This window comes from Balearica regulorum, chromosome 3 (genome assembly GCF_011004875.1).
Source record: "Balearica regulorum gibbericeps isolate bBalReg1 chromosome 3, bBalReg1.pri, whole genome shotgun sequence".
Lineage (NCBI taxonomy): Eukaryota > Metazoa > Chordata > Aves > Gruiformes > Gruidae > Balearica > Balearica regulorum.
This window is the reverse complement of record NC_046186.1, coordinates 44,019,610-44,163,788: the sequence shown is the minus strand read 5'-3', so window position 1 is coordinate 44,163,788 and position 144,179 is coordinate 44,019,610. Positions and strand designations below refer to the sequence as shown.

The 144,179-nt window shown below is 38.4% G+C and overlaps 1 protein-coding gene across 1 annotated transcript; it reads right to left on the bottom strand.

Annotated features, from left to right (window-relative positions):
* Positions 1 to 35,946: 35,946 nt before the first annotated feature.
* FUT9 (fucosyltransferase 9) lies at positions 35,947 to 142,913 on the bottom strand. Its single transcript, XM_075747744.1, has 2 exons — positions 142,756 to 142,913; positions 35,947 to 41,231 (listed from the first exon to the last, which is right to left on the bottom strand). Exons 1-2 carry the CDS (start codon positions 142,898 to 142,900, stop codon positions 40,144 to 40,146), a joined length of 1,233 nt encoding a protein of 410 aa, XP_075603859.1. The 5' UTR covers positions 142,901 to 142,913; the 3' UTR covers positions 35,947 to 40,143.
* Positions 142,914 to 144,179: the final 1,266 nt, after the last annotated feature.

Sequence of the window (144,179 nt, the reverse complement as noted above, 5' to 3'; positions counted from 1 at the left end):
AGATACATAGATCAACACAGAGACAAGATCACATAAGCCTTTTTTTCCTCTGAACGTGAAGATGAAAAATGGATGAATCTTGGTGCAAAGGGAAAACTCACTCTTAGATACTGGTCTTTAGGACTAGAATAATCCTAATAGCAACATGATGATTATCATAAGAGCTTTGATGGGAAGGAGCTGATAGTACCTGCCTAAAGAGGAAAAATCTGACGATGGGCTAGTCCAGGTTGCAAAGCATGCTGTGAGAAAAAGGCAAATGAGAGGTGGATGAAAGTATCATTTCCTTCATTCTTTGGTAGAATTTCACAGAAAGACAAAGCATAGAGAGAGAGAGACACTTCTGAGGCTGGATCTCTCTCACTCTTTCCTGGGAAAAAAGTGAAAATGTCACTTTCTCTGTTTACAGTCTTCTCAAACAACTTCAGATTACCTATGTCCATGTGTGTGTGTGTGTGTGTAAGAAATACCTGCCCACACATGCTGATATATGCATGTGCACAGTCAGACTTACATACAAGCATGTGGTATGTTCTTCTATGCCCAATATTGCCAGTGACAGATTGCCATTAAAGATTGAAGAGGCAAAATGATGATTAACAGCAACAAAGAATATGTTGGCTCATTCCCTTTTAAGCTGAAGTGTTTGATGCTTTGCAGATTTTCAGTTTGGTTTTTTATTGAATTTTTCATTGCTAATAACACTAAGTTCAATACAGTTTTCAGGTATATATTTAATAAGTTATCCCAGTGATATTCTCACTATGGTGTCAAGCATGGTATGAACTAAAGAACCTTGTTTTTTAAGGTACGTTCACTACGTGAAGTTAGCACTGAAGAACCAAATTTTATTTGCCATTCATGATCAGAGAAAGCAGAATGGTGAGATGAATCCTTATCCCTAATACATTCATCTCAAGTTATATGCCTTCATCTGGATTCTGTTTAAGTTTTCTTGAAAACAGCTTTCCAGATGTTTAAACAGATGAGTATCTGTAACTCCAGGGACAGAAAAGTCAAATTTTTAAAGCTTCATAATGTGATAGTTTAATATAAACTAGAAAGATGCACCTAACATTTTCCATACAAGGTTAGCACACATTGTTCTTCACATGGAATCATTAGCACTACTGGGAGACTGTCTTACTGCACCTATGTCTGTTTACTTTCTTTTTCCCTTGGACAAGAAAATCATTCCTCATTGGCATCTAACTCAGTCTCTCTTCTTTCCGATTCTGACCCAGAAACTATGCCTTATTGCCAGATTATGGGCTTAGTGTGATGTTGGCCTCTTGTATTTGTGGTAAACAGTTGAAAAAGAGCCAATTCAAGATAAGGATCAGATGGAAATTTTTTGACATTACATGCTGGTTTGGTGAAATCTAAATGTTTCTCAAAAATAGTTCTTTTCACAGAAGTTCTAATGAAACTGTGAGATAGATCTAATGACCCCTTCTTGACACATAGCCTTCAGCTGGAAATTTGCCAGTTTTTGCCAGTTTACTTACCTGATGGACTCCAGCTCTCAGGCTCCTCAGCTTTGGAGCACAATTCCTCCAAAATAATGGACTACTGTAAACCTGAAGCTGGCAACAAATTGTGAATTTTCTTTTCCAAGAGGGGAAAGCAGCATCATTTGAAATATATCTAAATCCTCTTTTATGCTTTTGCCCTCTGTTAACTGTACTGAGTTCTTCTCAGACTGATGTCAGCTTATGTCTTTAAACTTAGAAGTCCCTGTTTCTGACATACAATGAATAAACCCAAAGCAAATCTTTATATAAAAAGGAGGAATGCATACATAAACTTCAGTTTTGTCTTGTCAGTGTCAGGGTGCAATGAGGGACAGCTCAGGAAGCTGAGGATGACACCAGCCCAGGCAGTGTCCTCACTGATGGGGCACCATCCCACAGGGTCTGAGTACGGTGGGGCAGAGCTGGGTGCTGGTAACAGGGTCCATCAAGAGCCCCCAACTTGGCAAGCAGAGAACCAGGTCCAGGGTCCAACCAGAAAATCCAACCAGGAACAGGAGGACATAAGGCCAGAGTCAGGACTGTTGACACAGCTACAACATACAGCTGAGGTATCCAACCTAGAAGCAAATTACCTACAACGTAGGGCCTGGTTTCATCCAGAGGCCTAGGACAGACACAGGAGTGGAGACTGGTGCTCCTGTGGCATTGCTGGGGCAGGGGCTGATGACTCCAGACTCAGCAGGAATGGGGCTCCTGGGCCTGTGGGCAGGGGATACATCTCCCCTGAATCTATGTTAGAAGACTGTGCAACCTATTAGGATCAGATTCGTAGAGCTGGTGCACAGAACCCAATCTCCAAACTGTTTATGTACCAGGGGATTTCACATCAGACTAAGTGTAGTCTGGTTGTGTGGACTGACCGTGCTTTAGTGGATAGAGCACTTATGGAGCTCACCTCCTAATTTAATGTCATCTGAAAGAAGTCCTGTTCCTGTATTTTGAGTCTGCTTTGCATTGTGAACTAGATCATGGTGAATGAGGACAATCTGGAGATTTTCTTCAAAAATGCACTCCTGATCTAAAATAAAATGCTAAAGTAGACCACCCAAAATCCCTCTTTAACTGTCTCCCACCAAAGTTTTATCTCCGGCAATTTTCTTCATGGAGGAGAATGGATAAAGTTTTGAACAGATCCGCTAGCTTCTCTGATCTCCCAATTACCTCTATTATTTGAACTTCAGAAATACCATAGAAAAGCACCCAGAAAACCAATGCTTAAATCATACTAATGTGATCTCTGAGACATCTTGTGCTGCCCAGACAATGCTAGGCTGAAAAGCAGTTCCCTTCGTTGTAAATATCTTCAAAAGGCAGACCAATTAGAAACCAAAGGAGGAAGCAGAAATACTTAACAATGATGCAATTAGGTAACGGCAGGGAGAGACATAAGTGGTGTCTGTTCCTTGCTAAAGGTTGGAACTGCTGCCACCTTTGGACCTTTTAGCTCAGACTTCAAACTTAAAAAGTGAAGAAACGCGCACAATGGCCCTCAGAGGGTTTTAAATTCTGTGGGTCTCCTGAAGCTCATGCTGAACTTCACAGCTGGAGGTCAGGTGTCATCCTGCTTACTTGGCATGTCTCTGCCAGACCTGCAATCCAACAGTGATCCATCTGGGTGGGTTGTTTTGCAGGCAGTGTGACTAACTTATCTTTTCCATCCCTATGTAATTTATTTGAGTCAGAATGAACTTTATGAGTTTGGCCCAGAAACAAGGCAAAGATTTGGGCCAGCTTCTTCTACTGCAGGGGGTGGCTCACCTCTACTCATTTGCAACCTAGGAATTTATTAATGGATCCAAATATAGCCAGTGACCTTCTGTGACAGATGGTGAATCATATCTTACTTCCAGTGCATAAATTAACATTTTAAAAGGATTTTTAAAACACTGTTGACTTTAGTGAGTGAAACATAATAACAAGGATTTGCTGAAGTCTGATGCCATAAGTTTGGATACGTTGAAAATTCATTATCTGAGGAAAAATCTAGTATTAATGTGCCATTAACAAGGAGATCAGAAACTGCCATTTGTTTTGGAATGATGTATGGTTTATGATGCTGAAACTGCCATCACAGACAAGACATCATGATTTGCCTTGAAGATGATTTATGAATCTTGACTCTAGAGGAAATAGCTTCTCTCACATAGCTTGTTGGAAGTCAGTTCCCTTGGCATTTCCTTTCATCAGGAAGGGTATCTCATGGCTCTCAAAATTTTGATCTAGAACCTCCTGATTCGCACCCCTTTGATTTAATAAAAAGTAATTTCCCCATTGATTTGTTCATAAAAGGGTTAGTTACACTTTCTTTTAGCTCATTTTTTTTTTTGTACTATGTTTAAGCAATATTACCAAAACATGGTAATGCACAATGACCTAGATAAGATGTAGATAACTGTGAGGAGCTTAAGTTACATATCTAAGCATGAGTGTGAAGTAGAGGATCTGGTAAACAAATATAAATGCAAATGCCTTGCAGCATTTTCTCTCCCCTTGAAAAAAGTTACATTTGCACAATAAGAACAATACACACAGACTGAGCCCTAAGCAACTATTCAAACCACGGGGCACAAGTGTTATATACAGCTACTATAGTTTTATTATGTTGTTTCTCCATTTATATCATATGTGGGATAATGCCCATCATTGTCCTGTCTCATACTGGAACAACAGCCTGCTAATTTTGAACGCCAGCAAGAACAGAGAACAACAAAATGCACATTCTTGCCCTTCCCTCACTCTTCCAGCTGCAGGTGGGAGGATCTTTCTCTTGGATAAGGAAATGTTGTCTGATGAGATTTGGATTCTATTTCTTCAACTTAACTACATCTTTGTCTGAGTCACTGAGATACTTTCATGAACTGGTGATACATGAAGCCTGGAGGAAGTGCAGAGGATTTTAAGTATTTTCAATTTAAATATAAGCAACTCAGATAAAAAATGTATTTGGATGGATGCAAAACTATTCCGTCCCTCTCTTCATCCTACATCCAAAATCACAAAATTCAAATTATAACAATGAGCTTGGAGATCTAATTACATTGCAGAGCAAGAAATCCCAGTAGAACTGGAGTACATTGTATATTGTATATAAGATGTGGAGGCCCCAAGAAATCCTCACAAATTCCTGCACTCCTTTTCCTTGGTGAAAGAAAAGCACCTATGCCAAGTTGTCAGGCTGCTGAAGAAGAAGGGACAAGATCTGACCTAAGGCAGTTTGGTGCTGTTATTAGTAAACATGAAGTAATGACAGAATATGTATGGACTTTTGTGGATTACAGTGTAATTACACTAAGCAGATATAAAAGTAATTAGCTAGTAAGCTGCAGTGCTGTTTAGAAGACAGAAAAGTCATTTATTCATCTCATAATCAGATGGATACCACAAGAAAATTAATTACCATGTAATTATATGATCAGTATTTGCCATATTCAAATAGTATTTGTGCCCCTTTAATTTGGAATGCCACTTTCATTTTAAAATATTAAATTAATAAACCTCCTGTGACTGTGATCTAAATCTAGACTAGCAATCACTGTGTGTGGTAAAGCATGTAAGAAAAAAAGTCACTGAATGCTGAATGACCCAGTTCATTTTCTACATGCACAAGGGAAAAAAAATTGTGGCTGATGGAATTTCACTGAGTCCCTATTTTGGATTATTTTTTCATGTTCTCTTTAAAATATTTCTGTTTTGATAGACCTAGAGGTTTAATCTAGCCTAGCTCAAGACAGCAATCAAGCATATGCTCAAACCCAGCTAATCTGCTTCCAGACAGGAGGTTTAGAATATACTTTAAGGTCAGGGCAGGATTCAGCGCTCTGTTACACAGGGGTAACTCATGGCTCTGTGCTTATGTTTTCTCAGAGGTAGCACAGCAATGTTCAGTAGTGCTGGCAAAACTCAATATGCTGCTTTAAAAAGGAGGTTCAGGTTTTGGCCGACCCCAGGTTACTCCTGCCAGAGAAACAAGAGGAACAGAAGAAAGGGGACAGAGATGGATGAGGAGCTAAGGGACAAATCCTGGGGAAACCGACTTGCTGTTCTAGTCGTGACAAGAGGGATGGCAATGGCAGACCACAGGGTTTGAAGCTTTTATGGGGGTCGGAGCACCAAGCAGTGGCCTTCACCTTTCAGCCTCTCCTGGGTGGCAGCAGCAAAGCAAGATGATTTTTCAAGGCTCTGAAATAGTTATCGTGAGTAGTGAGCCATACCCAGCTCATCCTCCTCAGCAGTGTTCTGCCCAGGGCATGTGCCTGCTTTGCCTGTGCCTTGAGTCTGCTCTGTTTTCTTGGAGTGAGAAGTATTTTGGCTTCATGTTGCTACAGTACAGTTGCTTTGAATTTGAGATCCTGGGTAGTGGCTTGTTACCATGTCTTGGCACTGGAAAGCAGAGGTTGCTTTTGGGGTTGAGAGGAAAAACTAGTCTCCGTTGGTTTCGGTTGTCGCTGAAATTTAATTGCTGTGAGAATGTGTTTATGATGAGAATATCTGCCCTATAGTAATTTCTCTGACACCATCAGCTATCATTGATATTTGCAAGGTGATAATATCCAATCATTCATCAACACTTTGGGTATAGGACAGAAAGACTTTGCCCACCCTGAAAAAAAACCTTGAAAATTAATACAGTAGCAGCACAGAGCAAATCATTGACTTGGATCAAATGAAAACAGATGAACTAAAGTGGAAAAGTCTGTAACACTGTGTCTGAAACTTTATAAGATTTCCTCCTGCTCCCTTACTTGTTCTTAATACCTAGTTACAAGTGCTATGTTCCATCAGTGCTTTGCATATGTGGACACTTGCATAATGTTCCACACTGGTGAAATTTGGATGACTGCACACAATGCAAGGCAGCAGAGAATGAGGAGGATGCCTTTCCAGGATTCTGAAGCGGAAATGCAAAGATCATTGCTCATTGTTCTTCTAAGGCAATATACTGTTGCTGACCTCTCTTTGAAATCTACATCATCCAGAGCTTCTGGAGAGCAAGTATGAGATGTACAGAAAATCCAAACCTAGATATGTGTGATATTGCTGGCTACTCCTAAACTCTCTTGATCTTTGGGAACAGAAATTCCAGGTCATGATCTGAAATCTTCTACTTTCAATAACTGCAAAATCAAAGGCTAGAGAGGACTGTCATTTTCCAGAGCCAGCTAGAAGTAATATCACCCCTGAAGCTCCACCTTAGTATACTTCACATTTTGCTGGTTTTAATTTGTATTTTTCTTAATTTTCTCTTTTTCTTGGACACATCTTTTGAGCATTTTTTCCAGTTTGATTATAGTATATGGAAGTAGCTATATGAATGGTATTATTCATTATCCTTTGAGTAGCTTATGAAGACGTCTATTCAAACACATGGGTAGGTCATCATATTTGTGCTGACAGCATGAAAGGAGGTACAGTGCTGGGCAAGAAAGCTAAACTTTGTATGGATATTCATGGTTTCATGTTTTTTAAAAAAAGGAAGAATGAATGAAATCCCCTTCCCAAGCAATTCTGAGTGTATGAATACAGTGTCTTTCACCCCTTACTTTTTCAGGTCAGAGTCTTGCAATCTCTACACTCAACATTCTCCTGTCAAATGAGATTCATTTTTCATACTGGCAACTAACAAGCATGGTGGATCAAATCCTTATATAAAATCAATAACTTTACTCAAGTTAGACCAAAATTAATTGATTTTACTTACTGCTTGTGGTCCCAAACTCTCCTAGCTCTCAGTGGGGGATTTGTTTAAATAAGGCTTGTTGTATGCCCTCTCCTTTGCCTTTCACCATTTTAATTATTCTCTGCTCTGAAAATCTAAGTAGTTAAGCCACTAATTTCTACTGCCTTTCTGCATTGGACTAAAGAATGTTATGTTTAAAAAACCAAAATGCCACTCATTAATCATCAATAGAGTGAGAAAGTGGCTTCCAATTACCTCTAACAGTGAGCAATGAGTGGGATAGAAAGAATACTTTGAAATCACATTGTGGCTTTTAAATATAAACACTTGTTTACTCAAAAAGTACTTTGGGATTAATCAGAATGACAGTTTCTTTACGAGTCCTTGTGCTTGGGAAATTATTTGTTCACTTTGTTCTATTTATCACAAGCTGATCAAGGGGTAGAAGCTGTTCACACTTTTGTTGTCTGAGTGAAATTTTGGAGGACCAGATCAAATATTCAGTTAGGGTGGCCATATTTGGATAGAAATCCAAAGGGATTGCTGACTGAGGATTTACGGTAGATTTACAGCAGTACAAAGAGCAGAACTGTGGTAGGATGGTGAATCTGTATTTGTATGTCTATAGGAAGGCATTTATCAAATGGTGTGCAGTATGAACTGGCACATTCACATACTGATAATGAGCTAACACATGTGGACCTCTTGCTAATTTTAAGTCTTTTGCTGTTTATCACAGCTCAGCTCAGTTGCTTATCTTTGAATATTAGAAAAAAGAATTATTTTGAAGCATATATCCCATTTCAAATTATCAGTTAAAAAAATGAAATGTTATTAAGCATATAGGTCGGGACAATTTAAAAATGAAGGCAGGTATATATTTTGGCATTCTTGATTGATTAAATCCATACTTGTGAAGGTGAAATAATCTGATATGACCTGTTGATCATACATTAAAAAGACCACATTATATGGAATAGATGTGGGATGCTGAAAACACTTGCTGGAACCCAGCCTTATAAAAAGTGAGCAGCAGGAAGTGATGTGCTTTTTCAGGCTCTTATACAGGCTCTTGTTTTGCAGTAACACACACCATTTTTCTCCTTCAAGTTCTTTTGCCTGTGTTCTCTAATACTTGCTAAGACATCTACGTAAACTGGCAGGATTTCCAGATGGAGCTGGACTTTAAGGGCAATTACTATTCCTGAGTATCTCTAAAAACGAGGACATTTAGATAGGTCTGTAATTCTTACTGTTAAGGCTAATACTAAGATTGAAAAACTTTCATTACAGTCTTTTGGAATTCTTCAGATTGAGAATTATATTCCCAATTTTGCTTAGTTTCTCTTTTCTCATCTAGGCTTCTTGAACATAGGAACTGCAGGTCATAAAAATACCATCTGCTGGGACAAAGAGACAGCCTACATAATTTCTGAGAAGATGGTGCAGCTACTGCCAGTACTGCGACTGTGTCTTACTCTGGGTAATGTGTGTGTGGCAATTAAGGATATGTGCTTGAAAATGCCATATAGCCTTCTGGTGGCTTTTCTGCAGACATGGTAAGAGACAGCTTTTACATAGAATTACAGAAAGTATTTCGCTTAAAGTGGTTTTGGAGACTTCTGTTTCTGGAGCAGAAAGACATCAGAATTACATTCATTTTATGTTCTTGACACCGATTTTATGCACCCTTATTTTGATGCTTCTTAAAAATTTCAACAAAAGCACAGCAACAGAATTAAATCACAGAGGAAGGTAATATTCGTACTAGAGAAAAATATGTATGTAGTGACACTCAGGGCGATATTGTTGCCAAAGATTGTATTCTCATTTGAAACAGCATCATCACACATTTATTAACCTAATAATAATATTAAGGACTGTATCAGCAGAGTACTTTTTGACACTCAAAGCTTTGGCTGTGTGGAACATACTTCTCCACAATAAGAAAATGTAAACCACTTTTATGGCATAGCAGAAGGAGTCGGTGTGAGACAGCACCTTTCATCTTTAAAACACTCCATAAACAATAACAGACACTGTAAATATCACTACCCCCATTTCTATAGATGACGAGAATATAATTTACTTTCACACTGTTGTGAGTCATTCTGAGCAATTTCAGGACTGCTCAGTTTCAATTTCTGTGCTCTTGACAAAAACAACATAGTGATGAACAGACTAATATTACAGCCTCTCAAACGTAATTATTTCAAGCTACATTCTACTTACATTTATGTGTATACAAAAAATTAGAAGGTAACTCAGCACATGTACTGTGATATTCATGCACATGTAAAACCCAGGGAGAATGAATTAGATGTGTAAATTATTTGTTCTTTATCAGAAGCTTTAAATTTCATATTCACAATGTTAGTTATTTAATCCAGACGTTTAGTGCTATAGTTACACAAAGAGTTACATTTAACTTCATATCTATTTAGTCAATTATATTTAAAGATAATTAGCCATATGAGGCATATAGCATTTTTAATCTAGTCCCGATAACATTACTGCCCTAATAAAAATACACAGATGATATCACAGCACAAAAACAGACTCCTACAAAAGAAGTTAATAGCTTGCTTTTTATTATTTATTGACACATATATAAATGATCTTTAACCTCATTGTCTTTCTAGACATGGTCAAGGTATCCTGCACTTCAATATGTTTTTATGTTAAAAAGCTGGAAAACCAGGAATATATTTATGCAACCTTTTCATATGGTAATGATTTCAGATTTTCTAATAATGAATTGTGTAAGCAGTATTAATTGAACAGATAATATTAGTAAATCTAATATTAAATAAACTAATTGAGCTAGCCAAACACATAACAGCTAGATTAAAAAGCTTGATATGATACAATATCTGTTACTTTTTAATTTTTTTTTTCAGATCAGTAGAAATTACAGTAACGTAAAGTTCCTCTTGAAAAATCTTTTTACTTTACTTGCTTTATTCCAGGCCACTTCTATGCAATTATTCATAGGGTAATTTCCTAAAGGTGAGTTAAGGATAGGTTGGAAGCAGGGATACTCTAGTTTATCTGGATTTATTAAGATTAAACTACTTTCTTTCTAGAATTTTGGTTGATTTCAGAAGAACGTTTACTGCAATAAGATGACTGTGTATTTTGAGTAGAAAGACAAATGACTGAAAAAGCCTGTAAGACTTGTTGAGCATAGTTAAGTATTTTGCTACATAAGTGGAGTGCTTCATAAGCAGGAGAGGCTGAGGGTGATTTCATTTAGCCACATTTAGAATTCATGACAGGTTCACTTTACAACACCAGATCTCCGATGGCAGTTCTGGCTTCATTCTGGGTCTCAATTCCCTTTTAACAAAGGCACAATGCCTGTCACGGCTTGATGAGAAAAGAAAAAGTTTTAACAATATGATCGCTTCACAAGGCTACAAATGATGGGATGTTTTATTCTTTGAAAGATTTTTTCTTACGTCTAGATCAGAACAAAGTGTGTAAGGAGACTACACTGTAGTATGATGAGGTCTATAAGGTTTTAGCAACATTAGTGTTGGAAGCCAACATGAGTAGTCAGACTAAAAGTCAATCATTCAGGTCACGCTGTGTTTTGATACACCAGACAAAGAAAAAAGCTTCAAAGATTTTTAGAATTTTTAAGAAGACTTATAGGTGCCATTTTTATAGCTATCTTCACATTCAGGCCATCCAAACTAATCCCTCAAAATGAAGCTGGGGAAAAAAAAAAAAAGAAAAATGATCAAAAGCAGTACGTATGCTCTTAGACATATAATAACCTTGCATGTTTCATTAATGAAGTTTTAATTTTATTTTTTTTAAAGTATACTTATATGTGTATGTTAGAGACCAGAGTGAGTAAAAGAGCCAGAAAATGTGATTCACTGTAACCAATGAAGAATTCTATGACTATTTAGATCTATAAGTTATTGTAAGTTTGTTTCTTCCCTCTTCCAACCAGTCTAATATAGTTGCTTTCATTTGAGTAGAAAGTTTTAGAGGTAAAGATGTATTAGAACATTCCACTAAAATTTTGAACCATATCACAAATGTATGCATGTGTTATATATTCCATTAATATTGCAGCAGATTGTTTTCAAGAGAGGTTTTTGTATCTCTATAGAAACTTTGTAACAATCATAATTAATGTATAGCAAGTTATAAGGAAGTCTGCAGTAACCCTTCAGTCTTTCAGTCTGGATATATCGTAGTGAACTAGAAATATCTGGTAAGACTACAGGATTTACATGTTAGTCTACAGTAGAACCTAGAAGCTGACATAGCTGGCCAGATAGTAACCCATCTACCCAATCCATTGACCTGTGTCAATGGAGTCCAGAGCTGCAAAGTCCACGCAGATACTAAATAAATCTGTACCACATTTCGGAAATTCTCCTGCCTCCTGAGATACCTCCTGAAAAACCACTGCAAGAATGCTCCTGTAGGCAAGGTGTATGGATGAATGCAGATGTGACCATCAGCCTGGCAATATAGAGACAGCCATTGTACTCAGACAGAATACATACCAAGTAGACACCAATTATGTTTTTGTTTTTTTGGGGGAAACTTGTCTGCAATACAAGTTCTGCGTTCGTGTGAGTAAGGCTCCATATGACAGCTATAGCCCTAAACTTGAGCCTCAGGTAGGATTTTAAAATATCAGTAAAATCCTGTAGCTTGACATCCTGGCTTATGATGTTAGACTATAAATATTTCTATACATACTTTTACAGACATATTTTTATACTTTTACAGACATTTGTTCTACCTGTGCTTTCACCCAACAGGATACTAGCCAGCTTTAAACTGAAGGCACCATGCTTGGAGTAGTATTATAAGCCTTGCTCAGAGCAAAGTGCTGCCTAATGAAGCTATGTGGTTTCTGGATGAGACCTTGCTTGCATCCATCCAGCTCCAAGTATAAGCAGAACAAGCTCAGAGCTGTCTGCAAAAGGTCTGGCAGATCCCAAAATGAGGCAAATTACAAACTCTTTACTGAAAACTTGCATAATGGCTAACTAACTCCCCAGTTTTGAGAGCAAGAATAAGACCAAACTGTATTTGAGAAACAGTAAACTTAAGCCAGTATTTTCACGTAATTGTGGGTCCAGTGCTGCATCCTACTGCGTGAATACAGCATAGATATAACTGAGGGTGATGAACAGACTTTGGTTTAACAAACATAATTTTTGAATTATTTTTAATATTTTTAGACATCCCAATTGTTGTAATATGGAAGGTCTTTTTGGGTAGCAATATGGAATTTATATATGTCTGCCCTTGTGTGTATGTGTAATGCATCCATGTATTTGTACTTCTCTGTGCCTATATTTGTTCGCATTCATGGATGCTCCAGCAGAAAAATAATGAATGCATTAGAATAACAATGGGGAAGTTAATGTAGACACTGGAGGCAGAAGGCAGAATGCTTTTAAGAGTGTCAGGCGAAGGTAAAGCTAACTTCCTGACATAAATTCTGATGAATAGTCCATTATTTGTTTTTCAGTGTTCATACTTGCATCATTCAGATATTCTCTTACTGCAGGCAGAAATCATGTGGGGAGAAATGCTAAAATCCTTATGCTTTAGCCAAGCAGAACTGTCAGAGTGATCAATTATTCCTGAGTGGATTCAGACCAGGAAAATATGCTTGTTATCTGTTGTTTTCCACAAATTCCATAGGATATTAATATGCTGAATGCAGATTTCGGGCGCGATGAGGTCTCGCTGTGCAGAGAAGTGCAGCAGAGGGGGTTGGCCTCTTTGATGCCCAAGGCCTCATCTCTTCACGCCTCTCTCCTCTCCACACTGCATTAGCGTGGGGCAGCTGATGGAAGGGGAAGGGAGAGTCTCTGTGACTAACTTGCTGATTTGGTTGCTTTCTCCCAAAGCAAGACAACCACCAAGGATTGAATTCTCATTCTCTGAGTCTCAAGATTCAGATTGCTGTGCTCCTGGGGCGGTACAACTGCGTGCTGCTGGCTATTCAGGGCTCGTCATGAATCGACACTCCCAGCCTTAAAAAATGCTGGATTTTCCTAAAGTGAGAAAAAATACTGTTGGAGAGAAGAGGGACACATTTCAACGTGCTGTAAATAGCTTAGCTCTGTTAAGCTTGGTGGAATTTGACTGCTGACACCAGTTCAGAATTTTGATAATATTTTGGCAGAAAGGAGCCTTGAGGTTCAGCCATAGTGAGTTCATTGTTACTGTTATTTTCTCTCCAGGTTTCACAGCAGGGAGAAATGAAATGAGTGTGAAATCTTGTTAGCTATCTGAAGACCATCTGTATTTTCTTAATGAATGCTGCACTCCTCTCAGAACCATGAAATATGCAATATAGTATGTTGATTCTAAAACAAATTGTGCGGAATTTAAACTTTACATATACACCGAACCTTCCTTTATTCAGCAGATTCTCCTGTGAAATCTACCGATGTGATATTAATCATTTAGCAGCTGCTACAAGACAGAGCTCTTAGAAGGCTTGGCTTAATGTCTTGCATTGGAGTAATTACTTAGTGGCTATAGGCACTTGATTCTATCCAGTAAGGAATTCTGAATTTTAGCTCATTACTTTTTATGATGACTATGCCCTTTAGTGTAAACCTTTCATTGGTTGTAAGCAGCCTATCCATACTACAGCTATAAAACACAAGGATGGGGGAGGAAGAATTATATGTGCAGCCTACCAGAAATCCTTTGAAATCCTTTGAGGAAACCTTCAAATAGTACCAAATGTTAATGCAGATTAGCAGTAAAATATTCAGCTGAGTTTCACAAATGAAAATGGGTATTTCGTAAGTGTCCCAGAAGACCTATGAAATGTCAAAGCTTATAAGTCAGTAAGTATTAGGCTGCTTAGATTCTGAATTCAGAATTGGTGTGGTTTAATTTTTGCATTATGATTAACACAATGATGCAATACATTGAGGTTTCACAGAACCTTTTAAAAACCAAGATGGCATAGAATGCGGTTGGGGGGACAAGAGACAGGCTGTGCCAGAGAATTGCCACTGCTCTCACCAAAACAATTGACACTTCATTATGTGAATATTATGGGTTCTGGAACAGGTTCGCAACTCCTAAGAGCAGATGCACATCTGAGCTGCAACCTCACTCTGTGTTGGAAAAGGAGACAGGCATGAACCACCCCTATACAGCTGCTTGACTGTAGTTTCTGTGAAAAGAAAGTTTGCACTACTGAGTGGAAGATGACCTCTGCTGCACTTTCCCACAGCTGGACAACGAGGGCTCATGGGTGAGAAAGGTGCCACAAAACATACCTGCACTGTGAGTTAGGTGGCCAGGGAGACAAAGAACTTTTTGACAAGTCAAATTAAATTCTTTGCTCTATGTACCTAACACTTGCTTGACCTAGTCTGCTCATTATTTGAAGAAATAGGATAGAACAGTTTGGCTTTATAATCTATAAATTGCCAGCTTTATAAGAAACCGCGAGCTATAAATCATGTATGGGAAGGAAAAACTTATATAAAGTAAGGATTATAATAAAAACTGTCAGGGACCATTAACTTTAGGCATTGTTACTGCTCTATGAATATTGCAATTAAGCATCTGCTTAACTTTGAAACATTTAATGGATCCAAATCAAATGAACTAACTGCTTGCATACACAACACTAAGTCTGAGTATAAAATGTCTGCAAAACTAGCACCACAGTGGTGAATGCAGGCAGCTAGTTTTGGTTATAACTTTTTCTTACATGATGAATTATTAATTTGTATTCCTGGACATGGGACCAGGCCTCAGAGGAAATGCCACATTTGCTTCTACGTAAGCGGAAGGTATGGAGATTAGGGCATCCTACAATACCTCTGCATAACAGAACATTTAATTCTTGACGAGACCTTACCATTTGATCCTTGAGAAACACAGATCCCACTAATGAAGATCCATGGTGATGTTTCTATAGTAAAGCATCACAGAGAATAAAAAAGGAAAGGAGCCAGGGGTTCCCTGCTTAGCCATTTGACACTGATAATCAATAAAGCAGTAAAAAATAGTGGCAAGAAATAAATAGTGTGTGCTTACCCTCATTTGCTTTTCATGTCATAGTCCTTTGTCTTTGTGGAACTAAGCACTGTTTCTGACTGTAATAGTGTTCATCTGAGAATTTTATTGTAATGACAAATAGAAAGTAGATGTATATAAGGATTTTTGGAGTGAGATGGATCTGGGAGACTCCAAAATGTTGTATTTTTCAAGAGAAATCTTTATATGTCCTTGCACAATAAAGGATCTGTTAAATATTGACTTGTGCGATACATGCATTCTACACAGAAAGCTGATGCATTTTGGAAATGTAGGTGTAGAATTTGGATATGTTCAAATGAACTGCTACATTTGGTAATTACAACTGTTGACCTCTCTGCTTGGGCTATATATATAATTTATTTTTTGTTCAATAACCAAACTGAAAAATTTAAAAAAAAAAAAAAAAGAAAAAGAGGAAAAGAAGATGCACGTGGATTTAACTGAGATGAGCATGTTTTCATGTTTCTCACTGAAAACAAAACCAATGCAAAGTTTGCATTTAATGCTAAATGAGAGATTTAGTTCCCTAGTTGGGTCATCTTTGGCAAAAACAAATCAATGGAAATGTCAGGTAAAAATTAGCTACCAGGTAAAAGCTCTGCTCAGTGTGGAGGCATTCCTTTTACTGAATACAGTAATCTTCTGTTGCTCCTGTCCTCATGCTTGATCTCTTCTCTATGATGAAACAGGATAGGGAACGGGAAGGGGGAAAAGAAGCATCTCATATTTGAGTGGATCTGGTAGTTCCTCCTCCTTTTCCTTCTCCTTATCTCTGTTTGACCTTGAAATTCTCCTTCACAAAAGTCCCTCACTGAGAAAAGGAGTGCATGAAAATCAGACAGAAACCCTGAGGTCCCCTGCCACACAGGACACAGCACACACCATTTCAGAAAAGGACAGGATAGACAATTTGAAGACAAAGGGATGAATTTTTGTCAGGGAATGGAGACATTGCTTGATGGGAGGAGTGGATGAGAGAAATCTGTAATTGACTCATTTTTTGGTGAGCAGAAATGTTATATGAGAATATAGACTTCAGGGATAGGATCCTGACTCACTTCTGTGCTCATCATCTCCAGGCACAACCTGAATGGCAGGACACCTGCGCCTCTCAACCGGAAATTGAAATCTGAAGTTGGCTCTAATTCAGAGTGGGGTCTGCCCGGTGGCTCTCCTTGCTGTTGATTGTACTCTCCAGTGTGGCTGCAGCAGGCAGGAGGTGCCTCACCACAGCTTTGGTAGGTGTGTATGCCTCTATGGTGACTTTACCTGAAGAGAAAATTGCTGCATGAGATGGAAGTGAATTTCCCCTGTTGGGCAGCCCCTGGATCGTTCCGATACACAACTTTCCAATTAGCTGTGATGGTGTTTTTGGAATTGGGAGCTATTTCACTCTGCCTCTCCCTGGAATTTCCTGACACTGCTTAAAAGGAAAATTTGCAAAGAAAATCTGAATGCTTTCTGTGGCTTGACTTTTCATCACACACTGCAATGTGCAGGGATTAATCTCTCAAGTGAAATCCTGTGTAGACAGGAGATCTGTTTAGACTTACCCACAACGTATATATTGTAATATGTATAAGCTGTAATATGTATAAGCTGGGGAACTGTGTCATGGGATGTTGTTTGGACCATACATTCATTTCTTGTGATATGTGCATTGTTAAATTCAATAATATTAGGTGCTTGAGGGTAGATAGGAGTAGTTGCAGGCTTGCTTTTTACAAGCAGGAAGCAGCTACTTAGGATGTATACGTGTGGGTACTGAAAGTGAAATGAAAAGTAACAACTGGTAATGACAGCAGTTCACATTGAATGAGAAAATAATATCAAATGAGGCTTTGTTGAGTTTTCTGTTTGAATTAGCCTGCCCTTTTAACTGTTTGGACCTTCCCAGGGGATATGGAGGTGTTGGTGCAGACCTGATGGTCTCTGCATGACCATAAAAGGGGCCCCTGTGAAGTGGGCTTTTGTACCACATATTGGCTCCATATCCTTTCTGTAGAGTTCAGAAATCCTTAGCCTTCCGTACACCTTATTGCAACCTGCACCTTTCCCCATCCCCACAGGCACACATGTAGCAGAGTGATGGAGAGATTTATTTCCACATGCTAGGAAGGATTTCATCTTGTGAGCAGTTGGATGTCTATATCTCATCTCGAAGTCAATCAAAGCTGAGGGCACTCAGGCTTCTCCAAGATCAAATAAATAGAAACCACAATGTCTTCCTGTCTTCCAGGAAGGGAAATGAAAAGAAACTCCATATTAGCCTTAATCCTGCTCTGTTTCTAGGGTTAGTAATTCTTTTGAAAGAGCACTGGTGCTGTTTTTGTAATTTCTAATTTACAGTAACAATATAATTTTCCCTCCTAACAATCCATTTGGAACTACTCCTACTAACAATGTACAATTCTGAAATGAAATAGGACTGTGAAAAGTCACTCTACTTTAAACTGAAAGCTAAGAATTAAATCAGGCCAATTCAAAACTATTGATGTCATTCTGAAGGCTACCCCTACAGTTAAGGTGATTCAGATGTTAAGCCAACTCTAGTGTTTCTGCCCATAAAACGTCAGGTGAAATTCTAACATACTGATTAATTTGTTATTTTTGCTCTCCATTCACAACACTGCAAAGCCAGGCTGTTTTTAGAACTCTGATGTTTTATTCATAAATCCACCTTTAAAACAAGTATAAATTTTAAATGCTGCTAAAGCAAAAATCATTTAAGTTAGAAACAGCTATAACTACTTCCTTTCAACCAAAAGAATTAAATAGACATTACAGCATTATTTATTTTAACACAGTTGGAATTATGTTTTCCCATATACAGGCTTTCCCCATTGATTACCTTTATTTTAAGTTAAAGAGAAAAAAAACAAGAAAAAATAAAAGTCAAGTGCCCATCAGACAGCATAACTTCGCATAGACTTCAGAACACAAAGAATGAAATGGAAACCATCTCTGCAGGAAGAGTGCTTAATAATTTAAAAGTGAAGTATACAAAAATCAACTGCTATGTGTTTGCTGCCTCATATGCCATATGAAGGATGTTATCACTCATACTTTTTAAATAGCTCTTCAAAATGGGCTTGTTCTGTATGGCTTGCAGCTGTTTATATTTTTATAGGTCTGGAGGAAATGCACAAATTCTGGATGGATTTGCACCCATTCGGCTTTGTATCTGAAATATTTTTTAGAGATAAGGCCAATATAAAAACAATTCAGCAAGGAAAAACAAGCTCGGACAGGCTTGACTTGGCCTCACAGAAATGGTACAGCAAGACAGCTAGGTTCCCTTTTCATCACCATTAATTTATCGGAATGTATGTTCTGAAAACTCAGTGGATACTGATAAGAACATGTACACAGAAATTGGTTAAGAACATTAGGTTGGCTTTTATCACCGATGATACAGGAAAGGGAGAATTCAGTGCTCTAAAACTCAGTGCAGGTCCTGGAAGAGATACTTAACTGGTTCCAGACACCAGAAGCAGTGTAGTTTAGCTAATGCAATGCCTTTTGGCAACTATTGTACTATATCTAGTAACAGTACACTTTGACTTTCAAATCCCACGCTGCATTTGTCAGTGAAACCCCAGCCCCATTTGACTTAGAAGACATGATACAGTGTCAAAGTGAAATATATCTAAAATGCTTCATTTTGCAATATCTTCTCAGACTGCAGCCTCATCTTAAACATTATAATGGTAATTTTGAGTTCACTTAGTTTCCAAATAGCCCTCAGGTACAACTAGTCATTTCACTTTTACCCTTCAAAACTAACAAGCAGAAAGCTGTTTGCATCTCGATTCTACCCCTTGCTCCAGAAAATTAACATTCCCGCAGAAAATCTTCCTCTCCAATTTACTCTATGTTCCACTCACATCATAATCCCTTCCCCTCCCCTTCCACTCATTAATCCTCTCTGCACACTACAACAGTTCTTTGATCATTCACCACTGAAAAGTCTGTGCAAATCAAAATGATGATATTTCATGCTGGACTTCTAAGGCAGGATTTGCTTCATCTAATTTAACTGCCCAGAATTTGTATATTTAGACTTTCAGCCATTCATCTAAACTTCATTTACAGTCAGTGGAGAGAGACCGGCATTTCAAGTATGTATTCATCCTACATATCTAAAATACATATCCTATTAATCATTCCTTGGCAGTATTTGAAAGGAGAAAGTCTAGGTGACAGGATCGACATGTAAAGCTGCATGCCCAACCTTTAGACAACTACGGTTAGGTGAGATGAAGTAACTTTACCAAAAGTCTAGATGGTTCCTTCCTAACTACTCATTCCAGTTGGGAGGCCACTGATCCCTATACATTTCCAAATTACTTCTTCTTTTTTTTTTTTTTGTCTTCTAAGCTAAATCAATTTGTGCAATGATATTTCCAGCCAACTTTGTTGCTGTTGAGATGAGAAACAGTCAAATTCACATCATAACATAACTAAGGATGGGCTAGAATAGCTAGCTTCTTGCTGTGGATAACAGGAAAGATGTTACACTTTCAGAAAAAGTGATACCTTTGGGGTTGCTCAGATCTACACAGCTGCTGAGTGTTTATATTGCTTATGACCTACATTTTTTTTTTTAAGATCTTTGATTTTTAGTAATAGTTGATGTTTAAATAACCTTAGAAATTTTGAGTGCAGAACAAATACTGGAAATAGCAAAGGTACTGCCTGTATATTATTTATTCCGTTAAAAGAAATTGAAATAGTTTAACAAAAATGCAAGACTTCTATTTAGACAACAAAATACAAATCATTATTTTTATTCTTGAAGGATTTCTTTCTTTTGCTTAACTACTGCCTTCCCCCTAGCTGAACTGGTAATTTGAACATAGGAAATTTTATGGCTGACAAATTGTCATTTCTAAAAAAGGTTTTAGTTGTTTTACACTTCCCTGTTACATGCTTCTGTTTGAACCCATCCAGGTTCTGTAATTTTTAATCATTTTCACTCCTGTCTTTTACCCATATATACCTATTCCCCAGTGCTGCTTTCTTCTGCTTATAGTTCTCCTATAACCAGCAATGAGACGTTCATAAACTGTCTCGTCCCATGTTCCGCTGCTTTGACTCTGCAGTTGGTGTGTTCCCAGTCCTCTTTTCCTGTGCAAGAGGCAGGGAGCTGGTGCTGAGCGGTGGTGCTGCGGGAAGAGGTGTCTTCTCTCTAGTTGCAGCTGTGCTTTATAACCCCAAAGGTTGAGGGAGCATGTGGTAGGTAGAAGTGTTCCCTTGCCACGTGGTGGGACATTAGGAAAGATAATTCTTTATTACTTTACATACTTGCAGCTATTCAATCTTATTCGTATTTCTGCAACAAGTACATTTTGGAAAACTATACAGTCTTTGGGTTTAAGCCCATGCACTTCCTCAGCTGTAATGCTTCCTTTCCTGGAGCAAACTCACAGGTGATGGGTGACAATTCTGTTTCACCCTTCCCACCACGCAGAGTTGCTAAATTCATATCCACATCTCCTGGGCTGAATCAGGGCCAGAATATTCATCAGCTCATAGGACAGATCCTTTGATGAATGTACATGATGAATACAGCATCCAGCCCGGCTCACCATATTATCATACAAATAACTTCAAAGAGAAAGTCATGATACTAGCTTTCCAGTTTTAGTTGCATTTGAATTTTATCAGTGAAAATCCGCCGAATTTAATAACACAGCAATAAATAATAACGCAACAAAAGAGAGAGGCCAGATTGCATTAAATTTTGCCTGTCCTAGCTGCTAAGATTTGTGGAGCAGCCTGTTAATTTCACACTGTGATGCAATGCATATTTAATTGTCAAGCCTTCACCACATCAAGCGATACGAAAACACAACACAGAGAATGGGCTATTTAGTCTGGGAGGACAGTTCAGGTTGGATTCCTCAGCCTTTTCCTGATGCTGTTAAAATAACCTCATTAATGATCTGAATAACAGAATAAAGAATAAGCTCATTTAAATTTTAGATAATGCCAAGCTGGATGGTTTAAAAACACTTTAGAAGAATCAGAAAGATCAGAATTCAAATGTTCTTGATAAATTGAAGAAATAATCTGAAATCAAGGAGACAAAATTCACTAAACACAAGTGTATGGTTCAACACTTAGGAAGGCAAAATCAAAGGTGTAAGTACAAAATGAGTAACAACTGACTTGTCAGCGATACCGCAGTGAAGGCTGTGAGAGTTGTAGAAGATCACAAATGAAACATGAATCCCCACTGGTATGTTTTAACATGAAAAACTGTATCTCATTCTGTGACATATTAGCAAGAATAGCATATAAAGGAAACAATTGCTTCCTCTGCTAAGTGCTGGTGAAAAACTGGAACTTGGGCAACACATTTAAAGAAGAATCTATAAAAAAACTAAGGAAAGACCACTGAAATGAAAGAAAAAAAGCACTTTTGAAGCAGTTGGGTTTATTTAATCTAGACAAGAGAACAGATGGGAACATGGCAGCAGGCTGACTAAAATATTAGTATAAGGATATTCTCCATAGTTATTTTGCAGCAAGGAAGATTCAAGGCAACTAGTTAGGGGGAAAACCAGGTTTATCCCCACTTTGGAGTTTGGGAAGGTCCCTCCTGTGTGATTTCTGGCTTTACATTTGGCAGAGATAATATAGTCGCGATCAGTTTACCTATAGATACCACATTCCATTCTTAAGTTCCCTCTCTGACAAAAATGCTTTTGATTCTGTAACATAATGTGTGAAAATAGTCAGCCTTTTAGAACAGTGGCTGTTTTATTTATTTACTGCAAAAAAATGTTTTAAAAGATATGAATATAGATATAGAACTTGAGAGACAATGCAAGTACAAACAGAAATATATGGAAGCTACTCAGAATTTACTGTGGGATGTTGCCAAGGTGAATTACTTCCTTCCAAAATATTTAGTTAAAGGATGAAACAGATGGGCAGGGAATTTTTCTTGCTATGTGTCTATTAAATTATAATTTATACTTACCAAACTATGCACTTTGTCCAACAGGGGACCCATATATATGCAGATTCAATTCTACTCATAGATCATGTGCTTAGTAGATAAGTAGGTGGATATCAACTGAAAATCAACACAAAAGAACTTAGAAAACTAAGACCAAAAGATATGCTGACATAACTTTGGAACAAAATTCAGTGAAATTATCTTTATATAATTTTGGCACCACAATGGATTTTCTTCAGCAGACTTTTTTTTTAAGCCACATGGATCCTGTGCTATTGCAGGATAATCTAGTGTGTGGTAACAGTATGCCCTACTAGCGATGTTCCTCAGTGAATGAACTACATATTCACTTAAAAAGGCAAAAAGGCCACTTACCCACAATATCTTGGATAAAGAATTCTGTTTGAAGGTACTGCCAGTGGTTTGAGAAGCATAATACACCTGGAAACTGAACAAATACACACACAAAAAAGGGACTAAGTAGAGTATTTTCCTTGATTAATTCAAGAGAAAATAAAAAGTAAGCAACCTGAATAACAATAATCAATTATCCTCCAGTCTCGCCTGCAGTTGTATGAGGATTTAATATTATGTGGAGGCATAATCCTGCTGCAGTCACATAAAGTCCATTCAGGAAAAGAAGTAAGTGAGTACATCCCTACACTCAGCATCACCTCAAAGTTTATGAGTAGTGTGGGCACAATTGACTGTTGCCATCCCAAGAATGAAATAGAAGGCCTTTGTCATTGTATTGAGGTTTCTGCCAGAAAAGGGAGGAGAACGATGGGATCTGAGGCAGAGACAAGAAGTATCTTAAATAAAAATCTCAAAATATACACCTTTCATTCACACGGTGCTAGATATCAGACAGTGTCATCTTGCTGACATGAGGCTGATTCAGAACAGCTTGGGATACTGGACATAAATTCAGCTCAACATAACGTGATTTTTTTATAAAAGCAATTGTTCTTCTAGCCAGCTCTAACCAACTCTCATATTTAAGTGGAAGCTGTGTTGTGATGCAGATTTCTTTTACTGAGTTTTGATGATAAAGTCATAACCCTTTATGACTTTAGAGAAGAATGTTGTGCCAGTGAAGAGTTTTGGATGGATGATTTTTTTTTTTTTTTTTGTACTGTGAAAATTAAAACATGAGGAAATAATAGTGAGGTCATAAACACACTAGCACTGCATTTTCTTTTGTGGGTAACTTTTAGATCTTAACTTTTAGATCTACTAGATTTTATATTCCTTACTCAAAACTGCAAACAAACAAAACAATACAATGTATGTTACACTGTTACTGTACTATTGTAATCTGTAGTTTTGGGGATTTTTGTGTCGAAAGGTATGACATTTTTGAAGCACCTTTACCTGGCTAATGAATTAATTTCCTAACTTCCTTTTCAAAAGTGAAGTGCAGTATGTGAAATAATAGGTGAATTTAGAAGGGCTCTGAACTTCCATTCAGTTATGTTTGCAAACATGCAAATGTTCATTTGATTCATTAAAATCCTTTCATGCAGGGCATCCAACCTGCCATGGGGCATCCTTCTCCTGTGCTTTATAAACATATTCAGTCCTCATTTGACTCATTAAAAAATATATCCCCAGATTCAAGGAATTTCAGCAGATTCTTATCAGAGGAAGAGAATTTCTTCTGCTTGCTTTCGTTATTTCTCTTGCTTATCAGTTCCAGTTCTATGTAACCCATAATTGGGAATATGAACAGAATCTTGCCTTCTGTTTCAATTGTATGGAAACTATTCTTTTTGAGAAGGAAAAAATTCTATCCCTGAATAGATATTTTGTGGTGGGGTATAATGAATGAACTCTTTAATCAAGAGCTATCTAATCTCTAAATATCAGAAAAAGATTGAATTCACTCTTACACAATTGGACACTGCAGGGGGACTTTCACAGTAATCAAGGGAGCGAAGGTGATGAAACGGGACAAAATTTAGACATAAATTAAGTTCACATTTTATGTAATACCGGTTGTAAATTTTTGTTTTCATTAAGAAGAAATTGCCACTAGAAAGGGGGTAAATTCACAGTAAATACAGGACTGTGAATTGTGAGAATGCTGCTGCCAAATTGATCATCCACTGAACTGTAACGGCAAAAGATTTTTCCTAAATGAGTTTGTAGCTCTTTCAGTGTAACATGATTACTATCCCCAGAGAATATGACAATGCCTTTTTGCAGGTGGTGGGATGTGATACTGGTTTTGTTCATGAAAAAGACTTGGTACAAGAATTTAAATAAGCATGTAGTATTAAATGCTTAAATCTGTACTTACCTTTAACTGCACTTTACTAGTGAAATATGTCCATGACCATTCTCTGGGACTAGCCAGTCTACACACTGGTCAAGTCTATCCTCCAGAACAGAATAGTCTCATATTAAGTGCCTCTTCGCAGGAGATGACTCCTGAAATGTGCTAGGGAGGTACTGGGAGTGCAGCAGCTGGCCTGAGGATCACTCCAGCAATGTCATAGTATACATCAGATTACAAAGTCTGGGACATGATGGAAAAAGTGACCTTATATGACATGACGGAAAAAGTGACCTTATATATCTAATTCCTACCACCTGTGTCTGCCTTTAAGTATTTGGCTCATAGTTTCACTAAAGGCAGATTTCAGAGAGATTTGAGCATTCCCCAGTCCCTTTAAGGGCAGGCAAGGAAAGCATTTCCATGGGGCCAAAAGCTGTGGGAGTGCACACACCCAAACAAGGACAAGTCTTCTGATGTTCATCAGGAGCACTGGGGGATTTCTATTCACTCTCTCACTCATCTGTGGCTACCAGAGGTTAATGCTGGCTCTGGAATTAAAGGGAAACACGTCTATATTTTACAGAGAAATTTGGTACCAAAAAACCCTGCTTGTGATTCCACATACAGTGTCACGATGCTGACAGTAGTAGTGATATAGCTCTATCCACATGCGGCTGCCTCTGAGGTGTGAGGCTGGCTTGCGCATCCCTGGCAGCATGTTGGTTAGCACTTCTGTGAGTCAATGTAGGTACAGCCAGATAAGCTTTCGATTAACTCACACAACAGACTTGCTTTGAGAGAAACGATGCCGTTAGACAGCCTGCCACCTGCTGCCATATCCGAGGCTGGCTGAAGGAGTTGCACGCCACTGGGGTTGCCTGAAGAGCACACACAGGCTGTTGGGTATCTAAGAAAGGGATTTTAGAATTTGGTCGGTGAATGTGGTGCTGCCATTGGTCTCCAGGAATGAAAAGCTCTGGCACCTGTGAGTCAGTTTTCAGATGTTGTCATGGAAAGCTCATCATGGCACTTCCGTGTGAGGACATAGGAAGGATCAAACTGGATTAGACTAGGGGTCTATCTAGCCTGGTGGTCTGTCTCCAAGAGCAGACACAAGCAGATGCCCAAGTGTGCAGTATCATAGGCTGCCTAAAAATTGTTTTTTTAATAGCTGTTTGGCTGCATGCTTATTTGTGAGCAGCTTGTGTTTGAGCGAACAGTTGGGGAATGGTTGTTCTGTAGCAAAAACTCTTAGCTGTCACTCTCATGTTTAAAAAAAATTATCTGGACACTTGGGGAATATAGTCTTTGTAGGTGAGACAAGAAGAGAAATACTGCATGGAAGGAACTTACCGTGATTCTTACGAAATCAAGACAGTCTGAAGAAGAAGGAAGAGGTTTGAAATTGGATTAAAAGTGAAGCAGCAGTTGTTTCAGCAGAGAGGCTGGCTTTGTCTGTCATATCTCTCCATGGAAAATGAAAGGTTGAACTTATGTTTCTCCAAGGGTGTGCAAATGGTACATATTTATACTGATGCATATTGGAAGGAAAAATGTATCAGAATTAGATAGTTTAGACATTTCCTAAGGATAGGAGGCCTAAGTGATTACTTTCTCTCCATCTCTGCCTGTCTCTACCTCTGTTTCCCTTTTTGGCTGTCTCTTTCAGACGCCGTAACTTATCAGCATATTTCACAGAGTGTTAGTAGGTGCAAAGATAATATGTTCACATAATGTCCATCAAAATGGGCAACTAGATAGTTCAAATAGACCGTAAAGTCTCCCTTCTGAAAGAAAACCAGACTTATGAATGCAACCCTCCAGGGACATCAGGGAATCCACAAGAGAGAGCTATTATGAGTGTCCTGATTGTGAGAAAAGCTTTAATCAGACATCACACCTAATTATATGCTAAAGAATCCAACTACAAGACCTGAATTCATAAAACTAGGCTTCATTGCTTCCTCTGCTAAAGGATCTTAAAAGAACTAAATGTCTATTAAGAGGATGGGGCTGGTGATGAACTTCACAGAAAGACTGCTATGGAGAGGCATTGTTATGTTTAGTAAATAGAGTGAGAAAGAGCAGCATGTTGTCTTGGTTAAAAATGGTGGTAGAGAGGGATGTTTTGAGAAACTTTTTAAAACCAGAACGCATTGTGAAGCAAAAGCCACAGAAGTAATTAACTTCAGAGGAGATAACAAAGCTTACTAAGCATGTATTCTTCTGTCTTGGGGGGTGTAATATAATACAATGGAGATATTACTGCAAGTATTAGAACAATGCAATCAACAATGCCTTGAAATTAATGTTTCTGGACTTCACAAGCAATTTCAATTACATTATGTTAATATGTTAATTAGGAAAACAAAAGTTATGTAAGGCTTTTAGATAACTTTAGGGTGCTGAGCTGGTAAATGAATGAAGGGAATTCTCCTGTAGCGGGAATAAGGGACTGAGAAACAGTTAAGGGAAGGTAATTGGGAAATGCCCTCAAACTGAAGCAATCAGCTATCGGGAGAACAATAAGAAATCACTTTAAGACCAGAGACATCACTAATAAAGTTCTCTTTGGGGAGGAAGATGGAAAAGGGATCCATCATTTTAGAGAAGTGCTATTGAAGCTGCTACTACCAAGCATCTAAAATACTGTGTAGCTGTCTAGTCACTCAGATTCAGGAAGGATAAATTCCTCTTGACAGCTAAGGATATAAGGACATGGCAAACCCATGAGGTGAAAAGCAAATGGAAGAGCAAACTAAAAATGAAGGGATGCAACATTATGAAAGCACATCATGAAGGTAAGCTTAAGGGAGAGAGAAAAGAGTTTCTTCCCTCTTAAGGTGAAGAGCAGTGCTGTCAAAAGATGAGGTGGGCTTCCATGAGAAGGAACAGTTTAACTACTGAAGCACTGAGATTTCAGAGAAGCCAAACAGTTTTATTTTAAGCTTAAGTATGAAAAGTATGCTCAGGTTTGTTGAGAGTTGCTAGTTCTGAGTGTTCTGGCCTAGAATGTGTCCTTTCCAGTCCAGTCTTAAATCTTAGATATCAGGTTGGCAGAAACTGTAGAAAAAAAGACAGAAGGCTATAGAATAGAAAAACAATTGGTAGGGAGAAGACAGGTACCTCTTCAGGAAGGATTTTAGTATTAAAAGTTTTTCCAAAAAATCTAAATGTTTCACTGAAGACAAGTTGTAGTTGCCTTAAAGTGATTGCGCTGAGATTTTAAGAGAAGAATCTCTGAGACATCTCTATTAATGATGTGGTCATCTGTAAAGTCAACTGCTTTGTAAAGGTATGCATTAACATCCACCACAGGGAGATGCTCCCAGGTAACTTAGTCACAGGTTTCATTACAGGATTAGGAAATTTAGAAAACCGCCTAAGGCCTGTTTTCTGACTAACATTCAGGGAGGATTCTAGAGATTTCTTGAGCGGAAAGGTTTAGCATATCCCTGGCAGAAGTGCAATGGTTCGGAGTGAGCTAGCTCAGGTACTGGCACAGTGCAGGCAGGTGCTTATATTGCTGTACAGCATAGCTGTACAACTGCTGAGCTAGTTCAGTCTGCTCATGGCTACACTGGGCTGTGCAGACAGCCCAGCTAGCTAAAGTGTAGCATGTCATTTATAAACTCTGCCTCAGTTCTTTAATGCGGAAGGTGAAAACATGAGAATTTATGCAAGGCACCAATTTGTCTGAAAAGTAAAGGCCTTGATCCTGCAGACACTTGTGCAGATGCTTTGCTTAAGTGTGGAAGGAGTCTCAAAACCATTTAAGTCTACCATTTGCATCATCAAGGAAAACCATTTTTATAAATGCTGAAGGGTCAGATTTATTTCACTAACTCTTTGATCTCCTTGGTTAAATGGCATTGAAGCAATGAGAATTATTATCATTATGGTGTACCTTCCTGCATATTTTTGCTGATAAGATAGAGCTCATGAACCGTGTTTTCATTTGTAAATACATATTTGAGCCTTACAAAAAAGGTAAATGAGCTCTGTCTTGCTATACAATATGTTTATCTGTGAAAAGCATTCATCTTGAACATGAACTAAAATGTAATGCATCAGAGACATATAAAATCACTTCAAAGATTAAGGTTTTGGTTCTGTAATTTTTGTAAGAGGTTTTGAGTGATAATATTAAGTGCCATTGCATTCAGAGCTAGTGGGAAAGAAGATGCTTTTGAATATCAAACAAATGGAAGATAAAAGAATTTTTCAGACATCCGACATGAAAGACATGAAAAAGGACAGAGACAAAGAAAGCTGCACTTTTGAACACACTCTCTTGTTGACCTAGATCTCGTATGGCCAGTGGGTGACCTATAGGCTCGCTCCTGCTCGCCAGGCAGTGCTATCCAGCTCTCAGGAATGCTCGGAGGTGCATCTGCACTTTATTATTGCTGGGCAGCTTGTCCAGGGTGCTGGAGAGCTGTGTGGGTCCATATGGTGCTCTGTGCCAGCCAGAAGCCAGGAGGCTAGGTGCAGGCTCAAGGGCTGTGCTGAGACAGAACTGAGAAACCCTGCTGAACATGAGCTGAGCCTGTGCAGGCAGATATCACTGTAATAAATTATATGGTATATCTAACTGTAGCTGGTTTTTTTCCTATTAATCAGGGAATCTTGGATAACAACTAAATGGTTATCCTGTGCTATTGCTCTGTCCCCTCTGTATCGCTTGCTGTCTTTGAGCTCAAGACTGGGTCTAGTATAGTATAACCACATGACAGCTTGGAGCTATATTAGAATAAAAGGTTTCAAGGGTAAAACCGCCACTCTGGGTGTAATTGACACATCCAGTTGATTGCATTACAATATATTTGGTTGACAAGCAGAACTAATTAAAAAGCACCTGATTGCCCATGTACCTTGTTACATTTCATTTCAGTGTACTTATCAGTGAATTAAATCTAATTTAGTGACAATGAAGGGGTAGTGGTGTGAGGGTGCAGGGCTCACTAGTTCAAGGTTACAGAGGCTTGAATTATTCTAGCTGGAAGTAGATCTTTTTTTGTCTTATGTCAAAATGCTGACGGACAACGCAAAAAGTTGGTGTAGAAGGACAGAGCATGATATGGCTGAGGAAACCAAGAGGACATAAGGTCGAGACAATGTCAACAAATGCCAGAAACTGTAATGGTGCTAATAACAAGACTGTGCAGCTTAAAAACCAAAATGGACTTCATAACTTGAGAGTACGCGTCTGAAAGATGGCAATCAGCTGTTAGATGGAATAACAGGAATAACATGATTGTGGTATAGCAGCAAGTCTGTGACTAAATAGAAATTATTTTGAAACCTTTTGCAACTTCTTTTCCATTTTGATTAACCACATCCCATTTAGTATGTCTTCTTCATACGTGACAGAGTTCAGATGACAGAAGCCAAGAGAAGAATGAAAATGCAGTTGATGACATTTTCTTCATTCAGGAATCCTGCCATTGAAAAATAGTGTCCTTTGGGAAAAAGAAACATCTCAAGAAAAGCGTTGAAATTAGTTTGCAATTTTGTAAATTAATCTTAATGTTATTTTAGCTATTACTGAAATCTTAAGTTTTTGATTAAGGGCAAAAAATTTGAAAGTGATTTTGGTCTTTCATGAAAGTATCAATTAGAACATCACAAACAACTAATTTTGCCTGAAAAAAATGGAATGTGATATTTTTTCACCTTTCAACACAAGCAGCTTTGTTTTCTTTCATTTTTCTGATTCATTGTACATCAAATCAATTGCAATTACAACTGTCATTGAACTGTTAATATGTTATTTTTTAATGTGATCTATAGGCAGGATTAAAGATGAAGACACCCCAAGTAGGTGAGCTGAGTTGCTCCATTTACTTTTTAAACTTGTGAACTCCTTTGCATGTAGTGGGAACTCAGAAATTCACTGCACCTCTATACACCTACATGTAGATAATCTACTCTGAGATATCTTAAGCTACAGCCAGGTATTTTGCCTAAAGACTTGTTATCCTATCCAAAGACTTTATTGGAATTAAAATATATGTTGAGACAATATATTTCTTGAAAGGAAGCTGCTGTTTTAGTCAGTGTAAGAATTGATATGGGATATTTTGTGGTGTGGTGAGCCAGGATGCAAACCGCTGACGGACCCAGAAGTAGCATACCTGTTTGTCTGTCTCACCTTCTCCATTAGCCTTGCTGAGAGGTGCTAGCCTGCCCTCAGACTCGCACCGGCTGCACATTTGGTTCAATGAACTGTTTGGTGCTGAAGGACCAGCCTGTGTAAAGCTTATGTGGGGCTTGTTGCTTGTTTCACTGCGTGAGGAAGTTGTGCATGCAGCAGCCTTATCACCCACAGATGTGGTTTCAGCGTCTGTAATAGCTCCCTATTGCTGGCAGTGTTAGAAACCCGCATGCCTTCTATGCGTGACCCTTTTTTTTTAGGTTTCACTTCAGTGCTGTGCTTTCAGAAGCAGATTATTAGGTCAGCTGCTTCTGACATTCAGGGGCAGAGAGGTGGCTTTCCAAACGCACAAGGCTTTGTGTCCAGTAGGCTGGTGTATCCAGGGGGAGCTTGTAAATGGGAGGAGGAAGAAATGGATCATTTTAGGAAAAAAAAAAAAAAAATCTGCATTAAAGAGAGAAAGTTGCATGTTCTGTCCTAAATTGACTTTTTGATGTGATATTTGAATGTAAGAAGGAGAAATGAGAGGGGGAAAATGAATGAAATGTGGCAGGGACTCCTTTCCCATGTACTAGTAAAAAATCAGTCTGTCTCTCTACTTGTCAAGGATGAATTCAAGATGGTGATAAGTTTGGTTTGAGTAAATGGCATAAATTAAATAAACTTTTAAAGAATGTATCCCAATTAGCAAAGTTTTATTAGCTCAGGAGAAATGCAAATTTGCCTGTCTGATAGAAAGGAAAAGGATTTTTGAAGACCCCAACCCATTCTTCAAGCTGCACAGTAGCCAGGCATAATATTCTGTCTTGGATAAACTTTGCGATCACTGGGACCAAATGTTCTGCTCTACTGGGAATACTGCATTATTTATTACATTTATTTCAGTGGCACTAATTCAATGTTTATATATTTAAAAATAAAACTGACACCATTGTTAACCATTTGCTATTTTAAATACAGTTAAGCTGTGCAAATGTAGGTTATTTGTACAGTAGATAAAGCAATAAAATATGAGCATGTAAATTTCTACTCTACTCCTCTGAGAACTTTTAGAGATTTTTTTTGGTAAGATTACCTTGACCTAAGAAAGCTCATGTTCCTGTAGCAAATATCTTGTAAATTCAGAAAACTCAAATGAATGCTCAGAGTGCTGCTTAATTACGTTGCTAATGCAAGGCAAAGTAACCTCAGCTGTAGTACCATACTGATTCAGCTGCGTTGCTTGCTGTACACAGCAAATTCATGCAAGAGTCCATATGAACTCAGTCTGACCCAGAACACTTACAAGAATTTCATGTGTAACAGCTTAAAAAGAACTAAAATTTTGTTAGTGAGATCTCAGCCAGAAGTCATGGGGATGACTAGAAACAACCTTTAGAACAGGCTCTTGATGAGAACTACCACAAGAAGAAAAAGAATTACATTAGACCTATGAAATAATGATCAAAGACTATAGTACACTTAGAATGTTCTCTTTTTATTTTAAATATACCTATTACAATAATTCGTTAGGCTTGTATAGAGCACTATTATTTACATAATTCAGTGTTTATCCTTTGGGGAGAATTCCAGTGCTCAATAAATAAGAGTCAGTGAGCTGCCTCTTAACCATCTTGGAATCAGAGTTCTGAAATATTAATTTCACATAAATGATGAAAGTCCTTGAAATGGTTACAGTTACCTGTAGTTTTATACAGTAGGTGTCTTCTGACTACAGTCAAATTGTGTTGAAAACTCTGAACATAGCTATAGGTAATCAGAAGAAAGTTTAACAACATCAAATTAAAAAAATGCTGAAAGACATCAGTGGTTGAACCTCTACATTTTTCAGATGCATCTCAGGGTGATGATATTGCTCAAAGGGAACAAAGAAACGGTTTGATAGAACCCCTGTTATAAAATGTCTAGATTATGGGGCAAAATATACAATCACTAATAAATTAAAAACACAGCTTTTTACAAGATCTCCTTTTAACATGGCATCTTAAAATGTGCCTGCAGGTAAGAATGGTTTTCATTATTTTTATTAAAATTTAATTTTCCATGGTTACTATTTCTACACATGAATTTATGCCTTATATGAATACACTATATAAAACACATAAAAGATTAAGTTGTCAGTACAAGGAATATCATTAGCTGAGAACATGAAGGAAGGCTTCCTATCAGATCTCGCTCAACGCTATCTGTGTAAGCTCAAATACTCAAGAAATGGACTTTGGTCCTGATCTTGCACCAAGAGAGAAAATGTGGTCCCATGTTTCTACATACCGAACTTAGTATCTCTACTGAGACCGTGCCAGTCCTACGTGTGTCAACCATCCCATTTTCACATCACCCACCGCAGAAAGTGGGTTTGAATCAGGACAAGCAGCTTAAGGGTTTTTCTCCTATTTCTCATCAACGTATTTCAGAGGTCAAGTCCATGGCACATTATGTGAGTGGCTGAATATCTATGACATTCAGCTATGGCACACAGTTTCATTTCCCCAACATACAGAAAGATAGAAGGGAAACGCAGCTTGTAACTACCAGGCATTTATCCTGGTAGCAAATGTAACACTATCATCATCATCATGGAATAGAAACTATCATTTATTGATAGTGTGTCTGCTTGTTCAACAAAACATCTTCGATTTCAGTAGCATTACAGTTTGGCAAAGAATAGTTTCTGAATTATTTTTGTTACAGTTTTGAATCTCTGGCACATTTAAGACACCCACCCACCTATTCAAATAATATTTTAAAGCAAAATTAATGTTTGATATAAAATAACAGTTGTGTTGTAAATGTGGAAAAATAGTCTACAAAAAATAAGTATAAAAGTGATCTCAGATTTATGAATATGTTTCATACAAACAAGTCCAGGTGACTAATCTGTGTATTTGAAATGATCCTTGGTAGGTTGTGTCACGACAGTACATCACATTTTTCACAGTTTACAATAACACAGTTAGATTCACAATGTGATGACACCTTATATAAGAAAAATAGTATTTTACAAACTATACATTTGGCATCTATTTTTAGATTTTTTTTTCTGTTTCTTTTTCAGTTCCTTTTTTCTTTTTCCTTTTTTCTTTTCTTACAAAATAGTGCAAAATTACAGTGCGTTAATAGAAGATTTTGCAAATCCTAATAAAAAGTCAGTGTATTTAACTGTTCTGTTCATCCACTGGAAACAGTTTGGCACATTAGGATTTTGTGTAGATGGAAAAGCATCTCACTTTCTTCTCTTCAGTATATCCACTGAAACTTTAAAACATTAAATTGCACCAAGGGAGTTAACTTTCCAAACTTTTTAATCTCATCTTTTAGAACATGTTTGTTACAAAACAAAACAGCAAAGGAAAATGCAGATTTTATGGTTAATTTATTTGCCAAACAGCATTTATCAGACTGGCTTTTCCTATCATGTTATAAAGAAAAGGATTGATGGGACCATTTTTCATCTGGCGACTGCTAAAGTGTTTAGTTACAGCTTCAAGTCTCTATGGGAAATTTATCCCAACTCTCTCTCTCTCTCTCTCTCTATGTATATATATGTTGATTTACCATGTACCTTTCAAATTTTGCTGTCATACATGTCCCTGTATCTGGAACCAAACAGGCTGTATCAGGTCAGGGGGATAAGGTTTCATCAAAGCCTGTTTTCCACTGGACTAATTCACATAAAGAATAACAAACAATTGCTTTTGCTGCCAATTTGCAATGATTAAATGATTTTCCTACTAATTATTTACTTAGGAATGTTAATGAAGAGTTCCCTCATGTATGAATACTTCATTTGCACAGACTGGCACAATATGTCAAAAAAATGCTAATGCTCTTACTTCTTGGAACAGCAAAGTCTTCTGCGTAATCATAAACAGGCATGGTACAGGCTGCAGGAGTGAGACCACCCTAAGCCAACCCTTGAGCGTGCCAAAAAACGCACAGAAGATGTCAGATGAGTCTTGGTTCAGTTCTTTGCCTTCTTGGCTGAAAGCAGGAGTGAGAAACCTGACTGAGATCACCAAGTCATCTACTAGAAGCAGCCAAACAGCGGTCTGTACCAATCTACTCATAATTCAGGCTATTAACCCGGAGGTGAAAGGCTCTCTGCCACTTGAGCAAATCTCTGAACTATTCACTGCACCGAAGCTGTTGGTTTCAGTTAATTGCGTAGAGAATATGGCGACATAAAAGATTCCCAATTAATTACCTTTCCAACAGAGTAATGAAGTGACTTTTTCCAATATGAAAACTTCAGGGTGATGTCCCTAGGCCTAATTAGTTCTCATGAGTTTATGGTTTCATCATCTGTATCACTCTGTGGCATTTGTGCCGTGAATTAAAATTACTACTGCATGGTTTATTTAATCAATTTATTGGCATTTCTGTACCTTTTATGAACATACCTAACCGATATGAATTTTACACTGATTCTCTGAAGGTAGAATTGGCAATAGCACTAGAACTAGTTATTCAAATATTAGAAGGGCAACATCCATGAATAAGAAGGTTGTTTTTTACCCCAGCCATTCCACTTAATTAACTTTCACTGTTAAGTTTAAATAGGTCAGGAGCCTGCGCAGACATACCTCTTGTGCCCGCTTCGCACTCACAGTCTCATCTAGACTGAACCAAATAATTTTTCTCCAAGAGGAAAATCAGGTATGGCTGAGACTGACCCTCTCTAGGGCTCAGTCAGTCCAGATTAAAAGGATGCACACATGATCAGGTTTTACACTTCCTTGCTAGGACAGTCCTTAAAGTGCTATCTCAGCAAACCTCAGCTCCTTATGCCACACACACGTTCACTCACTTACAGGGATGCTGTAAGGAGGAGCACCATGCTGACTGGATAGCATGAGGCAATGGTGGCACATGTAGCATGCTGAAGCAGAACAGAAGGGTCAAGGTGTGTTGGATAGACACTAAATCAGAATTAGTCCAGTTTTCAGTAGCCAGTCTGCTCACAGGATGGACACACATGATGCAAAAGAGGCCACACAAATTGGTCTCTGTTGGCTATAGTTTGTGCTGTCTGGCACAATTCCCAAAGGCAATAAAAACATACTGTTTGAAGCCCCAATGCATTAAAGCAATTAAGATGCTCTTAAATTTAAACACGTGCTTGAGTCTCATGGTCATATGCATGTGCTTAAGGTCTTTCTTGAATCAAGCCCAGAAAGTATTGTTGCATGAGGACATGAAGATTTATTTCAAAATCAAAAAAGAAAAGAAAAGAAGAATAAGGATTGTTGAAAGCAGATAAGAAATATGATTAGCTTACTGACAGACTTCACTCTTTCCTCAAAATGTTACTTTTTATCTAATAAGAGATAATACAAGGCCAACAGGAGATCCATGCTTGAATAACCAGCAACAGTTATTGGTTATTTAACTGAAGCTTGCTTGATTAGAGATGGGAGAAAATTTTGTGTTTTGTTGTGTTTGGTTTTTTTTTTTTAAAGTCCAGTTTGAGAGACAAACATGAGTAGCTAGAAACAGTAAGTAGCTGTTTATTGTGCTCAGTGGTGCCAATTTCCCATATCTTGCTCAGCCTTCATGAACTCTACAAATCCCCACATTTATGCTCTCTCAGTCCAACTTTCATTTTATTTGATCTGTTTCTTAAAAGACAAATATGTTGCCGTCTGTGTCTCGCACATTCTGCGGGCTTCGCGCAGGCTGCTTGCTCATTGTGAGTACAGCCATCTTGGATGGCAAGAGGTATTCAAAGAAACTGGCAACCAGGATTCACTAAGGAATGGAGATCTCATACTGAGCAAGAGCTGCTGTGGTCCTTGAGTGTCTGTGAAATGAAAGGAAAACTCTGCTTTAGAAGGATCTGCTGCCAGTTTGTCTGATGGATGTTCACATTCAGTGGGGTAGCAATGCATCTGCAGTTAGTATTTTATCTGTTTTAGGTCTTATTTTCCACACTGAGAAAGACAGTAATGTTGATATCTCAGTGCATGACAGAGAGCCTAAAAACATCCAGAAGAAGCCATTGTAAAAGAAAGAATAATGATTACTCTCTGTCTTCAGTGACTGCCAAGTTAACTTGTGACAAGTGCATATGCAAGCTTATTGTGGGCTGGCAAATAAAATAAACTGAATGCCTGAAATAAAATTGTTGAGAAAATAGTAAAAATTGGTGTGATTTCTCATCTTTCATTTCTATTGTCTTGTACAACTATCTTCTTTTGCTGGCGGTACCAAGGCATAAATAATACCTTGTTCTTTATTTTAACTAATTCCACGTAATTTACCCTTCCATAATTAATTGTTTTTGCTCATTTTCCTTCACAGTGATTTACTATTTGAGTCTATTTATGTTAACTGTTCGTGTAGGGTAGCTCACTGACAGAGCACAGACATCACAATGCATGATGTTATGTATAGACTAGAATCAATCTTCTGTGAGTTAGGTGTATAGGTCTAGGTAGATTGCCTTTATGCATACATGGAGTTCAGATGTTTTACATCCATTGCTTCACATCATTTACCACCTAGGCTGGACGTGCCTGAAGACACTTCATCTGTCAGCAAAGTTCTTTATATCCAGAACAGCTTAAGGCTTGATACTTGTAGATCACCTTAAAATCTTCATAAAATGTCTGGCTTACATAGGATCCAGCCCACACTCTTCAAGAGTGTCAGTGAAGCGTTAGGGTCATGTCTCTTGCTTAGGATTTGGTCATGATTCTTGGTCATTTCTGTCTGGATTAGATTTCTCTCCTGTTTTATCAGTCTTTGAAACAATTTTAGCAATGCATCCTGAATGCAAAGTATACAAGCCTTTTGTGGAGTTTTTGTGAAGAGAAAACTCTCTTGCCAGTTCCTGCAAAAGACTTTCACATTTCTTAAAATTCAGCACAAGATTAGCCATGCTGACTGGATCCAGTGCTCACAGAGGTAATGACATTACTTACAGGCTTAAAATTTAGCATGTATTTCAAAACTTTCCTGTGTATACACCAATTAATATTTGTAGTAACAAGTCATATATCTTATTATTGTGCTTAGTTGTTATTCATACAAAAAATTATTGGCTGAATCTTGATGCCAAGAAACCAGTCTGATTTACCATAAGGCTTTGTAACACTCAGCACCGCTCTCATTATCTGAAATGAGGAATGAAATAAGGGGCTGTGCACGTTCACCAAGGGGTCAATGAACTTCTGCTGAGATCAATACAAAGACCTTCCAAATTCCAGCATCAAGGGAATCAGATTATCCAGCCAAAGCAGTGGCATATTCAGTGACTGCGAATTTCACAGCTCTCCCGAAAACAAAAGGTATGATGTCCTATAGGACAGACCATAGGCAATAGCCACTTGCCTTCAAAATGACAGAAATACTACTCACAATACATCCCTGTCAGCAGGTTTTTTTTTAGAAGACTGGGTTTCATTATATTGCATGAATTTGCAAGGTAAGCTCATCTTGTTTCGTACTGGAATGCTGGTGACTCTAGGAGGTTCACAGTATATTGCAAACTAGCTTTTAAAGACAGCAATAAACAGTATAAATAAATATCTGGATCAGAAAACAACTTTTGAAGCCATAGGGAGAGCACAAGTGTTTCTATAACCTTTCCATGGAACTTCCTGTTTTAGAAATGCAACTGCATTACTCTTACAGCCTTCTGTGTTTCTATTCCAGCCTGGGGTAAAAAAACCCCAAACAATCTGACAAATCATCTTGTCTTTTGCTAAATGTTTATCACTTTTTACCCCTTATTCCTTTACTTCAGAAATGTTGTTGTCTGCAAGTTTAATCTTAAGTACTTCATCAACAACATTGCTTCATCAAGGTCTTACACATCACATAACCTGAAGTTTTTCCAGTTAATATATTTTTTTTTCTTCAGTAGAAGGTGTGATTTGTAATATTTTGACCTGAAAAACCAAGCTGATTGGCTTTCTCTTGATACCAAAACACATCCAAACATTTATGTCATTAAACCAACTTTGTACACATGAATATATATACCAATCAGGTATTTAAATCTTAGCTGGAAGAAAAGGGTAATAAAATCAAATGACGCATTTTAAAAGAAGACATTTTAAACAATCATGACATTCATCACATTTTCATATTTGCTATCAGAGCAAATTTAATACTTAAGAACTTATTTATAGATTCAAATTTTGATAGTAACTGCTGCTCTTAAGAGTGCATTTGTTTATACCTGTCACATAAACTATTTTCAAAACCTAAAACTCATTAGCTTGAAGAGTTGAATGGTTGAATATGTCAGCCTGATAACTTATTTACTGAATTTCAGCATCTTTCTTTCAGAAAATAAACTGTTTGGTCACTTTTTTTTTTCCACATTCATAAGCCATAACAGCAAGTTATCCAGCTACAATTATAGTTCAACAGATCTTTAGAATTGGGGATAATTTCACAGTTATTCATGAAATTATATGAGAGAAATTGATAATTTTTTTTAACAAGCTATTTCTAAAAATCCATTATTACCAGCTGAATTCAGTGCATGAGGCTGATGTAATCAAATGCCTATGTTAAAAACTGGTTATCTCTATCAGTATAACACCACTTACAGCCCTGGTTCAGGTAAACAACACTTGAGACACAATGAGACTTAAAGGACATGCTACATTTAAATAAACTCAAAAATTGGATGAACCTGGGCTTTAGTCACTAAGGTTGTTCATCTTCTCTATATCTGACTTCTTTATTCTTCGGAGCATAAGAACAAACATATGCCTAAAGTAACTTAATGGAGCTATTTGTCAGCAAACATCTTTTTTTAGAAACAAAGACTGTCTACTGTTGTAATACCTTTTAAAAACTACATTTCTAGGTTCTTCACCCTTAAAAAGGGGTGCAACTGATCACACTGGAATAATGGTAGTTATTGAACTTTACCGTGTTCTTAAAATGTAAGACGAACCATAAAAAACTTTACTGTCTTTTGAAATATTACACACATTTCACACTGGAACAGTAAATTATGTTCTTAAAATTCTCTCTGGCATTTAAAAGTTGTGTCCTCATTTTCCAAATAGGTTAAACAGCAAATGTAATGTTAAAAATAAAAAAGAAGTGTTAAAAATGGCTACTTTAAGTGTATGACTGGGACATATTTCACAGAAAACGTGGAAAATCTTGTTTAAAAATTATAGTAAACAATCAAATATTCTTCAGTGCACATAATTAGTATGTACATTATAATTTAAAACTGAGTATTGATGACTGCTGCTGCTGATCTTTTAAAATCTCTTACAAAATATATATAGGATAGCCAACAGAGGATAGTTGATAAACCATGACATAAAGTTCTCTTTTCCTTCTTTTTTTTCTCTTTTCCTTTTCTCTCCACTTGGACTGAAGCTTCTTCTGGCTTCTTCAAAAAAGTGTATGTGCATGTGCATGCGCACACACACATGCACACACACACGCGCGCGCGCACACTCACATATGCACACACGCACACACAAATTAATTCCAAAACCAGTTTTCTAAATTTCCAATGGACTTGTATTCCTGGTGTCTTTTCACATGATCACAAGCGAGACATGCGTGTGATTCCCAGAACCTAGGAAGATGCACTGAGAAATCCTTCTTCCAGTTGAAATAACTAAGGTACATCTTGTTATTTTTGTCAAGCATCAGAAGATATTCTGCCAGCTCTCTGGGGGAGAGAAAATCTTCCACGTGTATGAAAGAGTCTGCTGGAATGTAATTCTCATAGTTTTCTCTGGAAGGGCCCAGTACAACTGGTACTGATCCGGCCAGAAGAGCATTGTAAAGTTTCTCAGTAATGTAATCTTTGTGGATTGAGTTTTCAAAGGAAAGGTAGAATTTGCAAGTGGAGATAGTTGGAATCAAGTTTTTATCGTTGACGTAGTCTCCAAAGGCTTGTCCATAGGTATGGATTTCAATGTATTTGCTAAGCTCATTGTAATACTTGACTCGAGCGTGCTCAGGGTTCCAGTTACTTACAACCCAACAGACCAAATTCTCCTTACTTGGCACTTCAAATGTAAAGGAACTTGTACCGACCATCATGAAGCCATAAGGCACCTGAATATCTGAATCACGCCGATAAGTCAGGGTCAGGTTAAAGAGGTGTTCAATGCCACTCTTTTGTGGAGTATGAGTTGGAGACTCCAAGTTCATCCAAATCCACTTCTGGAATGGTGGCCTGGCTTGCTGAGGTAAATTGGTCAGATCCCAGCTAATGTCCCTGTGATGAATGAGAACAGCATGGGATCTGTTATATAGTGAGCGGTCAATAGTCAGATGGCACCCATGGATATTGAACATTGTTTGGCAGGATGTTAGATCGAATGTCTGACCAAATGGCCAAACCCAGATCAAAATAGTAGTCTCATTAAGATTATCAGTTTTGGAAGAAAAGAAGCTTTTCATTTTCAAAACTGAGCTGGCTGATTCTATAGGACCAGAGATCCAGCTATTTGTCGGTTTGATATAAATCAGTATAAATGCCATGAAACAACCAAGGACAATGAAGATAATAAAAAATGGCCGGAAAATTCCTTTAGATGTCGATGTCATAATTTGTTCTAAGAAAAAAGAAAGGAAGAGAAAGAGAGAAAATAGTGTCAGGCATTAAATTACATATATATATGTCCTGTTAAAGCAATCAGACATCAGACATCAAAATGGATAGAACTTCAATATCACTGAGCTGTAACCTCAGAAATTTCCTTTGAGCAGAGAGGGTATGGGTTCTTGCATGCTATTCATGACAAACTGACAATATTTCTCCTCTTCACATTAAAAGCTTATTGACATAAATTAAAACAGGATTTTAATGCATCTCATACTTGACATAAATCAGTACATATCTTGAGGAGCTTTTTTGCTTAGAACCTAGGCCAAGAGTTTAAGAGACTTACAAGACAGATAAAACTACCCTTTGATTCTATCCTTCTGTCTGTGTAAGGGATAACATGCTGCAGATTTGGTCCATTCATGTTTGTGATTTGTGATAGGATTAGAGGAATGAAAAAGGAAGGGAATGGAACTTTAGTTCTGTAATCAATAAGACTGTTAGAAAACTAGTTCATGCCTGATGGCTACATGATGGTGAACATTCATGCCCTCTCGAGAGGACTCCTAAAATAGCAAGGGAAGGAAAGCAGCAACAGAGGTCCTCAGCTCCTCTGTTCCCATGTGCAGCCTCCCATAGTTCTCACATAAAGAAAAATGAGTAAAAAGATATCCTTAAATATTTGATTATGTTTTTATGCTACAACTCTCTGTTAAAAATTAGGAAAAGTAGAGATATGCTGCATCTTTGTAAGGTACCATTTTTTCCATGGGGAAAAAGGGGTGAGGAGGTCATACAGCTGCCTTTGTCCTCTCTCTGATTGTCTCTTCTGAAAGAAGTGATAAATCTGTTTCCAGACTTTCTCTTCCATATGGTTCTTGTAAAACCTAGCAAAGTTAGGGGTTCCTTATTGCTAACCTTTGCTCCTGAACGTAGCCCTAGAACTCAGGTGTTCTAAACATAAAAAGTTAACCATGTAAAGAGCACTATGACATAGGAGGGAAAAGGAATGGAAGTTAGTTACCAAAAAGAAGTGTTCTGAATATACTAGCCTATTTTAGAAAGGTAATTCTGCAATGCATTTCAATGACTGTAAAATTTGTCTGGTTTTCTTTTTCTGCATTTTTTTCAATTTTTTTTTTTTGGTTTTTTTTTTGGTTTTTTTGTGATCTTTACTAGCTGGCTCCACAAAAAAATGTGTAAAAATCTCACTCCTAAATACATACTTAAAATATATAATATAAATAAATAGATAAATAAATAAATAAAATAAATTCAAGGTCACAGAAAGTAGAAAGTGAAATTCAGTCCTTTTAAGCCCATTTCATAGGTCCTCTCCTCTAACCTGTGAAATAAGTAGTCAAATTCAGAATGAATACATGCTAGAATATGATTCAGAGGTCCATTAATGCAACATAACTCTGCTGCTTTGTGAGTGTAAAAAACTGATGTGTAAGTGTAGCACTGCAATTACAACAAGAACATTTTCACATTCATGGTTGAAGAAGTGAAAAAGGAGGGAATGTCATGCTTAGCTTTACTCTAACATTACATCTTGAGGAAAAAGGAATTTGCCACAATGTCTCCTTCATTCTGTGAAGGCAGATGGTCTTAATTCTGGTTTTAGTTATTGTGGTGGGTTAACCTTGGCTGGTTGTCAGACCCAGCCGCTCTCTCACTCCCTCTCCTCAGAAGGACAGGGGGAGAAAATAAGATGAAAATCTTGTGGGTTGAGGTAAGGACAGGGAGATCACTCACCAATTACTGTCACAGGTGAAACAGACTCATCTTGGGGAAAATTAATGCAATTTATTCCCAATTCAAAATAGATTTGGATAGTGAGAAACAAAGACAAAATTTAAAATAATAACTCTCCCCCCCAACGTCTTCCCAGGCTCAGGCTGGGGAATGGAGGTTTGTGGTCAGTCCACAATGATTCCTCTCAGCCGCTCCTTCCTCCTCACACTTTTCCCTTGCTCCAACATGGGTCCTTCCCATGAGATACAAACCATTCAGGAAAAAAACCTCTGCTCCTGTCTGGGCTCTCCATGGGCCACAGTTCTTTCAGGGCATAGCCCTCTGCTCTGGCATGGGATCCTCCCTGGGCTGAAGTGTGGCTATCTGCTCCACTGTGGTCCTCCATGAGCTGCAGGGAATCTCTGCTCCAGTGCCTAGACCACCTCCTCCCATCCTCTTTCTCTGACCTTTGTGCTCACTGGGTTGTTTCTCGCCCTTTTTCCCCCCCTCATTCCTGTGCCTTTCTTAAATACACTTCCACCATCGTGGCTGTGGGGCTCAGCTGTGCCCTGCGGTGGGTCCTCTGGAGATGGCTGGAACTGGCTGTGGCCGTCATGGGGCAGCCCAGACCTTTCCTCACAGAGGTCACCCTGCAGCCCCCGCTGCCAGCGCCTGGACACCCAGTACAGTTATATAAAATACAGTGGTATGTTGAGTGTGACTCTTGTCTGGGCCTCCTTCTTTTGGACATAGTTTAGCAGGTCCTCTCTGCTTTCAGCAAAATGATCCTGAAGGGAGTAAAGGGGAGGAACTGTGGTGTCCATGGCTTTTCCATTTATCCTCATCAGTTTAAATTCCTCTGAAAGAAGTAAGTGGTTTTACAGCAACATCACACTGGCTTTTTTTAGCCTATGTTGATTTTTGCTGGAAAATATGTCTAGAGGGGAGGTTATGAACCACGAGAGCAGAAGGCAGCTTCCCTGCCTTACTGCAGCAAAAGTCAGAATGGCGTCTCTGAGGAAGAAGGGGTTTAGGTTGAGCAACTCTAGGAGATGAAGCTCAAGGCAAAAACAAGAGACTGAGCTGATCTTCATGTAACTCTGTTCTTCGTTTCTGTGCTGCTGAAACCAACACACAGAAGGGGTATGGCTTTTCACTGAACAGATAGCGTGAGCTGAGTTTGAACAATAGGTTGGGAAACGTGTCTATTCTCAGAGACACTTCATTTTCTAGGGACTGAAGTGGATGAGAAATCAGAAATAGACCTTAACATTGCACCTTGTAATTTAGTCACCCTCCAGTTAAAATCCCTTTGACACAAGCATCTCTGGTAGGGATTATTTTACACTAAGCTCTAACTAATAAACCCCTGCATCATCACATGGCAGTTCTTGCTACATAGGAGATGACTAGATATTATGTAATCTGTTCTCTGCTTGAAATTCTGGTCTGTCCACAGTGTTGCATTTGTGTAGGAAGCTTTTGAATTGTAGTGACAATGTGAAGATAAAGTTGCCCAAAGAGGTTGTGGATGCCCCATCCCCAGAAGTGTTCAAGGCCAGGTTGGATGGGGCTTTGGGCAACGTGGTCTAGTGGAGGGTGTCCCTGCCCACAGCAGGGGGGTTGGAATTAGATGATCTTTGAGGTCCCTTCCAACCCAAACCATTCTATGGTTCTATGATTCCATAAACATTTGCTGATTGTGTCACCCAGAGTACCAATATTAACATCTCACAACACTAAACAGGTGATTTTACCTATTTTATTCCTTCCAGATCTGCTTCCTTGCATTGCTTTGCTCCACTGTGAAATCATGTGCCCCTTCCTGATCTGGGATCATGGTTCTTAGATTTTGCCTTTCACCAAAACAGTAGCTGACAGTCAGGATAGTCCTTTTTAGTTTCCCATCCTTTGGATTCAGAGAACTAACTGTTCATTATGCAGACACATACATCCATTGAATGTATGTATAGGCATCACTGGCATGCTTCACTTTGAAGCTACTGCTAATGGGATGGTGGGAAAGCGTTGTAAAAGCAACACCCATTAAAACCTGGAATGAGAGGCTTGCAAGGAAGCAGAAGACCTGAGCAGACTCCTAAAAATACCACTCACCTATACCCCAAGGAGCTGGACAGGATTTTGTCATGGAAGTCTATTTTTCTATTCCATTTTGTGTTAACTCCAGTAATAACTATTAAGATGTGCACTGGGAATTGCAGTAATTTTTCAGGATGAAGTATTAACCTCAGATAAAATAACATCTATGCTTCATAAAGCAGATTGAGGAACCTATGGAATGGACCAGCAAACTCTGCCTTCATGGCTTTTGGGACTGAGTACTGCACACAGTCAGACAGCAGTAGAGTGAAGGTGTATGGTAGCACCTGTTCACAAATACTATTTTCTTGAGAAGCAGCTTGTCCATACTGCTAGGAAGTATAGGTTGTGTGTTTTCGTTTGTCCACTAGAATTCATGAAATATTTTTTTTCACAATATTCTCCAAAATGTGAATTCTTTTCCATATTTATTTATTTCCTTCTTCACTTTTGTGCCTAAGACAACCATGGATCTCCTGCTGCGATTCTCACTGTAAAGGTGACACTAAGGAGACATTTGTTACAAGACATCCAGCCAAGTAACCTTAGCTCACCCTTCCTCTTTCATGGCTTTCCTTCTACCACAAAATCACAAATTTCCTTTTTGCTGATACCCTCCCCCATCAATCTCTGGCGTGCCAGACTCTGAAAAGAAAACTTTGTCAAAGAAATGTGTTCACTGAGACTTTTGCCAGCTGGAAGAATTTGGTACTTTTGATAGTTTTGTTATAAAGTACATTTCAGAGTGTTGTGACATAGCAAGTATTTTCTAGGTGCTTTTTTTCCAAGTTGAAGGTATAGTATTTCATCAGTGCAAGACTATTTTTCTCAGTACAAAACTTAGCAAGACTCCTTTTTAAGTGCAAAACTTGGCATTCTATCAGCAAGCAACTCCACTTAGTAGCAACACAAACAAGGAGATAGTAACAGGGTACCAGCAGCGTTAACTCCAAGTACACCGGGCAAGGCTTGCAAAAAGATACCTATTTTGCAAATGCATCGTGTTCACTAAGGAATAAAATGGAATTTTATGGGAACTGTTTTATCATGGCTTCATTACAACACTGACTTGTCAGTCACTTCAATAATTTTCTGGTTATGCAACACTGCAGGAGGGAGAAAATGTAATCTTTTTGGTCGATAATACCAATGCCTGTTTCCCTGGTATATTTTTACATGACTTTCTCTGGTATACCCTCAAGATTTTGCCAGTAGCCCAAAATATATCACTACTGGCAGAGGTATAAATTTCATTACTAGTGTAGTACTGAGATTTTCCACAGGACAAGGACAGTATTTTAAAATTAAGCTGGAGCAAAGATTTTTGAAATCATGGACACTGAATAATGAATAAAAAAAATCACTTATTACTTTTCTCGACTTAGAATTCTTAAGTGTTCGGTGCTCACTCTTATCTTCATCATCGCTCAGTCTCAGAAGAAATACTTAACAACCTGAAGATAGATAGTCTCTGAGGATCCCTCCCAGGATCAGACTGGGCATTTCTGGCACACAGAACTTACCAAGATTGAGGAGCAGAGGAGGCAAACAAACAGAGGTGTCAGAGGTATGCCCATTCAGAAGCAGAGAGCTAGCTAGGTAGATACTTTGGGACTATTAAAAGGACAGCAGAACGCAGTGGGAACTGATAGGAATCATGAGTGAACAACTTACTGTTAGAAAGAAGGCTCGTTTGAAATTGCTCTCCCTGTCCTCCGGCATGTTTCACAGCCTCAGCCATGGCATATCTGCATTTATGCTAAGAGCTGTGTTTTCTTAGACCACACTTCCAATTAGCTGGAGCTTTTTCACCTGCAGTATTAAAAAAAACCTGATTGCCTCAGGATAGCCTGAGTGTGACTTCTTATCTCCAAGTCACTGCTATGTGGACATGCCCTAAACTGCTTTTGCTTTAGCTCTTGGAGACTGAAGATTTTTTCTTTTTATTGGAATTAACTCTCACGGCTCCCAGTTACGCCTCCTCTGTAGCAATGGGAATGGTGGATTTTTTCCCCCCACTGTCCGAACATGGGCTTGCTTCCACGCCTTTCCACGCCTGTCCCACAGATTTCTGAAAGCAGACCAGTATGAAAAGGCTCAACAGAGCTGCATACAGTTAAAGGCTGAAAGTTGAATGAGCTGCTAATCTCAGACTGCATATTTTTATTCCATTGTTTGCAAGATTCTTTTTCTTCCCCTCTCCATCTCCTTAGTTTTTGGGTTATTTGCTCAGTTCCTCAGATTCCAGTTCTGTGTATTTGCACTTTGAGAACAGTATAGTATCGTTTTATTCAACAGTAGATATTTTATCTTGAACAGTTTTAGCAAAAAATGATCTAAGAGCACTCCGAGGACAGGTAGCTATTAAGATAGATTGCTTAGGGATGGTGCTGAACCTGTCACTGGAGACTGCAAAGAACAGGTTAGACAAGCATCATTCAGCAACGGAGAGATCAGATTCTACCTCCAGGTCCTGGGGCTGGGCTAGATGACCTCACTTGATTCCTTCCAGCCTTGTGCTAGGTGAATAATTTTAAACACAGATTCTTGTAAAAAGCACCTAATAAAAACACAAATAGGCAGTCTAAAACTGCAAAGAATTGTTGAATAAATGAGTAGAAAAATCCCCCATCTTGAAACTTGTCTTGCAAACTGTGAAATAGCCATACTGTACACAGTGAAAATGTGAAGGAAACGGAAAAATCACATGGACAACAACAAATAACTCCCTATTTTCAAAGGCAAAGCGTAAAGCTTCCTGTCAATTCCTAGCTGGGGTACTGCTGCTTTTTTGAGAAGTCTGAATCTTGTCCCCTCAGGCCTTGCTGAGGAAAACCCTATTCTCAGCTCCCTTCTCCCAATTGCTGTGCAACATGCAGCATGCTGCTATGGCTCAGCAGCCCCCAGCCTTCCCCTGTGACTGTCGTCTATCCTCTCCTTCTCCCCGTAGCAGGCACACGCTGTCACTCTCCAGCTGCTTAGGCAACAGCTCAGTGGTTCCTTTCTGCAATCCAACTGTACAGCAAAAGGCATTAGCCAGGGACGCGGAGTGTCTCAGAGTGACAGAGGGAAATGGCCGCAGCATTGCTGTCCGTACTGGAGCAACCCTGTCTCCACTCCCACTGCCAGATATGGAAAAAAGAAAAGAGAAGTGGAATTACCCCACAATCCTGTCGGCAAGGAACTTTTCCAGACAATCTGGCATTAGTGTCAGGACACCCCACTTCACACTGCAGCTGTGTCACCTTCTATTTATCAGCTTTTATGTTTGTCTCAGAAGGAACGTGCATACTATTGATTCCCTCCATGGCACAATTGGAAAATACATGCATGCAAAGCTATCAGAAACCTCAGCAGCATTGCCAGCCTTGGTAACATGCAGAGACAAGACCTTTTTTACCTTAACATCCACGTTGACTTGTCCACATCACAGCTAGTTTATGACCGACTGCTTTCTGTGAAAGGGGTAGTGGCTTTCCATACTGTGCTAGCTACAGAAAAAGGAGATCTTCACCACCGTAGCTTAGCAGCAAACTTTATCTGCCTTGCCTGGAAAGTGCTTTTTATCTTCCTGAAGATAAAGCTCATCCTAGCTATGCATCACAAGCCAGTCCACACTTCTTTGAAAAGCCCTGAAGAGACCCTGCACCAAATGAAGCTGATCAAAGAAAAGCTGCTCCAGAAGCAAGTGGTCTCTTTTTCCCTTCTTTCCATGTGCTTTGGGGACAGCAAACTGCTGTTCTCTCCGTTTCTGCCAGAACTGCAGAAAGAGCTCTTCAGTAGCTTTGTGGCTGGCTTGTAAAACTGCAGCCGACCAGCTGAAATATGAATAACATACCTGCACAAGCTATGTGTTTGGGATGGCCACCAGCCCACCAGAAAGCCCTAGTTAACTCACAGTAGCTGTGAAAACAGTGTGAGCTAAGCCAAACAGAGATGGAGCATGAAGTGCCAGAAGAATAATCACGGACTTTACTGTGCATGTGTCCTAAACTCCACATCCCAGAATCACAGTTGCTTCTGGCTTATTTCCTAGTGTATAGTCCTCTAGTACAATGGAAAAACACCTCTCCACGCAAAGCAGATAAATCAGAATCAGAATCAGCAGAGAGTGCCTGCTTAAAATAGTGAACACTTACTGTAGGGGACATTACTTCTGTGGCAAAGAAAGACTTTTGGAGCTCTAAGCACCAGCTGTTTGTGTCGATATGATTAGAGGCTGTGTGCAGTAGTTACACTGCTGAATCTTGCTGCATAGGCAAGCTTGAAAATTTTAATTGGGATTTAATGCTGCTTTTTTTGCAGATACAACTGCATGATGTGGAGGATTCTGCCAGTGGCAGCATAACTCCTGAGACAGCTCTGTAGCCTAGAAAGAAAGCCTGAGAGGCCTCTAAAAAATACCATAAAATCCTCATAATCTGATCTCTACTTAACATTTCGCTTCGCTGCCTGCCTAGCACCTTTTCCTTAAGAAACTCATTATACCTCTGGGTTTGGTATCTGTACTGGTGTAACTGTTTGGGGTTTTTGGGGTTTTTTGGGTTTTTTTTAGGATGCAGGTCAATGTTCTTGCTTTAATTTGCAAAGTCTTAACTGCTATGGATACTAGTTGCCAGAGAGACAACTGCCCTAATGAGAAAAGAAAGCAACTGAAGTGCTCAAATCTGTTACAATCTGCTCTGTATCTGAAAGGGAGAATGACATTTACTAAAACAGTCAGAAGGAAAGTGGAGAAGAGAGGTGATGATTTATAGGCCTATTTTTTTTTAAATATGCCCATATTCTTTGCAAATAAGCCTTTCTGCCCCCCCCCCCCCCGCCCCGCCCAGAGTGGAGGATCGACATTTATTTCAGAAATCCAGGCAACTGAATTGGATTTCTTGACTATTCCAAACAAAGAAGTCAGTCAGTGTTGGTCTACAGAACTCATGATGGCCAACAGTCCTTATCCAGGTTCTGCTAGTTGCTGTCTGTATGATTTGAGCAGAGCTCCTCACTGCTTTAGCTTTCATGAATAAGCATCAGTGACTCAAAGCTTCAGGTACAGTCTGTGTATAGAAAATACAAAGCCTTCATATCATCAGATACTGACTGCTGAAAAAGATAGTTGTTTATTTTCCAACTGGGAAAAGTGCAATTCAAATAAGTTATACACTGTAGAGCAAGTGTAAGGACATCAGCACTAAATTCATGGACAACTGGAAAAATGGAAGAATAGTACCAATCATTTTCCCATTGCACACCAATAGATATGTTTTCAAGGTGACTTGTGTTGGTAGTGCTAAACATTTTAAAGAAAGGCTGGTAGGTGTAAGACAGAAGGTGATTATAAAACAAGACTCTTAAATGAAGTGCTTTGTCTTGCTAGAGCAAACAAATTAGTAAGTCACTATACAGATTAGCCAAGTTTGGTCACTGAAATCAAGAACAGAAGACTTTGAAAAGTCCAATCCAAGTGGCTTCTTGCTCATGCACAGAGGGAAAGAGGAAGATCCATACAAAGTAAACTCAGAATCATTCCTAATAATATTCTAAGAAGTTTAAACATATGCACACACACACACACAGAAACAAAAATGTAATTCCCCTCAAACCTAAAACATTAAATAGCAAGAATGAAAGTACATTTTAAACAGAACATATATTTTAGATGGCATATATTGTACAACCAGCAAAAATAACAATCCCCAAACCTCTCAAACTGCACACTCCTCTGAGAAAACAAAATCACAGTTGAGAGAAACCAGTGGTTAATTTCTTGGAGAGTCTCTTTGTGTGCATAACAAAAGGAAGAGCAGAGAGCTGGAACTACTAGTATAACAAGCTGAGAAATACAAAGCTTAACAAAAAATCACTGAAAAGACTTTCTCTGTAGAAAAGAAAAAAAAGAAATCCTTCAGTCAGGAAATAGCAAATACATAAGAGGAATGGGTTGAAGGAACAATAATCTGAAAAAAATCCTCCAGGAGTTACAAACACCCTACATGTTCTAAGATGATGTTTTCTTGTTACTACTTACCGTCTGGGTTAACATATGCACTGATGACTCTGAGAGCAACTCAAGGTTAGAATACGTGAATGAAGAATATTCTGCACAGGCTGTTGAAAGTACATTGTACAAAGCAGATCAGTAGTTAGTGCAGAAATCATACTTAATTTGAAAAGACTCAAGCTTTTGCTATTTCTTAGCTTATTGTCTTCCTTTTATGCTTGTTAAAAAAAGAATTTAAATATTTGCAGTGTAAGTTAAAGTAGTTCATTCTGATGTTCAATTACTGGATTTTACTGTCATACATTATTCTACTCTTAATAGAGCAAAAATTCCATAATTAATTAATAAATTTTTTACCACTACGGTAACAATTTAATGTAAAATTATTTACTATATCTTGGAAATACAATTTGTCAAGCAGTCTTTTTCCCATCTTAAGGTTTGCAGTCTTTCTCTGGTACAACCCTACTGTGCATATTAAAAACAGGTATTTAAACAGAGGAAAGAAAGAGTTTTCATTTGTTCCTACTACATGAGGAAGACCTTACTCAGAAAGTAACTTTCTAAAGAAAGTCAGAAGAGATAGGCAGGAGAAAATAGAAGGAGAAAGAGAGAGGTATGAGGTCAGCAGCACTCTATTTAATTCTGTATTCCTCTGCTTTAAGGACATTGGGGTAAAGAAAAAAGGGAGGCAGGCAGTTGCCTTTGCAAACAGTCCATGAATCCCTGCAGTTAACCCAGCTTAGCAAATGTGGGTAGGACTAATTTGATGACAAGAACGATAAGAGGAGCCTAAATCCCTGGTTGGTTAGGCTATCCCAGTCCTGGGGAGCCCCGAACCAGAAACAGGCACTACTAGTAGGAAATGCTGGTATCTGGCTCCGAAACTGCAATCCTGAAAAACCTCTGTTCATTTGTCTCTTAATGCTGGTCATGCTTAAACTCTCCCTGGCCTTCTGCCTTTCAGGCTCCCGCGCACTTAGCAGCCTGGTGCCAGCACATCCCCAGAAGGGGCTCATTCTTCACAGGGAAAGGCCAGTCAAAATCGATAAGCTAGCTATTCCCCCAGCTCTCAGCCCTGAGGATGTAGATGTGCCGACAAGAGCAGCCTCCATCTTCAATGCGGTGGTAGCGTCTGCTTTTTGTTTGTCTGATTTTAAAGAAACAGGCATAGGACGAAGTCCTTTTATGCAGTAATTGAAACGATGACCTATTAGATATGAATCCTACTTCAGCCTGAAGTGATTCAGACCTAGATATTTCACTTTCCTTAAAGATTTCCTGCCTTCCAGGTGACAATGGCTGTCGATTTTAAAATGTGGGAAGAGCTTTAGGATTAGAGGTGAAGAATCCTGTCCTCCTTATCGGTGCCCTAGCTGCTAATCGAGACACTACTATTTTCCCTTGACCTCTTTCTGTCTCTTGCCTATTGACTCCCTAATGATTTATGCCCGGGGGCACATCTGCAGCAGAAGAGGGTGGAGTCAGCCTCCTTCCCTGTGCCGTTTACAACCTTGCAAAGGGAAGGTGGCCAGAGGTGGTTTGAATCTCCTTTGTTGGAAAGATCACAAAAGACCCTATGTGATGTCTATTCTGGATGAATCCTCCCCCGGCTGTGTTTCAAAAGGTGTTAATTCCCTAATTTCTTCATAAAAGAAAGGGGCTAGCTCCCTGATCTTGAGGGAGGATTCGCAGCTCTGAATCCCAAGAATGACCCACTCCTTCAGAGTGCTGGATGTGCCTTGGTGAGGGACAAAAGACACATTCCAGTTCTTTTCTGGGCAACCACTTCCACTGCTTGTGCTGTGTGTCTCCATCCTTAGGTGCCTAACTAATTTCCTGCACTAGGTATGTGGTCTAGGCACCCTAACGAGGCTTTTGGGCTGACAGCCAGCCATGCTAATGCTTGGTGCACAAGCTAGCTTTTGAGTGCAGCCTTTGGTCTGCATGATCAGATGCGGTCAGATGTCATGCCAAAAACCCCCCAAATACCACAAAGTCTCCATCCCAGCCAAAATAAATGTGTTTTCTCCTATTTTTTCTCCTAAGTTCATAAAGGGAGTGAAATCCAAAGCAGTAATAACAATAGGAAATCTTGATCTTACTGAGCAGCATCTTGATCTAACGAAGGACAGCGTAGTTTTGCCAGGGCAATTGGAGCCTGCTGGTGACTAAGTCTCATATATGGGGCAGAGAACAAAGTGGTAGGAGGGCTTCCTGGCTATTCTATCAGTTTTACTCGCGTTCAGTTGAGTTGAATTTAATTTGTCTTCATTTAAGTGCTAATCACTTTCTATCTCATTTTTGACATCTATAGCATGAGATTAATGATATTTTTCCTCCTTTAATAAAATACTTTCCCTCCTTTCATAAAATATTCTAAAATCTACAAATTAAAAGCACGATACAGCAAAATAAAATTCTGCTCTAGTAATAACAATGCTTCCGCTTCTGAAATGCCTTCCCTTAAAGAATCTTTTTGACTTTTACAAGCATTAATTAAATTTTAATCACAGCACAGTCAGAAATTATTACTAAAACTGCTTTACGGGGAGTAAAGGAGGGGTGGAAATGAGGTCCTAGAACGATAAAGTGATTTCCATAATATCATAAAGATTTTAACAGATATTTGACAACGATGACTTCAATTTACATCGAAACAGTTGAGTCAGTGGGATAGAATATTTTCCTTCAAACGAATGTCACCAGAAACTAGTCATATCAGATCTGATATCTCTGGCATGTATCTTTGTTTCAAATCTCTGAAAACACATCCTAGTCTTCTTGATTGTAGTAAGTTAGCAAAGAGAAATGGAGGATTTAATCAGATTAAAGTCAATGACCCCTTGATCTGTACAATAAGAAAAACCACAAGCCTTTTTCAGAACTATAGTTGAAACTCTGTCACCAAAGCTGGATTTGCTGAAAGACAAGAAGAATCAGAGATGAAATCTTGCTCACAGAAACACTGGAAACCCTTCTATTAATTCCAGTATGGTTAGGGTTTTGTTCTTTCAGTTGATTGCAGCAACATGTAGGAAGTGAGAAAAAGAGCTCAAAAGCTATTCCTTTGTGATTAAAGTTAACTTAAAATGAAAAACCTAAGGCAACTCAGGAGACAGCAAGACAGATGTAAGGCAGAGCTCAGGGAATCTAAACACTGGAACAAGTGGAACAAATAATAAACACTCCCATATACACCATATACACAGACACACACAATCTGTAACCTTAGGAAAGAATTAATCACCTATGGAAAGTGTGTGTCAGTCTTCATACCTACAACATGTTATACATATAAGTATATAAATATGTATGCATACATACAGATATATATACACACACTCTCTATTTATGTCGTATTTGTAACACACTTCATTTCTTCGATTCCCTGAAATGTGTCTTATCAATTCTGCTTTATATTTCTTTGTATCCATACCCTTACATACACCTGTACGTATGTAAGTACATACACATGCACACGTATGCTTATGGATATGTAGGGAACTACTGCCAAGCTGCTGGGCATGGACAGAGGCAGTGGTCTTCGTGAGACATGCTACAGCTTTGCAAAGTGACAGCCAGCAGGTGCAGAAGGCGATGGAGCGACTGCTCCTGCCATGCTGGCAGACGTGAGGGAGAGAAACAGAGTGCTGAATTCACTGAAGCACTGAGCCAGGGAGGGGTGGATGGGAAGAGGCGATGCAAAGTGGAGACAGTGATTACTGCAGATGAGAAATAAAATCTTTTTCTTTCTTATATACCTTAACCCTTTTATCAGAGAGGACATGAAAGACAGCATTGGTCTTAAATAGTTCCTTCAGCAAGAAGCACAGCAGCAAGCCGAATCAGTCTTGAAATCCTGACGATTATTTACAGCATGAGATGCGTGAGACCTCTGTATACATATCTGGAGATGGGAAATCTGCCTTTACACTTTTGGAAAAACTCTGGCAAGGAAGAGAAAGCAGTTGCTCAGACTAGGATGCCGATGAAATATGTCATGGAGGAATGGGATGGATTTACTCAAGAATATTTCCTAATAAGCAAACAAGCATGTTTATTGACATAGTTAATATGAATAGAAAGCTTTAAAGATAAAGGATTCTTAAAATCCAATTTAGTTTTCATTCGTATTCTGCTTCTTTTTGCATTTTCAGTGTCAGCAATGATTATCAGCTTCATTTTTATTACCAGGCAGTTTCTGTCAAGTTTTCTGTGCTTTTAGGTTTTGAGTCATGAATATGACAAATATGATAATTGTTTTCAACCAGTTATTTCTATTGGATTAATTTTAACTGCCAATACAAAGGTCTAAGATGTGCGTGTGTGCGTGTGTGTGTGTGTGTGTTTTATAAAATAATTCTAAGGACATTTTAGAATAAACTCTTTCAAAGTTTTTTTTTCCACATATCTTCTGTTTATTTTCTGAGCTATTCTGTTCAGGTTCCAATGTCATGCCTGACACCTTAGCATCTGGTTTTGTTATTTATTGTTCTGAAATTATGCTCTGCAATGCCAAAAGGGAAGATTAAAATGTAGGTAGAATACATGGGAATTTATTCTATTTAAATGATTCTGTACTCAATGAGGTGGTTGCTTTGCTCTGTTTGGCATGTGAGAATGAGAGGAGGATAACCCGGGTGCACACATTCAATTTGCTTCCTTAGCGCTGCTGAGACTAGCTGCCTGGCTTGGAAAATGTATCTTCAGCAGAACTCAGCTTTTGTGTCGGACCAGTCTCTTACTGACTGGCTCCTGTTGTGGGACCTTCAGCATTAGAGAGGGTTTCTTTTGCAGAGCTTTATTCACCCTGCAGACTGATTTACCACTAGAGAAAGTTTGGTCAAGTCAGAAGAAGGAGGGAATTGTACCGATATATATGAAGATGGGAGGAGATTTTGTAACTCAGTCTTTGGGATAACCAGCAAGTGGCAGCTAATGTGTGTTTATGTGATAGATAAAGACACTGTATGTAAAGTACATATTAATATGTATAAACTGTATCTTGCTTCCTTTAAGAAACTAGAACAAAAAAAAGCTTGTTTCAAATTGTTAGAAGTTAGAAATATTCATTAGAAACCAGAGGCTTAAAACCTAGCTGTGAGTCATTTCTACCTTACGTCAATCTCTTTGAGCACGTATTTGAAGTGAATTCATGATTTTATTTCTTGGATGATGAAGGAGTGGAAAAGAGAAGATGTAGTTGCTGGTGGCAGCTGGCAGTGAAGAGGAAAACATAGCTAGCATGTTGTGAAGTGGATGGTCCTTTATAAAGTGTGAGAACCAGAGCAGCTCTGCTTGTTTTGGAAGCCCTGTTGCTGAATTCAGGTAGGGTTCATGCTGCAGCACCCCAGGGTGATTAAACCCTTGCCTTGGTTTGGAGCTGAATATCCTTGTATTTGGTTTGTGTGGCAAGGTAGTGGCTTCTGCAAGAAGCTGCTAGAAGTTTCCCCTATGTCCAATAGAGCCAATGCCAGCTGGCTCCAAGACGGACCCACTGCTGGCCAAGGCTGAGCCCATCAGCGACGATGGTAGCACCTCTGGGATAACATAGTTAAGAAGGGGGAAAAACCCCAGGAGCAGTTTTTTGCAGCCAGAGAGAGGAGTGAGATATGAGAGGAACAACTCTGCAGACACCAAGCTCTGTGAAGAAGGAGGGGGAGCAGGTGCTCCCTGCAGCCTGTGAAGAGCATGGTGAGGCAGGCTGTCCCCCTGCAGCCCATGGAGGATGATGGTGGAGCAGATTTCCATGCTGGAACAGGTAGAGGACCCCACACCGGGGCAGGTGGATGCCCAAAGGAGGCAGTGACCCTGTGGGAAGCCTGCACTGGATCAGGGTCCTGGCAGGACCTGTGGACCCGTGGATAGAGGAGTCCACACCAGAGCAGGTTTGCTGGCAGCACTTGTGACCCTGTGGGGGACGCACGCTGGAGCAGTCTGTTGCTGAAGGTCTGCACCCCGTGGAAGCAACCCGTGCTCCAGGCTGGAGCAGTTGGTGAAGAACTGCATCCCGTGGGAAGGACTCATGTTGGAGAAGTTCATGGAGGACTGTCTCCCGTGGGAGGGACCCCATGCTGGAGCAGGGGAAGAGTGTGAGGAGTCCTCCCCGCGAGGAGGAAGGAGCAGCAGAGACAACGTGTGATAAACTGACCACAACCCCCATTCCCCGTCCCCCTGTGCTACTGCGGGGGAGGAAGGAGGGAAATCAGGAGTGTGGTTAAGCCCGGGAAGAAAGCAGGGGTGGGGAGAAGATGTTTTTAAGATTTGGTTTTATTTCTCATTATCCTACTCTGATTTGATTGGCAATAAAGTAAACTAGTTTCCTCAAGTCGAGTCTGTTTTGCCTGTGACGGTAATTGGTGAGTGATCTCTCCCCGTCCTTATCTCGACCCATGAGCCTGTCGTTGTCTCTCCCCTGCCCAGCTGATGATGGACAGTGACAGAGCGGCTTTGGGGTGTACCTGGCCTCCAGCCAGGGTCAGCCCACCACAATCCACATGAAGCTCTGGAGCAGTTTTGAAGCAAAGCCTCGGATTACGTCTTCTTGGAAAGGAAATAGTTTGTGCACACCTAAATCTCTTTAAGAACTGAACTAACAGACAGTGAGGGGAAGCAGTCAGGAAATCTGTTTCAGAATTGCAATATGGCTTCAAAGCAGATCACTAACGCAGAAAACAACCACAGCAACAAAGTCAAAAGAATAATTAACAATACTTGATTCTTTTTTTGCAATCTCAACAGCAAAATATGCCGAGACCTGGTATGTTTGCCAAAGGAACAGAAATAAGCTGACATATTAGCTGTATGCCTAATGGTCTATTAGCGTAGTTAGTGTATCTGCAAGTTATTTCTATGCTTGTTTGTAGTTCCTAGCGAGCTCCCAATCACACCTATTACCAGCAATTGATACATGGAAGAGGAGAAAGGCTATGTTTAAAGATCAGAGAAGGAGTACTTTTAAAGATTGAGTTACTCTGGATTTTTAGAGGTGTAACTACATGCAGAATAGTTTTTCTATATTCCAAATAATGTAATATTAACTGGAACATATAGTTTTTCAGATACTCACAAAATATTTAGAAAATGCCTTAGAGTTTAAAGGAAGTACTCCTGCTTTAAGCTGTTTGTTTGAATGCCAAGCAAGCATTTATTCAATGTCCATGGTGTAAGCATTTAAACAGAGAGTAAAAGATTACTTAAAGGAAGTTGTGTGCGATTGACAGATATTGGAATTTTACTGTACTTCTGTGCTATTTAAGATGATAACAAATGAAATGTGTGCATCCGGAAAAGCTGGTTTTGGATGGATGACCTTTACTTGCTGATGAAAGTAAAATGAAATAAATTACATTTCAACTTCTCTGAAACTGGTGTATAATGCCGAACGGAACTGCAAGTATTTCGCTAGGAGACTTCTAATAGGTTCTCAAAGATGTTTACTTTTTTTTCTAAATAGAGAATAAAATATGATAATCTCCCAGGAGACTTCTGGAAAGATACTTTAAATTGTCATTTTGTGCAAGGAAGCAAGACAGAATTTTGAAGAGCTGATGTGTTGATAGTATGATTGCTCTAGCTAGATTTATTTTTCCATTGGGATTTTACATCACTGTTTTATTTAACTGCCACATATAAGGGAAATTACATATAAAGGGATACTGTTCAGGCAAATGTGGCACAGAATTTAGGTTTGGAATACCCTGATTTACAAAACTTAAGAACAATAGAAATGTTTCCACTGCTATTATTGTTTGAAATGCAGAGGAAATTTTTTTGTTTCTTTTACAAATTCCTGCAGTGTATAAGCTGTTGTTCTCTGCTACTGGAGGATAAACTCAGATTTACTGGACAGTAACTATAAACTATGGTGGAAATAACTTTATTGTTTTCATTGGACAAGATTAATTAAGTGGCCTTTGTTTCCCATTCTTTCTCCATATATTGGTTCTCTAATGATTTTGGATCCTGGTATGTTGGGCATAAAAACAAATTTTAGTTTATGAAGGTTCAAGGAGACTTGATCACAAAATGTTTAATAAAATTTCTTTTGACCATTATGTTTATCAAAACAAAAACTTATCTCAAGAATGTTGGTTTTGTTAACATTTTCTCAGAGATTTCCCCCCCCCAGATTTTGAACAAATTTTCAGGGAAGCTCATAGCTGCTTTAATACCAGGTGACCTCATTAGGGAGGGAATGGGTTGAAAGATTTCAAATTTGCCCTGATAAATATGAGAACATTGTCAACATCACAAAAATTTGCAGAAAGAAAAAATCATTCCATCTATCAATTTCTGATACCTTTCATGGCTGGAAGATTTCCCATTCTCTGTCAAGCCTGGAGGACAGGTACACACTGTCACATGCTGTCAGGGTGGGATATGACAACAGCATCACAGCATTTTCCTGAGCTGTACAACCAGATTACCTTCTAAAGGAAAGTAAGGGTGGAAGAAATACATGTCACATTGATACAAACATAGCCTGAGTAATTAGTAGTTTCCATCAGAAGACAATCCAGCAACTGTTGCTCTAGCATCAAGCATCCGGAGAGTACCATGCTTCCCAATGTCCCCTAAGCTGTTAGGTAAGGATACCTTGAAGGATCTGCCTCAAAGAGATTGCACTTGTAACATGCACGTGTAAGATGTCTTACAAAAATTTCAGTCTCCTCACTGGTCCTATACTAGTCATGTCTACTAACAGCGTGACTATGGTGAGAGCTTCATGGTCTCAGCCTCAGACAGCTGAGTTCTCTACTAAGAACAGCCTCAACCCACTCCCTTCTTTTGTTCCTTCTACTGTTCCCTTCATCCTCTGACCCTGTTTCCATCTTTACTTTGTTCCTTTTTGGGGCAATATCACACCCTTTCATTTCTCAGAATTAGCAACAATTAGGGGAATCTGGCAGCACCAGGAACATCCTAACAACTTATTGAACCAACTAAATAATACTGCCAATGTTGCTTTTCCTGTCCTTTGTCCTCATTTAGAGTTTGTGATATTCTATGTATTTGCCTATTTTAAGACAGATTAACAGAACTTTGAGTGTTCTTGATAGGGCCCAGCATGTTAATCCAACAATTATTTACACAAATGGAAATTGCTGAATAAAAGCCCATAAGAAGACTGGGAAAAAAGCACCTGGAAGCAGTGCATTTTTTCTTCTGGTACTCTACTCCTCTGAGAGAAAGGAAGGATTATCAGTGCTCAGACAACTAATGCTTGATAAGGAACTGGAAGCCTTAAGACTTCAAGTGTGTTCAGGAAAGACAGGACCTCCAGACTCACCCAGAGTAAAGTCTGCAGAATAGAGGCAGTTTCTTGATAGTATTATGTGTTTGTTAAAGACATTTTTATTATATACATGTCCTACTGTGTTATTTAAAATGGGTTCAGACTTGAAGAACCATGGCTTTACCATGTTATCTGCTATGCAGAATTAATTTCCATGCCTACAAATGTATACTTGACTAAGGGCACTACAGTTACTTTCATGGAGACATGGTGCAGCATGTATTACATCCCTGACATTTCCTGGAGACTTCTTTCTTAATCTTACATGCATTTCATACCAGCCTCACTCTGCTTTTTATTCACTACTAGAGTTATTCCTTGTTCCCCCAGCAGCAGACACTCTGAATTAAAAAAATCTGCAGGATCCAGATCACTGATGCTTTCAGGTGAAACCTTCATACGCTTAATAAGCATGAATTAAAATCCCATGAATTTGGTTGTAACACTGGTGTTCTGCATATATTTTCTGGACCTATGATTGCAGGCTTCATGTAGATTACTATGTAAATATCTCATTTGATATAAGGTGCATTATGGTCTTCCAGCTGTGTTCAGCTCTGTCTGCTCCCAGTCCCAGTTCCCTCCCTGTCCTGCTTCTCAGGTCTTCTGAAAGACTCTGGATGCAGGTGACAGCACTGCCACCAAATGGTGCTGCTCTGGACCACCAAGTCACTTTTTCCCATGCTCCAGGGTATGCCCATTCCAGAGGCCTGCTCTGGCCCGACATCCAGCCGACACAGGTCCTGCTTTGGTGTTTAGTGGGACTCCATGCTGGGCCTCACTTTTAACATGCTTTTTACCTTATCAGTTGGGAGTCATTGTTCTTGGAAGTTTCCCTAATGGTTGATCACAGTATAAATATGACCACTAAGCTATCAAGATGTCTATACTCCAAACTGGTCACGCCATAATGTCATAAAAAGCAGCATAATAAACAAAGTCGCAGCATGATACAGAGAATAACTAATACCAAACCGAATACAGTACACTGAAGTCATGCCTGCTGTAGGTGCTAAGGAGAAAAACCACTTAGATAAAGCAAAGCAAGGGAAGCTTGATAGATAAATGATACAGTGAAGGCAATTCTTAGCCCGCCGTCTTTTGACTTTACTGGAAAAGCCTCCTAAGCAGAATAATTCCAAATGGAGGGTTGAGGAGGGGTTACAGAAGGACTTTCTTCTAAGGGCAAAAGGATACAGGCACATATGCCACACATATGGGCTTTCCTGGTCCTCAGTCATCAGCATGTTGCCTTTTGCTTTGCAGTTTTGAAAGCTGTTGTTATTCCCTGAATAATAAGTCCCACTTTATCTTAATAACGGTGGCAGATGTTTGCTACTGTGCATCATAAGTCTGAAGGTATATTTCCATTGTAAATACAGAGTATGAAACCCAGTATTTGAATGTCATTCCCACAGCTCGACTAACGCTCTGTCACTGTCATTTTAGCATCCTAATTACATCAACATTGTCCTTTGTGACTCATACTGCAGGTTTCCAATCAAAATGTTTCTGATGAGGGAAGTAGCATTATGGCAATCAAGCAGCAGAACAACATCTCTAAATAATCCTAGCTTGTTCAACATCCCAACTGCACTGTAGAACATAGATCTGAACAGCTAAACATGGCAGGAAAGTACACATCACTGTAAACCGCTCTGGCTTAGATAGCTATTAAGGAGCAATTAAATATAGATGAGAATTGCCAGACATCAGTGCACCTCACCCCTGGAACCCCATAACATTGAATCATGGTAAAGAAACAGCAAAAAAATATAACTTGTGCCTGTTTGTATCTTCCCTGTATGTTTGCATACATGCAGATGAATTCACACATAAAAAAATTCTAAACTTATTAGAAATGTTTTCACCAGTTGTTTCTTATTCAAGCGTGCCCGAAGCCTAAACCCAGGAAGCCTCAGGTTCCTGGCTACGTCAGCATTGTGAATGCACAGAGCTTCCATTTTCCCAAGGAATGACAGCTGTAGAGCAAAGCTTGAAAAAGTAACCTAGTGTACCCCAAAAACTAAGATTTAAAAATACAGTACTGATTACAAGAAATTTTATTCTGGGACTGTGGGAAAGCAGCTCCTGAGTTTCACTGTTTGGTACTTCCAATACAGTTTACAGAACTCGCTTCTTTTCTCTCAAGACAGAGGACTTTTAATGTGGAAAGTTTGAAATAGTGTCAAACAAATGCTCTTTTTTTTTTTTTAACTTTTTTTTTTCTTTTCTTTTGATGCCACCTGGATCTGAACCATGACTGCAAACTACTTTGTGTCTGGAGCAAAATTATGCTGAACACTCTTGTCTGCAATGTTTCATTAGGAACTGGTTTAGTAATTGAGTAGGCCCAGAGTAGAAAAATATTTGGGTGATATTCTCTGTATTTTGGAACTCATCAGAGATGTGGAATGGATATGATCTGAAGTGCTCTAGCTCTATTACTGTCACAGGATGACTGCTATAATTTAGAGAATTTTGCCATTGATTAGATGCTCCCGTGCTGTTTTACTGCATGTTAGGGCTATGCTAGTTAGTATATGCTGTGAAGTATTTTCTGCACAGTTTTGGTTGGGGTTTTGTTTTGTTTTGTTTTGTTTTGTTTTTTTTCCTAAAATGATAAATGAATATTGGTAGCAGAGAGTCCCATCCTCTCTTCATAACTCCAGGACTAGGAGACTGGTAAAACAGAGAATACTGCCTAGGTATATCTCTTCCCTGAGAATGGTATACCACCACTGTCAGTAGAGGATTGCCATTTGGTAAAGAAAGCAATGACTGTGGCTTGCCGGCAACCCTAAAATTGCTGTCCCCACTGCTAAAACATGAAGAAAGGTGAAGAACAGGTTTATTTTGTGGTAGTGCAAAAATACATAGAACTTTTATTCTGCTGGGAAAAGATATGCCGAAAAGAAAAAAAGAAATGTTTCAGAGCTACTTCTGCTATAAATAGCTAAGTGTCTCTTTTCTTATTTTGTTCAAAAAAAAAAAAAAAAAGAAGTCAGGATGCTTGCAAAGCTTACAGATCTGAGATCTGTTCTTGGGCAAGAACCTCATCCTCAACCATCAGAACTGTCTGTTGGGAATAGGACGTTGATCTGCAGCAAGTCTTCCGAAATGCACATGTACTCCCCACTCACATTCTAGTCTCTTCCACAGATTGTCCTCTGATTCTCAATCTGAATACTTAATCGAAGTATCAGTTTTTAACATTGCTTCCAAAGGACTGAGGACTGTTACAGCACAGGTTTGGAAATGCCGGTATCTCTAAGTCATAGTTAGACAGAGCTGTTGCTGATAAACAAGCCTCTTTTTCAGAATAACTGTGTAGGGCATAATGACTGGGCTGGTATTAAATTTTACTATAAATGAAAGATTTATCTTATATAAATAAAATCTTCCTCTAGACCAACAGGGAGAGTTTTATCTCACTGTAAACTCATTTGCACATTAAAATATCATTTAATCCCTTTACATAGACAAGCACACTTTAGACTACCATAAAAGAAAAGCTATGATGGTAGTTTTGACAGAGATTGGAAATGAGAGCAAACTATTAGGAGGATACTCAGAGTTTCATTGTGGATGACATTGTACCTTGTTTGCTTTAGTGGTGGGACAGGTGACAGTGACAACCAGAAGATTAAATATTAAGGGTCAGCAAGTGTTTCCATTCCTCTCTGCATAGACTTATATATAAAATTAGCTTTTTAAAGCTTCTTACATAGTATTTTATAAGTGTTTTACACGGAGTATAAGCAAATCACTGAATTTTAGACTAGAAAATTAATAAATTTAATGAATTTTAATGGAACTTCTCTACACAGAAAAAATTGTTAACTCTTACAATTTGCATCTCATAATGATGGCCAAATTAAAATTCCTCCTTTAATACACCCTAATGGTTTTGAAAACAGGTATAATTTAAGCTACGGCTATACATCTTAGTTTTCCAATAGAATCCTTCCTTGAAAAATTGAAATACTGAATTTAGCTTGCAGAATACATTGCACAATTCTGCAAAATACCAAATTAAAACAGTAAGGTCAGTGAAATGCATTAGGGTCCTATTTGCAGAAGTGCTAAGGGCACACTTTCCAAGAGCACCCGTAGTCTATATGTTTTCGAAATCCATCACCATTTTCAAAAGTAACCTAGGCATTTTAATTGGGACTTCAATCTCCTAAAAGTTAGGTGTCTGTTCTAAGCTGGTTGCATAATCTACTTCTCATATTAAAGGAAAGAGATAGACAACTCAGTAAATAATTCAGCTCATCTTAAGATAAATGTCTGGGAGGGAGAGTAGATTCTTATTTCTTATTTCCCTTTGGGATGCAGAGTCTTTAATCCTCTTTTGGAGTCAAGTGGATGAAGCAAGGTCAGTCCTTTCTCGGTTGGCAGGTGGGGGATGTAAGAGGCAGCTATCTATAACACTGTTCTGGAAAGCAGGAGAATCAAATCCAAATCCCTTCTGTGTTTGATCTGTTTTCCTGTCTTCTAGGGAAGAGGCCTAGCTACTGAGCTGTAAGGAGGCATTCAGAAATAAAGGTCTTTGGCCATCCCAGGGTGAAATTTAAATACTTGACTACTGTAGCAGAACATGAACTTGACCAAAACACTGTGGTTGTGGAGACAAACATTCTCTGTTTGTGATGCATCCTAGAATGCAGCAGCTTCACGTGAAAGCCTGCAGAAGGTGTACATCCCTGCTTCAAAACTTCCACCAAAACACATTTTAACTGCATCTTGCAATATCGTAGGTCAGTACTTTCAGCTATACGTCAAATAGATGTCCTCCCCCTGTCTCCACGCTGACTCATGCGGAGCTCAGACATGCTTGATGGGGTCCGAGTACGCAGGTACCACAGCAAAACCCCCTTTTGATTTCAGGATCCTATTGGGGTAATGGGCCAAGCCCTGGGCTTTGGACAGCTCAGTCATGGTAGAAAGCTGCGTGGTTTCCTCAGAGCTTAGGAGACAGTCAACTGTGGCAGCTGAGAGGGTTTAGTGTCTCACAGGTACCTAAATGTTTGCATTTAAGAACGTGAAGTAGACACCTAAGTCCCTGTGTTGTTTTAGTTTTAGAATCACTCATTTTCAATGAGACTTTGACTCTTTAGGCTCTATAAGAAAAATTTCCATAAGTGCCTATAGGTCAAATGTGTTCCTTTTATGTTGGAGCCTAAAAATTCAGTTAATGTGCCAGGGGAATTTTCTAAAGTTTCTGGGTACTGTTCAGTGATTAACATTCATATCTTCAAATTCTACCCTCTCCATACGTTGTACTTGCTTTTGAAAATGAGATTTTAGAAATTGTTATATAAGGTGCTTTTAAAAACTACCCTCCCATTTCTCTAGAAAAATGCAGAGTTTTTCTTGGTTCAAACAGTGCCTTAATTTTCGTAACAACAGGTTTACTTAAAATGTTATGGAGAAGATATAAAAAGAAGGAGAATGTAAATGTTAGTCTTTTAGGGCTTTGATATGTTTGGAAATGGAATCCAATTAAACTCCCATATTTGCTAATCTTTGTCTTAATAAAGTTGCTGTGGGTGTTATCGGCTGTTTATACCATGAAAACATGGAGAAACAGCATGATTGTTTTCAGATTTGTGTTTAGATTTTTTTGCCATCATAATCGCATGAGAAAACTGCTTGGATGTACTCAATATTAAAATCAGCAAATAGTTTTTAAAGGAGAGAAGGTAATTAACTTCACTTCTTAATGATGCATCTAATTTAGACTATGCATGAGCTATATCATGAGTGAGAGAGATGTTGCAGAAAAAGACTGTTGTGTGGCTAAAGAAGCAAACTGGGAATCAGCAGAGTTTGATTCCATTTTCACATCTTCAGCAGACTTACTGTGTGACCTTAACCAAAGTATTTAATTATTCTGCTCTGCAGTTTATCTATAAAATGGAAATAATGACAGTCAACTTGCTGAGAGTTTGTGGGGATTAATTATTTAATATTTATATCTTCAGATAGAATACAGATAGAATTGCAGAGTATGATGAATGATTAACATTATTTTGCTATTACCAAGCTCTGAGATTATAGCCTGGCTATTTTATTGTACAAAAATCTTCACTGTTTATAGTGCTGCATCTGACAACTACCCTGCCTGGAAGTATTGAGCAACAAATGTAAAGTCCTTCTCTTGGCTCTTAAATCTATTAAATGCCCAAATTACTCTCAGAAGCAAAAGAGAACAATAATGTGCAAGTCTACCTTTGTTGTTCACACCTGCTAGTTTCTCAGAAGGATGAGTAAAGGGTATCTTCCAGATAATGTGTATTTATCATATTCTAATGGTTTAAAACAAAACCCAAACACAACACAGAGCACATTGACTGGAGACTGAAAAAACCCCAAACTTTCCGCTTCTGATTAGAGTTGGAGACTATACTCATGGGCAACCAGAAAGATTTGATTTGAAGGTGATGGGTTCATGAAGCACAGATCTGGCCTACACAGCTGCTGAATCAAGCTACCTCATATACGATGTTAAGCAAACCTCTCAAGCAGTACTTAAAAGAAAAAGGCTGCTGCATATATGCACCAGAGGTGTGCCAATGCACTCTAATTGATGCTGATAAATTGCTCAGAGAAATTACAGAGTAATATTCACAATGTACAAGTACTGCCATTTTGAATCAACAAGTAATTACCAACAAATGTCTTTAAAAATTTCCTACATAGTTCTATTCACTATACAGGGGTAAATGGTCTTTTTAATTCAAACACTTTCTTGCCATTATTGGTTGTACTTCATGAATTATTACTTTGAATTGGGGTGTGCTGACAAAGGTCTTCAACTTCTTTAAACATCTGATACATCTAAGCTAGTTGAACTTCCCACCTGATTTATTTGTCACCACAAACTAGAAGGCGGCAGCATGTGTCCTTTCTGGTATGAAAAGGAATGAGACGTTGAGTAGATGATTGCTGTCCCTGTGACCATATCCTAAGATTAGTCCTGCATGCCAACCTCTGCTCCTGATCACAGGCAGGGCACACAGCAAAGCCCGGGTTAGCTCACGGCTTGGCTGTGGTCTCTCCCTACATATGTGCAAGGAAAAGTGATTTTAACTGTAGAGCTGAGCCACAGTTTGGAGAACAAAGACCTCATGCAACTACTCTGGATAAAAAAAGAGAAAGAAAGACTCCATCCTTTCCTAGCAAGGCACCCAACAGATTTAAAATGGACAAGAGAGAAATGCAATGATTTTATCTATGCTACTGTTATGTCTGAGGATGATGCCACTAAAAGAGTATATCAGCCTCATAGCTTAACATGAAATTTCTACAAATGCATTTGATTCATGTCTTCATGAACAAAGAGGTCCCCTGTGAAAGGAAGATTAATTGCATGAGCCTTGGGAGACCATCCACTGTGGTGTTTAACCCAGGGGTAATAGCCATGAATTAGCCTATGATCTTGCAATGATGCTGCAAGCAAACATTACGCTATGTGAAAGAAGCAGTCTGTAAGGGTTCTTGAAGCTTGAACAAACTGTCTAAATGTCTTTTCTTATTTCTTCACTTTCTGTGAACTTAGTTTCTGAGTGTGGCAGTATAAACACAGATAATTTTTAATGCCTTAACCTGTATAAATGCTATATAGAAAAGATCTTTCACCTGTGTCTTGAATCTCTCCTGATAACTCTATATATCTGTATCACCTTTGGAGTTGGAAGCTTTGTTTCTGAATAACCCAAATCCTGCCCTGCAGTAAACAAGAATTATCACCCCAGCTGCCTGGGGAAGCTTGGATTTCTTGGTCTTGATGAGCAAATGAAAGTCCTGCTAGTTCTACAACATGAAAAAGAGTAAAACTAAGAATAGCTCTGAAGCAGCTCAGTTCTTGTATGACTGCTGCTCAGATATAGAATCATACATTAGGCAGCCAGTAAAATTAACACAAAATTTCGCTACATTTTCCTCACATAAACCAGAAATGAATGTTTTAAGGGCAGCTAAACCCCCACAGAGCCTTATTCCAACTCATAACAGCAAAAAAAAGCACCTGATCTGCCAGTCTAAAATAAAAACAAACTCACTCAATTGTCTTAAATGACAGAACCAAGTTTTCTGATCAGGCTGTTGGTCCCAGCCAATCCTAGAATCACAGAACCATAGAGTGGTTTGGGTTGGAAAGGACCTCAAAGATCATCCAGTTCCAACCCCCTTGCTGCGGGCAGGGACACCCTCCACCAGACCAGGTTGCCCAAAGCCCCATCCAACCTGGCCTTGAACACTTCCAGGGATGGGGCTCCACAGCTTCTCTGGAAACCTGTGCCAGTGCCTCATCACTCTCGCAGTGAAGAATTTCTTCCTTATATCTAATCTAAATTTACCCTCCTTCAGCTTAAACCCATGACCCCTTGTCCTATCACTACATACCCTTGTAAACAGCCGCTCTCCAGCTTTCTTGCAGGCCCCCTTTAGGTACTGGAAATGGCTGCTATCATCTTACAAGACCTTACTATGGCCTGACAGGATATATAAAAGGCAGGGAAATCTGAGGATCAAAAACTCATTAGGTATCTACCTGCTCTTTACTTCTTGAGAACAAAATCCCAGATGTGGTGATCCCCAATGTGAAAAAAAGTCATCCTAGGGCTAAGGTCTTTTTGTCCAGTAAAAAGAAAAAAGGAATTCGCACATTCATGTAGAAAAGTCTACTGTCATTGTAAAAAGCATTTTCTTTAGCATGGAGAAAAATCTAATGCTATCACACAAAATATGTAACAAAAACTAAACCCAGTGGATTAGGATACTTTCCTATCTATGTTTAATCTCTGCTCTGTGGAATTCACATAGATGTATTGTAAGCATATGATGAGCAGTAAGTATGAAACGCAATGACATCAGAAACATTCTACACCTCATCTATAGACTAAGTTGAACTGTATGTATAACCTGAACTGGTATAAACAGGGTGCAGGGCAGCATATAGACACCTCAAAATAAAAATCTAAAGGACAATGGCACTAGCTAGGATGTTGTAGAATATGAGCAGCTTTTTATTGGTCAACTGCCAAAACCAATCCAGGATCTAAATTCCATCATCATGCAAACTGGCCATTGCAAACATGAAATTACAAAAAAAAAAAAAAAAAAAAATCTGTCCACAATAAACACAGATCCAAATATGGTTTATGGTTATGGTGTTTACTTATTTGGCTAAAATGATAATTTCATCTTTGGCATTTAAATGGTAGTATTAACACGCAAAACAACATGCAAAACTATAAATAAGTTCTACTGTGATGAAGAAAAACAATGTCTTTTCAGGACAGAATTATAATCTCTTTTATCAAGCTCCAAGAGAATGAAACATTTGTCAGTGTGAACATTCCCAAATTCACAAAAAATAATATAAGGAGGAAAAAAATACAATTTCATATTATTGAGTGACAGCTATGGACATCACAGCCACTGGCCATGACAAGTGAAAATGACAGATCTGAACCATGTAATAAATAAAGTCCAAATGTGTGGAGCAAACTAAGAATGCAAAGAAAAAACCACCACTATTTCTGACTTACAGGTCAAAAAATTGAGAATGCCCTGAGAAGGACAAGATGCAGATACATCAGACCAATATGATTATATTTTTAACACATGTCAATTACATTTACAGCCCTGGATACACATTTTCAATCTATCAGATTAATCTAACTGTCAGATGTGATTTGAAGCAACAGAAGGAAGCAACGCAATTAGAATACCAAAAAGGCACAACATGTTTAGCCCTTTTTTACATGTCATTCTGTCCAACTTTCCCATGTGTTTGTCACACCTTTCTGGTCCGAACTCCAGGAAAAACAACCAGACATGCAAAACATGACATATCTTATTTTGTAAACTCGTAGCCTTTCTTCCCCTTTCCTAGCCATTTTGAACCCATTTAGGTCTTTTCAAATTTAAAGAGTTTCTTGTTTTGTAATGGTTACAAATGTGGAAAAAAAAAGCTGATTTTTATATGCTTCATATACATAAGATTTCACTTAGTTCACTGTCATTGACTATCTCAGTAAATGCCTCAGTGCTACTCTTGATTAGCCTCTAGTTTTCTCCGGATTATGCCAAATTCTCCTTCAACACGGAGGTCAAAGCCTTTCGAATATTCCCAGCTTGCTGCTGTGTAGGGCGAGGATTTCAACAGAGTCTTGTTGCTTCTGTTAAAACTGGCCTGTTTGGTCTGCTAAGGATACAGCGAGGCCTGTGCCATATACACAGCAGGTTTTGGAGTGTGACTCCAGGAGATAACGATCATGCTGCATACCCTTACCTTCAAGCAATTGAAGAACTCTTGGGTTAGAGAATTTATTAGATATGTGCTTGTAAGGCCAAAACTGTACCGTGGGAAAACATACTAACTTAAAATGGAATTAACAGCTACTTGCTACAGTGAGATTTCCCAGTGAGGGACTCTCCTGGATACCCTGAACAGCTTCTTACAGAAAATATTGAAAACAGACAGCATCACAAAACCTCTCAACTCTATGCACTTATCGGCTGCATTTTTTTTCCACCCCCTCTGCTCCAACAGACTTTTCTCCCAGTGTCTCTGTTTACCCCCTCAGGGAAATCAAAAGTAAGTGTGTGTCTTTGTTCCCTATTGCTCCATCTCATATCGCATCAGCTCTCAGTCACCTGCATTCTCATGAGCTCTCAGTCTATATCTTGTCTAGGAATCATACTCATTAACTCAGCTGAAACAACGGTTTAGAAAGATATCACGAGTATAATGTATGTAGTACAGAGTCAAGGTCAGGTTGCTCAACATATGCATTTGTTCAGGTGTTTCTGACTTCTTGCAAATGTGAGCTTGGGGACTAGGTTAGTAAGCTTGATACTCTCAGAGATCATAAATGGAATAATTAAAGTTAAATTTCTTCAGCTGAATCTGCGAAACTGGGTTTTCAGACTGGGCTTTTAAGATTTCTTGTTGGTGTTTTAAAGACCTTTTTTTTTTTTTTTGATGTCAGCTAATATGTAGAGAAAAGACAGGACAGCAGAATGAATAAGGATGGACAAGTTCCAAGGTGATGTGCAATGGGAAAAACCCCAAAGGCTGACTCTAATGTGGTAGGAAACTCTTTCCTATCACAAAGTAGGAAGGTAGAGCTTCAGAACAGAGGAAAGCATTCCATAATAACCGACATGACTATTTTGGCAGCTGTATTTTGTGTGAGCAGAAGAATGCAGTGAGGAGACTGGTTAAAAACCCAAGAGAGCAGATCAGGGCTTTAGCAGCAATAGCAGAAAAACACTGTGTAAACTCCTTTGGAGGAACAAGTGGCCACAGATGGCCTTATCATGGCAACAAAGGCAATGGAAAAGGAGGAACTGAAAATTTTCTCTAGCAAGTTTTTTGTACCATTTGGCTTGTTCAAAGACTGCAAGTAGGGCCTCATGGCAATCCAGTCTAATGGTTGAGAAGGGGTGGGCCATCTGGGTAAGAGAAACATAGAGTATCCCTGTGCCCACACACTATGGCAATGTTTTCACTACTGCTCCTCAGTTTATTCCCTTTCTTTCCAGTGTACTTTACAATTTTTCTATTTAGCAAATATTTCCCAGCATGGTCTTAAGTCTCCCCAAGCTGATTTCTATTTTCTCATAGAAATAGAAATTTGCTGAATCCCCTGAGTGATCCAAATTCTTTAAATCTAATTGCATTATTTATTAGCTTAGTGTTTTTTGAGTAGACAATTAAGTTTGCAATAGCCTCTGAGGTGTTAGAACTCATGAGGATACTGTCTTAGCTGCCACAGAGGCCAACATCTTCTCTTTTCCCTTCTGCAGTGTGGCCACCGAGATCAAGGTGCTCTCACCTTGACCCTTTCAATGAAGGGACTTTCTCTGCAGGATATGCCCTCTCTGAGCACAAGTGAGGAGAGAGCTTTATAAAATGCATTTATACTCCACAAGTAGAAGTTAAAAGGCACATCTTGCCAATCCCAGGGATGCTGCTAGTACGAATTATGTCTCAATAATTGCATTGCTCCTGAGTTAAATCATTTCCTTATCCATTTTTCCATCAGCTTTCTCCATCAAATCATAGGTACATTATCTAAATGCAAAATAGCCCCCAAATTACCCTAGCATACTACAATCCTTTCCCAAACTGAAAGTTTCCATCCCAGATTGCATTTCACAAATCAGCTTTCCATCCTGCAACTACTCACTTCTCTTCACTTTAGACATTAATCTCTGAGGTGAAATAATCTTAAACACTTTTTGAAATAAATCCTGCACAGGAGTTAAGTGTAAGTTCCTCTTAGAACTCGTATACATCTTCTATGCATTTTTTCAGGCAGCAGAGTGGCCACTTTTTCTGCCTTTTTCTTTCAGTAGTAGGTTGATTGTAATTCAACTCTCAAGGCAATTTTTTGTCATTTTTTTCTAGCGAAAGGGAAAACTGGAGAATGGGAGAATACAGTGCTCAGTGTCACTTGTCTTAAGAACTGGAAAAGGGTTCAGGCAACTACATTTTAATGCTGCAATGCCTACTACTCACACGCTCAGAGCCAAGAGTAATGTTTGCACTGAAAAATGCACTGTGCTAGTAAGAAGTGGAGCACCTGGAGTGGGATTTGCAATATAAAGTCAGGTGTCTGTGTTCCCTTGAATGAATGGGATGTCTGGAAGCCTACAACAGCGAGTTGCACCTGTCAGCAGGTGAAACACTTTGATGCTTCAATCAGTCCAGAGGAGGCTGAATCTACAACTCCGTTTCTGTTACAAGTAGGCATCTTAAGGTGATAGGTAGTCATGTCTCTAAACTAGAATATAGACCCTGAAGTCTAGAATATAGACTCCTGAACTTGGCTACCAAACTGGGTGTTGACTGTCATATGATGGGAAGGACAAATGATGGAGTACAACACTCAGTTGCAGTGACTAGTCTCAGAAGATTGTCTAAAATAACAAGCAGTGACTCATTGTGGAAAGATGTTGGTGCTGTAACATTTCTTTTTTTCCCCTTTGCAGCTTGTCACCAACAACGTGAAAGACATGGAGTCAGTTCAAGACCAAAGTCTGAAAGGCTTATATCTTGCATATCTTGGGAGCACAGAGCTTTGTTTACAACGTTCAGAAAGTGTGCTGGAGGTCTCCTTCCAATGTGCTTAATTGTAGTTACTCACTAAATATATTGTTTGACCTGGAGATGATTGAAAAGATAAGAAGTAAATTCTCCCTGTGTTGAGGAGGCCTAAAGCCAGCATTGTTATGTTGCTTTAAAACATTCATCTTCAAAACAGAAGAAACCTTCTGTGAAGCTTGGATGCTACCTTCAATTTAGACTTTGAAGTGTTTGGATTTTTTGCCATTTGAACCTTCTGAGTGTTCACACTTAAACTCAGCAGAACTACCGATGAACTGAGCACATGCAAAGTATTTGGAAGGCCACGGACACAAAATCAGATATATGATGGTGCCTAGGTGCTCAGTAATGGAGATGAGATTTTCAGGAACACCTATCCAGATAGTATAGACTTATGTCCCTTACCTTCTAACTCATATATACAGCTGGCATGGCTACTTCGGCTCCACATGACAAGGTCCCTAGCTGCTTCTGGTCTGCTGAGAAAGCCCTTCTCTTCGGGAAAGATCTTTGCAAGTCTTGTATCCCTTTCTAGACTTTCTCAAGCTTCATCCAAGAAAATCTATTTGGTTTTGATCTTGACACTATATAAGTCCTCTTGATGGGAATCAGGCTGCATGATACTTTCTATAACGGGACTAGTCTCCTGAGACCTGAAAGCCCTTCTACAATGAAGTGCTAGTTGTTGATCATTTCTTTTTAGGGTCGCATAGGCACAGAAGTACCAATGAACATCTCTGTAAATTCCTGTAAGGTTCTAAATACCATTGAAAAAACTGATCAAGACTTACAAGTGTTTTATTACAAAAAGTTACACTATACTACAAGATTGTATTTATCAAGAACTAAAATGCTTCACAACTGTCTAACATTTTATCTCCTTTTGGTGTCTATAAGTCAAGTTGGCATATAAAATGTAGTTATTTAAGAAAAAAAAGAAAAAAGAAATTTATGACTAAAGTGAACATATAGTCTTTTCATAAAACAAATCTGCTGCTTCAACCTCAGGTCGTTTCTCTTTCAACATCTTTAACCTGATTGACAGCAAATCCACATTATTTATCAGAAAAGCTGAGAGCGCCATTTCCATCACAAATTCTTCTCTGTTACTTTTAAAATATCAAATAATTTCCTTTACTTTCCGATCTGTCTGAAATGGCATTCAACATATCTAAGATTTTTTTTTTTTTTTTTTTTTTTTGCACTTGTTATCCACTGGTTATCCTAATTGGATTAATTTTTTTTGGTAAATTTTCTGCTTCTTTTCTATTGTCCCAATTTATACTGATCCTGCTGAAGGTTGGTTTTTTTGTGTTTTTTTTTTTTTTTTCCCCTAGAACTGATCTTTTTGCTATTTCACTTAGTCTGTAATATATTTTTTCTTATGTTCTTTCATATGCTTTTATTTAACTAGTTATGATGTAAAACTACTCAGCTTACAAAAAAACCTGTTTAACAATACTTTCTTAGTTAACTTACTTCAAGATACAAAATGGATTTTAATACAGTTTGCAATATGAGCCAAAAATTTTGTATAAATAAATAACTAGAATCACTCTGTGTTTCTCCACTATTCAAAATACTATAAAGATGCTAGTATTCCTTAATGTACTAAGTTTCTAAAAGAACTATAACAATCATTTTTGTTAATGCATGTTGGTAATTCTACTGAACTGTTATTCACATGTGTAGAGTTAAGCACATGCAAAAACATTTCACAGGGATAATTTTAAGTCAATAATCACCTTTGTGTAGATATTTAGGGAACATTGTTCTGGAACAATTTGGATTCAAGTGCCAGGTTTTTGGTATGTGAAAGGCAAAACTAAGACACATGCACATCTTTCTTCACACCTGCATATGAGTACTAAAATATTTGGCACCTCCATCTAAACAAAATGAGCATCAGCTTCGATAGCTGTTATGTGGACCATATCATCGTAGCTTTTCTATATAATACATTAAAAAAAGATATGTGATTTCCTTCTGGAAGTTCTGCTTGAATGAAGAATTCACGATCCATTCCCAAATCAAGGCTTGTAAGAATATTGGCCCCAGCATACGAGTTTGTACCCCATGTCCTTTGAATACACTGCAGCTATGTGTAGGTAAATATGATAGACAGTAGAACAGCCTTAATAAAAATCAACAACAGATTTGTTTGAATAAGGATTGCACAATCAGGTTATTTACTAGCAGACTGGCAACTATCCAAGTCTACAGGACCTTAGAGGGAAAGAATACTCCATGCAAACAACGTAGACAGGCTGAAATTTATGGAAAATATTATTTTAGAATTTGAGAACTGTTGTCTCAGGGATATATTTCTGCTATATTTCTGCAGTGCTACACACTACACGACTGACCTGTGTTGGCCCTAGAATTTTCATCTGCTTGTATTAGGGCAAACTACATACCTCACATCTATTCCCTGCTCAGTTTCCTGTTGTTATTCCTTAAAACAGGGACATGTGGCACACGAGTTGGCAGTATTAGAACTAGCATAAGATAAGTGACTTTTTGCTGCATTTCTCTCTCATCCACCTAAGAAGATTAAGTGATGCAGCATAGATTTTGTGTGCAGAAGACATTTCTTGCAGAGAATTATAAAATGCTTAAATCCACTTGTATGAAACTTTTCTCTGAAGTGAAATGCTCTTAATATTGCAAATGGGCAGTTCCAACCTGCTCATGTCTGTCCTTTTGTTAGTGTGTCCTTCACATAGAAGTGATTTATGCCACTAAAAGAATGATATAGCTAGTGCAGCCTGTAACACTTATCCAAACAAAATAGTTGCATTGCAAAAAGAATATTTTTTCTGTGTATGTACATAGGAATTAAAGTATTCCACTGCTATGAAAACTGACAAAAAGAACCTTGTTCCTTCCTGACACTATTGCACTATCAAAGATACTATTGGCCAATAGAAGAATCCAGATTCAAATACATGAATGGAATGAGTAAGGAAAATTATCTATAATTAAAAAAAAATAAAATAATCAAAGTGTTCCTTAATCTTTTCGGGAAAGAAATATGTTGGTATTTCATTATAATCTGGCAGTGAAGGATGAGAAAGGGAGTAATGAGGGAGAATAAATAAATAAATACATACATAAAACACTTAACATCATTGTTAAAAATATTGTTTTTAAAACTGTTAATTCACTTTTAAAGTTACAAAATTTCGACATCAGTTACAAGAACTAATAATAAAGATCTCTATGATTCAGTTTTGCAGTTCCACCCACAAGCAGGACTACTCTATATTTGCCAACTCTTTCAGAGAGGAGTTGCTTAGTTTTAAGTAAAAGAATGAAATAAAATTTATAAAATCCTGTTAGATTATAGATAATCTCTTGATACATTTAAACTCACCAGTATTTATGATCATTACTAAGCTACAAATTAATAATCTAAAGTGTTTAGTGGTTGTATGAAATCCTGGTTTGGACCTCTTTGTAGTGACATCACTCAAGTCTCATTATCTTCATAAACCAAGATTATCACTTAACACTTCTGCCAGTTAAGAAAACAAAGTAAAAACACAAAACAAAAGCAAAAGTCTGATATCACTAGCACCAATATGTGTTTTCCCACAGACCTGAGTGAGAAAATTATTTGGTTTGGTTACTAAACGTTTCCTATCTGCTACCTTTAAGATACTGAGAAATGATCAGATTGAAACAGGGAACTACAGAGACTAAGCATGGTCAGAATCAACGCTTTGGCAACCATTGCCTTATTTTCACCAAAGTTCTTTACAATAAAAAAGACTCCATTTCTTGAAAGGACAGCTGTTCATTTTTCGCAATGATCCAAAGCCCGCAAGAGTAAATGGTTTGCCTGATGTAAATTAGTTTTGCATTAATTTCTGTGGAATGAAAATTAATGGTTAAAAAAATAATAAATCAAAAGCCAAGTTGTGGTGAACAATTCTTGCGTGGAAGTACATCATGAAGGGTGATGGTCTCTTAAGTACCATATTAATTTATTTTTTTTCCTTCAAACTTGGCATTTTTTATATCTTTAACATATAATATGAGCTGAGAACTACACGGAGTTCAGACTAACATGTGATTTCCATTGCTTTCTCTAAAAATTATTAAACAGTGATGCTGCAGCCTTTCATGTGAAGTTTTGGTTATGGGCACATTTAGGCTACAGTGCTAGAAAGGTTTATGCACCTGCTTGCCATTTTGCATTGCAAAGAGCCTCATTGATTTTAGTGAGTTAAACTAAGCCTTTGAGTGTGCCTTTGCAGGATCAAAGCTTAGCTGCTTCAAATTTCCAACAATAATAGCATGACATACCTAGGTCAAACTTCTCTTCTGTTTCAACAATCTGTTTCTGCAGGTTTTTTTTGTTAAGTACTCTGTTCTTTATCCTACCTCACATAATTAAAGTTGTAGTTGAAACTTGTACTCACTCAGCGATGTATTAAAATAAAACTGAAGCTAGCTATGCTAGGTAACGGGTTTTGACAGAAAAACACAGAATGATTAAAGCAGGTCAAAATTTTTGTAGGTAAAATAAAACAAAAACAGGTCAGGTAGCAATAAAGAAAACTTGAAACTTAATTAAAGGCATACGCATAAGAAATCTTAGAATTTCTAAGAAACTAGAAAGACAGAAACAAAATAGTTTTCCCCCAGATTAAGTGCCTACAAATTGCACAAAGATTGCCTAGCTATTTCAACTTAGAGCAGAACATAGCTATTTTTCAAAGCCTGAAATAGCTCCATAACTGGACATAAAATAAGTAATGGAGTAATGCAGTGAAAAAGTTTCCTCGTTTCCCTCTAACAGAGTCTGAAAGTGCAGGCAACTCAATGAGAATAATTTTTAATCATTTGCAGGAACCTTACCACATGACTCTCTCATCTCAGATTTTTCTTATTTTCATTTAGACCTATTTTGTGTGTTCATATCATACTCGTATACTAGGCAGAAAAGTCAATGTCTTTAAAACTGACTTTCTGATTTGGGAGCTTTGCTTTGTAGATTCAAGGGATAGTAGTCAGACTTTATGTCAGACACTCGTGAATCAATTTGACTAGGCCTGTGTATGATGGAGGTTAAACTGCTGATTAATTACAGACAGAAGTAAGTTTTACTGGCTGGCATAGCATCTAATAGGTTAGAAACGTCCAAGAAATCTCCAGTTTATGAAATAGCTATAATAACCTAAGGTGGATTAATCTTGTCTCTTTTTTAAATCCAATGAGTCTTCAATTTGATTATTAGCTTGGAGAATATTACGCACAAGAGACAGTCTTTGTGCTTTTGGTCCCGGTGTCAGAGGACAGTGACCTGTAGAATCTGGGAGAAAAATTTGTAGGGAGAGTCCTTTTTAGTCTGCACAGGTCTGGCATGTCACATTCTCAGATTAACTATTTTTTTTTCAAAGAAATTAGTAGCTACACTATTGACTTTGTCTGAACTGAAACACCTAACACAGAAAAATCCAGTTCAAATGACTGAAATTTTACAAAGTGGCAAGGAATTGAAAAAAAAAATAAAAATCTTTTACCTGAATATGTCAAGTATCAGAAATCACATGACCTTGAGACTTTGGAAGCTGACTTTTAGGCCACTGCTTCATCTCTTATTTTGCCTTCCAGAAGACATTGTCAAAAATCCTGGGTGATGGCACTGATTACTTTTGATTTATCCAAGATTTCTTGTGGAGTGAGCAAGCTACATACTTGGCATTCTTTCTCAGATCCTGCCTCCTGTCTCCTGGTTTTGGTGATCTATGGACTCTTCCAGATGGTGAATAATCTTCACAGCGTAAGGCAATAAATCATAATCAGAGAAAAATACCTCAGTCTGAGGTTGAAGGGAGCCGTGTGGTTTGCTGTGTCTAATAATTTTCCAACTATGCTCCATACACTGGAACTACCTGCTCATCCACAATATACTTATCGTACTGTTGCCATGCTCTATCTTCCTAGCACTGAAATTAGCAGCACTTTTGTTTCTCGGCTGCTCTACTGACTAGCAACTAAATGCAACTAAAGCCAATTGCTTACTTTATAATTTGTCTGTGTAACTGGGCTGTCTTATCATTTGTTTCAAACTGTGTATGATAATCTCTATTATCAAATACCATATGGAGGAAAATTTGTGGTGGTGCAGAGGAATTTAGTTGTGCAACTACTATGGACATTAACAGAAGTCACACAGCTTGATCCTTTTAAAGCTTGCTGGAATTTAAGTACTTAAATATTCTAAATTTTTTTTTAAGAAAACAGCAGACTTCCAATCAACTTCCATGTCAAATATTTATCAGTGTTTAGACACTGATGCCACTCCTAAGTATTCGCCCACTTCACCTCTGTATAGCGAAAATCAATTTCTCTCATATCAGTTTTGTACTATTGGTCAAAAAGTCTTTAGCTTTCTTTCAGGATAATACTGCCTTTTGAACAGCTGATCCTTTATTTTCCTCATTCACTGAGGACTTTCCAACTTTTGTGTTGAGCGAGTCAGAGGTCCTTTGGGAAAAATTGTATGTGATCATGTAATTAAAGATTTAATAGGCACATTCTCATGAGGGTAGACTGAAGACTGACAAACAGCCTTCTTTCTGGCATTTCCTAGCTCACAGTATTTGGCTTTCCAACCCAAGTAATGTTTTTCAGCATATTTATTTGTTGGTGAAGAATTGATCTGAGTGAAGATTTGTAAGAAGTGTGATTCAAATAAAGAAAGGGATTGTCTGAACTAAATTCAAATGTTGCACAACTTCCCAAAGAAAGTGATTTCACTGTGCATTATGTAGACTAAGAAACTTTTCCTACTTTGCTCTCAAAATGCACTAATTTGACATCATCTTGTTACTTTATATCCTTTTGTGCCTCTGAGGCAAGTGCTCTGTTCTTCATCATAGCGTGCAAATATTTATCTTCCTCCCAGGTATGTTTATCTATGGCTATTTATATATTCAGCTTGCAGGTTAAAGAAGCGACTTCATTCAACTTACAAGTTAGTCTACAGTAGATCAGTATTTGAGCTTTGTAGTTTAAAGACAGGGTGACAGCAGCTTTGGAGGGATTCTTATAGGCTGTTACTCAGCTATGCTAGTTTTTGCAGGCAGATGAGAGCCTGTTTGGTGCAATTGGCTGCATTCTGAAGTAAAAATATACTCCTAAAAATGTCTGTGGAAACCAGATCCTAAGAATCTTCCATTCCTTTTTCAGTCCTTGAGAGAACTGAGACGTTTTCTGATAAGGAACCCTTGCTCAGTTCTCATCACTCATCTCAGCAGCTAGATGGATATTAACTGAATATGAGTTCATTAGCTGTGAACATACACCAACAGGATGGGATTTTTTGACTGCTACCATTCTGAAATTACATTTGAGTCTGCAATTGTCTTATTAAAATTAAGTGGAAAAATAAAAGCACACAGGCACATATAAACCCAAGCTACTGGGTCATAAAAAGATGACATATTTAACCATAATTTTAACACAGTATGAAACAAGGAGCAGATATTGGTCTCAGTGAACAAAGCTCCATCCTTTTCTTAACATCTGGACCTGTAGATTTCTAAAGCAACAATACCATAATAAAGACAAAGGTGCCTGCCATCTGTTCTGTTTTATGAAGATTATTTGTTGTCCTTGTAATCCTGGAAAGTTTCCAGTAAATGTTCCAGCAAATTTGAGCATAGAAATAATCAAGTATGAGGCATATGACCATTATCGTGTCTGATGTGCTATAAAACATGAAGCAACAAGGAAATACAAAGACTATGAAAATAGAGCACCAAGCAGAAGAAAACAAATGTTAATAAAGATAAAGGATATTTGACTTTTTTTTCTGTTTTCACTGAAAATTAGTAAGTCTGTGCATAGAAAAAGGCAATGTTAAGGTTGTGATTTCAAACACTTAAAAGCTAGAAAGTATGTTGTTGGTGAACTCCTGATCAACTGCACAGAGGTCCCTGTGCTGGTGGCTTTAGGAGAAACTGCATTGCCCGAGAGGACCTCAGGCGACTGTGAGGTTTGGAGCTTGTCAGAAAGATGACAAAAAGTACCAATATGTCATATGTAAAAGGGATGGCAGCAAACAGCTTTAGAAATGGAGATGGAGGGAATATATGGATGACAATTTAAAGTAGGAAGAAATTATTGTAAAATCATTAGGTTTCAAAGAAGAATTAACAGCAGGTTAACACACAACATTTCAGTCTCATTTTGTGAGACACTGCACAACTTGTAGCTTTACTGTATTCACTTGAGAGTCTGAGGTTGTCGAGTCTTCACTATGAACCAATGAGGTGCTCTTACTGTCATCTGTTCAAAGATGCAGCAGGAAAAAATTCAGTTTCCAATGAAACATCTTCTAGAAATAATAATAAAAAAAAGAACCTGATGCAAGTAGATTTAGCAAAATCTTGTTCTGGCCAGTAGATCCAGATTAAGAGGAATGGTGTTTTGAACGAAATAGAGACTAGCAGTTCTGATTTCTATTCAGAGCTTCAGCACAGTCTTCTCCTTTGATCATGGAGGAGACTTATATGAGCCTGGATAGTCTCTCAGAAGTTGAACATCTGAAGACGACAGTGTTCCTTGGAATCTTTTTTGTTTGGCCATTTTTTTTGTTTCTTTCTTTGAGTTTTTTAGTTTGATTTCCTCAAAATTTTAATTGGAACTCTATGAAAAGACAAGACAGAAATTTGAAAATACCAGCCACTCCTCAAAACCTGAATGGAAAAAAAAATTTCAGGTTTCTTTTTCAGTTTGTTAGAGTTTTGTGAGCTGACACTAGATGTTTGGTTAGTGGTACTAGAGTCTGGAATAGACCTAATACAAGATCCAGGTTAGAATGATCATGCAAAATCAACACTGCTATCTCAGTTCTCCATTAGTATAACTATGCTTACTCTTGCAACATTCTCCTAAATTGCTATTAACATGTTTGACCAGCCAAAATACAAATAAAGTGTTTATTTTGCGAAGAAAATGTCCATTGTGAAGACAATACAAGCTGCCAGAATTTTCAGGTTTACCAGAGCACTAAGAAAATATGCTCCAGTTCAGAATTTCTTAAATGTTTTTGTTTGTAGTTAAAACTACAGAAGTTAAGCTATTCAAAAATAATCTAAAAAAAAAAAAAAAAGGTACCAAAGGGCTGCTTTTGAAGGTGCATCATAAGAAAGAACTAAAAAGAGACAATACCTTTCTGTACCACTCAAGGGAGGACACAGTCCTGGACATGAAGGCTTCAGAGGATACTGATGAAAACAGAGCGAGACCGTGAAATGGAAGCGATAAAGAGTCCTGGGGGAATTGATTTATGAGAAAGATTAAAAAGGTAAAACAAATCTATAGCAAAGCAGTGACTAAAGATAAAAGAGAGCAATAGAAGTTGGCATGCTTTATAGCCATGCAGGGAAATGTTACTGGAATAATATGGGGTTTTTGGGGAATGGTAGCCCTGTGAACTCATTCCAAGATGAGCTGGTAGAATAGCTCAGCAGGCTGACTAACATGAGGAAAACAATGGAAGAAAAAAAATAGGTAATGATTGGATTCAGATGACAGAGACAACATAGATTTTTAATTTCAAATTCAGTAGCTTATTAATGTTAAACTGGAGCTGGGAGAATGAATTGGTGGTGCTGGCTGCTATAGTGGCTGGCCTCAGCCTACATAATTTGCCTTTTTTCAGTGATCACCTCTATCACACTGTGCAAGGAAAAACATAAGTATCATGTATACTTGTGATGCTAAGTTGCTGGTGAGGCAGGAAAGACACAAAGCCTTCATTCAGCCTAAATTCAGTGCATGGGGCTGTGGAAAAAATTGAACCTTGCTCACTGTAATTAGTGCCTGACTCTCTGAATTCATCTGCCATAATCAGCTATTGCATGAGGACAGATGAATGACCTCTCACTCTAGTGACCACAGACGGACTGCCATCCACTTGGAAAAAACCCCTTTTGTTGGCCTGAAATGAAATACTGAAGGGCTTTTCTGATGTGTGAGTTGATGGAAAGGTCTTGATACTAACCTCTAAAAGGGCACTCCTGAGTTTATCATATGAATTACAGAGCTTGGCAGGTACATCTGTAAGGGAAAAAGGCCAAGAGGAAGGTGTTCACTTTTTTCTTTTTTGTATGAGATTGAACTCCCTCGATACTCTAGTAAGAGAAAAACACAGCAGGTATATAAATGGACCTGCCTGCCCATGACGAGCCTGGGTCCAGGATTTCTTGCACTGGCAAACCAGAGTGGGATTTAGCATATCAGGAAAGAGAGAAAAGTATTATCTGAAGATTCAAACAAACTCGATACTGCTTTCAACAAAGATGGTTCAGATCCTGTGTTCTTCTGAAGCAACCCTATTCCGAAGCAGAATCCAGAGGGACCTAAACAGGCTGGAAGAATGGACCAACAGGAAGGTTTCAAAATTCAACAACAAATGCCAAGTTCTGCACTTGGGAAGAAGACCACTTGCAATGATATGGACTGTGGCCTGTCTGGTTGGGGAAACACTCTGCTGGAAAGGACATGAGGATCTCGGCAGACAGCAAGCTGAATGTGAGCCATTAGTGTGCCCTGGCAGGAAAGAAGTCCAGCAACATCTAAGGCTGCACGGGAGAACAGCCAATAGATCAAGGGAAGTGATTATCCCCCACTACTCAGCACTCAGATGAGACCTAGATTCTGTGGCTAGGTTTTGGGTCCCCCAGTACAAGACTGATAAACTGGAGTCAGTTCAGTGAAGGACCACCAAGATGCTCAGAGGCCTGGAGCACTTGCCCTGAGAGGAGAAGCTGAGGGACTGGTTCTTTCTAAGTCTGGAGAAGAGGTGGCTTTGGGGGCACTTAGCAGCCCCCCAGACCTACGAGGAGGTCATTGATAAGGCTAAGCCATGATCTTCTGTAGTGGTACATGGTGAGAGAACAAGAGACAATGGGCATAAACTGAAAAGGGAGGTTCAAACTAGATGTAAAGAGAAACTTTTTCATCCCAAAGACAACCAAACAATGGAGCAGGCTGCTCAGAGAAGTGCAGTCTCGATCTTTGGAGGTTTTCAAGACCCAACTGGACACAACCCTGAGCAACGTGGCCTGACTTCAGATCTGAGACTGGTTTGAGCAGAAGATTGGACTAGAAATGTTATGAGGTGCATTCCCACCTAAATTAACATAGAGGATTCTTACTCAATAAATGTCGAGGAAGTATACAAAACACAGGAAGGATTAGGTGAGAATATTTATGGTAAAGACAGAAAATAGTCTGTAGGTTGACTTGTATAGTCAGGTGAAATTGCCAGTTCATGTAGGTCATCTTGCATGGTATAAGCAATTGGAATCTACTGAAGGATTTAAATGAGAGTACTACATTGAACTGAAATCAGAGAGGACTGTAGCTAATGATTTTACTAAAGCACGAGATTTAATACCCAAGCCTGCTGAAAGCTGTCACAAACTTCTTGAATAATTTCAGCAGGACTTCAGTTCTACCTTATTTTAAAAAAATAAAAATAAAAACAATAGTGTAAGCTAATTTCTGCTCACAGTTACACTGACTTAAGTGCTTCCTTTTCCACATTTTTACACATGCCAAGAGGAGTACATTCACTGATATCCCATAACAGTAATAACTAAAATATAATGGTTCAGTGTACAGTCAAGGGAAAATAAGCTGCACATGGAACTGATACTACTATTTTCTGGTTTACCTGTATGATTCATTAGATCTCTAAAAAAGCAAACCAAAAAAATCTTAGCAGAAAGAAAAAAGGTATACTTTTAAATGGATTGCACCCCAGAACAAGATTCATCCCATTAATTCTATGTTTTATTTAATCAAGCAATACAGAACTCTTGTTACGTTACCAAGCCATTCTAAAAAGCAAGTTAATCATGCTCAAGTGACTGACAATACAGCAGCACTTTCCCCAGGCTTCATTTTGAATCTAATTTATTTAATCCAACAAGCATAGCAATGCAGCAGGCAAGGTAGTCTTTTGTAGTTTAAGTAAAGATGTAGTAAGGAAGAAACTGTACATACGTCAGAAACTTTTTTGCTTGATTTGCCATCCACAAAATTATTTTAAATAGAAGGACATCAATTTTACCCTGTAATTACCTTTATCAAGGTTTCCTATTTTATACCTAGGCTTTGCCAACAAAAAGCTGCTGATTATTTTTTCCTGATTATCTTCTCTGCTGCCAAAGATATTCTATTTGAAATGAAAGGCATTCATAGTACACCTGGAAAATCTAAATTTAAAATCTGTACACAGTATGTATATTAACCTATATTATTATATAACAAATGTACAATATAAGCAAATTTGTTATGAATTGAATTAACTTGGTGTAAGAGCGGACGCAGATTTTCATTATGTGCTGGGTTAAAAGTCTCTGTACCAATAATAAATATGGTTTTAAATTATCTTTTTGTGTATCCACATTCCTTTTACCTTTCAAATGCTTCCTTTATTATGTGTGTTTTCTCTTTTTCTCTTTTCTCTGTTTCACTTTCTACCTTCTGGAAGTTATCCAAATTATCTCTATATTTGAACATTTCTTTTCTACTTATTCTCTAACTCCCTCCTTCCTTTCCTGTTGGTACAGATTCATCTCCCTTTTATTCCAGTCCATGACTTGACATTTGTTACTCTTAGGAGGGGATATCATGGAATCTGTAATATCTCGTGAGAGATAATAGCATGGAGCAGGAGAAGCATGCAACCTATTGTAAAGAGGAACGGAGAAAAATTCAGTATAGGAGGGTGGCTGAGCTGAGAAGAGAACACGCAGGCAGTCCTCACTGTCCCGTAGACATCAGGAGTCTAAGACTGGTAGATGGATCAGTCGTGGGATGAAACATCAGCAGAGAGCTGCTGTTGATATGGCCTTGTGCAAGACAAATAGGAGGAAGACAATGTCATATTATAACAAAAAAATGTTACAGCATATATATCCCATCATTGCTATTATATTTCCTTTCTTTGTGTTTCTTGTTTCCGAGCTAGAAAATCTCTAATATTCCTTTCAGTATATTTTGATATCAGTATTGATCTCTTTTTAAACACTGTGTTTCGGTTATCAACTGCAGGCTTTCACCACAGGCTGCATAATTAAGAGACTATTATGACTATCCTAAAATAATGACTAATGTGCAAATTAAATTGTCTGTGGAAGATGTTAAAAATTTCTAATTATGGAATTCATCCCCTTGGAATATGAAAACATAAAAGTAAACAAGTCAGAGCATTGCTTAACTTTCATTCTAAGAAAAAGATTGTGTAATTATATACAAGTTGTACACAAAAAACAGATATCAAACTATTTATTACAGCTGTGTTCAGAAGTCATATTAGAAACATGCATAGCTTCTGAAGTTATATTCAAATACAAGCGTATATACTTTTAAACACAAAAGATATGATATTTCAATCTTCTGGTGAAAAGTTACTATATGAAATCACCTGCATTGTAAAATGACAAAACTTAGCACTTTTCTTAAACTGAAATTAACTTCACATTACATTAAAGATGGTGACATCTATTTTTTTTTTAAAGTAGAGTAGTTTCCAAATTATATATCTTAGGATTTAAACAAAACAAAACAAAACAAACAAACAAAAAAAAAAATCAAGCAATTGAGGATCTAATGAGTTACCCTCACAAGTTATGAGGAGGATATTTTGACTGCAAAATCTAAATGTTTACTAAGACTTATTCAGGATAGGAGGAACAGATTTTTACAGGTGGTGAGGGGAAGACAAAAAGAAAAAAAACCACCTTTTTGTGAGGACTTGAAGTACTTATATGTCATACACAAGTTATTATAGAAATACTGGATGCTTTCTGATGAAAATATTGAAATAAACCAAGTGAGAGGAAATCAGGTTGTATCAGTCTGTATAAGTCACTGTGCGTGATTTCTGTCTCAAACCAACAGTTTTTAAAATAGTGACCTGCTGTGATTTTAAAACATGGAGTGTCTTCTTCCAAGTTCAATATTAAGGCACAAAGATTTGAATTGTTATTTTTACCAATTTAACAGAATAGATGGTCATACCCTACTGCCATGGGTATAACACAAAACCCTAGGTCTAATGAGTTATATTAGCCAGATTTCCAAAGAGAATTTGGTATGATGCTTCAACAAAATTAGAACAATAAGGTGGCAAGCATGTACCTGAAAGAAAGAAATACTGCCCATTACAGGTACACTGTGTAGGCCATATGGTACTGAAATTTCACAACAGGAATGTAATTTGGTTTTAAAAATGAAGGAAAAGAGTGAGTGTGGGATAACACATCATGAACAGAAAGCTTTTTAAGCATGAAATGCTCAGAATAATAGGAAGTTACAGCTCAGAATGGAGAAACACAACATAACTCCACAGAGACATTTGCAAACAATTGCCCCGCACAGTAGACCTTAATCAAATATGCTGTTAGGCTCTTGTTTTTAAGATCCCTAATAGCCATCTTTTTTCATTCATTAATATTCTATGAACATCTTTGTAGAGAAGGAAGATGAGACATCAATGTGTGCCATCATACACAAATTATCCCAGACTCTCAACAGCTTCTTCACTTTCTGTGCTGTGCACAGGGCTTTGATGTTCTGGCAAGAGCTGCTGCTTGTGTGATGGTCCAAAATATCTCAGTTTCTCTTTCTTTCCACGTGTTTCTTCCCTCACGGCCACTAGGGATAACAGACTTTTGACAATGCAGGGAAGGAAGGGACAGGTCCTGTCCTGCTGACAGTGATCTGCAAGAGCCATCCCACTGGTAGCCCACGCTAACAAAAAGCAGGTAAAGAAGAAAAGACACGTTTGTTGTGTGACTCAACACACACTTTACTCCTCTTAAAATTGCATTCCTGACACATTTTGGAGTATGTGTAGGCGCAGACATTTTAATTAGGATTTTGTGGACCCAAAAGGGAAATACCTCCATGAGATGCACCAGTATTTCAAAAGCGCTTTTACATTTTGAATCGGGGTCTTGGAGTTAGATGCTAACGCTCTCATGGTTTTCCCCGAAGTCCCATGATAGGTGTCTTCATTTGTAAGATCACATGCCATTTCTCAGATAAAATGCTATTATATCTCCAACCCTGCACAGATGATCTTGTAATTATGCCATTTATGTAACTTGGTTACTTTTTTCCCAGTTTTTTAGGTTTGTGCCACATTTCATAATTCTAAATACATTTTATATTGAACCAAATTTTATCCATTTATATTGATCACACTTTTATGTAATCTTCCCTTTGTTCTGATGCATGTGTTTTTGTATTTGTCACTGTGTACATTTATTACACCATTAGCAGAAAATGTTTCTCTTTGGCAGAGAAATCCCTATCTGACCTGTAATCTATTCATATACTATTTCATAACCCTTTTTCTGTAGCTCAAAGCCTGACTACAATTGTTTTGTCCTTTTTTACTGTCTATTCTTTAGACTGAAAACAAGTACGATATGTCTTCAAAATATTATTAAACTATTTCATGAAAAGAAAGCATTTAAAAATATATACTTAGTACCATATTTACAATTAGATGAATGCAAATATGGGAAAACGCACTTTTTCGTCTTTACAGGTTGACATGTTTGTGTACCCAGTTGCAAAAAGCTAATTAATATTGTAGTTTAATGATGCTCAATAACCTTCAAATATTTGTGCTGAAACACAAGGATCCTTACCTAAAGAAAATACATCAAATTATTCTGCAGGTAACATAATGAATATGAGTATAAGGAAAAAAGGTAGAAGGATAGAACAACAGAAGCAGATGAGTTCCCTTCATACCAGGATCAGATCCTTGTCACTACTTGGCTAATGTTTGGCAGGATAGATCCAAGTCAGGATTATTTATTATGCTATCTGGGTAAATGGATAAAATGTATTTCAGTAGATCAATGATGAGATTCTTATGAGCATCCCAGAAAAACAGTCTATTCAGAAGGGATTTAAAGGAAACGGTAGAAGATGGGTAGCTATTTCTAGAATGATGTATAGGCAGAACACAGAAGAAGGAAAGCATCATGGGAGAAACAAGAGCAAGAAGTTGAGGTTGAGGTACCCACACTGATGAAGTTGAGGTATCCACAGAGGGTGCAGACAGAATTACCACTAAATTCTGCACCAGAAGGATTGGCTAGTAAGATGGAGGGAGTGTACACTTATGTATAATCCTAATGGTGGTGAAAAAGAGTGCAAAATTTGGGAATGGCAAAGAAGAATTAGAAATGGAAGAGTAACAAAATTTAATACAGACAGTAACAAAGGCTGGTAGATTTTTAATTTGTATGACAAAAACAGAAACGGAAATAAATGGTGCAAAGACAAAATAGGAATTAATTTTCAGGTTTTAGGAAGAAAGTTGTATCAAGGATAATAGCTCCTGGAGAAGATACAGTTGCAATTTATTTCTAAATGCATTGCTCTCTGTAGTTAAAATGTGCAGCCAAAAAGATACTGTGTTAGAGGTCTATATGGTGACTTGCAGCTGTGTTTCACTTACAGACTGATTATCGAGGTTTTTTCACATAAATGGTTTATTGTGCACAGAATAAAATAGTCCTCCAAGACATGCACAAGTGACTGTCTATAGGATAAAGAGGAAATTGTGCCTGAGATAATCTTACTCAAATGCAAAGCATTACAAGAATACACAAATCATGCAATGCAGTAATTCTTCCATGCATGAGTAGTTTTAGCGCTTTTTTTTCTGTGCAAGACTACAGAATCTTTATGGTTGTAACATTTAATTTCAAATAATTTAGTTTCATCTTCTATGTAAATTTACCAGAGAAAATAAACCTAAAATGTATCCAAAGAAGGGACTTTATCTAAGGCTGTGCTACTTCCTGAGAAAATAAATATCAAAGGGACATAGTCCTGTGGTCCTGCAGGTCAAAAGCTGTGAATGCAAACAAGCATCTTCATACCCATCTGGATTCTGCAATTGCCTTTCCTTTGCAGCTAACAGGGAAGAAATTACTCGCCCGCTCAGTGAATCCCAGGTGCAGTGCCAATGCCTGGTCCCTGTCCCAGCCCTTCTGAGCTGTGAGCGTGGAGGTGTGAACGGTAAGTCTAACTTGTGCACCTGCCTAAAAACTTTGGTTCCAGAAAATTCTATTAATTGAAACAAAATTGTTAAAGAATTTAAGAACACATTTGCATTTGCTAAAAAGCTCCAAAATCCTATTTCCTCTTTAACTCTGGTTCTGGGCCATAACACGTCACAGGGACTGAGCAATTTACTGAGCACTTAATTATTGAGTGCAAATTTTCTCAAGTGTCTAGCTAATGAGGTTAGCAAAAACAAGCAAAGGAATAACCGGAAAGAGGTTCAACACAGGGTGAGTTTTATGAAAATTAATGTCAGTGCCTTAGCCAATTTGCATGTGGGTAATACCTGCCTATATTGCTTTGCAATTCCTACTGGAAAAGATATGCTTCCTTTTTCACCTTTGAACTTTTTAATTTTGTTGCTATGTGCCATTGATCTAATACTGCATTTTAACTCCCAGCTGATTTTTATTTTTATTTTTTTAATGTGGCTTCAATTAACTCAGTGTACATTGAATAAAGGGCCTTCATCTTCAATTCACATCTATACTCTTTATTAGATTCACATCTATATTTTTTACTTATCTGGGCTATCCAGTCATAAGAGTAACAGTTTGAAAAAAATGACCTTTATAACTCTAAAGCACTTTTAGATAAAACAGGAATTACTGTTCTAGAGCAGATTCCTACACTTTCTACTGCAATTTGTTGCCTCTTTTTGTAACCAATACAGTAATACTTAGAGAAACAGTTCAGAAACTCCCATTGTTTTTCTGAATGTTTTCCTCACTTAGGTCTTTTCTCTACATCTCACAACTAGAGATTTGTTTAAGCCTCAAAGCATCAAGTCTCAGGACTTTTCAAAATGTTTATAAGTAGTAATGGTAATAATTATGGCAGGTCGTCTTTTTATTCCCTTTTTATTGAATAACACAACATATAATGCAAACATAGAATCATAAAATCATTTAGATTGGAAAAGACCCTTAAGGTCATTGAAGCTGTTAAGGTTTAGCCCCAGCTGGCAGCTGAGCACCACATGGCCGCTCGCTCACTCCTCACCCCCAGTGGGATGGGGAGGACAATCGGAAGAAAAAGTTAAAACTCATGGATTGGGTTAGGACAGTTTAGTAGGACAGCAAAGGGGGAGGAAAATAACAGCAACAGTACTTACAACAGAATATACAAATTGCCGGTGATGATACACAATGCAATTTGCTCACTGCCCAGAGCCTGATGTTAGGCTGTCCCCAAACAGTGATCCCTCGTCCCTGGCCAGCCCCCTTTATATATGGGGCATGATGTCATATGGTATGGAATACAGTTTGGGTCAGCTGTCCTGGCTGTGTCCCCTCCCAGCTTCTTGTGAAAATTAGCTCTATCCCAGCTGAAAACTAGGACAGAGTCCAAACATGGTCATGTCTGGATTGTTCTCACTGTATTACATCTTGTGTAATCACAACTCTGCTAAGCTGGTGTAAAAACACACATCAGAACCATGTTAGTCTGTATCTGTTCTGGAATTACTTTGCACTGGTAAACGTGTGCATTGATAAAGGTGAGGGGGGGAGAGAAGACAGAGAATCAGACCTACCCAGTTTAGAGAGAGTTTAATTTTGGATCATAACTAAATTCCTGTAAGTTATGATCCAAATAAGCTAAGTGCCTAAGATCCACTAAGCTACATGCCTACTAAATTCCGTTTCTTGGATGAAATTTGAGAAATTGATTCCGTTGTGCTTACAATAGAAAATATATATTTCTAACTTGATAGAAATAAGATTCCTTTATAATGTGGATTATTGAAAATTATTTTAGACTTCTTGTCAAATAGACTCCCTTAACTATTCAAAAAGCCCTGCAATTTTCATTCTGCATCAGGAGAAATAGTCTTGAACAGTGAAAAGGGCAGGCAGAGAGGGAAGCACATTAGTTGAACATGCCAAAGGGTAACCAACAGAGAAAGAAACCACTCACCCTTTAAAATTAAATCTTACTGTATGTGCTTTACTGTATTCTATATCCAGGGTTGTTCTTTTTGCTGTTCTTGAAGTTCTCTTCCAGTCCAGAGACAACAGTTATTAGTTTAACTGATCTGGAATAATTTACATCATATTTCATGGCATATATGTTGACAAATAAGGTTTTTATTAAAATAATCCATATCAACATCATATAATTACAAATCACAACTTTCTCCTGGAATATTACCAGTAAATTTCAAATAAACTGGCTGCCTGAGAAATAAATATAATTTAATCTCTAAATAAATATAATATAAGCTCTATTTCATAAAACTTTGAGATCACTACTTCTGAGGCTGTGAAACACTCTATTTGTATGAATATGATGTGAATGAAGTTACTGCCATGACTGATGTGCTAAAATGCATTATTTATTATTTCATCCCAGTCTCACTGAAATCTTTGTCCTGTTCTGACATGTAACTTGAATTCTGCTCATTTTCCCCCAATTACTAACTGACACAGCCTACAGAATTCTCAGGAGAGTCTAAGGCAAAACTTAATTTGCTTCACTAGTGCGGGGTAAATTCTAGCAGCAGTCTTAAAATAATAAACTTGGTTAAGAACATCAATTTCTAATTAATCTCTTTTATGCTTAAGATATATTCTCTGTAAATGCATGTACTCATAAAAAACATGCATATGAAACCAAGATATGTGTACTGGTAAGTGTATTATTTGAATATGAAGATGGGATTGGAGTTTAAATATGAGGTACTAGGATGTGTCCATAGTTCTCTATTTCTAGGTATTTTCTGAAGCTTTGAGCCCTGTGTGAATATAAATTCCATGATTTTGGGGTTGGGAAGTATCAGAGCTAAAGCTGATGCAGATGTGAAAGTTGATAAGGTTCCATTTCTATGCTAGCTATGCTATGCTACACTACACCTGACAAACGACATTATTTACCAGGACTCCTAAATACACTACTTTTACCTATGAAGAAACTTCAAAGGGACAAAGATTTCAGCTGGGCCAGAAGAAGGCAGCATCTGGAGAATAAAGGAAGAATTGCTCCAAGGTGATGGTACTGTTTACGTAGTGGAGATGATCCATAGAGAAAAACATGTACAAGTAGAACCATCCACAATTATCTACTTAATTTTTTTAATATCATGGAAATTTAGGGAAAGAATGAGGAGAATGTCCTAAAGTGGAGAAGGAGAAGTGTTCCTTAAGAACCAACATTATGATCAATGATGGCTGGTAACCTAGGGAGTTTAGGTTTAGTTCTGAAGCATCTAGACTGGAACTAGATGTTGACTGATCCTATAGATCCACTGTATAACTGCTCTAGATCTAGATCTAAACTGTGAAGTGACTTTATTACAAAGGGTAGAACTTGATTTAGAAACAACTTAGCCTAGATTTTGTGATGTCCAAACAATTTTTAACAAGACTTGCCATGAGTAGTAGAGTCTAGTAAGTCCTGTAAGGCAAAAGGAAAGAACTAGTAGTTAAAAGAGATGGAAGGGTAAGAACGAGAACGAGAACTGCTGGAGGAGATATGAAATACTGAGTTACCTGAACAAGAGACATTAGAAGACAAGGCATGTGTTACTCTAGTTTTGGATGTCATATATTGCTGATGCATGTTGTCCTTAGATGTTTACTCAGCAATGAGTGTGTGTAGAGGAATGAGCTCCGACTTCAATATAGCAGATTAATGGAAGTAGCTGATATACTGGAACAGAATTTTCCATATTTCTTACATTAGAATCATACTTGGCAGGGCACATATAAACACGTACCTATGGTTTCACCAGCCTGGGTTTTAAATTAGGATATGGTAGTGTTGCAACAACTTTGAAAGCAAGCTTCTGACTGGTGGGTGTGTATAAATGTTCAGTAATAAAATAGTATTAGTGAAGAGTTTATGTATTTTATTTACTTTTTCAAAATGATGAACTTAATACTTAGAATAATACTTAGTAATAAGCATGTAGTGTATGATTCAAAAAAAGATACATACTGTAAAATAAATTTTTTCTTCCTGTGCACAATGAAACTGGAGTAAAAATGGACAGAGAAAAGAAAGAACTTATACTTCAAAGGTAAGTAATGTTTTGCTCTTTGAGCAAAACAGGAATCTCTTTGGAGCAGATTGGGATTCAATATTTTTCTATAAGAAAATAATGAGTTGTCAGAACCACAACTGTTTGGGGAAACACCACATTCAGTGAAGTGTTTTTTATTAGGGAAGTGCTTTGCAGTCTGGAACAAAACCTCTGGTCAAAACCATGCGCATGAACAGATTCCTCCCATCTAAATTATCTTTAATCTAGGATGGGAGGATTAAGATCAGATATTGAACACCCACTTCAAGTATCTCACTCAAGACAAACCGCCGATGACAATGAAACTAAGGTCACAAGTATAGAACAAAAACCAAGCCAGAGCCTGAGGATGGCTTATGCCCACATGGCTATGCACAAACCTATTTTTCCTGAAATGGGACAGATTTATCAATAGAGTCAGCTGAACTGATTCTGTGTGTTTTTCCAGATCCTAAACCATGTTTTTCTATTTCTTAGGCACCAGAGAAAATCAAGCCCAGGAACATGTTAAAGGCTGAACAGTGCAAGACAATGCTAGTGCCTTGCTTACGTTACTAGTGTTGATGTAGCCGTAGTACGCTGTGGTCCAGTCTTCCCTTCATTTTCAGGTTATTATTTTTAGGAGTTCAGCAAAATATAAATAGTCCCTCTCAATAGAAAAGGGCATGAGAAGATCAGCTCAAGACACTTTAGTACAGTCACTTCTGAATCCTTGAGTACAAAGGCACTGGCAACAAAGCATATGAAGCAGGAAAGAAAAAGAATGGTGGTGTTCATTTTGACCAAAATAAGGTCAGTACTGAGAAAGGCCTTAGCCTAGTTTTTAACAGCTGTTATAGAGAAATCTGTGGCAAGTCATCAAACATCTATGTGACTTACCTCTCTCCTTTATTTAGTGGTCTTAGTATGATGCTCTCAATAGCAGAGAATATCCCTAGTTTTTTTTACTCTTCTGAGTCTGAAAGCACTGTAGTATGTTTAAGCTGATGTTACTGCTCATGCTTATGGTGAGACAAAATGTTCCCATTGGTCTTTTAGGTACTACTTTCAGATGCATGACCACATCTGAAACTGCTTTTTAAAAATAGGTATCATATTTTAACATATTCAAATTATTGACTACACATGTATTTTGTTTGCACAACTTTTAAAGTGTTTCCTCTCCATGAAGTAATCTCACCTGGGATTATGTCTTCTTAGATCATACATGAATTTACCTTAATCTTTTTTATGCATTTATCAAATTTCACAAGGTCTAGGTTTTAAGTTGCTCTCTTGATACCTTTGATAGCAACAGCTATGAGTATATCTTTTTCCAAAGCATTATTACAGATGCTAAGTAAGGTTACAGTTACCAACCAAGTTTATAGGAAATATTGGACAAATAATCAAATAATGCATTCTTGCTTATTCTTTTAATTTGAACTATGTATGTTCATAATCTACCAGGACAAAGATAGCATTTATATACAGCTTTTTCATGACTCTCTTCTTTTATTTGCAATACATGTTGTGGAAAGAAAAAAGGTTTTAAGATTAAATGAAGGCAAAACAATTCTGCCCAACTCTTCATGGAGTTCTATGGGTTCTTTTGGTATGAAACCAGGCAGACAAGCTACATCTTACTTTGGCAGTTTAATGGCATGTCATTCTATGTAGATAGTAACAGCATAGATTCATACAATACTGTGTAATCCTTAGAAGACGACCTGTCATCTTGTACTATAGCAAAGCATATTATTAAGGATCGTTTAATCTACAAATCGCTGATACAATGCCACAGAATAAGATTGTAGCATTTTACCTGCACTTCTGTAATTCTTGTCTGAATTGTCAGCTCTTTTAAGACTGACAGGATTTGGGTTTGATTGTTATAACTGCACATCATGATAAGAATGTAATTTAAAGTAATTGCTATGCATGTACAAGATCCTTTTATACAGCTGCTTGAGAAAATTTTTTGTGAAGTACAAAATATGAAAAGATATCAACTCAGAGGGGTAGCCCATGTACTTAAGCTTATTTTTGAAACAGTTTTTGAATGTGATTGGGACAGGAACAGTCTTACCCATCCAGCAACATATTGTCACAGAGGCATACGAGCTATTCTTTCCCCTCGGGATCCTGGAAATACATATGTGTGTGTATATGTATATATAATGTAAATAACATAATCCATCTTCCACTAGCATCTTGCCACAGTGCTCTGCACTGATATTCATCAAGAAAACAAAATAAAGGTTCCTCACAAGTAGCATCCAGAACTTACTCATATTTTTAAGAGACACATTTTCCTTAAACTCCATGCAATACACAGTTCTGATGAGAAAAATTGGTTTTGGAGTAAATGTCTCAACGGAAGTTCAGTCACTTCTCACTACACAGCCTACTGTAGAATATCTAAAGAAGACCAGAGAATTTATTAGTATTCTAGTGACCTTTTAGACAGATTGCATGGAAATCCTGAAGTCTAATTTACAGCTAAATTAATTAAGGTAGCACATAATATAGAGGGTCAGACTGTAGTCTTTCCGGAGTTTTTCCATCTGAACAAGATTAATTCTGAATTTTATTCTTTAAAAAAAATAAAATAAAATAGTACTTCTTTGTGTCCCAAGACAAAAAGATTTAGGAAAGCAAAGAATAATGAATCTGAAAAGCACTTTCATTCCAAACTCAAAATACAAAAAGTAAAAAATTCTTTCATTTGTTTCTTGGAGAAGCTATTGGTATCATGTAGAGTGCAAAGGAGATCATATTGAACTCATGACCATGAGAGGTGATGAGTTCTGTCATTCAATAATATTTTTTTTTTTTGCTATTTTTTCAGCCATCTTTTCCTTAAATCATAAATAAATGTATAGTTGTTAATGATGCATTAGTCGAAAAGTTGGAGGGAAAGTGTGAGAAAAAATAAGAAACTGTATTTAGAGGGAAAGGGTCAGACCAGAAAACAAGTAAAATAATACAGTGATCAGGCACTACAGGAAGGAAAAGCACCCATTGTTTATGTATATTAAAATGCCAGTCCTATTTGAGTACTTGCTTCTGTTTCCATGAAATGAAATGACATGTTAACTGAATCCATTACATTCTGTGCAGGAGAGTGAAAATTATAAAATACTGGATTTTAATCTAAAAGCGGAAAGCACAGATAGATACGGTCATTTTTTGCCTTATGAGTATTGGAAACCTCCATAGGCTGGTATTGACTGAATTGGCCCATCAGAGCACGTGGTGTCTCCCTTTCCCTTCGAGCATAAGTAATCACTACGTTTTTCCATGGCTGCGGTCCTGTAACAGTCATTGATTACTTCATAGATTTTAAGGCCAGAAGAGAACAGTGCAGTCATTTAGTCTGACCTGCTATGTGACACAGGCAGTAAGACCTCACCCAATAACGTCTACATGAAGTCCAATAATTTATGGTTGAATACAGTACACCTTTTAGAAAGAAACCAATATTGATTTTAAAATGTTGTATGATGGACAGAAAATCTACTACTTTCCTTCATAAATTGGCCGAATGGTTATTTTCTCTCACCGATAGAAATGTGTCTCATATTTCCACTTTGAATGTGCCTTTCTATAAACTGTAAGCAGGGGGGGTTTGTTGTAGTTATAAATAACATGGAATCCATTGGCCCTCTCCTATTGCATACTCCTATTTTATTATTATGTTATAGGTCAGTCTCTTTACTTTACCCCTGATAGATAGATTACTTCCTCAAATGTTTCCCTCAAATAAAGGAGGCTTTAAGCCTCATGATTCATTCTTTTGAGTAACAGAGCTAGAAGTTGGGTTTTCAGCCTGCTCCTTGGAACTGTGAACTAGAGATATTTGATGTATAGATACAATATAAGTTTTTGAGTCCTGTTTGGTACTTAGCTGTAGATAGATACACAAATAATTTAACCCAATATGTGTTCTAATGATCTTATGAAGATGATTGTGGACCTTGCAAACGTCTGTCTTAATAGGGAAACAGCACTTGCAGACTAGCAAATGGGATAAAATTCACCAACAGCTGAGTATGACAAAACCAAACTATATTAAAGTTATATAGTCCAAAGAGGTTCCCTTACCTGTCTGAACTATCCAACAGACTGCGGAAACAGAGATTCCCAGGAGGGAAGAGTTTAGAGAGTATGAAAATATGTAATATTTTCTGGACCGTAGTGCCTACTGCATTGGCACTGGCAATCATTCTGATTGCAGCATATCTTTGTCTGTATGTAACATTGTTAGAAATGCAATATATATATTTTTAATTTAGTATACAGTTTAAAATATGGAGGTTTTTGTATTATTAAGTGCTAGAAATTAGGTCTAAGCTTGAAATGTTCTTAGCAACTCCTCAGATAAATGCACTGGATAATTTTCTGTCCTTATACTCTCCTCAAATGTATTATAGAGGTCCTATTCCACAAGGGCCAATAAATTCTCTATTTTATATTTGGAAATTATTTTATAGATTTTTAACAGTCTTTTCCTGAGTCAATATTTCTTCTTTCAGAACAATGCAATTTCCAGTTTAAGCCACTGTTCTCAAGCACCTCAAAATCAAATGAGACATGCTGGATTTTCTAAATTGTTCTAATGACATAACCTAGTTTCCACAAAAGGCAATGGGAGCTTTATCAATTGTTGTAATGGAAGATAAAATGGCAAACTTGAAAAAAATTCTAACCATAACTAATCGGCTTTTGTGTCTATGCTAGCTAGCTCTGCCAAGTTGAGCTGTATTGAGAAGCCAACCTAGAACTGGCAGGAGACGTGGTGCTGCAATTACCATCCAGTCTGCCAGAAACCCTTCTCTTTTTAAAGTAATGCCACACTTTTATCACTTGAAACCTCTTTATTTCATTTGCTGTAAGAGCTGATAGACCGTGTTTGAACACTTGGTGAGGAAAACAGTCCTGTGTCTAGAAAGGACAATGTGACTAAAATTTTCTAGAACTATGAAAGACCAATTTTAGGATTTGTTTAATCTTAATTTAGCAGTATAAAAGCATCTAATCTAAGCAGTAATCCATGTAAACTTTAGGACTGATGAAGGGAGATGATAAATCATGCGTGACTAACCTGATTGCCTTCTGTAGTAAAGTAAATGGATCTGTGGACAACAGGAGAGCAGTGGATGCCATTAACATGGGTTTTGGCAAGGCTTTTGACTGCCTCTCACAGTGTTATTGTACCTAAGTAAGGACATTATGGTCTGTTTGAGTGGAAAACTGTATGGATAGAAAGATGGCTGGAGGGTTAGACTAAGAGGATGGCATTTAATAGGTCATACTCCTTTTGAAGGTCAGTAACAAGTGAGCATCACGGGGGTCTAAATGAGGACCTGTCCTCTTTAACATTTTTATCTGTGACCTGGAGGAGGCGATGAGGTGCACTCTCATGAAGTTTGCAGATGGCACCAAACTGAGGGCACAGGTCAATTCACTTGAAAGCAGGGCTGCTATCCAGAGGGACCTAGGCAGGCTAGAGGAATGGGACAGCAGGAACCTTTGAAATTCAATGAAAATGTTAAGGCCTGCACCTGGGAAGAAAGAACCCCTTATGATGATACAGGCTGGTCACTGACTGACTAGGGAGAAGTTTTGTGGAAAAGGACCTGGGGATCCTGGTAGACAGCAAGCTGAATGTGAGACAGCAGTGTGCCCTGGCAGCAAAGGACGACAACGTTAGAGGCTGCATTAACAGGAGCTCAGCCAGGCGATCAAGAGAAGTGATTACCCTCCTTTACTCAATATTTAATAGGCAACATCTAGATACTGTGTGCATTTCTGAGGTTCTTCCTTCTCCTCCTCTCATCCCACACCCCTCCCAGTCCAGAAAAGGTATCAATAAAATGGAAAGAGCGCAACAGAGGCCACCAAGATGCTCAGAGAGCTTGAGCACTTGTCCTGTGAGGACATGTTGAGGGAGCTCAGCTGGAAAAGAGGCAGCTTTGGGAGGATGGAACAGCAGCCCACTAGTAGCTACAGGGGGGTCATTGAGAAGGTGGAGATAGTCTCTTCACAGTGATGAACAGTGGAAGGAGGAGAGACAATGGGCAAAGACTGAAACAAGAGAGGTTTGGACTATAAATAAGGAAAAATATTTTCTGCTGAGGACAGACAGACAGTGGAATAGGTTGCCTGGAGAGGTTGTGCTGTCTCCATCCTTGGAGGTTTTCCAGGCCCAACTGGATAAAGCCTTGAGAAATAGTAGGTTGGACTGGAGATGTTCTGAGGACCCTTCTGTCCTGAATTATCCTACAGTTTTAACTCTTCGTAAGAGTTACTTGCCCTCACAAGGTGCCTAAACTGCTATGGAAAGAACCTTTCTTGGGTTAAGATGCCTGATTTTTAAGGTGCCAATATTGAATAGGAATGTCATCCTATTAGGCAATGTAAATGCATCTAATGAACTGACCGAGTGATAATACTAATTATAAAAAAGGACTCTTAAATGACAGGCCACTTCTCCAGTCTCATAATAGTGACCAAAAGTCTTTTCCCTTGCAGAAGCCATTTTCTGTAAACTCCTGTCATAGGTATTTATATATCTTCCTCCTTCACCCACACATTCACACATACACTAACAATGCAGCAGCAATATCAGCACTTCCCCCTAGTTTCTGAACTGCATTTATCCCTATTTTACTTACCTCAGTGAGCAGGAGGTTACTATAACTCCCTGTTTGTGGATGAGAACATGAGACCCAGAAGGACTTTGCTCTCCTTGTTTCTACGCTTCTTCTATAGACAGTGGACTTCATCTTTATCAGGTGCTCTTCCTTGAAAATTATCATTGTACATAACAGTCTAATCAGATGAAAAAGCCAGGGACCAAGGTGCTGCTGGTTATGCTTTAATCAAACAGTGCCTATTTCTCCCATATCTTATACGCTAGCTTCCAAAGCAGCACTTGGCTCTAGGACCAATGCTCTTAGAGATGTCTCTGACTAGCATTTGGCTTTTAGCCCCTTACAACTATGAGCTATTAATTCATTAATAGAAGAGTAGTTAAATTACAAATGCAGTGTCCTTTGGTGTCAAGAAAGACAAATGTCTTAAGTGACAGCAAAGTCAAGAATAGTTCCATGGAATATAGAGAAAGTTATTGTCTGGAGTACAGATGTGAGATGAAGAGGTGACACAAAAAAGGGAACTGATAGTCTGAAGAGAAACCTGATAGACAAGGATAAATTATGCATGTTTAATTCTTAGATGAATATTTTCCTAACTCTATTAAAATGTAGGATAAATAGATATAAGATGGAAATAGCCTTGAAGATCTCTGTAAAGAGGCTAGCAGGAAGTGGCAGGAGCAGACATGCAGCCTGCCTGTTTTTCTTTAAACTCTGAAATGAGTAGAGGGAGCCTGGAGAGCTGGAAATGTCTATGAAAGTTATGAAAATTTTGAAGAAAAAAAATACAGACTTCTTGTTCATAGGAATAGGAAAAAAGTTATGTCTGTCTTAAGCCTCATATCTCCATTCTTTCCGTTCAGCAATTAGTACATTAGTAAATTTAATTTGTAAATAATCAGTGAACCTTTCATTTACATGATTCTAGTATACATACATAAACAAATTAATACAACTTTGAAGAACTCTGTCCTCTTGTTTTTAACCTCCTAGTCATGCCATCTGGTCCTGTGCAATGGCTGCTTAAATCGTTCATTTCCTTTTTAAGCTGACCTTGGGTTGACTTCTTCACATTCTGCATAACTGATTAAATATAGTGGCAATTATTTTCAGATATTCTAGCATACTCTCAATCCTTTTTCATGTACTTGTCAGAAATCTAATTTAAAAATAAATTTGCACATGTAACATTTTTGCTATTTGCTTTACATGTATAATTATACTTGCACCACTGTGCAGGCACCTTCAGTATGTTCAAAATGGGTGTAAAGATCTGCCTGTAAATGTATTCACAAAGGCAATTTTGGTATCATCTGTCAAATGTACAGGTAACGATGGAACAAGGGCAAACACACGTTATTTAAAATTAGGTCTCTAGTAATACATATGTTCCAATAGATGAATGTCTCAAGTAGCGTAATGTGTAAATCTCCATCTCAGTCATCTATTCTATGTTGGAAATTTCTTGAATCTTTGCCATACGCTGAGGCAATCCTAATTCAGCAGGCCTGTTGAATTACTGAATAAAATTCAAATGGCATGCAGGCATTTTGTCTCAATAACTTCATTTTGTATTGTCATTTAAACTCAGAAGTTATTATAAATTAATTAAAAGACCATCTGAAACCCCTCAGGTAATTTTCAAACACAAGGGGAACCTCTCTTGTAGTGATACTGCTGTCCCTGTCAGTCTGTGAAGATATTTTAATCAGACACATTAATTTTACTCCACTAAAATGAAAGGGAGAAATATATGATTATGGTCTGTGCCTACTGTCAGTAATGCATAAATCTACCAGAATAAGTAGGATGCACAGGGTGTAAGTCAATGGCACAAACCCAGTATATTATTTCACTTGAAGTATAGCAGCCGATAACAAAGTAAAAACACATTCTGTGTAGGCTGTCATGTGTAAGAAAGCCAAGATGCAGAAGGATTTATTTGACACCTTTGGCAATTAATATACATATGTGCTATGATAGCTCATGGAAGCAGTTGGCAACAGTGCCTTCTAAAATAGCAGTTTAGCTGAGATGCTCAAGGATTTCAGGAAACCCACTGATGACAAAAGATGTCTGCCTGAAAGCTGCTTCTTTCTCCATATCTCTCTCCCAGTCTTACTCCTTGAGGTTCTCGACATGTATCATGAGCTGTCGTACTGCTGGATTGGCTGGAGAAGGATTCTGCTTCTTCTCAAGGTTTCTCTTGTTTTGGTTTTGTGAATGTGAGACACCCACTTGCTTCTCCTTCTCCAGGCAATTTTGCTCCCAGATGCCCAATATCTTCTGCTTAATAAAAATATCATCCATGGAAAATATCATCCATGGAATGGATCTTTCACTGCTTTCCTGCACATGCTGACTTCTCTGTATTAATAATTAGCCATTGTAACAGTTGCTTGAGCCTTATTTTCATTTCTTCCCATCAGTATGGAGTCAAGGCTCTAACTGATTAACAGTGGCTTTTTAAGATGTTATTGTCTTCCTGTATGTATTGACCTACTGCGGTCTGTTATTGCTAGCGAAAGTGGCAGTGCATTGTCTTCTGAGTTGCCATAGTTCACAGCCTATGACAGTAACATAAAAGACATTCACTTCAGTTTAGGATGATATGCTGAGCCATAGGGTGTTGTGATCAAGAAGATAATATACATTTACTTATACTAAGGCAGAAAGTTATCTGGAGCAAATAAATGAGGATGGCAATTTCTTAAAACATGTCACTAGGAATCAGGAGCCCTCATTAGTCACAGTCATCTGAAGTTTTCCTCCTGAAACTATTCTGTTTTCCACAGGTTTGGCCAGAAGAATTAATTTTTTTAGGAGTGGTTCTTCTAGACTTGAGAATGACAAGGAATCTCTAGCAGCTTGCAAACTAAGCTGGAAAGAAGATACGTTTTCATTAGAGTTGGTCCATAGTTTGGTGGAAGCTTTTCAGATCTTTGCAGGAAGACATGTTTCTTTAAATATACCTAATAAATTATAATTCTTATCGTTGAAATCCTGATTCTCTGCCATGGGTGTTTGAATCTATAATCTTGGTAAGTGAGATAAAAGTAAAGTAAAAAATGACAAAAGTGCTCAGTTCACTTATGTGCTTTGCAGTTTTGTATTCTTATCTTCATGAATTTTTAGGGCAAAAACCCTGATGTTTCCTGTTACCTACATGAAAATGAGTATGACAGTAAGTGTTAGTGAACTGCTCTATAGAAGAGTCAGTACTGACTTGGGCTTTTTTTTTTTTTTTTTTCCCCCTATTACTGTACTGAAACTGTGCAGAAGCAGTGCAGAGAATGACAGAGAGCAGAAGAGAAGGGGGTTCACTTTTTGAAAGCTGATCAAATCAAAAACTCTAACACAGTTTACTGTTTGAAGGAAAGCATATCTCTTCCGGGCATGGATACAACAACTGGAGTTCTGGTTCTAGGCTCTGATACCATCTTTAAGGTAGGTGTAGATGTTTCTAAGGTCAAAGTGCGGCAGATAGCAGCTGCTTTAGGGCTGCTCCTGAGGCTGAATTCCATGCTCACTCAAAATCAAAAATACTTTACTGTAGACTGGACATGCAAAGTCACGTCATTTTTGCTTTAATTAGCCTTTAACCACTGGTTTTTAAAATTAAGAATGTCATTATCAAACAAAGGACTACAGCTATTGCCTTGTAATGTGTGTTTAAAATTGAGCTTGAGAGGAGTGTGTTAAAGAGTCAAAAATGAAGTAAAATGAAGCAAATGTCACATATTTAGATGTCTACAAATTAAAACATCGACAAATGCATTGTTTTGGATTTTTTTCCCTATTTATTTATTTTTTATTTATTTATTTTTTTGAATTCTGCATAATATCTTGGTTTGGGTCTCAAAACAAACATACATCAGATCAGCCAAAAGAAATATGCAATTATGAAGAATGCTGGTGATAGTGTCTGTCTCAAAATCTTCTCAGGCAAGTTCTATAACCAGATATAAGACTACAGGAGTTTTTGCATTTAGAATTTTTGACTGGTCAAACAAAGCTGTAACCTGTGGAATATAAAATTGTTTTATCCTTCACTAAAGAGAAGAAGAGGCCCTACAACATGCAACCAATCCACCATAAATGGAAGAGAAAACAGAAATAAATCTCTGATAACTGCAACACATCACACACAAGAGTGCTTTAAATTTGGGTCTGGACTGTGAGAATCTCAAGCTCGTAATTAACTCGCATTTTGTTTGCCTCAAACAAACAGGAGATCGATACTTTAAAAACAACGGCTAGAACCACAAAAACAAAGTATGACCATTTCTGCGATTATGCACAAGAGCATTTCCATGTATCTCTGGCAACCTTACGGCAAAATTAGCTGAGTAGGTCCAAATTATACTGCTAATAAATTTTCTCACCCGATACCCTGGAGAGAGACAAAGAAAATGAACAAAGGCAAAGGACAGAGAAAACAACATATGGAGAGAAAAGAAAAAAAGAGGACACATAAGAGCATAAAGGAAGTTGGAGAGGGGAAACAGAGAAAGGACGGAGGTGGAGGGAGAATGAATACATGTTAGAAACAGGGAAGCTTTTAATGACACTATTCCCTGAGCTTGAATTTGTTCTTTTGTTTTGCCCGTCAGGGATTGAAAAGTATGGCCTCACATGGAGAAGAATCATTCTATTTTTTCAAAGAGATTTTATAACTTTTATTATAATTTGCACAATCCGATAGATATATAGGGCACTGTGTAAAACAAATAGATGTCGGATTCTATCTTGAGTATATATGGAGTTGCAGATGGAAATACAGAGAAGAATTAAGCTTAGCACAGCATACCTAAGCTGACACTTAATGTCTTCCATGGTGTGACTGTTCTTTCGGTGGGGCTGAAGACATTTATACGAGCCTATCATTCACCTGTGCAAAGTTATATAGTTCCACATAAATGACCACTCACAACACGTAAAGCTTAACAATTTGTGCACGGTACCACTTTGGATGCATTCTAGTAGCTTTGGAAGCAGCATCAAAGCAAGCATCACTCTAGGGCTCACAAGCTATTTAGAGGGATACCAACCTGCTGATGGTGTTTAATTTTAAGAAAGGAAACTGCTTGAACTGCCCAACTGGGAATTCAGTTAATTATATCTTGTGGAAGTCAAAATGATTATAACACTTTTCTTTTAAAAAGCTCAACTACTTTTTTACTATTTACTCACAAAACACAGCACTGGAAGATGGCAGTACTTCCAGGCTGAGTCAATTCAAGTATAGTTTATTCTTTCGGGGATGAGTGATGCTCCCATTATCTACGAGAGAAATTAATTTTTAAGAGGTATTTTAACAGCCTCAATTACTCAGAGGAACTGATAGTATAATAAGATGCTGGTAGAACACCACTCCTGCTAAAGGAAAGTTACTTTTAAAGGTTAACAGCATATCATTTACAATAAATTTCTTTTCTTGACTATAGCAAAATGTGCTGAGCTCTCCCAATGTTCAGACTAAAAAGCATACTGATTCACAATTTTTTTCCCCAGGTCTTGAAATTCCTTCATCACTTTACTCACCTAGAACTTCTGTTCTAATGGGACATGCTGGGAAAGCTACATTAGTGAATCATATTAGCTAGAGCAGTACTTACAATGCAGTCTGAGGTTATAGTCATATATAGTTATAAGGAAGTATTGGGTCATTTTAAAAATACATTCTGTTGCTCTGCCACTTTTAGAATAAGATATTAAAAAGAAAAAAGGAAAAAGTTATGCATTTTCATTCTTAAAATGTAGTTTTTGGCAGTGAAATAATCCAACTGAAAAATAATTTCTTTTAATCTTGAGGACAATTTAAGTGTCTGCACTTAAATTTAGTGAGTAGGTTAATGTCCCTCCAATTGGATCTCAATTACATACACTTCAGTTCTTGCATTTAGAACATTGTTCTCCTTAACAAATCAATAAATAATTCAGCTCCCTCAGGAATAAACTATTAAAATCCAGTGGACTATGAGAGAGGCATATTTGAACTTTCTAAATAATATTGGAAGTCTTTCAACAATTATTGTGCAAAGATTGTACAAAATGATGCTGTTAATGAGACCACCTTGCAGTTACATTGACATCACTTATTCATTTTGCCAGTACAAGCCATTCTCTTATAATTTATTTTTTCTCAACTACTTATTTTGGTTTACAAATATGAAATGGTATTGCTCAATTTTCCTCAGCTTGAGTGAACGCTCTTTTACTTTGCACCAGCCAGTTATCATTATTAATTCATGACACATCCCAAAGTTGGATGGGTGCCAAGGAGAGTCCTTCTCAGGACTGGGAGACCATTAGTAGACTTGACTGTTCCTGCCCAGCTACTCCAGGGCTACCTCCACTTTGCTCACAATGCAGGACCCCATCTTAGCACACTCTAGAGATGCTGCAGGGTCTCCAGCCCTGTTCCTGAACAGTTATTTGGATCTCCTGGCTTGTCCTTGGCTCTGGATCATTACCTTGTCTTTGACTGATGTTCATCAGCCTGTCAGCAGGGTCTGTTGCCATCACCACCCTGTTTGGTTCAGCTGTCTTGGGTGCTGTGGGGCTGGACCCCATTAGTGTGGGCACTGCCACCACGCACCATGGCTGCCCTTGGCCTCCAGCACCCTGACCCTGAGGAAAGCAGTGGCCTGCACAGCGCCCTAGCAGTGAGCTTAGACCTTCCTGAGCCCTGAGCTGTGCACCGTGGAGACTGGTCTCCATGGTGGTCTCATAGACCCTGCTGTCCTCCAGACTCCAACTCTGCGCCCTTGTCCCACACCGCCCCCAACCCTTCCATGCTGACTGAGCAAGGGTATGAGGGTTTCTCCATCAGATGCAGGTAATAATCCCTGCCTTACCCAGGGGACAACAGGTATCAGCTCCCCGGCACCATTCATTCCTGGCTCTCAGGAAAAGCCCTAAACCATGTCACCTCCTGTATGGAGTCAATGGCTGCCTGTGACCAAGCCGCAAACTCTTACAATGGAAGAAGGCTCAGAAGAAATGAGTATGGACGATGTGCTCACAATGCTCAGCGAAGAGGGTAGAAAGTGACAACAGTTATGGTAAAGGAAGATGAAGTTGACCAGGGAAATTGGAGTAAGTGTTCTCAAGAGGTCCTTTCCAATCTAAACAATTCAATGATTCTGTACAAGAGGCAATTCAAAGTTGTGCTGCAAAGCCAAAGACAGTAATAAAACCAGAACTGGCAAATGAGCAAGAGAAGTCCAAGGCTGTTCACCTTGGCCTACAGATTTCTACAAAACTTCACTCAGAATTTGCACCTTCAACATAAATAATGTATACAAATAAAATGTGATACAAGACTAACTGAAAGGTAAACTTAAGCCTAAAATTTGTGACTCACTTTGTGCATTACAAGTGAGAGGTATAATATTTTACATACTGAAAACTTGAATTGCTGCTTTTCAAAGAGAAGCATTAATTCTGTGGTGCTTGAGATGACTCGATTAAATCCTGGAACTATTGAAGTCTATGGAAGGTTTGCCACTCACCGGCAGAGTTTTCCATAATACTCTCTAGCAAGAGTCATTACATATACATGTTGAAATTCCTATGGTGCACCTGTAAATATTTTAATTAATTGATTCCTGCCATTCCCCTCCATTTTGAAGTTGTCTTACTAGTGTGTGCATCTTCCCTGGTGGAGAGTACACTTGCTGATCTACTCTGTCTTTTCCATAGCCTCAGGAAAGCTCTGGCCTAGTCTGTACAAACTCCTGTGTCACCACTATAGCACCACCAGCACCACGATACTGAGTAATTTACTGAACACAGCACAGCCTATAGAATTCAGCACTGAAATGAAGCACTACGGCTGCATGATACATCTGGATTCTTCTTCATACTGTGGCAACAACTCCGCCAAGACTCCTCAACCACTTAACAAGGTCAAATAAGCAGAATCAAATGGGTTTTGGAGACCCTGCATAAAATTCTGCAATTCTAATCTATGAAACACAGGCGAGCCCCTAAACTGTGCAGTGAAAAAATTAGGTCTGTATCTCCAGGGTGTGCAGGGTGTGCAGGAATGTTTAGAGAAGCATGCTTGTCTGCATGCTGCACAGCCCTTGTGTCTGGTTCTGGGGACAGCTCATGGTCTCTGTCCCTATGACAGTAAGATACTGAATAACTTCCAGTGGCTGCAGTGGAACCCACACCTGAAGTTAAATTCTATTAAAGATGACACCACATGAGCAAGTGTTAGGAAAAGTAGAAAACTGTGACAGATTGGATTCACTCTTGGCAAGATGTGACATGCTTCACCTTTCACCACTTTACCATTATGTCAGAAAATTTAATTCTGACAGCAGAGCACAGTTATAGACCACAATGTCTACCTGTAACCACTGATGAATTTTCAATATCCTAGGTTTGACTACTACATACCTGGGACCATCAATTTTTCTTGGTGTGACACAGGAACTCAGGATAGTGACAAGTTTATTTACTCTCTCTACTCATATGGCTGAAGAAACATGTTACAATTTTCAGTACTAATCTTTCTGAAAGACTAATGCCCACCGTACCAATTGTACTGTCTAATTAACATGAGATATAAAACACTTGTGTAACTAGGGCTAGCCCATTATATACGAGGTTGGAAAGGCACTCCCCAGACCAACTGGAGAAAGTAGAGGTTTTATTGGTGATTGTATCTAAAGAATATCACAAGCAAGTAGTGCTTATAATCTACAGACTGCAAGTGATTGACTGTAGATATGAACTTTCAACCAGAAGTGGAAGCTTCACCTGTGTAGCAGCAAGTATTTCCAAGAACTTTCTTCTGAGCATGGAAGTAACTTCTGACTCCCTTCAGTTCAGATTCCACTGGATGTTCTCCATTCCAAGGCAGATTGTGCCTATATGTGCTGCAATTATTAACTGTTCCTGCTTCAGTCCCTATGGAAATGGAAATAAAACTGAGACGGTACTAAAAGGTTGCTAGGAAACAGCCAGATGATGATGATGAGGACAGTATCCTGGCCTCTCTTCTTCAGGATACTTCTCTACTGTTTGTCAATCAAGATTGCCTTTAACGATTTGCCAGTTACAGGTGCTGCTAAGGAATTTTATGAAAAAAAGATCAGGAATGCTTTTTGTACCTGCACTTAGTAAGCCAAATGCAAAATTTTCTTTCTGACAAGATTTTTCTGCTTTCCTCAACTGTACTTGGAAGTACTCTTAAAATTCATTTTAACTCAGGCTGATTCAGAATGCAGTAGACTATCTGACAAGTTATATAGTACATTTATTATACTTTATATATCACTTTATAGCATACTTGCAATGAATATTTGAGTGTCTTGCAGTAGTGCATTAAGCAATGTGACTAATGCTTGTTACATGTTTATTCTTTCATTCTTCTCCCCAGGGGAAAATGTGTCTACTGTGCAATGTTTTGTTTTACAACATATAATGCTTGTCTGACTGTTTGTCTAAATGTTTATGTTACAAAAGGAAAGGTTAGGAAAATCCAATTTGCACTTGGAAAGGAAGGTGGCACTCAAACTTGTGCTGGTCCTTGCCTCCTGGAGAAGTCGATTTCTCAGTCTCAGACTGGCCCCAGCAAAAGCACTGTTTTCTCTTTAATAAGATTTACTGTCCTTGTAAAGGTTTCCCTTTACAAGGGAACCTTTGCCCGTAGAACAAAATTGTCAATCACTGTTTTCATTCTGGGACTTCAGTTCAGATATACCCTGAGCCCTGGCCACAAAAAGACTCAGAAAAACAGTGCAACTTTGAATCCAATTCAGTAGCTGATGAGACTGGAAACAACACTGTGTAAACTACAGCAGCTGCTTGTCAGCTGGAAGAGTTCAGAATTCCCCATAGCTCACCATTTTCCTGCCAGAAAGACTGTTCCTATTGCCGCGACCTGCAAGGGCACTGCAACCAGGAATGATATTTATTGGAAGGGTGGTTCTGATGGAATGTGCTTTGGGAGTAAGGCTTATTCGTGCAGGAAGCTTCTGAATATGAAAACTATAAGGATTGGCAGCATCTAGAGCCCCACAGGAAAATCAGATTCCTGGAGAAAATTATAGATGGGAAGGAAAAGAAAGGATTTGTGGTCCTGTTTGTTTTGATGTATTGTTAAAGTGGAAAATCTTTGAAAGACAGTATACCTTCCCTAAAATATCTTTTTTTGCTATTTTTTCAATACACTATATAATTATTTAATGATTAATTAATGTAATAAACCCTACACCACTAGATTCTGATTTTAAACTTTTGCTCTGCTAAGCTTCTAGTGAGCTGCAAGCAATTTTGTAAAAAAAAAGTATAAAAGAGATATTGATTTCAGTTTTATCTTTATTTTACATGTACCCTATAAATAGCAGAATTTTGTCATAAAATTCTTACTTCATGTTTTATGGTATTTTTATACTTTAGTTGTATTACTGTCATTACCGTATATTTTATATTTCAGAGAATATAGTGTTTCTGAGAGCAATAGCAATGTCTTTCCCAGTAACAGGCAGTATCAAAAAGGCCCCCGAAGGTATGGCATAACTTCTGGAGATCAGCATTGCAGCAATGAACACCATGTGCCCAGCCTAGAACATCTGGAATGGCCACGAGGCTCAGGCTTTGCATATTGGTGAAATGGAAAATAAAGGGTATGAGCAAATGTTAGAAAATTCAGGGGGAAAGGCTACCTGCTTGCAGCAATGATTGGATCAGTGTTTCTTTGTTAGTACACGTCACTCTTATTTGTCTTCCTTTTCATATAGCAAACAGCTTCTAATTTTCTTTTTCTTTGCAACTTGCAATAATCTTTAAAATGCAAGAGAGAGTAATGGATCAAACCTATTTTTACAACTATTTTCCAGGGAAAAATGTGATCACTACTCTAAGAGATTAACATTTTCTCTTCTCTTCTCTGTTCTCCCTTTATATTTTAATGGATATTAATTATAGTTTGTCAAAACTGTATCTGAAATACTTGCTCTTCTGAAAGAATATAAAAATAAACCTTTTGTCTACTATACTCTACTACAGAAAAAAAGCACATTGTCTTTTTATGTCCTGTGTTTAAAAACATAACACCAATGGGATATATGTAGGCAGATTAAGATTCTTTTTTTGCATTCTCTTACACTGTGAAATAGAATTTGATGTTGGAAAATGTATCTCTCTAAGAATGCAGCTTTTGTGATCTCACCAGTTAGTTATAAGTAAATCAAACACGGATAAGAAATCTGACCCTGATTCCACAGATGACAGTGAGTGCCCTATCATTTACTACAGTAGGGCAGATGGGTCCCCTGGTTTAAATAATGTTGCTGTGGGCTGTAGGGTTGAACAAAGTGTTGGAAAGGGTTTACTGCAACTTCAGTGCTACAGAATTTGCTGTGGAAAAGCAAAGTGCAAAGATGGGTACTTTGGAAAAAATGTAGGCAAAAAAGTCAAAATTACTCTGTACTCTATCTTTGAAAAAGAAATCTATTGGAAATCTGGAAATCTACTGCTGTTCTTGTACTACCTGACTATCCTCATCTCTGCTATTCCTTTATACTTAACCGCATTCTTAGCTGCATGAATGAAAATAAGTTTCTTTCAGTTTTTTCGTATCTCTTAGCTGATTCATATCAGTCATAGCAACATCAGTCTCAAAGGAAAAACAAATCTATCTGCACTGGGGTCTGTTTTACAACACGCACCTTCAAAAGCTTCCTTGTAATAGCAGCTTTTGTAACATCTGTATAACATCTGACACTGCTTCATTTTCCCTTTCTAGGGACTAGAAGAACTAGAATTGAAGATCATCTAAACCTCCTATGATTATTTGCCTGTCATCTTTGGGTTTCATCCTTTTCAGGGGAAACCTGCCATCCTATTTGCCTCAGTTTGAAAAACAATTAATGAATTATTTTTTCCTGTTTATATCAGGCAATATTTGTATCTCAGGAATTAAAAGTCTCCCTGGTAAATTTCCACACACACACATTTTGAAATTTGGTAGAGATTTCGATGTCTCCCATTTAGTAGAAATTATTCAGTCAGGAAAAGGATGTGAAAAGCCTTACTATGATGATCTGAAGAGGGCTGGTTGTTCTTCAGGAAAAGCTACGAGGCCCAACAAAGATGAGAGTGAGAGAGCTTGTGGTTACTTTTTATAAATATAGCAGAGCAAAAATGGGAGATGAAAGAACTACTTAAGCTGAAGGATGATAGACATATTGATAATCTATTTAATGAATTCCACTAAGTACCTTTTATATCCTTAATTCAAACAAGAAAACTTCTACTTTTCTGTTAGTTGAGGTTCCAAGCTTCTTCTCAATTCAGCCGGGAATTGCATTATGACTTCGGACTTGAGTCATGACCTCTTGATGTGAAAAAGGTCTTGCAAGGACTCAGTCAAATACTATTAATTATAACATATGTTGTGGTTTATTTTGTTATTATGTTTATGAATAAAAAGTTATATTATTATTTCTGCATATGTGTCTTGTTTTCTCCTACACATTCCTCAACATTAAAATAAGATTGTCTCTTTCTGAAAGAGCCTATGGATATATGTTGCTCACTCTGAAAATTTGAATGTATGCCACAATCAAGTACTATGAAGGTATTTTTCAAATCAAATGGAAACCATATAGAATGGTACAGGCACGATATGCTACAAGCAGCAAACTCCTGCAAATCCTTGCAGACTGCAAACTCCTAGAATGATGTTAGCTGTGAAAAGTAGTAAAATAAAACAACAGGCATTCTATTATTTTCTAAGTTATCCAGTTTTCACACATTTTAATGGCAATGCAACTATTTGTGCATACAATTATATTCATGATTGCATGCGGTGACAATTGATATAATTAAGATGTTAGTGGAACATTTATTCATCAACCAATAATGTCTCAATTTAAAACCTGCACGCAAACTAAATGGGACAATTACTGTCAAGAGTTATAACGATGGGGACTAAATCTGTGACTGCTGCTACCTGTAAAAAAATAGTAATGAAAAGCGGTCATCAGCACTGTCACTACTTGTTGACTGCATCCTAATTTAGTATTTGCTCTGCAAATCTCCTACGGTGTGTATGGGCTTCAATTTCAATAAGAAAGAGTGTGAACACAATTTCAGATTGCTGGCTAACAGCCAGCCATCTCTTTTTTGGGTTTGACTTCATTAAAGCATTGCTGTTCCTTGCATGTGCTTCAAAGTGCTACAGAAAGTGATTTACCCCTGCAGCCCAGAAATGGAACCAAAGCTGTGGTCACCGCCTTGGAAATCATGTTACCATTATTAACCTTTCAGAGGACGAGACCAGTCATCAGTGGAGTAGGATTCACTGTCATTTCTACTGTGGGATTTACCAGAATTTCATGATTTGGAAAAACTGGAAACTAACGACAGACGTGAGTAGTGAATATGACCACTGTCTGAGGGACTAGAAGAAACACGAAAAAGCATGGAGGCTACATGATGTGAAGCAGAGAGAGGAAGAACTGACAGATTAGAAGGACAGAGCAGAATTAATTAATTAATTTAATGGAAAAGTGGGAAAGAAGGAGAATTCCAGAAAGTTACAACTAAGTAAAGTTAGCATTAGATTAAAAATGAGTTGGAAGAAGTTGTTGATGAGTTCAGCAGGAACTGCTGAAATATATTTAACTGACGAAAATAGAATCCTGAAAAAAACTTGAAATTAGAGTATATGAACCACTTAAGTTTGCTTTGTGTTGGGAATGAATGAAAATTATGGGAGGAAGTGACCTTGAACTTGAATTTTGAAGAAGAAAAGTAATCTGTTCTACCTGAGCAGTCAACTGAAGTCTATCCTCAAAATCATTTTATGCAGAAGACAGACTAGACAAAGTTTGATCTGTGGAGCTCAAGCCTAAATTTGAAACATGAGAGAAAATAGTGTGAATTATCTACAAACTACTGTTCCATACTGTCCTGCTTTTTTATTTTTATTACTTGTGGAAAAAGGCAGATGGATGAAATAATGTGTTTCATCTATAACAGTCAATTTTGGGTGTAGGGCCTTGTAAAAGCTATGTAAAGTAAAATACATCAAAGGATCCCTACTTAGAGCCTGGAAAGTTGGGAAGCAGAGCTAATATTGAGCTTCTAAATATCACCATTAAACAGGAAATACATATGCAACTAGATCACCTAAATTTATGTACCAATTACAAGCAGCGTTTGCATGCTTAGCTGGCTTTCCTCAAAGGCTTACCCACCTCTTTTTATGCTCCCAATTACACAGACAATCGCTATTATTAGGCAAGCAGTACAGATGTATCTGTCAGAAAATTCATCTTGCAAAACTTAAGAGAAAAAGATTGTTGGGAAGTTGAAGGCTTTTTACGTTCAGTCTCAGGCAATAGGCTCTGCAGGTTTTGAAGCATACATATCCTCTCCTACGTATTGTAACTGTCATAGAATTTGGGTTCTTCTAAAAATGAAATCTTACTCCATTGAAATCCATGGGAGCTACACCACTTGCTCCCTGTCTTCCCAGCAGCAAAGAAGGACCTAGCCTAGTTTTTGGCTAGGATAGAGCTAATTTTCACAAGAAGCTGGGAGGGGACACAGGCAGGACAGCTGACCCAAACTAGTCAAAGGGATATTCCATACCATATGACATCATGCTCAGCATATAAAGGGGGCTGGTCATGGAGGAGGGGCCGTGGCTCGGGGATGGGCTGGGTGACCGGTTGGGAGAGCAAATTGCCTTGTGTATCACCTGAAATTTGTATATTCTAAGTATTGTTGTTGCTATTTTCCTCTTCCTTTGCTGTCCCAGTAAACTGTCTTTATCCCAATCCATGAGTTGGACCTTTTCCTTCTGATTGTCCTCCCCATCCCACCGGGAGGGTGAGGAGTGAGCAAGCAGCCACGTCGTGCTCAGCTGCCGGCTGGGGCTAAACCATGTCAGGCAACATTCTGCAGGAGAAGACACTGAAAATTGATTAATAAAGATAACATCTTTTGTGTTAGCTTTTGTTGATCTTTATGCTATAATCAAACAGGACTATAATTTTAAACTTAAATATATGCTAATCACCAAAAGTGTTTAAATGTGGTACAGAGATATTTATGAATGGGAATATATCTTATAAGATTTTTTATAAGATGTGATTGCTTCCATTTCCAGTGAATTTGGGATGACTTCTATAAAGTATGGGAAAGGAAGAATTCAGGGCATTTTTGAGAGGATGGCAGTTTGTTAAAGAAAACAGTTTATCTGGTCTTTTTACATTTATTAGATTAACTTTGCAATTACATTGGTTTATTTGAAGAGCTTCTCTGCACAAAAAGATGATATACAACAGTGTTTCCATCTGTTTAGAGAATCAGAGCAATTGTAATTTGGGTCAAAGATGCCATATTCAGCTTATATTGTACTTGGTAGCAAGGAGAGCGTGCCGCAATGCTACTACAACAGGGTAAAGCAAAAAGCCAGTATGTATTAACTTGAAAAACAGATACAATATATGAGCACTTGAAAAGCAATAATAAAAGCTAAGAAGCAGAAATAATTTGTGGTATTTTCATACTTTGTTCTTTGGAAAAGAGCAACCAAAGTGGAACTTGCCTGAGAGATTGTGTTGGTTTCCTGGCCGCTTGCAATCAAAACAAGATGTTTATTAGGTAGCAGTAGGTAAGACAGATATCAGTTGTCTGGACTTATAAGCATTGTCTGGACTTATAAGCATTTTCCCTGCTTATTCTCTTCCCAACACTAGTTTGACTTGTTCCTTTCTTCACTGCCAACAGCTCTTCAACCACTTTTCCATTTCATACATTCTTCTGTGCTATAATGTTTCCTGTTGTATCATGGACTTTGCAGTGAGAATACATTACAGTCCAAGAGAAGGAGAAAGCAGCCAAAGGAAGCAGCCTAGGCAATAACACAACAAATCAGGATAAAGCCAGCTGTTCTCTTCTGACTTCCTCATGTAGAAAGTCATGGGGGAACAAGAAGCAAGAAGGCTTAGTTGGGAATGGTGAATTTGGTGTCTGTATGTGTACCTTTCCGTTATGCCCCAAATCCTTCCCCTTGTAATATCCCCTTATAATATCCTTCCCCTTCCCCTGCTAAATACCTCCTCAACATTCTGGTCTTACTCTTGCTGTAAAGAGCCCTAATCATCAGCAGAGAAATCTCTGCCTCTCTGGTAATGTAGACCCAAAGTCCCATTTAATGCCTATCACCACCTGAAATGTGTTTTGACCTTGTCCTTCCCCAGCCTGGGCATCGCACAGGCTTTCGATAAGTGGGAGCACACAGTTGTGCCAGGCCTGCTCATGAAAAGGGACAAACCATGTCTTAGAATGAGATAAATATTGCAAGTCACTTGACATCCGCTTGCACCAACCCTAACCACAAACCTCCATTCCCAGGAGACACGCTTTATATTAATCATCCTGTGTTATGGAGCCATCGGTTATAAAGATGATGAAAGTTGTGGCCTTTGTGAGGTTGTTATTGACAATTTTCACTGGGCCTCGGTGATGAATAGCTCTTTTTTTTTTTTTTTTTTTTGCCTCCCACATCTGTTTCTAGGCACACAAAACAATATTTAACCTTCGGGGTATGTCATAGATTCAGCTATGATTCTCTGTTAATTAGACACTGTTAGTATTTATAGGAATGCCCCTTTTTATTAGGTTTGAATATCTTTGCTTAAGCATGCTTTATGTAGCAATTATTGAATTTGAGTTCTCTGCAAACTAGCTATAATTCAGTTTCTCTCCTTTTCTGTGCTTACATAAAATACTGTAAGTAGCTTCTTTAGGTAAACACGAAAATGTGTAAAATGTATCATTAGCTAGGATATAAAAAAAAATGAAATGTTTCTGTAGAGTAACTAGTTTTGATTATGCCTGCTTTTCTCACACATTTTTCAATCTATTTTCAGCTCTTTTCTCAGAGGCATGAGGGATTCTGCACTGTAATAGCTTCTTCTCTATCCTCAAAGGACATAAAACTGATAACACTCTTTTCTATTAAGCAAGCAGCAAAGTCAGTATGCTGACAAGATGTTATTTTTTTAAAGTTTTCTCATTTCCTTTTTCTAATGCTACTTCATTGTAGATAATTGGCCTTGTGTGCATGTGTTTGTAGTTTTAAACTCAGCAATTGTGCTGTCGCTTCTTTTCCCAGTTTAAAATATTTGTAAATTCATCCATTAATACTTCAAATACTCATTTATGTAATTTTCACACAGGATTATTATACACTTAGGTTTTATTCATTTAAAAAGGTTATGCTGTGTTAATTCTTCAAAGTAAAGCCAAATCATTCACTTATGTCCTTAAATGTAGCTTTTTCTTGTTTTGGAAGAAAGCCAGTTTCCCACCCTTTGCTCTCTCCTTCACTGTCCTTGTCCACTAATTCCAGTGGTCATGAAAAGAGTTTTTCTTTCGTGACTGCTTCAACATTGAGTGCTCCTCTCTTGTTAAAAAAGTCAAGCATTTCCTACTAAAAATTAAACTGACATTTTTATTATCCTGCTGATTTCGCTGAGTGAGAAGACCTCAGACAAAGGGAGCTTGTATAAGGGAACTATTCACAGGAGGCACTTCGTTTCTTGGGAATGGGAAAAGCTTTACCTAGTGACAACTAAGGGCAGCAAAACAGAACAAAACTGAATGCAGGAACAGCGCCTCAGATTTCCCAAGCTGAAAGCAAGAGTGATCGGTTACAGGCTCTAGCATTGACCCTTTAAAGGCAGGAGATAATGAAGCTGAATATCAAACAATAAAAGAAGGTGGGTCAGGCTAGATGATGTGGTATTTCCTCTTCTTAGATTTTAATGCTATGATCATTCAAAAAAGGTACAGAAAAGGAAGACTGAAAATGCCATAACTGCGAAAGAGACATTAAACAGATTGCTCCCTGGTAGTAAGAACATCAGCAAAACTCAAACTGGGATGAAAAATGTACGTGTCTTTGCTAATAAGACAAGGCTTAGAAATTACTATTTTGCCTAATTCGGTATCCAAACACAGCCCCCGCCTTGAGCTAATTTGGCTGCTCATTTAGGATTAAAAGGAAACAATTCTCCACCTGCTATATTTGGCTTTAAATAGAACTAGTGGAAATTGTTTTTATTATTCATTAATTTGTTTGGCCAGCTTTAGTCCTATAGAGTTAGATGCTGTTGCAAGGAGCTGAAGGATAAAATCTCACGAGGTCAAACTTGATCCCTTTGTTTGGAGATTCCCCTCCTATGCCCCTTTCTTCAGCCAGTCTAACATTTTCCTAGTGCTCATGACCAGGACACAAGAATTACAACTCTTGGTATCAGCTACTTCCTGTCTGACAATGATGATCCTTAAACTGAAGCATAAACAGATTCTGTAGATTCTCTAGAGAGAGGACTGTCTCTTCCTCTTAACTTTATCTGTGCAATTTAAGTTCCACTCACTGTTAATGTCATCAAAATGGACAAACAAATAAAAATTATAGGTTTTTATATAATGTAATACTTCAGCAACAGTTTAGCATAGAATCTGAAAATTTGGTTAATTCCCTTAATAGAGAAAGTGATGCCTTTGACTACTTTCAGAAGTAATTTTGGATTTACTATGTATGATTTCTTTAAATGGACTGGAAGATGGGCATCTAACTGGAAATTATATCTGGTCCCATCCCCTGACGGTGCCCACTTCCTTGATTTCCTAAAGAACAACAAGCTACTTAGCATAAAGCAGATTTATTTTTTCCTATTGAAAAAGAGAAACAAGTAATGCACACAGAGTGAGGTAACTAGCATCCATTCATTGCTTAATATTTGAAATAAGTGTCACTTCATCCATACCTTGGGGGAACAAATAAGACTATCCTGTAGATTATGATCCCCTTCTCAGAACTAGGAAGGGCAACGGGAAAGTGAATTTCCCTCTTAGAATAAGGTAGCTTGGGTGAATCTGCCATAAATGACATGAACATGACCAGTTTTGCTGTCAGTCATACTGGTTTTCTTGCCCCCCCCCAAGCCAAGTCCAGCTCAGTCTTTTCAGGTACTTAATATATGACTACCCTCAGAAGGAGATTTTGGCTGGAGTCTGGGGGACATTTGCACTTCTATACTTCAGAAACCAGCTAGGTTCAGTATAAGCTAGGTATGTGGCACCTCTCTGTAAATCATTTGTCCCTTAGAATTTATGCTAACAGATCAATTTTTTTTTATAGACCTACGTTCCTTTCTTACTAATTTTAAAAGCAATTTCTCTCTCTCTGTCTGGCAACATATTTAGGAATTATTTTGGTAATTCAGCGATTGTGTTTTCAACAATTTCTCTGCAGTGGTTGTTGCAGTCTTCAATATTTCTTATTCCTTCTCTCTCTTTGCTAAGCATAAAACTGCTTTATTTCATTTTTTCTGTCTTTAATGGTTTTCTTTAAGACCCTCCTGTGGATGAACATTCTCTCTCTGTAACATGCTGCCATTATTTGTAGTCAGAAAAAAATCTTTTTATCCCTACATCTTAGCACAACATTGAAAGATCATTAAATTACCCACTTTGAATGGTAAGTTCACTGTAATTTCTTACCGATAAAAATGTTTAATCACAAAGAGACAAACTCTCTTGGACATAGAGCTGTCATTTACTAACCAAGTTTCAATCTTCTCTAAAAAACAGACAAGTGAAACCAAACCTTCATCAGGCTGAGTTCACAGGAGAAATGCTGCTTCCCTGAGAAAATGGCAGAGCAGGCATGTTCATAATCATTCAACTATAGTAAAATTTTAGGAGCCCAAGTTAAACTACAGAGATCTGAAAAATGAAAAGTCACATCTTAAACTTGTCTTTAATCACATAAAATTCTGTTCCTTGAAAAAAAAAAACCAAACCAAAAACCCAAGCAAAAGCCCCCCACAAAATCTATTCAGGACAGATGAAGAGTAAGAAAACTTTTATTCTTTTAATCATTGAAGCTGTATTTGCTTTTGTTCTATATCAGTCAGTGGAGTTTAAAGGTCTTGGAAAACAGCCTATGTGAATAGCAGCATAAACTATCTTAATTCAAAAGGAACTCTGTAAGAATTTTTTTTTTTTTAAATGACAGTATCTGTACAAATAAAAAAGTTCAAAAGTTGAGAGTTAAAAAATGGATTCTTAATCATTAGTGCAATAATTTCACCCAGAAAACAGATGTCTTACATTTAGTATCACAGCAAGAGCTTTTTATACTACCTCCAAAAATATATGCTGAACTGAGTTTAATTACTTTGTTAAATAACTAAAAATGATTTATGTAAAGAGACAGTAAGAATCAAAGCCAGAATAAATTTAAAGTGCTGATAAAAAATAGATTATGCTGACCATATCCAAGCAATTTTCTAAAATTAGCATTAAAGATCTAATTATATCTGTGCAAAGTTTAACATTATTTAAAGTAAATAAATGTAAATTCAGCATAATTCAGTTTCATCTAGCACTCACTACGCATCTATATGAAGAAAAACTACTTTTAAATCCAATGAACACATCTTGACACAGTTTTAAAAATAATCTTAATTTCCAAGGACTGAAATTTATTGCTTTTACTAAGACTTGGCAAGTTCTGGAGAAAGGACTGATAACTATATATGGCTATAATACATAGAAATCAAATGACATTGAATGCAACTGTTAAGTCCCCTTAAATGATGTGTAACAAAGATGACAAATGCCAAGTGTGGAATATTTTGCCTGGGAATTTTTGGATGGAGTTTCTTTTGGTTTTGGGAAAAATACATTTCCTTAATTAGAAAATAGTTTAGAAAGGAATTTTATTCAACAGGTGTGAACAGTAGATGATCAAGATTTCTTGGAGGACAGGTGTTACAGGGGCCTTTTCACTCCCTTTGAAAAAAGGCATATACACCAGGGCTGGTTCTGTGGTCCCTGTGAAGAAGCATATCTATTATCCCAGACCTTCCAAGAATATTTTTGGAGCTTGACATGGTGTTGGTGAAGGATGGTGAGGTTAAAATTTTTCCCTTCATCTCTGTGGTGAGTTCCTCATGACAGCTCCCCAGCTGATGGGTGTTTGCAGATAAGCCCCTGAGGGCACCTGGAGGAGCTGCGCTGGCTGCCGTTGGCTGCTGTGACCCAGCATTACCAGCTTCAAAGCAGCAGGGAGTAGCAAATCTTCGGGACATCAAGGATTGTTTCTTTCTCTGGATGTTCCAACACATCTGTGATGCTCTGACCTTCCACAAGGCAATCGGGTCACACAGAGCAATGGAAATGATGCTGTGAAGGTGTTTCTTAGAGGCTTGGCACTTATTCTATGTGTTTGCAAGGCTCCCTGAATGAAAGACCACTAAACTGATATAACAGGAAGAATAAAAAGCAAAATACGCTTCCTTTAATGCTACTTGCCGATATGCGGAGCAAAATTATGTTAAGTGCAAACCACAACTAGCATCCAAGAAGATAAAATCTTTCAAAATACATATTGAAACTGAATATTCTCTCAGTTACTCTGAAGGCCAGTTTTCAGCATTTGTCTTCTGAATCTCACCCAGTGGCATCTTATGAGAATTGGCTCAAAAAATGATGGTAACCTGATGCTCAAGATTCTTCAAGGACTTTCTCAGTCTTGTACCAGAAGTAAAAGGGTGAAATCTATCTAAAAATCTATATTTCTCTGCATAAAGTCAGTCGATGATCCTTCAATAGATATAATAGGACAAGAGCACAGTGATCCTTGAGTCATGTAGAGGATACACTATTAGGCTACAAAGTAGTTAGGTATCACATTAAATGAATTGAGTTTTTCTATTTTGAAAATCCATTTGCAAAAAAAAAAACCAAAACCAAAAACAAGAAACCGCCCAAAATACCCAACGTGTGAACCAGAGCCCATTTTAAGGAGACTGTCACAAAAAAATACAAAAAAATCACACACATTTTGACCTAAAATCCAATAATCTGGATAAAATACAACAAAAAAAGTTTTCCTGAAAATGTTAGAAAGAAACAAAATCCTGTATTTTATATTGCCATGAAATCACTGATTTTATAAGTCTTTAGAATACCATGGCCTAGAATGTAGTACAGGAATGAAATTCAAAATGGAAATAATTAATGTTTGTGGGTATTATTACTAGGAAAAATATGAAAATGTCATTAATTTCTAAAAATATCAAGTGGTTAATATATTTAATTTTTTACAGTACAGCATTGGTAACAAATTAAGAATATACAGATGCTTATGGAGTGACAAGTTCCTAAAACGGTAAGAAAGAACATAAAGCTTAGAACTCAGATACAATCCATTGTGATTAATGATAAAAGAAATTACTTAGTAAACATGGAGCGTGACAGAAATACTACTAATTTTTTTCTTAGGCGAAGCTCAAACAAGAACCTCTCCTGTGAAAGTTGGAAATCATCAGATACACAAGATATTAAACAATATCTTCTCTGTCCATATGGAGGGCTCAGAATGAATGTTGGCAGTACACTGCCAAGGGCTTGAGTACTTTCCAAGTGAAAGCGATAGTCAGAGGAATAATTTCCAGTAAGTAGCATGTGCTCATGGGCAGACTTTTTCCCTCTTCATAACACCAATTTAGTTCTCAAAACTGCAGCGAAACAGTGTATACCTCTACCATTCTGCCCCCCGCCCTGCTATTTTTGTTACAGTTGAGCACCCAGTGATTCAGACCCCTTTCTCCCATTATTTTCTTAAATTATAATTTAAACCTGCATCCACTCATGCTGATCAAAACTTTCAGCAACTTCTGCAAAAGCAAATTAGAAAACACAGATGAAAATACTTGACCATCTGGGAACATACAGTAGAATAAGTACAATGAATGAAGCAGTAATATACAAAGAGCAAGACCTAATGAGCAAGTAAAATATGCAGAAAATCAAAGGCCTAGTGTAGAGCATTATGTTTGTCAGAAAAAGCAGCTGCTCTGGGAAAGCTGCAGCTCATGGCATCAAATCATAATGAGTCAGCATCACCAACTCCCCACACCCTGTCCCATAACAGAAAGACACACAGACTAACCAAAGATTCAAGTGAAAGGCTTAACTTTAGGTGTGAAGCAAGAAGATGAGCAAGGGGAGTACTACTTTGCAAAAGATTATAATTATAGCATTAGAGGTTTCCATGCTGATTACCCACCCTGATTTATATTCCTATGGTGAGTAATCACACTGATGTCAATAGTACTACCTGCCTAAGCATATGATCATCAAAGTATGGGAGGTAAATTTGGATTAAGATTTACCAAGGTTAAGAGAGTTCAAGTTATATCTAAAAAGGATAATTTCTTAACAGCTAGCCCAAGAAAACAATTCTGTGTAGAAGTGGAGTGGTTTTATTCTTACTGGCCTTGCTTTTTTATCACAAGAAGTAAAACTTCTATAAGCCAAAAAGGATGCCTTTATTTCTGCACAACTTCATAGATCTCAAAAGGCATGAGAAAAAAAGATTTTACTTGGAGATTTGTCAAATTATATAAAGAGTATGTGTAAAGTAGAAAAGTCTCCTGCCCCATTTTTGAAGCACAAATTTATCTGACTTCAGTGGATTCACTCAAAATCATTGCCATTCTCCAGGCTCCATCTTAACTGTCCCAGTGCTACAGATTTTTTTGTGGAACTGCCAAAAGAGCTCAAAAATGGTAACTCAAGCCATATGAGACTATGAGATGGGCATAAAAATTACGTGATTAAAAAATAAAGGTAGGTGGATGCTTTTAAAATATACTCTCCTCTTGTTTTGTTTTGTTATGGGATGTATTTTGAAGCTATCGTCTACACTCATGATATCTAGAAACTTGGGATTTGGAAACACATCATCCTACAGCTCTGGTTACAGATATGATTAACTCTTTTAACTTCCACCCACCCTCATCACCCTGGCAGCAGAAAGTTATAACATCTGTGATCCAGCAGTTCAACTCCTCACATTAGTATATACTCATATAACTTGCTTATAATCTTTTTCAGGCTAAAATATCTAGTCTAACCTAAATACTTTAAATAGTATCTGTTTGCTAACAGAACTGAAAAGACAATAATATTTAGTAGGCTCAGAAGCTGGAAAGGATTTTGCATAGAAAGTGTACTGCGTGTGTTCCTAGGCTTTCTCTTTTTTTCTGTCTAATGGCATTTGAGATTTTCATGCAATGCTCTAATTTTCTAAGTTGGAGCATTAAGAGAAAAAATTCACAGCACATATCATAAAATAATGAGATTAGGTATCACCAGCCCTTTCATGTGCCCATAAGCAGTAGGGAAATTAAACAGTGAATTTGTAAGAGTAAAGTGAATGTAAAGATATTGCTGCTATAAAACCAATATTAGTTCATTTTTTTTGTGTGTGTGTGTGTGTGCCTTGTTATGTTTAACCCAAAAGTCCAGAAAGGCACTTGTGTATATACGAAAGAACTGAAGTCAGCTTTCTAGTCCAAGAAGATAGAGATGGATCTCAAATCTGCTGTCTCCATGCTCTTCTCCTGGAGTTAGGGAAGTACAAAAAGTTCAAATGCTCATGCTGTTCTGACAGATCACAAGAAAGGGCACTCACAATTCCCTTTCAGCAGATTGTGGTGGGTTGACCCTGGCTGGAGGCCAGGTGCCCCCCAAAGCTGCTCTGTCACTGTCCATCCTCAGCTGGGCAGGGGAGAGAAAATATAACGACAGGCTCGTGGGTCCAGATAGGGACAGGGAGAGATCACTCACCAATTACCATCACAGGCAAAACAGTCTTGACTCGGGAAAATTAATTTGATTTATTAGCAATCAAATCAGAGTAGAGTAATGAGAAATAAAACCAAATCTTAAAAACATCTTCCTCCCATCCCTCCCTTCTTCCCGTGCTTCACTTCATCCTGAATTCTCTACCTCTCCCCCCGCAGTGGCACAGGGGGAGGGAAAATGGGGGTTGTGGTCAGTTCATCACACGGTGTTTCTGCTGCTCCTTCCTCCTTGGGGGAAGGACTCCTCACACTCTTCCCCTGCTCCAGCGTGGGGTCCCTCCCATGGGAGACAGTCCTCCACCAACTTCTCCAACGTGAGTCCTTTCCACGGGCTGCAGTTCTTCACCAACTGCTCCAGCGTGGGTCCCTTCCACGGGGTGCAGACCTTCAGGACCAGACTGCTCCAGCGTGGGTCCCCCACAGGGTCACAAGTCCTGCCAACAAACCTGCTCTGGTGTGGGGTCCTCTCTCCTTGGGGCCACAGGTCCTGCCAGGAGCCTGTTCCAGCATGGGCTTCCCATGGGGTCACAGCCTCCTTTGGGCATCTACCTGCTCCAGCATGGGGTACTCCATGGGCTGCAGCTGGAATGTCTGCTCCATCATCATCCTCCATGGGCTGCAGGGGCACAGCCTGCCTCACCACGGTCTTCTCCACAGGCTGCAGGGGAATCTCTGCTCCGGTGCCTGGAGCACCTCCTCCTTATCACTGACCCCGATTTCTGCAAAGTTGTTCCTCTCACATCTTATCACTCCTCTCTTCCAGCTGCAATTGCTGTTTCATAGAGGTGTTTTTTCCCCCTTCTTAACTATGTTACCCCAGAGGTGCTACCACCGTCACTGATGGGCTCGGCCTTGGCCAGTGGTGGGTCCATCCTGGAGCCGGCTGGCATTGGCTCTGTCGGACATGGGTGAGGCTTCTGGCAGCTTCTCACAGAAGCCACCACTGTAGCTCCCCCACTACCAAAACCTTGCCATGCAAACCCAATACACAGATCAACTCCCAACTCATCTTTGCTGAGAATAACAGTGACAAAGTTATTGATCCCTACATTTAATTGGTTTAGGATTTCCTTACATGTAGATTTTAATTTCCCAAACTAGAAGGAATTTTAGGTGAAACAACATACAGTCCTTGTAAAAAAGAGTAATAAACCGAAATGGGGAGTAGTCTCCATCCTAATTTTAAAGATATATCCTTTGGCAAAACCAAATTTGATTCTACCCAGTCGAAATGCTTCCTCTTACAAAACAGTATGTAGCACTAATATTACAGGGTCTAATGTAAATGACATCCATTCAGCTGGCAAAATGATAATAACTGCACAGAAAGTCAGACTTGCTTTGCAGGCTTTCAGAGAAGATTGCAGTTTTATCCTCCATAGCCCTGCCATTCTAAAAAGAAGTATTGATATGTCGTGAACAGCTTCAAAAAATCTTCTTTGGAATAGTGCTGTGAGCATTTATTGCCAATTTTAGGTTGTGTATCCTTTCGTTTTAGCAGTAATTAATGGTATGCACTCATCTATTAGCATTCAGCTTGTATTCATTCACAGAAATTAATGAAAGGACTTTTCTGTAATTAAATTATGTTGCATTACTACTACTACTCCAGAAATTAGTATCAGGATGTTCTCACTTTTTCCCTGATTGGCATATTCTTTAATATAGATGTACGTACATATAGAAAAGGCAGGGCAAAACAAACTATTGTACTGCTGCTCAGGAGAACATATCTTCTTTAACAGAAAACGGTTTGTACAAGATGTCTCTAAGCTTGCTGAATTTTTGTGATGATTTATTCAAAACCAAGTAAGAAACTGGAAGAAAGTAGTAAACTGGCAAAAACTTGCTAAATATATAGACCATTCTACTGGTCTATTTGCTACAAACACATTTAATATAAATTCATGTATTATGCCAGTGAATTAAGCTGGTTTCAGCAGTGTTTCTTAATTAATTCAGTGTGCAGTGTCGTGTGAACATGGCTGTGCTTCTCCTAGCCCCAGAATGGCTTCTGTGCTGCCAGCTCAAGCATCTCTGTACCATACTCCTCCACTTCCCCAGCTGCAGGGGTAGCACAGCAAGCTCGTCTGGCTCCTCTCCTGCTCTCCACACATCGCCCAAGTCAAACACAGGTGATGATATTGGAAACCGAAAGTCCTATATAAAAACAATTTATAGTCTTAAATAATAATATTTTTAAATATTTAAAAAATTTTAATAATGCCATTTTTAAAAAAAGTTAGACATACTCTCATGGTACTCACTGAAGTTCCTTTATAGTCACTCTCCTATACAGAGGGAGGGACAAGTACTTTCACAGTGTATTTCATCCCATTTTAAGAGAGATGTCCAGAAAGTGTAATGAATTGCTCTCTGGAGATGTCTTTCTCTCTCCAAACTGCAGAGGAAGCCTTGAAGGTTAGCTTAGTTTTTGGTGGCTAAAGCGAAGTGAGAGGAAAACCACCCATGAGTACATTTTGAACTTCTTCAGGCTCACAAATTTGGGTCGATTATAGTATTACAAGTAGGATCACGACCCTGAGTGATAAAATATGGCTAAAGAAGATGGGAAAATACAGAAGATGAGAGGCAAAGATGCAGATTATTAGTGACAAAAAAAAGAGAAAAATTACAAAAATTAAAATACATTGCCATATCTGTACTTAAACCTAAAATTTTAGGTGGTTTCACATGGAAGGGTAGGGTGTCTTTTAAATTAGTTAAATACTTTTAAATTATATTAGTTAAGTGCTAGTCAGAGGCACATCTCTAGCTTCACTCAAGAAAACTCAGTGATTTCAAAATGCAAATATTTAAAGTTGGCTTTCCCAGGCATGTTAACGTGCAACCGATCAGAAGCTGAGGATTTGAATCTAACAGGAAACAATGACCGTTCTGGCATAGCTATGTTTCAGAAAGAAAAACTGGCCTTTCCAGAACTCAGAAAGAGACATAAACCCACAAATATTTTGTACCATTAAGATATTGTAGAATAAATGTATTCTAGTCACTGGACTGTAAGTCGAGGAAGAACCCAAGTCAGAACTGGTCTATCAAAGAACTGCAGGCTAATCTTCCAAAAGGAATTGTACCTGCAATTATGAAACTACACATTATAATTAGAAAAATAATACTTTCCAACTTGTTAAAATTTAGATTAATTTTTTTCATGAAAATGCTTTTCTTTGGGTTGGAAGAGATCATAAAATATTAACAAGGAACGACAGCTTTACTGCCTGCCTACCACCAACAGATTTGCAGCCATTGACAAAATAATCATCTGGGAAATATTAATGATCTCGTCAACTTACTCCTGCTTCAGGAAGGATTCAGTCTAAACAGGGAGTAATAAATTTCATTGGTTTGTTCTCTTCCATTGTCTGTGCCAGAGAAGACTTACCACAAACATTAGGGCTTTCACTGAAATTGTATCTATGATTTGATAATGGCTCAAGAAGCATTAGGAAGTATGAATGCCTAATTCAACTTGCATAAATCAGATTTTTAAGGACTTCAGCAAAGGTTTTTCACCACTACAGAAACCTATGTAATGGTTTGCTTTGTAATATAAGGTGTAAAAACTAGATTAGATTAAGTTGAGTTGTCATGTGAGTACATAGTTGCTTTCAAGGGTACAGGAGCAAACATGATAAAAGTCTCTGCCACGAAGACTTAAAAAATCTTAAATAGGAAGAGCAACAAAGGACTGGTAAAATAAAGATTTTTTTGAGTAAATAGTCTGTCAAAAATGAGTATCTATGGGAAAGTAACAAATACCTACTTTCGTCCAAAGCATAATTCCCTGAACTAACACATTCTTCTCCTCCCTTGGACATGTAACTTATTTTATGCCTTTGCCACAGACTTGAATACCTTCTAACAACAAATGGAGACAAAGTGGTGAAGTAGTGTGGGAAAACTATATTATTACTCACTGCACTATATCTATTATGTGAAAGGAGAGAGGTCTTCAGTTTCCCAAACTGGCTACTAAGCACTTTTCATAAAACATTAAATTCATGGAAGGTTTCCATTATTAGTACCTCTCTGTATTTCTAATGGCTCCTAAGTGTTGTTTTTTAACACCCTAAAATGAAGTATAAAGATAAAGCCTATAAAGGGATTTAGTTGGCACTTTGGACATTGCTAAGCTGAGCACTCAAACACCACTAACACGTACCAGCACTCACGCAACTGCAGCCCAGTATGTCCAAGTTCATGGTGCTCATGTGCCGGGTCCCTCAAGCCTTGACCCTGCCCAGGTTCTAGGGGCATGAACTGACTTGCAAGAGACAGAAATTTCATGCTGCAGAGAGCACCAATACATTTTCTGAGAACATGCTTATGAGACCAGATGTCACATCCAGGGGATAAAAAAAAAAAAAAAAAAAGGTGAAAAATAAAAATAAAAATAGCAGGAATCAACACTTTTTGAAAGCAGAGTAAATGAAATTCTCTCTTGGGACACAGGCAACCCCATTGTATCTGATCTATAGAAAGTATTAGATTGGAGACTCTCTGCCTCCCAGGAGGTTCCCATTAACCAGAAAGTACTTGTTATTTGGCAAGATAATTTTTTCATTTTCCCCTCTTGGAACTGTTCAGTTTGCTTTTAAATATTTATTCAGCCAAATAACAATCAATTGGCTCCACAGACCAATGTTAGTCCACTCTTCTGTGAAGGAAGGGGGTCAGGTTTAAATTTCTCCTCCATTAGCTACTTAATCAATTATCCAAATTGGCAAAGTTTCCAGAGGAGAAAGTCACTCACTTCATCCCAAAATAACCATTCAGTCAAGAGTTAGGGCACATATCTGACCTGAAAGTGCCTGTGAGTGATTTTTTTTCTCCAACTCAGAAGTGTGGGTACATTTTTAAAAGGTCATCCACCTAAATAGTAAGTACTCTAATTACTGGATATTTGGGCATCAATTAGCAGCATATTCTAATTATTTTGGAGAAAAGGCAGGACTAGCTTAAATGCTTACTTTCAGGGGACAGTAGGCAATTCCCCAGTCTTGAAAGCAGATGCCTTTAAGGTGTAGGTTGTACATGTATTACTGTCTCACTGTATTTCCTCAAAGCTATGCCTCTTTCTGCTTGCTGATTTCTCTGAATCCCACTCTTACTCATCTACCTCCTATGCTTTGCACGAGAAGCCTAACTCAGAGTAGAAACAAGTCAATGACTGACGGTTGCATCCAAAAAGAAGTTTGGGTACTAAAAGGCAGAGCAATTCATTACTTCACTTTCGGTGTCTTGTCCCCACATTAGATGAAGCATCTGTATTTAAGTATTTATGAGCTGGACACCATCCCCCAGGAGGTTAAGTGGTACAGACTGGGTAGTTGGCAACCTGCACACCGAGTAGAGAGCTACATAAAGTCACAACACTGAACAGGCAGTCTGATGCAGAGGGGAATGCTAATCACAAAGTCCGTTTTACATTTAATCCAGCCAAAAGTTAAGCACCCTGCTTAGGATTTGAAGGATATGCATCTATATGTCCAGGCTTCAGATTTTGTTAGCAAAGTAGACTTTTTTTTTTTTTTTCTTTTTCAAAACTGGAGGGAAGACAAAAAGAAATGAAATAAACCTTTTCTTTTAAAATAAAAAGAAGAGATGTGCTGGTGCTCCCCTAGTAACACTGTGATTAGATTTGCTGTCTAAAATGTTGCCAGACTGGGTTCAATTCTTCTGATTCCCTGCTCTGGCCGCGGCACTGCAACCTGCTACTCCCAGAGACTGTTCTGAGAGAAAACATTGGCCACACCTGTAGGAACTATGTCACTACGTGGTCAGAATGGAGGAATTAAATATTTATTTGGTCACACTGAAGTCGTCAGTGACTCTTTAGCCTGGTGCCTGATGGAGCTGCCCAAGGAAAGGGTAGGGCTGTAGTATTTGGTCCATGAGCTGGCACAATGAAAGATTTACACAGTCCTTGAACTTGTTCAGTCCTCAGAAGACTTAAGGTTCTTCTGGGGACATACACAAATTGAAATTTGAAGACTACAAACTGAGTTAGGAATGGGCAGCTCCAGGGCAAAGTGGTGGTGGAGTATGCTGTTCAGAGCCTAGGACACTGCCATTTGACTGGGAGAAGTAGTGTGGGTCTGCAGTGAGTCCCAACAGCCATACATTGGTTTGGTTTGCAAAGTGCGTGTGAATTAGATTTCTTTAGAAGCAAAGTAAATTGGAAGCTCGGCTGACAGTCTGTACCAAATGTACTATAACCCACAGTGGGGACAAAAGGATCTGAACCTCTTAGTCCTTTGAACAGGCTCAGACTACATGCAGGGTAATAACATTTGGTCCAAGACACCAAACTAAATCTAGTCAATGGTAAAACACATTGATCACATACCTTAAATATAAGGACCTCAGCGCCAGCTGCTTTCATCTACCGGTCTGCTCCTATTGTGCTGAATTACTTGTTAATACAGACAAATACATCCAAGTCACATTTCTGCTGCCTAAAACCCTTAATGTATTTAGCTGTAAGTCTCTGTGTGGATTTTGCCCTCAATCATCACAGATAATTCTTAGTGAAAACTTCAAATACCCTCTCTTTTCCTGGGTCAAATAAAGTAACTTTTCAATAATTAAGTAAAAAGTGACCATCTGGGAGACGATGCAAAGGAAAAGATGGAAATGAAGAACTGACATAAAATAAATCTGAGGAATAAAAGAAACAAAGGCAGGAAGAAATTGTCGCATAAGTTAAGGAAAGATCAGTAATGACTAAGAGGGAACAGACTAGAAAGAAAAACAGGTGGTAATGAAGCAGGAGGAAATACTATTTTGAAGCAATGCTTTGTAGAAAGCTTAAAAAAATATACATATCAGTAGGCAGTGTTGTTTACTACTGAAACTGATCAGTGACTATTCTCCTAAGTCTATACCAGCCTTCTCTCATTGCTGCTGAAATAGCCTGTGATTATCACATATTACCTTCCCTTCATGGCATCAAAAGTATTCTCCATATTTTGGGGAAAATCTCTGCTAAAACAATTTTGTACTGTAGGAAGAGGCACGGAGGGAGCTGGGGACTGGGAACTTAGTGCCTTGGTTTCCATTTCTAGTTTCGCGTCTCTGACCTTCAGAGAGGCATAATTCTGGAGTCATTTTTTCTACTTACCTGAAAACTACAGATAATCCATAACCATTACACAGCATTAAGCTCTTACAAAAATGGGGCACAAACATCAAAATGACTTATTCTATAACAACCCAGTGAAAGGAACAATATTATCTGCATAGTAATGTGAGCAAAAAGAATTACAAATTAGGTCAATCCAACAAAGTTCAAGAAAAGAGATAAACTCATAAATCCACCACAGGAAATTGCTCTATTATGTTGAGGGAGGGGGGAAAACTGACTTTCAGGAAGGAGGATTTTAACCAGGTAGGGTGCCTGAGGAGCTCAGCTGCTATTGTAGACCAGGAGGAATAGGAGTATATATGTATGTGTGTGTGTGTGTGTGTGTATATATATATATGTACATATATTCCTATGTAAGTATGTGTGTATATATATACTTAAAAATTATATGGTTAAGACACAGTAATTCTGTCCAGTAGATTACAGTATTGTCTTTATATACCTTAACACAGAAAACTGCAGGTTTCCCTGGTTATCATTTTCTTTCCTGTAAATCTAGAGCTGCGTGAATTTTTTTCAGAGGAGAATGAAAGACAATTTGATGTTTTTACATCAAAACATCTCTTGGAATTTTGCAAATTTCAAGAAAAAATTGTTTTGAAAAAGTGAAAAAGGTGTATTTTTCAAGTTTCTATTCTGAAATAGCTTTCCACTGCTGTGGTGGGTTTTTTTCATCATACAAAATAACAAAGTATTTTGGTTTTATCATAATCAGTCTTCTAAATTTATCTACAACTAGATTGTCCTACAAATATAATTATTAACTGAAAAACATAACTTCTTAACCTGTAGAAAGATTCAACTTATGATTTTGTTCTTTTCAGAATAGAAAACTAGCAAAACTGTAAAATTTCCCCTAAACAAAATGATATTTTCATATGGCCAAGTCCTTCATTACTAGCTATGCAACAGACTCATAACTTCTTTTTTTCCCTGTGTATCTTAGGTGTCCAGGAAAACTGAATTTTTTCCTCAGCAATGAACACTGTGCATAATATGGTCGCAAAATCATTATTTGAGAAAGTGAGTTGTCTCCACAGCTAACCTGTTTTGCCTCCTAACAAGACTGAGAGGAATGTGGTGGTGTGAAAGCTAATTAAATTTAGGCTGATTTGAAAGTGTCAAGATGATGTGAGATGAAGCAACCTATTTTAATAACAAGTAGTCTCCCAGTTTCAGGTTGTACTTCTAAGACTGGTATTTGTCTCCACATTTTGTAATCAGATCTCAGAAATGTGAAAAAACTGTGAGTGCTGGTACCTTCTTTGGTTACCCACTGCTGTAGCTCACTGGTTTGGATCAACTATTTATTCCCTGTTACTGAATTGACTCATTCATACTGTAGTTTATATGTACATACACATACCAACCATTTTCCTATTTATTCCATTGATTACATGAAATTAAATTACTCCCAGGCTTATGGTGGATATTATCAACTGGGTAAAAGTTCCCAGCCCTGGGTTTCATAGCAGTGCTGCTTTGTTTTGTCCCAAAGTGCAATTAGCTTGGAATTCGTTCCCATCGATTATTGGTACCACTTGTCATGCAAGGCTTAAACTTCTCTTGTCTGGAAAGATCTAAAACCCAGATGTACTTATTGCTATTAATGTTTTTGTTCGTTTAACAATACAAATGCTCTCAGCTGCTTGCATTTGCCTGCCCTAGGATACCTGTGGAAAGAAGGCCCTTCATCTTAGTGGGGCCTTAATAAACACACTCTATTTAGCTATGTGCATTCTAACTCCCAAAATATGTTAAATGCTATTTTGAAATCTTCTCATTACTTTCTCCTTAAATATTCTTTAATCAGAATCTCAAATACTATCAGCTTGCTGAGACCGGGCGCGTGGGCCAGTGCTGGAGGCCCAGCAGGTGTGGAGGGAAGAAAGTGCAGGGAGGCAGGTACCGAGCGTCCGGCCTCAGCGAGGTCGAGTCATGGGGGATTTTGGCCGTGTCCCCCAGGAAGCTTTGCTGGGGAGGCAGCTGGTCATTCCTTTGCTCCCCACGCGTGCCGTGCGGCAAGGGTGGCTGGCAGGCAGCTGGAAGCGCAGAGACCATCTGGGAAGTGAAGTTTGATTCCTTCCCTGAGCTCCTCACCTGCAACTGTGCTGATATCAGTGCTGATATTTAAGATAGGACACCAGTTGTCTCTTAGGTGGTGGTTGACATGAATGTTGTTTGGGGCAAGCATTCTTACTTAAAACTCTCCTAATTATTGCAAGTTCTGGAATTAGCAAGTTTGTCATGCTCCAGAATACCATTTGTTGGATATTATTGCATTTTCTTTCTCCATTCAGCTAAACAGCATTGCTTAAAAACTCTTCTTTTTTAAGACTGGTAGTTGTGAGAAACTAATTAGCATTTGTGACAGACCAAGTTTACTTCGTTATACTTAAACATTGGCCTTTAAACTATGGGTGTTTAGAACTGCTGAATAATAGTCTTAAGCAGTTAATTCGTGAAAAATCTTGTATTGCCAGCTTAAATAAATTGTAAAATTGGAACAGCCTAGGTTGATAGTCTTGTCTGTTTAGCTGATAAATTTTATTCTAAACAGAACTATACAGGCAATAATAACAACTTGATTGCTTTCTAAGCGTAGTTGGATGTCCTCCCATTCCAGTTAAGTGCAATATTTAGCAGTATTGACCATAAAATATTTCCCATTACAAATTCTTAATTTCAAAAGTTTATTATTTTCCTTTTTTAAAAATAAATTAGGGATCTTCTACTATTGACTCATACTAATGCCACTGCTAATTTCAAGGCATGAATTATTGATATTGAAGAATAATTTTGATGGAGAATTCCAAATCAAGTTCTATCATCACTTTTACCCTCTCCCTCTAAGCCAAGACTTCCACTGCTTTGCCAAAGAATAATGAAGTCTCAATTCAGATATAGTCAGAGTACTTGTCAGGAGTAACTTAATGTACACAATTGGCCAGTTTCTTGGAATATACACATTCCTAAAGCTCTGCATCTACATAAATGATTTCAGGATTGATGTCTTCAATCAGCATAATCTTAATTTTAAAGAAGGTCTTTCTTCTTCTGTAGTTTAAGCCATTGAAGAAACTTCACTGAAATCCTATTCTGTCAGAATATGCAGTTCTACTAAAAACACAATGCCCCAAAAATTGAACCAATTTTGCTGAAATCTTGATTTGAAATAAAAGCCTTAAAAAAAGAGAAATATTCCAATTGTTTCTGAGATGTTAGGATGTGTATTACAATATTTTACATTTCAGTCTATCCAAATCAATTTGGGGAAGAAACTTTGTTTTTTGAGGACTTCTAAATTTATGTCTTTCCTTTCAAAAGGAGACATTTGTAATTTCAAAAACCTCTGAAATGTCACCCTGATAAATAGAGAAAACTGGTTTTGTTGCTTTATGAACCTGCTTCACCCCATGGTGTCTGGCATGGTCTACTTGCCACCTGCATCCATCTGTCCTTGGTTAGTAATCTGCTCTGGGTACTGCTGTTGGTACCTGACTTCCTAAGATGTGGTGACTCATCTGAAGAAAGTCTTTGAATACACAGGGAGTTAATGCTACTTAATTATTTAGAAGCTGTTTAAAAATATTTTGAACTCTCACCCAGTGTCTCCATCTGGGGTGAAAAAAAATGGGTGAAAAAAAGCTGCAGGAAGAATGGTGGGGAAATGTAAAGACAAAAATGTAAACAAGATCTTTAGTGATTACTTTATTGCAAGTACGAGCAGTTTTCAATCAAAGTAATTTAAATCACCAACTTGAATTGTAGTTCAAATCAGTTAAATGAGTCTATTTAATCATGGACTATTTTTACGCTTTTTTGTTATTTTCTTAAAGAATACCTGAGCATCGCTCACTCTTAATCATTAAAGCATACTAATCAACAGTCAAATACAAGTGTTATACAAAATTTGATACCATTTTTGGCTAATCACAGAGAAGTCAGCATCTGTCATTTGTTCAGATTTTTAATTTGTGCATTTTAATATCAAAAATGATGATTAATGTTTTAATGTTAGCTAGATGCTTTGGGATGGAAGTTGATATACAATTAAAGTGTAGAAAATATTCTCTAGGATTGTTTTATTAGGTTAAAAAACCCAATAAGGTGCTAGATAAATACAAAAATTTAAAAATGCATTCCATATTTAAAAAGCCCACAGATTTCCTAAATGAAAAAAAAAAAATTTGAAGGAAGTATATGTTTTACATCATTGTGTTCTTCAAAGTTTAGATCTTACAGATCTCTGCCTCTCACTTCCATTCTAACACTAAAAAGAGAAAAGAGGCTTTCCCGCAGTTTCAGTTCTAACACACTTTCTTAGTTTGAAAGTGCTGTAGTTGCTGTCCTGGATAAACTAAAAAGAAGAAGACATCTGCAGAAAAGACAAGAGACCTTTGAACAGCTGGATTATCACTTAAATATTCATTTTCAGGGTTCAGTTGGTGGTTTCCCTTAGTTCAGTAGCTTTATTTAGGTAGCGGGTATAGGTTGTAGTATAAAAAAAATACAATAGTTTTAAGTTGATTTCTTTTCCAAATAAGTAGTAGGCTTTAGGTATACAAAATAAACCATTATACATAAAAATCCATTATAAATAATAGACTTGTATTTGTTATTTATTCCATTTCTTTTCTGAGATTTTCTGCTCCTGAGTGGCAGACACTAGGGGGAAAAAATAACACCCCAAACTTAGTATTGGAATGTTTTAATTTAGCCAGGTATAGGAGTGCATGCTTAAATCACTGTCTACTGTCAGATAAAAATGTAGCATTAAATGGTGATGAAATATGAACAAGTATGAGGCAGTTTCCCCATGGATTATATATGTATTTCAGAACCAAATATCTGACAACATGGAATTAACAATCTCTCCACAAAATTTAAAAAAAAAAAAAGAAGTGTGAAACCTTTCTTTAAAACAAAAGAAAAATATTTGCGTGTTATTAATTCATTTCTCTCTGTTCCAGTTTGTGAAATACAAACACGTACTTCCAGTAAGATATCCTTGAAGGACTAAATGTCTCAGGGGACTGGTAATCACATTTTTGGAGCCTTTCACCTCTAGTTCACTGATTCAAATACAGCCAACATGCAGTAGTGACGGAAAATCATTGCGATTTGAAAGCTGGTTTGCGGCCTGTGTGAAATGAACTGGTTATTATTTCACTCCATTTCTTAGAGGATCTTGGAAACACACTTGGGCCTTTGGAAAGCACCAGTGCTGAGAATACTGAGCTCCATGCAGGATCCGGCCAGGTCCCCACGGACCCACAACTGGGGCGGGTTTCTTTGAGGATGGCAGAGGCCGAGGCTAACAAATAAAATCCCATTCCAGGCATATTTCCTGAGTATGTTGACCACTTGGAGCAAAGAGGTCCTTAACCACCTGGAAGATGTTGGTGGGCAAACATGTTCTCCATGTCGAGTACCCAGCCAAGCCGAGGTGAAATGGTAGCTCGGTGTGGGGTCACCGCACTGCACTGCTGCTTTCTACGCTACACAAATGCTGGGTATAAACAGAATTTCATTTTCCATTTCTGCCAATCTGGTACTTTGCATTAGCATTAAAGATTTAAGAGGAGAAACAGCAGAAAGACACCACAGAAATGACTATGTTTTTTGAGGGTGAGAATGCATTAGTTTCTTTTTTACACAGAGGTACATACCTAGGTAGGAACAGTTAATAAATTGTCCTTTGTCAAGATCATACCTAACATATTCTAGAAAACCTATCTGACAATAGTTTTTCTCATTAGCTACAAATTATCTCAGTTCTATGTTTCCCAGTGAAGGCTTTAAATCATCTCCTTTATGATTTCATTTCCTTTACGTTAGGGACTTTTCTTCACAAGAGGTATATCTCCTTTTAAGAAAATATACACATCATTTTTTCTGAACATTTAATGTGTTGTATTAGGAGCTTCCCCAGAGGAAAGAAATAAAAGTCTATCTTCATTAACTGCTAAATATAAAGTGGGGAAATTAAAACATTCGGATGTCATGTCAGCTATATACATTGTCTTCTATGATGTCACATTTGATTTTCTTTTTTTTATGACTTTGACAGCATCATATTAAAAATTTGATTGCACAATGACAGTACAGGTTTGAATTATTTAGCTTATGAGTGCACTCTTACAGGAATGCTATTTTGTATTTCTTGCCATTTTTGAAAAATTGACATTTAAAAAAATGTGAAAGGAAAGGGAAAATGATTGCTAATAGCTAATTAATAACTCAAGCTTGGCAAAAGTAACCTCATTTTGATAGAATATCACACAAATTAAAAACAGATTAAATATAACACGCAACGTATTTCAAAAGTCACTTGAAACATAATTCTCAGGGTAACATTTTGGCCCCAGTAAACTTGATGGCAAGACTCCAATTCAGTTTCGGTGGAGCCAGAACTTCCTCCTAACTGAAGAAAATCCATACATTTCCAATCTGGTTTCAGTAACTATCTGTCAGAATTCTTGTGGTACTTAATTAAATTTTCTTTACCCATCCCTTCTCTTCAAATATGCTCCAGCTATTAATGCTTACTGAAGTCAGTGGGGCTTTTTCCATTCAGCTCCCAGACGGGAGTCAGACCCTCAAAGTTGGAACCTCTTGGGTAATTTTTGCAATAGTCTTTCAAGGTTTATACTGTGTATTTTCCTGTGATGACTGAGTTCTGCCAGCTTTCTTTTTTGCTCCATTTTACCTCTGTGTAATGCTAAATAAGTGCAGTATGTTGGTTCATTTGTATCAAATAACTTCAGCTGTAACCCTTTTCAGAGTGACCAAATTTGTCTTTTCTTCATTACAATTTAAGGTTATTTTTAAATCACCAAGGATATTTTTAAATCACCAAAGTTGGAAACATCTGCTCTCCAGCTTGATTAAATTCATCTAGTCCTTTCGTATCAGAACCATAAAACAAATAATGCCATTTTAAGAAACATGCTATTCCCACCACCTAAAATGAAATTTTAGTGGTATCAGATATGAAAATATCATTCAAAGTCAACCCCTTTTTCCAGTAATCATGGCTATTATTTAACTAGCTGGGCCCAATAAAACTGCCCATAGCTATACATACATTGTTCACTCTCACAAGAATTATTTCAGCTGAGCTGTCTGGGCAGGTAAGAACTATAGGCTTGAGTACAGCTCAGAAGGGTAAATTGTGGAATATTCCATATGAGACATGAAATAAATCCTTCCAGCTATGGCAATGGGGAGAAATACAAATGATCTTTTCACATCCTGGTTCCTCAAAAAGGTTTAGCAGAGATGTCTTTGATTCGGCTCACAGCAGTGCCTGAGGAGAATCTCATACTGATTTAGCTGGGATCAGAATCATGACCACAGTTATACCAAGATACGTGCTTGTATTTCCTCAGAAATATCTGAGGTTTATTCAAGAGTTTAGTTTGTTGTTAAAAAAAAAAAAAAAAAAAAATGTTGTTGTTCATCTCTTAACATTTCTCTATTCCAATTTGAAGATGACAATTGTGCCTGTTTTCATTACAAACAATGAAAATTAGTTACAGATCACTTACTTTAGTTCACCTATTTAACCTGAAACTAGTCTGTTTCAACAAATGAATCATCCTGGGACAGCATTTTTTTCATTCGCAAATGAGCAGTCACACACTCATGTTGCTTTCCTACTGATAAGCCAAACTTATTTCAAAATGTACAATTGGAAACAAGATATCACAATTCAATAACATTTCATCCTGCAATATCAATATCAGTCTGCAAATATTCTGCTGGAAATAAGAATGTGGGAGCTTCCAGGACAAAATCCTTCTGTCCTTATCATTTACTGCTCAATCTCTACCCAGGCAAACTCCATTTGAAGACAACAGATAGTACCTATACAAGTGCAGAGTGAAAACTGCAAAATGATATAGCCCTCTACCAATTTCATGTGTTTTTAACATCCATCCTTATCAAAGACTTCACGGGTTAAATACTGTTTCCAAAAAACACTACTGGCTAAACTGAAATCAGAATCAGAGCGTTTCCCGTACAACTGTTTGTGGTTTGACTGAGAACAGGCTGACCATTACAGGTGACAGAGAAACTTATTTCCATAATAACCTTTAAATCTTATTGTTTCAGACTGCCACCAACTGTGGCAGTTAAGATGTGATGAAACATTTCTGATGAGTCTCACACAGATTCCTCTCTGTATTGCGAGAATAAAACTCAGCATCCTGTAAATTGTACAGAAAAGCTAAATCTACAGAATTACGAGCTTTCCCTTCCCACAAATGTTATGCGTTACTTGTTCGTAGAACTGCTTGAGTCCCTTTACCCAGTGTAATGCAGGACTAAGCAGTCCTCTGCAAGTGAGAAAGAATACTAGGAAAATAGTATAAGTGAAACACATTAAAAAAACCAACGCAAACCAAGCAAAAACTCCAACAAAATTTAACAAAAAGCAGGAATTGTGGAAAAAATTGACATTTCCCCCCAGCCTCCTTCAGTCTTAAGTGTTATCACAGCACCAGCTTCTGGAGAAGGGAGTGAAGATTTAGTGTGAATCTTATATTCGTACTTGTTGGCTATTTGGCAAAGAGGCAAAAGGTTGCTCTTTTTTTTTTTTTCCTTTTTTTTTTTTTTTTTTTTAAAGGCAGTTTCCAGGTCTTTAACATTACTCTGAGCCAGACACGCTAAATAAAAGAAGGGGAAAGCACTGCTGCCATAACAACCCTTCGACTGGGAAGTATTGGGATACAGATAGTTACTATACTACCTACAACCAACCGTGTACATCATGACACACAAAAACCAGAAAACGCTCTTCAGCCACAGCATCCCATCATTTGCACTCTCGGCTCTGGGCAGCGAAAGCAAAACAAGCACCGACTTCTTCCCCACTCCCCCCAACCCCGAGCTTTATTGAATTAATTATTTGGCGGAGGGAAGGTGGTGTGGTGGTATCAGGAAAGTCCATTTGAGGGCTGAGTCCTGCCCGAAGCCGAGCCCCGTCCCCCGCGGTCGCTCCGCGGGAAGGGCCGAGCTCCGTTGCTCCCACCGAGCGCGGCGGCGGCCCCGGGAGGGGGACCGGGACCCTCCCCCGTCACCAGCCAACTCTGCTGAGCCGGGTCCACCCCACCTTCAAATGGTCCCTTGCAAAAGTTAAGGCGCTGCCCCCTCCCCCGAGCCGCCCCGGGCGGGGGGTTGGCTACGGAGGGCGGGGGGTCAAGGGGGTCCTGGCCCCGCTTCGGGAGCGGGGCTGTCGGGCTGTCTGTGTACGCGTCTGTGCGTGTGCGAGACCCCCGTGGGAATGGGCAGCGGTGCCCGGGAGGGGCAGCAGGGCGGTAGCCCCTTCCCCCGCAGCCCCCGCGGAGCCCCGGGGACACCCCTGCTGCCCCGCGAACCTTCCGCCCCCGCGGGGAGGGCGCAAACCCGGGCCGGGACCCTCCGTTCCCCCGGGGGCGGGGGCAGGCGGGAGCGCGGTGCCTTCCCCCGCGACCCCCCTCACTCCCCCAGCGCTCATCCCCGGGGCCGCTCCGGGATGGGAGGCGGGGGGGAAGGAGGAGGAGATGCACGGCAGGTGCTTTTTGGGATGGGGGGGTGGGCAGGGCCCGGTGACTCACCCGTCCGAAGCGGGGGCTGCGGGTGGCGCGGCGGCGGCGCTGCCCCCGGGGCGCGGGGGGCGGCGGGGCAGGAGGAGCAGCGGGCGCGGGAGCAGGGGGGAGCGGCGGGGCCCGGGCTGCTCCTGGGCGCGCTCTCGCTGCCCATCCCCGGCGCTGCCGCCGCCGCCGCCGCCGGAGGAGGATGCGAGGGAGAGTCAGCCCCGGGCGCGGGCACGCGCGGCGGTGGAGGGGGGGGCGGGGAGCGGGGGCGCGCAGCGGAGGGGGAGCAGCTGGGAAGCGCGGGCGCTCGCTCCTGCAGCCCTCTGTCCCTCGGCCCTTCATCCTTTCGTCCCTCAGCCCTCATTTTCTCATTCTTCTATCCCTTCTCCCTGCATCCCTCATCCCTGCATCCCTCATCCCTCCATCCCTCACCCCTCCATCCCTCACCCCTCCATCTCTCCATCCCTCCATCCCTCCACCCGTTATCCCTCCATCCTTCATCCATCCATCCTTCATCCATCCATCCATCCCGCCATTCCTCCTTCCCTTCCCTCCCCCGGCCGCGGAGCTGCGGTCCTCCCCTGCGGTGTCGCCCCCCCCCCCCCCCCGCCCTCCGCCGCAGGGTGGCCCCGGAGCCCCCGGGGCCGCGGCGGGCGCGCAAGCAGCGCCGGTGGGCGCGGGCACGCTGCTGCCCCGCTGGCACGTCCCCGTGGTGTCCTCACCCCCCCCACCCCCCCAACCTCCCCCGCCCCGGGAAGGGCGACCTGCTCCTCTGAAGGGCAGGAGGTCCCTTCAGAGCCCCCCTTCCTCGCTACCCCCCAACCCCGAGGGGAAAAGCGCTGCTAGCTCTTGCCTATCCTGCTCTTCTTTTTTTTTTTTCCTTTTTTCCCACCCGGCAGGAGGAAACAAAACCGTGCTGCGGTAGGGAAAAAAGGCGGTAAACAAGAGGGAAACATACAGAGTACGATAATCATTGAGAAATGTATGAGAAATAAACCATACACTGGAGTAGTTCTTAAAAGCAGTCTTTCAAGCCTGCTCCTGAAACCTAAAGGACTTCTAGGATGTTTATTTAGGATCAAGAGTAATTATTTTAACATTAAAAATAAAAGAAACAACAGCTCAAAGTGCATTGTGTAAACAGGAGACCTGTAAATCAAGTATGTCAAATAAACAAGCACACCAAAAGCTGGCTATCAACTCTTTATCCTTGCTCTGAACTCTCCCTGCATTATATAATGTTGATAAACTGCTGCGAGTATGTTTGAGGAAAAGATATAGCGATGATGAGAACATAGCGCTATCTATTAGAGTACATTAGTAGCCTTACCTGCCAAGTAGTTGTTTCAGAGGTTCATCTGTGCGTTTCTCATCAGCCCTCCAAGTAAACAATTTACTAGATGCTCAATGCAGACATATGATTCCTTGGTGTCAGTGTCTCTGTC

Excerpts from the sequence above, each read along its gene's own strand:
- FUT9 (XM_075747744.1), bottom strand. The coding sequence starts at position 142,900 with ATGGGCAGCGAGAGCGCGCCCAGGAGCAGCCCGGGCCCCGCCGCTCCC. Across the intron at positions 41,232-142,755 it reads GCAGCCCCCGCTTCGGACGG|AACAAATTATGACATCGACA; the intron begins GTGAGTCACCGG and ends CTTTTTTCTTAG.